Source organism: Oncorhynchus masou, chromosome 17, assembly GCF_036934945.1.
Source record: "Oncorhynchus masou masou isolate Uvic2021 chromosome 17, UVic_Omas_1.1, whole genome shotgun sequence".
Taxonomy (NCBI): Eukaryota; Metazoa; Chordata; class Actinopteri; order Salmoniformes; family Salmonidae; genus Oncorhynchus; species Oncorhynchus masou.
The window spans coordinates 39,900,390-40,044,568 of NC_088228.1; the positions used below are offsets into that span (position 1 = coordinate 39,900,390).

Genomic DNA, 144,179 nt, shown 5'->3' on the forward strand with positions numbered 1-144,179 from the left:
GATAAACTGGTCCACACACAGACAGCATCGTGAAGAAGGCGCAGCAGCGCCTCTTCAACCTCAGGAGGCTGAAGAAATTCGGCTTGTCACCAAAAGCACTCACAAACTTCTACAGATGCACAATCGAGAACATCCTGGCGGGGTGTATCACCGCCTGGTACGGCAACTGCTCCGCCCACAACCGTAAGGCTCTCCAGAGGGTAGTGAGGTCTGCACAATGCATCACCGGGGGCAAACTACCTGCCCTCCAGGACACCTACACCACCCGATGTTACAGGAAGGCCATAAAGATCATCAAGGACAACAACCACCCGAGCCACTGCCTGTTCACCCCGCTATCATCCAGAAGGCGAGGTCAGTACAGGTGCATCAAAGCTGGGACCGAGAGACTGAAAAACAGCTTCTATCTCAAGGCCATCAGACTGTTAAACAGCCACCACTAACATTGAGTGGCTGCTGCCAACACACTTACTCAACTCCAGCCACTTTAATAATGGGAATTGATGGGAAATGATGTAAAATATATCACTAGCCACTTTAAACAATGCTACCTAATATAATGTTTACATACCCTACATTATTCATCTCATATGTATACGTATATACTGTACTCTATATCATCTACTGCATCTTTATGTAATACATGTATCACTAGCCACTTTAACTATGCCACTTTGTTTACATACTCATCTCATATGTATATACTGTACTCGATACCATCTAATGTATCTTGCCTATGCTGCTCTGTACCATCACTCATTCATATATCTTTATGTACTTTATCCCCTTACACTTGTGTGTATAAGACAGTAGTTTTGGAATTGTTAGTTAGATTACTTGTTGGTTATTACTGCATTGTCGGAACTAGAAGCACAAGCATTTCGCTACACTCGCATTAACATGTGCTAACCATGTGTATGTGACAAATAAAATTTGATTTGATTTGAGATTAACAAGAAGTTATGTTTTCTGTCCATATAAGACATGTCTATGTCCCGGACAGTTGGCTGTTGTTTACAATGTCATTCTAGTCATATTAGCGCACGTTAGCAACAACCATCCCGGTTTAGGGACACCCATGAGTACTTTCAAAATATAACATTTCAAAAACGTTATGTAAATGTGCATTTACATCAATATTTCATGAATTTGAACCTCTTTTAGATGGACATACAAAGCTCATATAATCTTAAAGCCCATTCCATAGAGAACGTTATAAAACTGGACCAAATGTTGTAACTTTGAATAGATGGTGATTGGGTCAAAATAGGCATTTGGCGATTGGTAGACTAGGTTCAATGGGTGTCAAGTAAAGTGTTACCCAAATGTCTTCAATTCTTTTATTGAAAATTAAACCAAAATAAACTGATTAACAGTACATCTCACCTAATTTGCATATTTTATACAACATTTCAGAAAAACAGTCAATTGATAAAAGATAATCTGAAATCACATTGAGTTAAATACCTCAAGTTCAATTGACTCGGTCTCAGCGCATGCACCGAACACAGCCAAGCCAACCAACACTGACGATGTTTGTTGTCTTCAGTTGTTGTGCATATTTCATAGACAGTATAACTTTTATTTCCTCTATGAGCAGGGAGAGAGCCCAGTTTGGTTAATCTGGTGCCCACATAAAGTCTGTCCCCCAAACGGCACCCCTTTCCCTATATAGTCTAAAACTTTTGGCCAGGGCCCTAGTCAAAAGTAGTGCACTATATGAGGAATAGTGTACCATTTTGGATGCAATCGTATGATTAATCCTCCTTTCCAGACAAACAGCAGCATCATGGCTCCCAACCAGTTTAATGTCACTGCAGTCAATTGGCCTTGTGACACATGCATATTACTTCAAGGGTGGAATCCTATTTCAAGTCGTATTGTATTTATTTCGACATTTAAAATACTATGTGCCTCTGCTACCCCGCTGTGCAGAACACAGGCAGAGAAGAGAGGGCCTGCTGAGGAAACATTAATTACAGTATATACCATGCTATTCTTTTGAACTTTTATTTATGCAGGGGAGATGAATTGAGACCAGGGTCTCATTTTCAATGGTTCCCTGAGGACATATATAAAACTACAAGATACAAGATACAATAGTAAGTACATTACATTAGAACATCACAAACATCCCAGCCATAATAAACAAGTAATTCAAGTCAATCTTAACTTCTGATGTTCAAGGAATGTATTTATCATTCTATTAATACAAGCAAGCTATGTGTGAGAATACGTCTTGTGTTGCTGACGTGAGAATTGCAACTGTATTGCATAATTCCCCCACTGTAGCCATATGCATGCACATGGAATTGACTTGCATACATGAGTGCTAGGTTATGACAGCATGCAAAACAAGCTGTGTGTGTGTGTGTGTGTGTGTGTGTGTGTGTGTGTGTGTGTGTGTGTGTGTGTGTGTGTGTGTGTGTGTGTGCGTACAGTTCCTATGTATTGATTTAGGTCAGATCTCCATGTCTTCTGTGGGTTCAGTAGGACTGAATGTAAATGTCTGTCTGCTCAACCCCCATCCACATCTCACCCTCATACGACCTCACTTCACCTCAGTGATGAACTCACTCATGTCCTGATTCCCACTGTACGATAAGCTAGAGTGCAGAGCCAGTCTGCCCCAAATGGCATCCTATTCCCTATATAGTCCACTACTACTACTACCTATGGCCCTGGTCAAAAGTAGAGCACTGGGGTGCCATTTTAGAATGCAGCCCCAGAGTTCTCCTGTTGTCTGCACATTGGCTGATTAAGCTCTCTGGAAACATGAGTCATTTTATTTGACATTAATCGAGATGAAAGTCAAAGTCAATGTGCGTTGACTGGGAATTGCTCATGTTTTATTTCCTTTACGGACCCCCACAGTCAGTCAGGAGTGCTCAGTCTAACACAGTATAGCATTACTCCTACTCACGCATTAAAACACGTGTCTAATGCTTAAATCATAACTCATGACTGATGTATACCGAACAAAAATATAATTGCAACATGTAAAGTATTGGTCCCATGTTTCATGAGCTGAAATTAAAGATCCCAGAAATGTTCCAAATGTTCCATATGTACAAAAAGGCGATTTCTCTCAAATTTTGCGCACAAATTTGTTTACATCCCTGTTAGTGAGCATTTTCTCCTTTGCCAAGATAATCCACCCACCTGACAGGTCTGGCATATCAAGAAGCTGACTAATCAGCATGATCATTACACAGGTGCACCTTGTGTGGGGGGACAATAAAAGTCCACTCTAAATTGTGCAGTTTTGTCACAAAACACAAATCCACAGATGTCTCAAGTTTTGAGGGAGCGTGCAATTGGCATGCTGACTACAGGAATGTCCACCAGAGCTGTTGACAGATAATTTAATATTAATTTCTCTACCGTAAGCGCCCTCCAACGTCGTTTTGGATAATTTGGCAGTAATAATTTGGCGTCCTTACCAGGGTCTTGACCTGACTGTAGTTTGGCGTCGTAACTGATTTCAGTGGGCAAATGCTCAACTTCAATGGTCATTGGCATGCTGGAGAAGTGTGCTCTTCATGGATGAATCCTGGTTTCAACTGTACCAGGAAGATGGCAGGCATGGCATTATGTGGGTGAGTGGTTTTCTGATATCTACGTTGTGAACAGATTGCCCCATGTGGTGGAGGTGGGGTTATGGTAGGGGCAGGCATCAGCGACGGACAATGAACACTGCATTTTATTGATGGCAATTTGAATGCACAGACACACTGTGACGAGATCCTGAGGCCCATTTTCGTGCCATTAATCTGCCGAAATCACCTCATTTTCCCACATAATAATACTTGGCTACATGTTGCAAGGATCTGTACACAGTTGTCCCAGTATACAAATGTCCCAGTTGTTCCATGGTGTGCATACTCACATGACATGTCACCCATTTGATCATGTTTGGGATGCACTTGATCAACGTGTTCCAGTTCCCACCAAAATATCCAGCAACTTTGCACAGCCATTGAAAAGGAGTGGGACAACATTCCACAGGCCAACATCAACAGAAATGTTTCCTCAATTTTTGGGGGGCAAGGCACATTTTTGGTCGTGTGAGCAGACACTTGAACATTGTGAGAATTTTGTGCATCTTCTATAGCACGTTTACAGTGAACACTGAGGTTGTACCTTTATAGTTTTACACAGTAGCTAATAGGCTATTATGGCTATTTGAGCATAATATAGGCCTACTGTCACACCCTGATCTGTTTCACCTGTCCTTGTGATTGTCTCCACCCCCTCCAGGTGTCGCCCATTTTCCCTATTATCCCCAGTGTATTTATACCTGTGTTCTCTGTTTGTCTGTTGCCGGTTTGTCTTGTCTTGTCAAGTTTACCAGCATGTTTTCCGAAATTCTGTATTTCCTAGACTCAGTTTTTTCTGGTCCTCTCAGTTTTTCCTGGTCCTCCTTTCTGTGTGTGTTTGTGCTCTACATCAAGAAATTGTATTCACTGTAGTTGTTTCAGCTGTCTTTGTGCTTGTCTCCACCCCATCCAGGTGTCGCCCATTTTCCCCATTATCCCCAGTGTATTTATACATGTGTTCTCTGTTTGTCTGTTGCCAGTTTGTTTTGTTTGTCAAGCCTACCAGCGGTTTTCCCCTTGCGCCTGTCTGTTTCTAGTTCCTGTTTTCACCAATCTGCCTGCCCCGACCCTGAGACTGCCTGTCGTTCTGTACCTTTTGGACTACCGACCTCTGCCTGCCCTTGACCTGTCGTTTTGCCTACCCTCTGTTCTAGTAATAAAAGTGTGTTACTTCGACACAGTCTGCATCTGGGTCTTCGGCAAAATGTGATACCTACCAACAAAACCAATGGAGCAAATCCCATAACATTTTCACATGATATTACCTTTATTTAACTAGGAAAGTCAGTTAAAAACTAATTCTTATTTTCAATGACAGCCTAGGAACAGTGGGTTAACTGCCTGTTCAGGGGCAGAATGACAGATTTGTACCTTGTCAGCTCAGGGGGTTTGAACTTGCAACCTTCTGGTTACTAGTCCAACACTCTAACCAGTAGGCTACCCTGCTGCCCATTATAGCCTACAGTTGCCTATATGTGGTGTTCAATGCAGGCGTACACTGCATGAAACTTACAACACTGCCCCTTTAATTAAGACATAAGCTTTTTACTGGCTGTTTTTCAAAGACAGCTTGAAATGTGGCCTACACGTTTTGTGCTCTTGTAGGAAGCAGTAACTCCCCATTGCTGACCTATACTTATCTAGAAATGGGCTAATAACTCGCTAACTAGCAAAGAATGTCAACAAATGTGTACACACGCGACTCTGCGCTCTGATCTGAAAAGCGCATTCACTTGCAGTGATTAAAAGACTGCTCGTGGGCTACCCCCACCAATATAATTTTACTTCCTTACGCTCTGGCTCTGCCTACAACAAAATCACAGACTCATTGTTGCAAAGTTAGATTTGTTTTGGTTTGTTGCATTGAAAGGGGACTGATTTAATGTTTATTCGATTACAGAAAAATATTTGATCTATATAGTGCAAACCAATGGGGCGAATTTAGTGAAGTTCAATATCTTGCATCTATGCACAGCATGGCATTTGTTTTGCCCGGCAGTCCTGGAGGAGCACACGCCGTTTAGAAGGAACATCGATCAACAGCCTGATCAACTCTATGTGAAGGAGTTGTGTCACGCTGCATGAGTCAAATGGTCTTCACACCAGAAACTGACTGGTTATCTTATACAACCCTGCCTTTTACGGTATCTGTGACCAACAGATGGGGCGCAGAAGTCTAAGGCACTGCATCTCAGTGCTGGAGGCGTCACTACAGAACCTGGTCCGATTCCAGGCTGTATCACAACCGGCCGTAAATGGGAGTCCCATATGGCGGTGCACAATTGGCCCAGCGTTGTCCGGGTTACGGCCATCATTGTAAATAAGAATTTGTTCTTAACTGACTTTCCTAATTAAATAAAGGTTAAATATATATATATATTTTAATCTGTATTCCCAGTCATGTGAAATCCATAGATTGAGGCCTAGATTAGATTTCCTTATATGAACTTTAATGGCATTGTTAAGTATGAATATATATCAGTGACGACTTCACAGCGACACTTGTCATACAAATCCTTCAGTTAAAGATACAACTTTTTGGGCGACGAGACCAAATTCACATAGAAATGTGAGTTATAGATCTTTCATTCTCATTAAAAGCAAGTCTAAGAAGTGGTAGATGTGCAAATTTCTATGCTTCCCGTTCTGAAGTTTAGTTTTTACGTCTTTTACTTTCGGTTTTATACACCAGCTTCAAAAAGCTGAAAAAACAATATTTTGGGTTATAGAAAATATATTTCATAGCGGTTAGATTGTACAATGATAACCTACACAATGACTGCTTGTTTTAATAGGCAAACTATTTAGCAACCAGGAAATGGCAGAGTGATTTTTAAACACAGAAGATGTCATACAGTATATTTAAATGGTCTTTACTTTTATCTCTATTTAAATGTTAAAAAAATATATTTCACCTTTATTTAAACCAGGTAGGCCAGTTAAGAACAAGTTCTCATTTACAACGAGACCTGGCCAAGATAAAGCAAAGCAGTGCGGCAAAAACAACAACACAGAGTTACACATGGAATAAACAAACGTACAGTCAATAACACAATAGAAAAAAAGTCTATATACAGTGTGTGCAAACGGCGTGAAGAGGTAAGGCAATAAATATACTATAGTAGTGAAGTAATTACAATTTAGCAAATTAACAGTGGAGTGATAGATGTGCAGATGATGATGTGCAAGTAGAAATACTGGTGTGCAAAAGAGAAAAAAAGTCAATAAAAACAATATGGGGATGAGGTGGGTAGATTGGATGGGCTATTTACAGATGGGCTGTGTATAGATAGCTGATGTTTAAAGTTAGTGAGAGAGATATAAGTCTCCAACTTCAGCGATTTTTGCAATTCATCCTAGTCATTGGCAGCAGAGAACTGGAAGGAAAGACGACCAAAGGAGGTGCTTTGGGGATGACCAGTGAGATATACCTGCTGGAGCGCGTATTACGGGTGGGTGTTGTTATCGTGATCAGTGAGCTGAGATAAAGGCGGAGCCTTTATTATAGATGACCAAGAGCCAGTGGGTCTGGCGACGAATATGTAGCGAGTGCCAGCAGACGAGAGCATGCAGGTCGCAGTGGTGGGTGGTATATGGGGCATTGGTGACAAAACGGATGGCACTGTGATAGACTACATCCAATTTGCTGAGTAGAGTGTTGGAGGCTATTTTGTAAATTACATCACAGAAGTCGAGGATCGGTAGGATAGTCAGTTTTACGAGGGTATGTTTGGCAGCATGAGTGAAGGAGGCTTTGTTGCAAAATAGGAAGCTGATTCTAGATTTAATTTTGGATTGGAGATGTTTAATATGAGTATGGAAGGAGAGTTTACAGTCTAGCGAGACACCTAGGTATTTGTAGTTGTCCACATATTCTAAGTCAGAACCGTCCGGAGTAGTCATACTAATCGGGCGGGCAGGTGCGGGCAGCGATGTGTTGAAAAGCATGCATTTAGTTTTACTAGCGTTTAAGAGCAGTTGGAGGACACGGAAGGAGTGTTGTATGGCATTGAAGCTTGTTTGTAGGTTTGTTAGCACAGTGTACAAAGAAGGGCCAGATGTATACAGAATGGTGTCGTCTGTGTAGAGGTGGATCAGGAAATCACCAGCAGCAAGAGCGACATCATTGATATATACAGAGAAAAGAGTCGGCCCGAGATATTAACCCTGTGGCACCCCCATAGAGAATGTCAGAGGTCAACAGGTCCTCCGATTTGACACACTGAACTCTATCTGAGATGTAGTTGGTGAACCAGGCGAGGCAGTCATTTGAGAAACCAAGGCTATTGAATCTGCCGATAAGAAAGCGGTGATAGGCAGAGTCGAAGCCTTGGCCAGGTCGATGAAGACGGCTGCACAGTACTGTCTTTTATTGATGGCGGTTATGATATCGTTTAATACCTTGAGCGTGGCTGAAGTGCACCCGTGACCAGCTTGGAAACCGGATTGCACAGCGGAGTAGGTACGGAAATGGTCAGTGATCTGTTTATTAACTTGGCTTTCAAAGACTTTAGAAAGGCAGGGCAGGATGGATATAGGTCTGTAACAGCTTGGGTCTAGGGTGTCACCCCCTTTGAAGAGGGGGATGACCGCGGCAGCTTTCCAATCTTCAGGGATCTCGGACAATACGAAAGAGAGGTTGAACAGACTGGTAATAGGGGTTGCAACAATGGTGGCAGATAATTTTAGAAAGAAAGGGTCCAGATTGTCTAGCCCAGCTGATTTGTACGGGTCCAAGTTTTGCAGCTCTTTCAGAACATCTGGTATCGGATTTAGGTGAAGGAGAAGCTAGGGAGGCTTTGGCAAGTAGCTTGCGGGGGGTGCGGAGCTGTTGGCCGGCATTGGGGTAGCCAGGAAGAAAGCATGGCCAGCCGTAGAGAAATGCTTATTGAAATTCTCGATTATCGTGGATTTATCGGTGGTGACAGTGTCTCCTGGCCTCAGTACAGTGGGCAGATGGGAGGAGGTGCTCTTATTCTCCATGGACTTTACAGTGTCCCAAAACTTTTTGGAGTTAGAGCTACAGGATGCAAATTTCTGTTTGAAAAAGCTAGACTTTGCTTTCCTGACGACTGCGTGTATTTGTTTGACTTCCCTGAAAAGTTGCATATCGCGGGGACTATTCGATGCTAATGTAGAACGGCACAGGATCTCTCTGAAGTATTCTGTAAAGGCCGCACTAGGACATCCTTCCAATTGATCCTTAATGGCTGGTCATTAACCTCTTGAAACTCCCCATCCCGGATCCGGGATTGTGACTAAGCCTCAGGCTCATTAGCATAACGCAACGTTAACGATTTCTGAAAATCGCAAATAAAATTAAAATAATGCGTTTGCTCTCAAGCTTAGCCTTTTCTTAACAACACTGTCATCTCAGATTTTCAAAATATCTTTTGAACCATAGAAATTGACATGGCATAGCATTTTGTGTAGCATGTAGCACGCAACATTTTCACAAAAGCCAGATAACCAAATAAATAAAATCATTTACCTTTGAAGAGCTTCTGATGTTTTCAATGAGGAGACTCCCAGCCACATACCAAATGCGCAGTGTTTCCTGAAAGCGTCTGTGTGTAGGAGAAATCGTTCCGTTTTCTACATTGCGCCTGGCTACCGAAACGAACCGAAAATGCAGTCACCTACAACGTGAAACTTTTTCCGGATTAACTACATAATATCGACCGAAACATGGCAAACGTTGTTTGGAATCAATCCTCAAGGTGTTTTTTCACATATCTCTTCATTGACATGCAGTTCTTGGAAGCTTGCTTCTCTTCTGCTCCATGGAAAAATACTGGCAGGTGACTTTTGCACCAATTTCGGCGCAGGACACCGGGCGGACACGTGGTAAATGTGGTCTCTTATGGTCAATCTTCCAACGATCTGCCTACAAATACGTCACAATGCTGCAGACACCTTGGGGAAACGACAGAAAGGGCAGACTCATTCCTCTTGCGTTCACAGCCATATAAGGAGATCATGAAAGACAGAGCCTCAAAAATCCTTGTCATTTCCTGGATGCCAAGTCATCTTGGTTTTGCCTGAAGCTCACGCACTAGGCACTTCACAGAGAAGATATTTGTATTTCTGGACACGTCAGAGTGTTTTCTTTCGAACAGTAGCAATTATATGCATAGTCGAGCATCTTTTTGTGACAAAATATCTTGTTTAAAACGGGAACGTTTTTCTTCCAAAAATGAAATAGCGCCACCATAAGTGTAAGAGGTTTTAAGGGTGATAAGGGTAGGCAACAACTTATCTGCCATGCTGATCCTCAACACGGGGGCCCCTCAGGGGAGCGTGCTTAGTACCCTTCTGTACTCCCTGTTCACCCACGACTGCATGGCCAAGCACGACTCCAACACCATCATTAAGTTTTCTGATGACACAACAGTGTCCTGATCACCAACAATGATGAGACAGCCTATAGGGAGGAAGTCAGGGACCTGGCAGTGTGGTGCCAAGACAACAACCTCTCCCTCAATGTGAGCAAGACAAAGGAGCTGATTGTGGACTACAGGAAAAGGAGGGCCAACACACCCCCATTTACATTGACAGGCTTTATTGGAGTGGGTCAAGAGTTTCAAGTTCCTTGATGTCCACGTCACCGACAAACTATAATAGTCGAAACACACCAAGACAGTCGTGAAGAGGGAACGACAATGCCTTTTCTCCCTCAGGAGACTGAAAAGATGTGGCATGGGTCCCCAAATCATCAAAAAGTTCTACAGCTGCACCATCGACAGCATCCTGACCGGTTGCATCACCACCTGGTATGGCAACTGCTCGGCATCTGACCGTAAGGCGCTACAGAGGGTAGTGTGTACGGCCCAGTACATCACTGGGGCCAAGCTTCCTGCCATCCAGGACCTACACCACAGTTCAAACATTTGGGGTCACTTAGAAATGTCCTTGTTTTTGAAAGAAAAGCTAATTTTTTGTCCATTAAAATAACTTCAAATTGATCAGAAATACAGTGTAGACATTGTTAATGTTGTAAATGACTATTTTAGCTGGAAAAGGCTGATTTTTAATGGCATATCTACATAGGCGTACAGAGGCCCATTATCAGCAACCATCACTCCTGTGTTCCAATGGCACGTTGTGTTAGCTAATCCTAAGTTTATCATTTTAAAAGGCTAATTGATCATTAGAAAACCCTTTTGCAATTATGTCAGCACAGCTGAAAACTGTTGTTCTGATTAAAGCAGCAATAAAACTGGCCTTCTTTAGACTAGTTGAGTATCTGGAGCATCAGCATTTGTGGGTTCGTTTACAGGGTCAAAATGGCCAGAAACAAATAACTTTCTTCTAAAACTCATCAGTCTATTATTTTTCTGAGAAATGAAGGCTATTCCATGCGAGCAATTGCCAAGAAACTGAAGATCTGGTACAACGCTGTGTACTACTCCCTTCACAGAACAGTTCAAACTGGCCCTAACCAAAATAGAAAGAGCAGTGAGTGGGAGGCCCCTGTGCACAACTGAGCAAGAGGAGAGGTACATTAGAGTGTTTAGTTTGAGAAACAGATGCCTCACAAGTCCTCAACTGGCAGCTTCATTAAATAGTATGTCAACAGTGAAGAGGCGACTCCAGGATGCTGGCCTTCTAGGCAGAGTTGCAAAGAAAAAGCTATATCTCAGACTGGCCAATAAAAAGTAAAGATTAATATGGGCAAAAGAACACTGACACTGCTTATGGACTGGACCATGCACTGTCACTAGGGTTGTTCACAGACCTTTCAGGGGGTAGGCACTCAACATTTTAAAAGGGCACCCCTCCCCCGTAAACAAAATAATATCATTGTACATGCTAGTTAGCTAGCTTGATTTATTTTACTGATTGTTATTTACCTCGTGTCTCTGCCTCTCTCTGCTGCGTGTATCAGCCAACTAGACTGAATATTGATGATGATGATGTAAGCTAAATTATGTGTTATCAAGTGTTAATCAAATGTTATGCTGCTGTGGCAGTACTGTTGATAGTCAAACTAGATAGCCAGCTACACACACTTGACTGATGACCACATCTCTCAAGCCATGAATGTTTGGATCCCGGGCCCCTGCAATCTCCATATGGGACAGACTGGGAATAAGGTACAGAGAGAGACCCAGGGGCGCTGTTGTAGCTCTAGGTGAGTACAGGAGGACCAGGCTTGACAGATGTGCTCTTATTTAGACAACAGCTCCCTGCTCATTCAATGCTATTTTCCTGCCCTCGTAGTTCAGATTACAGCCAAATTGTGTTATAATATTAAATATTTTGGGTGATGTAATCTAGCACCTGCCAGTTAAACCTGGGTTACATTCAATACTTATTTGATTGGTTGAACATAAACAAATGTTTTCATGCAATAAGATACCTCCAGAGATTGTCCCCTGGTGGTGAGTTGTGGTAAAGCCTCATGGGGGAGACTGGTGAGTTGTTTGTTGCTGTCATCAGGGGCTGGGAATTGACTTCATCATGACCTGTGAACTAGAAATGTTGTTACACCCTCTATAAAGACAATATATCTTTTTCCAGAATCTTTAAAGGGGCACTCCGCAGTTGCTACATCAACTGTTTAACATATACATTAATTATATGTACGCATTGATTCTTGAAGAATGTAACTTATAAATGCCTCATGAGCTTAGTTCAATTGGTGTTCCCCATCAGAACCCAAAATATAAGCATGTTTTACTCCAATGTTTGTAAACAAAGTAAATGTAAACATCCATTAGCTGTCTATGAATTGGAGAGTGGTTACATTTCTCCAGCCCAATCTCTCAGCTTTTTACTCAAACAGGGGTGGGGAAAGCTTTGTTATGGTTTTAACTGCTAATTGCTGCTTTAAAACAGATTTGCTAAAAATGAAAAATAAGACAAAACTTGAATTATGTCATCATACTGTGTTCAGTACTGTGAAAAATGAAAACTTAGATCCATGCCAAAAATTGGAAGTGAAGATGGATATAAAATGCATAAGAGCTGAAATAGAATGTAACAATCTGTAAAAATGTCTATTTCATGTACTGTACTGGAACAGTCGAGCTGCCTTTGAAAGGAAAGGCATGGAACATATACAGCACCTGGCAAGTCCAGGTTCAGTCCGAAAACTGACCTCAGGTACAAGAATAGCTTGATGGGTCTGCAGTCTGGAAGCTGCTCTTGTGACCGGTAACAAACTGTCATTGAGCTCATGGGTCCTTGAGGAAAGGAGTGGAGCCTTACCGTGCACACTTGTTTGAAGAGACAAACCTTGATCGCTGCATCGGACTGTGTCTCTTGTTGCCTCTATCTTTCCTCTCTCAGGTGGGTCATCTGAAGAATGTATGTCTCAATCAGAATTTGCTCTTAATTGACTTGTCTGGTTAAATAATGGTTAAATAGATTTTGAAAACTTTATCTATCTGCGTTAGGCTTATGCAAGACGTGATACAGTGATAGCAGTCTGAATCTGGACAGATGAAGAGAGAGAGAGAAAATGTATGTCTATAAAGCCAGGAATCCTGCATATGTCATAACTAAACAAAACATTAGAATATTATTTTATATTTATAATAATCATTGTGTTATTATCTTTATTATAATCAGGATATCATACTTTTCATAATTGTTGTTTTCAATTTCATCATGATCATAATAATGTATAAATAGTGCATTTGTTGCCATCAAACGTGTTGCTAAACTGTGTGTGTGTGTGTGTGTGTGTGTGTGTGTGTGTGTGTGTGTGTGTGTGTGTGTGTGTGTGTGTGTGTGTGTGTGTGTGTGTGTGTGTGTGTGTGTGTGTGTGTGTTAAAATCTCTTATAGAATAGCCCATTTGAAACGTAGTCGTGCGCCAGCAACAGTCTGGCATTTAAGGGGTTAATGCTCTGTCACGTGAACTGTTCCCTGTCGCTTGAAGTATTTTCCTTTCCAAAAGAATAGTTTATAATTGTAGCAGCCTCATGATGGACTGTCTGTTACCTGTCAAAATGTTATCTGTTATCAAAACACATTACCATGTTCTTATTTTGACCATGCATCTTATATTTTCGGCAACAGGAGCAAACGATCAAGAGTTCGGCGAAAGCAAAAGCTCGGGGTGGACTCTATGTGCTGCCAGTAGGGAGTTGGGCCATGTGCTGGAGTGTTAGCAGTGGGGAAACACTCTTTTTACGCCACTTCGATACCGAAGTGACTTCTTCGTAGCAGGTTAGAATTTACGCTGCAGGTTAGGAGAACGAATTTAGCATGTTCGGAAACTGGAGAAGGTGATGTCGTAAAGCAGAAAGTGTCGTAAACCAGGTGCAGAGGAGGGAGGGAGGTGGAGTGGAGAGAGGAGTGGGGTACGGGGGGAGGTGGAGAGAGAGGAGGTGACTCGCCCCGGCAGGCATTATTCAGACAGAGCGAAAGGATCATGGCGGATGGCCCCAGGTGTAAGCGCAGAAAACAGGCGAACCCGAAGAGGAATAACGGTAAGCCAAACTCCGTAAACCGACGGGAAACGATTAAGTGAGATGGACTACGTACTTTTGGGTTCATTCAACTGTGTTCGCCGACTTTGGGACTTTTCCGACCAACGTTTTAGGGAGTTGAAGTGCTGGAAAGTAGTACGTATATTCAAATGTGGTGTGTACCGTTATACCTGGCTCGCTTCTCTCCGCCTCGCGCAGCAGCGCTGCCGGAGCGTACCGTTATACGCACCTATCATCCCGTGGATTTGAGTGAGAGACTGATTTTGTTCCTCGACCCAATTTTCTTTTGCGGTCACTTGTCACCTTGTTTTTATAAGAGACCAGATGCGATGTGTTATATTTGTGAAACAGAAATCCTTTCGTTTGCTACGCTTTTGCTCAACAAAAACTTCTAAGCTAACAGGCTAGCAGCTTGCTAACTTGCTGTCCCAGACATTCAGTTCAGTTAAACTCAGCCACCTGTAATTTTACTGAAAAATTACGAGATAATGGTAATAGCTAGTCTGTCGTGTTTTGCTACAGGTAGCAGAGTTATTTGCATGCATAGTATATTCTTCCATTTGACTTTGTAGACTCACTCGTTGCATGCCATTCTGGACTTGCATTAGGCCTATAGTAATAGATAAATAAAATACATTTAATCGGGCTTGTGTTGTGACTTGGGCAGCAACCCCTTCTATTATCTGCACGCAACACTGTTTGATGCATTGTTGTCGAGGGGTTTGCTAAGGAAGGAGATCTGTCTTATACAACGTATTTTGTCCTATTAGTCCACTTTTGTTCATTTCGATTTGAATACATCACACTCAGGCTTCTCGTGGTCTCCTTTTTAGGTAGCATAACTTTGTTTTGGTCTTAACCGATCCGTTTTACTTTACATTTTAATCCTCAAATGTCGCTTCTTGAATAGCTTGATGTTGATTTTTAATTTGTGGAAGAGCAGCTGATATATTGCCTAGGCTAATACTTACCTGTTATGCTGGGTGGTGTAAGCAATGCATGAAAGAAATGGGCGTCACACAGCCCATAGCCTTCCTATGTGTGTGAGCAACTGCTGCAGCCTATATAAGGAATCGAGTTATGCAGCAGCAACAGCGCAGCCTGGACATTCTGTCTAACGACCCAAACTTCACGTGAATGAAAGGTAACAGAACATAATACACTGCACGATTTGTTTTATTTATTGAATAGTTCAATTGCTACATGAGCATAAACAGGCTAATGATACTCAGTTTGCTAAATTAACAACATTATACCTACAATAGCATACAACGGCAATTGATATTTTCGATGTAGCCTGATCATTCACTTGATTTGATGAAGTTTGTCAGCAAATGATTTTCGCTTGGATTCCACTTTAGATTTGATCAGAAAAGAGTAGCTCCCTCTCATTGGAGGGTATCTTACCTGTGTTCTACCTATCCTCCTCACTTTCACTCTACCTACCGGCCAATCAAATATTATAGGTAGTACCGTTATTCGAGTAGTGAGATGAGGGCTGGAAACAGGAAAGCACCTTTTCCTGTGGCCGCTGACGACACAAGATGTGACACAGAGCTGAGCGCCGTGCCGCCCAGGCAGCGTCCGTGCGCAGGCAGGAGCCATCAACATGTTCACCTGAACAGTGAAAACGGGGCTCGCAAATGTCCTCCTATAAAACCCTACCTGCGGCATTTATCTGTACGGTATTATTGGCACAGATTGGGGGAAATATTTGTTTATTTTAAACCTACCTTCATTCTAGAGCAGACGAGGGAAAAGACTCCAATATACGCTGCAGAAAATGGCAACTTGTGCAGGTAGAAAAGCATTATGGTTGTTTAGTTTATCCGTGCATATCAGCGTCAGTAGATTCTTGGTTTCTCACTGTTGGTTTTGTTCTCGCGGGATTTTTCACTCATAAACATGCATGATGATGTCCAATTTGTTGATGTTTGATTATGATGTTTTTTGTTCGTTCTTTTTATTTTGTCGAAACAAGTGATGTATAATCTACTCTAGTGTAGCCTACCGCCCTGTGTGTGTCACCGTGCAGGCAAGGGAAGAATAGGTTGTGAAGGAAAGGGAAAGCAGTACACAAGGTGGTTGCGAATGCGAATGACTCCGTTATTTCCTGTAATAGATAGCAATATTGTGAAACAGACAGCACACACCTAAATGTTTTCCATCTATTGTTTTCAATTATATCGTTATGCAATTTCCGAGTGGGTCGATGGAATGGCGGTGTGTACCGTTACTGCAGTGAAGGCGGGGCTGCTGCTTTTTATGTTATGAGACGGCCAGGTATGCAAGGTGATGCAACACCTATAAAGGTGCCTCGAACTATGTCGTTTCTATATTACTGTGTCCTTTGTATTGTTTTAATATATATCCAGTCTGTTCGATCACGTATCATTTATGATAGCAAGGCATGCTTAGTGTTATTCTATAACGGGCAACGATCATTCTGACGGTTGACCGCGGGCCATAGGGTTGAGGTGCAAGTCTTCATGGTGTTTTATTTTAGCCTACACCTTATGTTTTAAACCCTTCAGTGTTATTTTTGTCATTCTGTCATTTTTTATTGTTTGAAAAATAAACATTGTCCCGCTTCATATTAATAATTTGCGTTAGGCCTACATTTTAAATTATTAATTACATATTGGACTGATGTGATATTCTTACGTTATTGATGCGTAATAATGGAAAATAACAGTGTTCTTTCATGAAGCTCTCCCTCCTGGTAGCAAATCAAAAGATGTTAGAGCAGGCAGGGTGTCACGTGGTGTCTCTCCCCCGTACATGGGGGTTGTTTTCATTACCTTGATGCTGTTTCTTCTCGGGTAGTTGAATCTTGTAGTTAAGCTGCTATTTCCATCTTGTAGCCAATTATGGTATCATAGCCTACTTCAGAGTTTGGGACTTATTCTACAAGCTGTTGGAGAGACTAGTATGCAAGCACATTGGTGTGTATGTGTGGTGTGTGAGCAAGACCTCCTGCTAAGGTACAGTTTATAAGAACCAAGGCTGCTCAGTGCACTGCCTTGACAGGTGAAGGTTTGGGATGCATCCCAAATGGTGTCCCAAAGGACACCTTATTCCGTATATAGTGCACTATGTAGAAATATGGTGCCATTTGAGACTCAGTCCTGATATGATGCCCCATGCAGCTGTAAAAATCAGGGCGTCAGGTTCAGAAACTGGCAGCAAGGAGGACGGTGTGTGTGTGTCCTGGCTGGGTTAAACAGGTGCTGGCCATCCCTAAGCGTGCTGCTTTTGTCACGCCTCTCTGCCGAGGCTGTAATTTTAACACTACAATTTGGGAATAGAGGAATGTGGGCCCGTGTTAACATACTTCACAGTATAAACACAGCCTTCTCAGCACTGGCCCTGTAGCAGCTTAGGATTTCACTTAGACTCACTGTCTATGTCCCAAATGGCACCATAGTATTCCATATGTAGTGCACTGCTTTTGACCAGGGCCAATAGGGTTCTGGTGAAAAGTACTCTATTGAATAGGGAATAAGAGTGCCATTTAGGACTAATTGCACCTGATTAAAGACGAGCTAAATCCATGTGTAAAGTCACACCCTCAATGACTGCCTAGATGTTACAAATTGTTTCTGATAGTGGTGTCTAGATATACATGATTTAACAGTGTGTTTTGAGTACTTAAATTAAAGCCATTCTGCTTTGACTTTGATGTAGCTGCAACTGGCAGCTGGCTAAATCTAAATTGGCCTAGTTGATTATAAAAGGGGCTAATTCACACTTTCAATGGCAGTGATTTGCCACAGTAGCCCTAACAGTGTTGATTGACCTGTGACCGGAGACATCAAATTTCACTTTCCCCTTATCCTAGACCCTGAGGGTGTGTGTGTGTATATAGTAGGTGTGCTTGTGTATGTGTCCCTTTAATGAAATTGTGCTGAGGAATAACAAACCCCACCTCTCTACTTTTATGGTAAAGGGGAGGTGAATCTAGACTGGGGGAGGGGCTGCTGTGGCTAATGTGTGTGTGTGTGTGTGTCTGTGTGTGTGTATGTGTGTGTTTAGGAAGGTGGGATATGTCTCTTTTCCCCTGGGCTTTGCGTGGCTCCTCTCACTACTTTTATAGCCTCTCTACTGTATATAGCCTCTCTACTGTTATTTTTCACTGTCTTTTTACTGTTGTTTTATTTCTTTACTTACCTACTGTTCACCTAATACCTTTTTTGCACTATTGGTTAGAGCCTGTAAGTAAGCATTTCACTGTAAGGTCTACTACACCTGTTGTATTCGGCGTACGTGACAAATAAACTTTGATTTGATTTACATTTAATTTTTTATATTTTTTATTTCACCTTTATTTAACCAGGTAGGCCAGTTGAGAAGTTCTCATTTACAACTGCAACCTGGCCAAGATAAAGCAAAGCGGTATGTTATGAAGAGTGATCAGATGAATTGCAATTAATTGCAAAGTCCCTCTTTGCCATGCAAATCAACTGAATCCCCCAAAAACATTTCCACTGCATTACAGCCCTGCCACAAAAGGACCAGCTGACATCATGTCAGTGATTCTCTCGTTAACACAGGTGTGAGTGTTGACGAGGACAAGGCTGGAGATCACTCTGTCATGCTGATTGAGTTCGAATAACAGACTGGAAGCTTCAAAATGAGGGTGATGCTTGGAATCATTGTTCTTCCTCTGTCATCCATGGTTACCTGCAGGGAAATACGTGCTGTCATCATTGCTTTGCACAAAAAGTGCTTCACATGCAAGGATATTGCTGCCAGTAAGATTGCACCTAAATCAATAATTTATCGGATCATCAAGTAGAGAGGTTCAATTGTTGTGAAGAAGGCTTCAGGGCGCCCAAGAAAGTCCAGCAAGTGCCAGGACCTTCTCCTAAAGTTGATTCAGCTGCGGGATCGGGCGTCACCACCAGTACAGAGTTTGCTCAGGACTGGCTACAGGCAGGTGTGAGTGCATCTGCACGCACAGTGAGGCAAAGACTTTTGGAGGATATCCTGGTGTCAAGCAGGGCAGCAAATAAGCCACTTCTCTCCAGGAAAAACATCAGGGACAGACTGATATTCTGTTGGAAGCTATTTTGTAAATGACATCGCAGAAGTCGAGGATCGGTAGGATAGTCAGTTTTACGAGGGTATGTTTGGCAGCATGAGTAAAGGAGGCTTTGTTGCGAAATAGGAAGCCAATTCTAGATTTAATTTTGGATTGGAGATGCTTAATGTGAGTCTGGACGGAGAATTTACAGTCTAACCAGACACCTAGGTATTTGTAGTTGTCCACAAGTCAGAACCGTCCAGAGTACTGATGCTAGATGGGCGGGCAGGTGTGGGCAGCGACCGGTTGAAGAGCATGCATTTAGTTTTACTATCATTTAAGAGCAGTTGGAGGCCACGGAAGAAGTGTTGTATGTCATTGAAACTCGTTTGGAGGTTTGTTAACACATTGTCCAAAGAAGGGCCAGATGTACACAGAATGGTGTCGTCTGTGTAGAGGTGGATCAAAGAATCACCAGCAGCAAGAGCGACATCATTCATATTTACAGAGAAACGAGTCGGCCTGAGAATTGAACCCTGTGGCACCGTCATAGAGACTGCTAGAGGTCCGGACAACAGGCCCTCTGATTTGACACAATGAACTCTATCTGAGAAGTAGTTGGTGAACCAGGCGAGGCAGTCATTTGAGAAACCAAGGCTAATGTGTCCGCCAATCAGATTGCGGTGATTGACAGAGTCGAAAGCCTTGGCCAGGTTGTTGAAGACCTTTGCACAGAACTGTCTTTTATTGATGGCGGTTATGATATCGTTTAGGACCTTGAGCGTGGCTGAGGTACACCCGTGACCAGCTCGGAAACCAGATTGCATAGCGGCGAAGGTACGGTGGGATTCGAAATGGTCAGTGAATTTACATGAATTAATGTGTGGCAAGGCTTAAAGGAAAACTCCACGCCAAAATACTATCCTTTGGTGTTTGTTTCATTAGCCCATTATTGATACAGTCCCGAAATGTTTTGCAAGTCAGAAATCAAGTTTTCAAGGTATATAGCTTTCAAAATACCACATATGATGCAAAATGCAATATTTATGTATTTTGAAATGTACCTACTATCTTGAAAACTTGATTGCTGACATGCAAAACATTTTGAGACTATATCAACAATGGACTAATGAAACATATACCAAAACATAGTTTTTGGATGGAGTTTTCCTTTAAGCACTTGTTCCTTATTGTGAGTATTTTGTGTTGAAATGAAATGATGTAGCCACTAGCCAGATAACACTTAAATTATTACTGTCCAGCTTGTTTGTGAGAGATGGCTTAATTATTCAGATCAAATAGGCTAATATAGGCTATTATTGTGTATTAGGTTTACAGGAACATTTATATCCATGTTAACAATCCTAAATTCTCAAGTGATACAAAATACAGAACTGCAGTGTCATATTCATCAGTGCACACTGTAACAATATGTTCTGCAACAGAAAAACGAAAACAATGCTTCCTTATTGGACACGTTCAGATAGTAGTCCTTCCCTGTTTTGGTTTCCATTTAGTTCCTAGTGAATTTTTATTATCATATTTTTTATTGACCTTTATTGAACAAGGCAAGTCAGTTAAAAACAAATTCTTATTTACAATGACAGACTACCAGAAGGCCAAAGGCCTCCTGTGGGGACGGGGGCTATGATTATAAACATAGGCTAATTCTCAACCCTCTGAAAGAGATCCAGTTGTAGGCCTAGTTCTAATGTCCCGTCAGCTAGGCTGTGATCAATGTTTTTCGCTGCTACCAGAACAGTATAGGCCTAGGTCGGCTTTTTTATAATGGCAAACTATAGGCTTATCTTAATTTTGAGTTAGTACAGTTGGAATGATTTGAGAGTGGGTTGGACTGATTTCTTACAGGCTTTCTTCCAGAGGCCACCACATCAGTGTTTGAGAAACTTCATTCCAGAAATAACATGTTTTTCTTCTCTCTCCCTCTCCCACACTAGCGGGGGCTGCATGTAGCCTAGTGGTTAGAGTGTTGGGCCAGTAACTGAAAGGTTGCTATCAAATGCTGTCATTTGTAAATAAGAATTTGTTCTGAACTGAATAAAGGATTTTTAAAAACTAGCTTCATCCAGTCACCTGAATACCAGCAATAGCCTATAGGTGCGTTATTGGGTCTTGTGATTGCTTAGGCTAAGCTATTGTGTGCTGGATTTAGAGTGAAATAAGGCCCCTATGTCCAAAATGGCACTACAAAAGTAGTGCACAATATAGGGAATAGGGCGCTATTTTGGACGCGTCCCTAGTTACCTTTGTAATTGACTTGCCTCCCTTCTACCTTTAACCTCTCTGGGATCGTTCGGGAAGCTAGCGTCCCACCTCGCCAACAGCCAGTGAAATTGCACGGCGCCAAATTCAAAACAACAGAAATCTCATAATTAAAAAAAAACAACAATACAAGTATTTTACACCATTTTAAAGATACACTTCTCGTTAATCCAACCACAGTGTCCGATTTCAAAAAGGCTTTTCGGCGAAAGCAGAACATATCATTATGTTAGGTCAGCAACTAGTCACAGAAAGTATTTAGCCATTTTCCAACCAAAGAGAGGTGTCACAAAAAGCACTCCCAGGACTGCCTCTTCCACTAGAAATGTTTGTTTTGTTTGTTTCTAAAGACTGTTGACATCTGCTGGAAGCCTTGGGAAGTGCAATCGGGCCCCATAGACACAGCATATTGGATAGGCAATCACTTATTAAATGAAACTACAAACCTCAGATTTCCCACTTCCTGGTTGGATTTGTCTCAGGGTTTTTTGCCTGCCATATGAGTTATGTTATACTCACAGACATAATTCAAACAGTTTTAGAAACTTCAGAGTGTTTTCTTTCCAATACTACTAATGATATGCATATATTAGCATCTGGGACAGAGTAGCAGGCAGTTTACTCTTGGAACCTTATTCATCCAAGCTACTCAACACTGCCCCCCTGTCACCAAGAAGTTAAAGTGTGAGGCAGAAAAAAAGAGTCCATTCACAGGCAATTCTGAGAAGGGGGAACTCTCTTTCTTTCACACTCGGCTGGTGGGAAACTCTCCTTGTTTTCATCAGCTCATTTGCAAATCCTCCCATGCTCTTTATTATGGAAGCCTCTGCAAAGAATACCGAGTTAGAGAGGCACTCCATTCCAGGAAGTTATGAAATCATTCGAAATCTCACTAGCTACGCCTAGGCTCTTAGCCCCTCTGGGCATTATGTCTCCCTGGTGGTGGTCATTGAAATACAGTAGTTTCTATTGTGATATCTGTCTTCAGAGTTCACTAACATTATCCAAAACCATAACACCAGTAATAAGGAGAGGCAAGGACTCAGTGTTCGAGTGGGATGGCTGGGGAGTTGACAGTACAGAGGAGCTGTGATGTAGCGTAATGAGGGATCATTAGCTAGTGCTAACAGCAGCTATGGTGGTTTTGGTGCTGCTATCTGCTGAGTTATGAGCGGAGGGAGGGAAACTGCTGGAGGGAGGGAAACTGGTGAAGGGAGGGAAACTGGTGGAGAGAGGGATACTGGTGGAGGGAGGGATACTGGTGGAGGGAGGGAGACTGGTGGAGGGAGGGAGACTGGTGGAGGGAGGGAAACTGAAGGAGGGAGGGAAACTGGTGGAGGGAGGGAAACTGGTGGAGGGAGGGATACTGGTGGAGGGAGGGATACTGGTGGAGGGAGGGATACTGGTGGAGGGAGGGAAACTGGTGAAGGGAGGGAAACTGGTGGAGAGAGGGATACTGGTGGAGGGAGGGATACTGGTGGAGGGAGGGAAACTGGTGAAGAGAGGGATACTGGTGGAGGGAGGGAGACTGGTGGAGGGAGGGAAACTGGTGAAGGGAGGGAAACTGGTGGAGGGAGGGATACTGGTGGAGGGAGGGAAACTGGTGAAGGGAGGGAAACTGGTGGAGGGAGGGATACTGGTGGAGGGAGGGATACTGGTGGAGGGAGGGAGACTGGTGGAGGGAGGGAGACTGGTGGAGGGAGGGAGACTGGTGGAGGGAGGGACTGGTGGAGTGGAGGGATACTGGGAGGGAATACTGGTGGAGGGACTGGTGGAAACTGGTGGAGGGAGGGATACTGGTGGAGGGAGGGATACTGGTGGAGGGAGGGAGACTGGTGGAGGGAGGGAGACTGGTGGAGGGAGGGAGACTGGTGGAGGGAGGGATACTGGTGGAGGGAGGGAGACTGGTGGAGGGAGGGAGACTGGTGGAGGGAGGGAGACTGGTGGAGGGAGGGAGACTGGTGGAGGGAGGGAAACTGGTGGAGGGAGGGAGACTGGTGGAGGGAGGGAAACTGGTGGAGGGAGGGAAACTGATGGAGAGGGGGAGAGAGAGACAAAAGGAGAGAGAGAGAGGTGGGTGGGTGGAGGGAGGGAGAAAGACCTCCCAGCAGCAGGCACCTTTGCCTCAGCCCAGCTGCTTTCTGTTGTGTCCGAAATGGCACCCAATTCCCTACAGTGGCAAGAACAATTATGTGAACCCTTTGGAATTACCTGGATTTCTGCATGAATTGGTTATCAGATTTGATCTGATCTTCGTCTGTCACAACAATAGACAAACACAGTGCTTAATTCATGCGACGAGCAATCCCGGGATCCTATTTATAGCCTCAAGCTCATTAGCATAACGCAACGTTAACTATTCATGAAAATCACAAATGAAATGAAATAAATATATTTGCTCTCATGCTTAGACTTTTGTTAACAACACTGTCATCTCAGATTTTCAAAATATTATTTTCAACCATAGCTAAACAAGCATTTGTGTAAGAGTATTGATAGCTAGCATAGCTATAAGCCTAGAATTCAGCCAGCAACATTTTCACAAAAAGAAGAAAAGCATTCAAATAAAATCATTTACCTTTGAAGAACTTCAGATGTTTTCAATGAGGAGACTCTCAGTTAGATAGCAAATGTTATCAAAAGATAGCAAATGTTATAAAAATATTATTTGTGTAGGACAAATCGCTCCGTTTTGTTCACGTTTGGCTACGAAAAAAACCTGTATCCAGTTATAGCCTCAAGCTCATTAGCATAACGTAACATTAACTATTTATGAAAATCGCAAATGAAATGAAATAAATGTGCTAGCTCTCAAGCTTAGCCTTTTCGTAACAACACTGTCATCTCAGATTTTCAAAATATGCTTTTGAACCATAGCAAATCAAGCATTTGTGTAAGAGTATTGATAGCCAGCGTAGCATTTAGCGTAGCATTTATCGGGCAACATTTTCACAAAAACCAGAAAAGCACTCAAATAAAATAATTTACCTTTGAAGAACTTCAGATGTTTTCAATGAGGAGACTCTCAGTTACATAGCAAATGTTCAGTTTTTCCTGAAAGATTCTTTGTGAAGAAGAAATCGCTCCGTTTTGTACATCACTTTTGGCTACCAAAACAAACCCTGAAAATTCAGTCACCAAAACGCCAAACTTTTTTCCAAATTAACTCCATAATATCGACTGAAACATGGCAAACATTGTTTAGAATCAATCCTCAAGGTGTTTTTCACATATCTCTTCATTGATATATCGTTCGTGGAAGCCTGCTTTCTTCTCTGAATCCCATGGAAAAATACATGCAGCTGAGGTTTGCGCACCAATTTCGACGCAGGACACCGGGCAGACACCCGGTAAATGTGGTCTCTTATGGTCAATCTTCCAATGATATGCCTACAAATACGTCACAATGCTGCAGACACCTTGGGGAAACGGCAGAAATTGTAGGCTCATTCCTGTCACATTCACAGCCATATAAGGAGACATTGGAAAACAGCGCTTCAAAGATTTTGCTAATTTCCTGTTTGAAGTTTCATCTTGGTTTCGCCTGTAGCATCAGTTCTGTGGCACTCACAGATAATATCTTTGCAGTTTTGGAAACGTCAGAGTGTTTTCTTTCCAAAGCTGTCAATTATATGCATAGTCGAGCATCTTTTTGTGACAAAATATTGCGCTTTAAACGGGCACGTTTTTTTGATCCAATAATGAAATAGCGCCCCCATAGGTTCAAGAGGTTTTAAACTAATAACACACAAATTATTGTATTTTTCTTGTCTATATTGAATACATAATTTAAACATTCACAGTGTAGGTTGGAAAATGTATGTGAACACCTAGGCTAATGACTTTTCCAAAAGCTAACTTGAGTCAGGAGTCAGTAAACCTGGAGTCCAATCAATGAGACAAGATTGGAGATGTTTGTTAAGGCTGCCGTGCCCTATAAAGTACACTCACAAAATGTGAGTTTGCTATTCACAAGAAGCATTGCCTGATGTGAACCATGCCTCAAACAAAAGAGATCTCAGAAGACCTAAGATTAAGAATTGTTGACTTGCATGAAGCTGAAAAGGGTTACAAAGGTATCTCTAAAAGCCTTGATGTTCACCAGTCCATGGTAAGACAAGTTGTCTATCAATGGAGAAAGCACTGTTGCTACTCTCCCTAGGAGTGGCCGTCCTGCTAAGATGACAGCAAGAGCACAGTGCAGAAGGCTCAATGAGGTTAAGAAGAATCTTAGAGTGTCAGCTAAAGACTTGTGTCAACTAACGTCTCTGTTGACGAGTCTACGACACGTAAAACATTAAACAAGAATGGTGTTCGTGGGAGGACACCACGGAAGAAGGCACTGCTGTCCAATAAAAACATTGTTGCACGTCTGAAGTTTGCAAAAGTGCACCTGGATGTTCCACAGCGCTACCGACAAAATATTCTGTGGACAGATGAAACTATAGTTGAGTTGTTTGGAAGGAACACACAACACTATGTGTGGAGAAAAAAAGGCACAGCACACCAACATCAAAACTTCATCCCAACTGTAAAGTATGGTGGAGGGAGCATCATGGTTTGGGCCTGATTTACAGGGCCCGGACAGCTTGCTGTCATCGACGGAAAAATAAATTCCCAAATTATTAAGACATTTTGCAGGAGAATGTTAGGCTATTTGTCCACCAATTGAAACTCAACAGAAGTTGGGTGATGCAACAGGACAACGACCCAAAACACAGAAGTAAATCCACAACAGAATGGCTTCAACAGAAGAAAATACGCCTTCTGGAGTGGCCCAGTCAGAGTCCTGACCTCAACCCGATTGAGATGCTGTGGCATGACCTCAAGACAGCTGTTCACACCAGACATCCCAAGAATATTGCTGAACTGAAACAGTTTTGTAAAGAGGAATGGTCCAAGATTCCTCCTGACCGTTGTACAGGTCTGATTCGCAACTACAGAAATCGTTTGGTTGACGTTATTGCTGCTAAAGGAGGGTAAACCAGTTATTAAATCCAAGGGTTCACATACCTTTTCCACCCTGTACTGTGAGTGTTTACACAGTGTGTTCAATAAAGACATGAAAACATATCATTCTTTGTGTGTTATTAGTTTAAGCAGACTGTGTTTGTCTATTGTTGTGACGTAGATGAAGATCCGATCAAATTTTATGACCAATTCATGCAGAAATCCAGGTATTTCCAAAGGGTTCACATACTTTTTCTTGCCACTGTATATAGTGCACTGCTTTTGCATGGGCTCTGGTCAAAAGTAGTGCACTACATAGGGAATAGGGTGCAATTTGGGATGAAGATCTTGTCTTTGAGGACATTAATCAGGGCCAGACAGCTGGGTGAGGGGTACGTTAGTATAAAGAACACTGGAAAGGTTTGTTGTTCTGGAGAAGATTGATGATCGAAAGACATGGCCTAATATGGGTTTATGTTGCAGGGTGTGTGTGCCGAGTATATTATATGTGTGTGTGCACGTGCAATTGTGAGTGTGTGTCTGCTCGGTGCAGTGTGTGCGCTTGTGTGTGTGTGTGTGTACATGTGTGGTTTTGAATGGGAGGTTATGTCAGCTAAATGTCCTTTTCAGAGGTGATGTGAGCAGAGGGTGTGTCAGGGGAGGCTGTGATGATGGTGGATGTGTATGCGTGTGTGTCAGCGGAGGCTGTCTTGATGAGGCTGTTAGGAGAAAGCTGTATGTCTACTGTGTGTGTCGTCTTTGTCTGAAAGAAACCCACTATGGGTTAACAGTGGGCTAATGCATTAAACATCTTGACTCACTTAGGTGATTGGGTCTGGGTACAGAGTTTCCCCCTATATATCTGTCTCTCTCAGTCTCCACACAATATTTACCTCCCCTCAGAGTTGTCCTCTGTCATTGTGGTTTTTGTTGTTTTTTTGGTTTACCTTCTTGCTGAGTGGATAAGATCTGGAACACTTGCTCTCTTTCCTGTATCCTGGAGAATACCATACGCTCCCTAGTTCCTGAAGTATATGTGCACCCCAAAAGCCAATCTATTTCCTATGTAGTGTACTATTCTTTACTAGGGCGCCATTTGCGATGTATCCAATGTTTTCCAGTTTGCCCTGAGCTCACTAATTTCACAGTCAAGGGCCGAAAAATGGCCAAAGACTCCAGCCACCGAAGCCATAGAATGTTCACTCTGCTACCGCCCGGCAAACGGTTCCAGAGCATCGGCTCTCGGACCAACAGGCTCCGAGACAGCTTCTACTCCAAGCCATAAGGCTGCTAAATAGTCAGTAAAGGGTACCCAAACTATCTGCACTGATTCTATCTTGAACTGACCCCACACACACTAGACTATACATACAAACCATAGACACACTCACTCACACACACACTACATTGACACTCCCTCACAAAACCACCAAACATTCATATACACTACATACACACATACATAACACACACACACACAGACCGACACAACATAAACACACATACATACACATTACATGCACACACACTTTTACACTCATCATGTGCTGCTGCTACTCTGTTCTTTATTTTACTCGTATTATTATCTATCCTGATGTCTAGTCACTTTACCCTGCCTTCATGTACAAATCTACCTCACATACTTTATTATTATCTATCCTGATGCCTAGTCACTTCACCCTGCCTTCATGTACATATTTACCTCACATACCTTATTATTATCTATCCTGATGCCTAGTCACTTTACCCTGCCTTCATGTACAAATCTACCTCACATACTTTATTATTATCTATCCTGATGCCTAGTCACTTCACCCTGCCTTCATGTACATATTTACCTCACATACCTTCTTATTATCTATCCTGATGCCTAGTCACTTTACCCTGCCTTCATGTACATATCTACCTCACATACCTTATTATTATCTATCCTGATGCCTAGTCACTTTACCCTGCCTTCATGTACATATCTACCTCAAATACCTTGTTATTATCTATCCTGATGCCTAGTCACTTTACCCTGCCTTCATGTATATATCTACCTCAAATACCTTATTATTATCTATCCTGATGTCTAGTCACTTTACCCTGCCTTCATGTACATATCTACCTCAAATACCTTATTATTATCTATCCTGATGTCTAGTCACTTTACCCTGCCTTCATGTACATATCTACCTCAAATACCTTATTATTATCTATCCTGATGACTAGTCACTTTACCCTGCCTTCATGTACATATCTACCTCAAATACCTCATTATTATCTATCCTGATGCCTAGTCACTTTACCCTGCCTTCATGTACATGTCTACGTCACATACCTTATTATTATCTATCCTGATGCCTAGTCACTTTACCCTGCCTTCATGTACATATCTACCTCACATACCTTATTATTATCTATCCTGATGTCTAGTCACTTTACCCTGCCTTCACGTACATATCTACCTCAAATACCTTATTATTATCTATCCTGATGTCTAGTCACTTTACCCTGCCTTCATGTACATTTCTACCTCACATACTGTACCTCGTACCTCTGCACATTGATCTGGTACTGGTTCTCCCTGAATATAGCTCCATGTTATTTTATTTTATTCCTCTCTTTATTCCTCTTTTATTCCTCTCTTTATTCCTCTCGTGTTACTATTTCTAAACTCTGCATTGTTGGGAAGGGCTCGTAAGCAAGCATTTCACTGTAAAGTCTACACCTGTTGAATTTGGTGCATTTGACAAATACAATTGTATTTTATCAGATCAAAATACAATTTTATTTGTCACATGCATCGTAAACAACAGGTGTGGACTAAAGGTGAGGTGTTTACTTACGAGCCCTTCCCAACAATACAGAGAGAAAGAAAATAGAGAAATAATATGTAAGTAAAACACGTAATAACACAATACATACATATTGAGTAATGATAACTTGGCTATACAAGGGGTACCAGTACAGAGTGGATGTGCAGGAGTACCATGTCATTTAGGTAGATATGTACATATAATGGTGTAGCTGTATAACTTTTTGAGGAGCTGAGGGTCCATGCCAAATTTTTCCAGCCTCCTTTGGGGGAAGAAGCGTTGTCGTGCCCTCTTCACGACCGTGTAGGTGTGTTTGGACCACGATAGATCCTTAGTGATGTGGACCCCGAGGAACTTGAAGCTCTCAACCTGCTCCACTACTGCCCAGCTCCCCTATCACTAGTGAGAGCCCGGTCCTCCTCCACACCTCCCTACCTAGACCTAACTATACACCTGGCAGTTTGTGCCTGTGCGAGCGTGTGTGTGCACACGTGTATGCGTGTGTGTGTGCTGTCAGGGAGAGAGGAGGTGGGTCTGTCATGGCAGGATGTGAATGGCTGGTTGGTTTCCCTGGGTTTCTCTTAACTTTATACATGGTTTCCTCTGTCAAAGCAACAGACAGACAGATAGACATCATCAGCTATCAGGCTCTGTGAAGCTTGCTACTAGTGTGGCTACTAGTATTAGCAGGAGGTCCTGGTATAGTCTACATGTAATGCCTTAACTGTAATGTCTGTTTTCCAAATGGCACCCTATTCCCCATGTAGGCTAGTGCACTACTTTTGACCAGAGCTGTTTAGCTGAGCTTTATATAGCATGCTAGATCCCAATGTTACCTTTTGGTTAGGTATTCAGCTCGGCTAAGTTCTACTATATACAAACCAAGGGAGGAAGGAACTTCGTGTCCAGGTTATTCTGCTAAATGGCATTTGAAAGGTGTATCACTTTTTCCCCTTGAAACATGTTAACATAATTGTCATGAAGGCCTTACTGCGCGCTCACGCCACGGAGGAAACAGTTCTAAAATCCTCCTGACCAAACTCTTAAGTGTTCTTTATGAGAGGTTTAACGGGACTGGAGCCCAGAGGCATCTGTCTGCTCTGCTGGAGTAGATGGGGCGAGGGGAGGCAGAGAGGAGGTGGGGAAGACAGGTGAAGAGGAGAGGGAGGCAGTAGGAGGCATGGAATATTAGTGTCATAGTGTCTTAGTGTCAGCAACTGTTTTCCAGGCATGAAAACGTCTGCGCTCAAATGGCACCCTATTCCTTATGTAGTGCATTACTTGACCATGGCCCATAGGGTCGCAGACAATATTTAGAATTTGCTAATAGGCTGAAAGACACTGACATTCTCTTCTGAAGGCAAAGCACTTCAGTTTCATTTGCGTGTGCAATGACCGTCAGACGTTTTCAAAGGTACCTGAAATATCTGGTTAACATGCTTCTCAGAAACAAACAAAAACTGTCACGTATCTTATTTCTGTCTCAAATTGATTACCACGTTGTTTGTGTTGTGTTTTGTTTTGTTTAGTTTGTTTGTCATTGTGAGTCAGTTTGCCATTGTGAATGTTAGTTCACAGTGTGTGTGGGTACTGTAAATGTAAGACTGGTTCTCATACTTTCAATGCAGCTATCTGCATGGTTTTTGTCATTTAATTTTATTTATGTATGTGTGTGGCATTCTTCGCTGCACCTCCGTATCTCCCCCCTCAGCTTCACTTCTCTCCTGCCTCCTCATCTGGGTGACATTTTAGATGACGGCTCTCTGAATGCGCCTGACATTTGCTAAACTGCATTCAGAGGGTCCTGCCTGTCCTTGCGTTTCCTTCCTTCTCCCCCACTCTGCACTGCATCGTGTAACTAGAGGGTGAATCCCAAATGGTACCCTATTCCCTATATAGTGCACTGGGCTCAGGTCAAAAGTAGTGCACTATGTAGAGTGCCATTTGGGATTAAGTCAGGTTAAATGTGCAGTGAAAACACTGTGACAGACTGCATGCCCCTTGGGGATAACAGTGCAGCAGTACTTGTACATCTAGGCTGAGGATTATTGTTCCTGTATACATATATACAGTAATACCCTGTTTTTATTTTTCTCCCATGTAGTACAGTACAAAGGCTTCAAACACAATCATTTACATTTCATCCTCCCACCAAATGAACATTATATTTAGGTACTCTAGTCAGAGTCAATTTAATTACCAAATTCACACATCATTTAATTATGTTGTAAGGGGAATCACTTTTAACCTGCACCGTGTGCAATGCCCTGTGAGGTCAAACTGACTGAAGAATGATTGCGATCATGTAATGAATATGATGGGAGACAGAGTGCTGGTTTCAAGCACAGGGCACAGCAGGTAAAGTAAAGGGCAACAGGAAGATGCAGGTAGCTGGGTCCAGGGGCAGGCAGAAGGTAATACACATGGACTCCAAAAAGGTAACAGTACAGGCAGGGAAAAGGCTAATAACATTGTCAGGGAGATCAGGCAAGAGGTTGACGACAGGAAATCTGATAGGCAAAAGTACAGGCAGGGAATAGGCAAAAAGGCATCGTTAGTAAGCTGCTTTTCAGCTACATGGCTGCTGATGGCCAAAAACAACGATACACAGGAGTACTAATACGGAAATAAACAGAGCTCCGAATAGAACGTGTAACAAAACAAACAACACCTAACAATGATGCGGTACAAAGAACTGAACTACATAGTGTGTGTAAATGACCTATCAGGTGTGTGAACAGGTGATCACAATGCAGGTGATTGGGATCACAAGAGTGAGCTGCGTTCAGGGGATCTACGTGTTTGAGAGTGTGAGTTGGAAGCAGACGTTGCAGATCACCTCTCCATCGTGCCTAGGCTATCCTGGACACAACTCCTTCCCAGCCCAGTCCTCACCCCAGTGGTTCAGTCAAGCTTCTAATATAACGGCACTAGCAAAGCTTTCTCCACTCTTGGTCTGTGCCTAATGGCACACTATTACCTTTATAAAGCACTACTTTAGAGTGTATTACTTTTGACCAAGGCCCAGGGTCAAAAATAGTGCGCTATATAGGGAATAGAGTGCCATTGGGGTCTGTGCCACTCAAATATCAACTCAACTGACTAGCTGCCAGGTTCTAGTGTCCTAGCAGTCCCATCCCACAGCTTGATGCTGGGCTCATTTACAGCCATTCAAACTGTAGCTAGCCTTGCCCACGCTAACCTAGACCTAATCTCTTTCGCAGACAGTTCCAAGTACGCAAAGAGTCTGGTGGACCAACATGTCAAATTTTGCCTTCATTAGCCAAAAGAGAAAGACCTGGAGAAACTTCTGGCGCATAGGCATTGGCTTAATCGGCTTAACCCTTTGACGTGTCCCATCACATATTTGTGATCATTGTTGAGTGGTCCCTGCAGCGTATCATCGCAAATATGTGATTGGAATAGTAGCAACAGAACGTATGATGCAACAAACATGTCTAAGTAGCATTGTTGTCTGAAAAGCATCTAAACAATGTTTTGTACTGATGGGAAAAAAAGGTCTTCACAACTCTATTTCTCAATTTCACCTTTTATTGTAAAAGATAAATGCGAACTTCATCATCCAAATATCACACGGAACACATCCAAAGACAAACTCAATCCATAAAGAACATTTTTAAAACACAAGTTAGCGAGCTAACAGCTAGACTTGAACAAGGGAGAAATTTTATACTGTTTAAAAAAGAGATTTGTATCAGCTAAACCAACAGCTGCTAAATTCTTTATGATGGTTGTTTATGTTCGACAAGCAAAAACTCCCCAATCCCAGAATGGCATTCACTATATAACGCAAATAAAGACAGTCAAAGATGGCTGTGCCCATTGCCTGAAGAATATGCCTAGAAGGCCAGCATCCCGGAGTTGCCTCTTCACTGTTGACGTTGAGACTGGTGTTTTGCGGGTACTATTTAATGAAACTGCCAGTTGAGGACTTGTGAGGCGTCTGTTTCTCAAACTAGACACTCTAATGTACTTGTCCTCTTGCTCAGTTGTGCACCGGGGCCTCCCACTCCTCTTTCTATTCTGGTTAAAGCCAGTTTGCGCTGTTCCATGAAGGGAGTAGTACACAGCGCTGTACGAGATCTTCAGTTTCTTGGCAATTTCTCACATGGAATAGCCTTAATTTCTCAGAACAAAAATAGACTCATGAGTTTCAGTAGAAAGTTATTTGTTTCTGGCCATTTTGAGCCTGTAATCAAACCCACAAATGCTGATGCTCCAGATACTCAACTAGTCTAAACAACAGTTTTCAGCTGTGCCAACATAATTGCAAAAGGGTTTTCTAATTAGTATTTTAAAATGATAAACTTGGATTAGCTAACACAACATGCCATTGGAACACAGGAGTGATGGTTGCTGAAAATGGGCCTCTGTACGCCTACGTAGATATTCCATAAAACATCTTCCGTTTCCAGCTACAATAGCAATTTACAACATTAACACTGTCTACACTGTATATCCGATCAATTTGATGTTATTTTTAACCTCTCTAGGGTATGTGGGAAGCGTCCCACCTGGCCAACATCCAATGAGATTGCAGAGCGCCAAATTCAAATACAGAAATACTCATTATAAAAATTCAGAAAAGATACAACTATTTTACATAGGTTTAAAGATGAACTTCTTGTGAATCCAACCACGGTGTCAGATTTAAAAAAAATGCTTTACGTTGAAAGCATACCTTACAATTATTTGAGAACATAGCCCAGCAGACACATCATTACAAACAGTAACCAGCCAAGTAGGAGAGTTACACAAGTCAGAAATAGAGATCAAATTAATCACTTACCTTTGATGATCTTCATATGGTTGCACTCAGAAGGCATTAATTATTTCAATAAATGTTCCTTTTGTTCGATAAAGTCTCTCTTTATATCTGAAAACCTCCATTTTGTTTGCGCATTTTCTTCTGTAATCCACAGGCTCAAACGCAGTCAAAACAGGCAGACAAAAAAAAATCAAAATTGTATCCGTAAAGTTCATAGAAATATGTCAAACTATGTTTATATTCATTCCTCAGGTTGTTATTAGCTTAAATAATCGATAATATTTCAAACGGACAATGACGTTGTCAATATAAAAGGTAAACAAGAAAGGCACTCTCTCGGTCGTGCGCATGAAAAAGCTCTGTGACACGGCAGGGTCCACTCATTCAGACTGCTCTTACTCCCTCATTTTTCAGAATACAAGCCTGAAACAATTTCTAAATACTGTTGGCATCTAGTGGAAGGCATAGGAACTGCAATTTGAGTCCTAAGTCAATGGATACTGTAATGGCATTGAAAAGAAAACTCAGGTTTTCGCCTGCCAAATCAGTTCTGTTATACTCGCAGACATTATTTTACCAGCTTTGGAAACTTTAGAGTGTTTTCTGTCCAAATCTACTAATTATATGCATATCCTATCTTCTGTGCCTGAGTAGAAGGCAGTTTAATTTGGGCACGCTTTTCATCCAAAATTCCAAATGCTGCCCCCTACCCTAGAGAAGTTAATGGACAAACAATGTGCTTTTCTTTCCAAAACAAGACATTTCTAAGTGACGCCGAACTTTTGAACGGTAGTGTATATCTTAACCTCCCTGGGATATGTGGGACGCTAGCGTCCCACCTGGCCAAAAGCCAGTGAAAATGCAGGGCGCCAAATACAAATAAATTACTATAAAAATCAAACTTTCATGAAATCACACATGTACGATACCAAATTAAAGCTACACTTGTTGTGAATCCAGCCAACATGTCAGATTTCAAGGCCTTTCAGCGAAAGCAAACGATGCTATTATCTGAGGATAGCACCTCCATAAACAAAGAGAGAAACCACATTTCAACCCTGCAGGCGCGACACAAAACGCATATATACAAATATAATTCATGCCTTACCTTTGACGAGCTTCTTTTGTTGGCACTCCAATATGTCCCATAAACATCACAAATGGTCCTTTTGTTCGATTAATTCTGTCGATATATATCCAAAATGTCCATTTATTTGGCACGTTTGATCCAGAAAAACACCGGTTCCAACTTGCGCAACGTGACTACAAAATATCTCAAAAGTTACCTGTAAACTTTGCCAAAACATTTCAAACTACTTTTGTAATACAACTTTAGGTATTTTAATCGATAAAATTGAAGACGGGATGATCTGTGTTCAATACAGGAGACAAAAAAACTGTAGCTAGCTTTCTGGTCATGGGCCTCTATTTAACAGTACACTTCAAGTGACCCTCGTTCAAGATGCCCGTAATTCTTCATTACACAAAGGAAAAACCTCAACCAATTTCTAAAGACTGTTGACATCCAGTGGAAGCAGTAGGAACTGCAAGAAGGTCCCTTAGAAATCTGGATTCCCAATGAAATCGTAAAGAGAGTGACCTCAATCAAAAAAAATCTGAATGGTTTGTCCTCGGGGTTTCGCCTGCTAAATAAGTTCTGTTATACTCACAGACATGATTACTAATAATATGCATATCTTATCTTCTGGGGATGAGTAGCAGGCAGTTGAATTTGGGCATTTCATCCGGATGTGAAATTCTGCCCCCTGTCACCAAGAAGGCAGTTTTAGTAATACTGAAAAGTAGAAACCAACAAATATTTTAATTGTTTTCTCTTTGGATAAAAACCTGGAACAGCAGTTTTGGATAAAAACCTTACTGAAACAGTTTTAGTTTCATTCAATATAATAGAACAAATAGTAATACTGACAAGTAGAAACCAACAAATATTTTAATTGTTTCTCTTTGGATAAAAACCTTCGTGGAACAGCAGTTTAGTAAGTAATACTGACAAGTAGAAACCAACAAATATTTTAATTGTTTCTCTTTGGATAAAAACCTTAGTGGAACAGCAGGTTTTGTAATACTGAAAATAGAAACCACCAAAAAACTCTTTGGATTAGTGGAACAGCAGAAACCACCAAATATTTTAATTGTTTAAAAAGTGGAACAGCAGTTTTAGTAATACTGACAAGTAGAAACCAACAAATATTTTAATTGTTTCTCTTTGGATAAAAACCTTAGTGGAACAGCAGTTTTAGTAAGTAATACTGACAAGTAGAAACCAACAAATATTGTAATTGTTTCTCTTTGGATAAAAACCTTTGTGGAACAGCAGTTTTAGTAATACTGACAAGTAGAAACCAACAAATATTTTAATTGTTTCTCTTTTAAAAACCTTAGTGGAACAGCAGTTTTAGTAAGTTTGGACAAAAAACTTTGGATAAAAACCTTAGTGGAACAGCAGTTTTAGTAAGAAACCAACAAATATTTTAATTGTTACTTTGGATAAAAACCTTAGTGGAACACAGTTTTAGTAAGAAACCAAGTAGAAACCAACAAATATTTTAATTGTTTCTGGAACAGCAGTTTTAGTAAGTAATTTAGAAACCAACAAATATTTTAATTGTTTCTCTTTGGATAAAAACCTTAGTGGAACAGCAGTTTTAGTAAGTAATACTGACAAGTAGAAACCAACAAATATTTTAATTGTTTCTCTTTGGATAAAAACCTTAGTGGAACAGCAGTTTTAGTAAGTAATACTGACAAGTAGAAACCAACAAATATTTTAATTGTTTCTCTTTGGATAAAAACCTTAGTGGAACAGCAGTTTTAGTAATACTGACAAGTAGAAACCAACAAATATTTTAATTGTTTCTCTTTGGATAAAAACCTTAGTGGAACAGCAGTTTTGGAACAGCAGTGGGTTTTAGTAAGTAATACTGACAAGTAGAAACCAACAAATATTTTAATTGTTTCTCTTTGGATAAAAACCTTAGTGGAACAGCAGTTTTAGTAATACTGACAAGTAGAAACCAACAAATATTTTAATTGTTTCTCTTTGGATAAAAATGGAACAGCAGTTTTAGTAATAAAACCAACAAATATTTTAATTGTTTCTCTTTGGATAAAAACCTTAGTGGAACAGCAGTTTTAGTAATACTGAAAAGTAGAAACCAACAAATATTTTAATTGTTTCTCTTTGGATAAAAACCTTAGTGGAACAGCAGTTTTAGTAATACTGACAAGTAGAAACCAACAAATATTTTAATTGTTTCTCTTTGGATAAAAACCTTAGTGGAACAGCAGTTTTAGTAAGTAATACTGACAAGTAGAAACCAACAAATATTTTTAATTGTGTGCTCTGAACATTATTTAGTGTAAGATAAGTTATAAGTTGGCCTGTTGTAAAATAAATATCATTAGCTTATTGCTGTCATTTGTTGGATACGGTAGGCACTGGCCTTACTTGGTAATTGCTGCAATATAGCCTGTAAAACACTTTTGTGTTCGTAAGTGTTTTATTTAATTCTGTTGAGACATTTTCTTTAGACAAATTAAGTTCTAAATGTAATGTTGTGTTTGCCGCAATATAATACAGTATCTTGCTCGTATTTTTCCAATAAACAATGACTTGACTTAGGCCTACTTTTGATATTATCCTAGTAAAGTTTGAAAACTTTTGTGAAGGTTTAATGTGGTGTGGCTATTAGCCTATTATACTGCAGGCCTTTGATTTGAAGGCATTGCACACCGGCGCGCCAACTGACTCTGACAGTTGAACTTGAGGCCATAGGGTGGAGACAAATTTTTGCAGGTTTTATTAGCTGGCCGGTGGACTAACTAAAACATTTGAACTGACATAGGCTAATTGTGTCACGATCACTTCAAACTCCCTGTCATAAATGAGCCAAGGCGCAGCGTGTATGTAGTTCCACATATTTAATAATAAAGTGAAACCTTCACAAATAACAGGTAAACAGAAACCGACCGTGACGCAACCGTGGCGTACACAAACACACAGAAAATATATAATTACCCACAAAGACAGGTGGGAAAAAAGCTGCCTAAGTATGATTCCCAATCAGAGACAACGATATGGAGCCTCTGATTGGGAACCACACTCGGTCAAAAACAAAGAAATAGAAAACATAGAATGCCCACCCAAAATACACCCTGACCTAACCAAATAGAGAAATAAAAAGGCTCTCTAATGTCAGGGCATGACACATTGAGTGACTGGCATACTGTAACAAGAGAAAAACTGCTGATGCACATCCAAATTTTGAAATTGCACCTTGTGTATTCTACTATTCTAACTGTCAACAGTAAGTTGAGACCTTGGCTGAGTTCCTAGTTGCCCATCCCCGGTCTAAAGAATCCATAGGTTCTTCTGAAATATGAACACAGAAATACTGGACATTTTGAATTCTTATTCGACACAATTACAATTATATTCTTGAATTGGACTCACATTTTATTGGTCTCAGTCTTGGATCCCTCGTCCCCCTTCCGGTATCAGTCTTGACTCTGACTTGATTTTGGTCGGTCTTGGTCTTGAATCGGTCTCGCTTTAGGTGGTCTCGAGCACAACCCTAAAACAAAACCTAACCCTAATTCCTAACGCTAAACCTAACATCTAACTTTAATTTGAACCCTTACCCTAATTGTTACCCTAATCCTAAACCTAACCCCCTAAACCTAAAATAGCCTTTTTCCCTGTGAGGGCCGGCCACTTGTTGTACTACACTTGTTTTAATATCCTAATTTTTACATACCCTACATTACTCATCTCATATGTATATACTGTACTCTATACCATCTACTGCATCTTGCCTATGCCGTTCGGCCATCGCTCATCCATATATTTACATGTACATATTCTTATTCATTTCTTTACACGTGTGTATAAGTTGTTGTGAAATTGTTAGATTACTTGTTAGATATTACTGCACAGTCGGAACTAGAAGCACAAGCATTTCGCTACACTCGCATTAACATCTGCTAACCATGTGTATGTGATCAGTAAAATTTGATTTGATTTGTGAGGACTTCTGGTCCCCACAAGGATAGAAAAATCAAATCACACACACACTACACAGAAAGAGTCATGGCATGGACCATGCACCTTGTGCCTACAGGCTTGTTTATATGACTGTTCCACCATCACCACATCCCACCCCTGGCAGATTTGTCATGATGTGGTTGCTCTTCTCCATCACACCATGGAAAGCTCTTCTCATGCAAAGTGTGTGTCTGTGTGTCTGTGTGTGTGTGTCTGTGTCTGTGTCTGTGTCTGTCTGTGTGTGTGTCTGTGTCTGTCTGTGTGTGTGAAGTGGATGTTGAGAATCAGTAGAGAAAATGAAGAGTTCAGAGCTAAGCAGTAGTACATTAGTATCAAATCAACACCAGCGTACCGTGCTTAGGCCGACCTGCTGCGTGCCTGTATGATGTACTATCAGACCCATAGAAGCTAGTGGAGTGACTTCCTGTCATACAGGGTAGGGTTTATTTGCTAGAAAATAGATATTACATCTTCGGCAATGAATTTCCGTATTAGAGACTTTGTAATAGTTATCTTCATTGATATAGGCCTACGCCTACAAACAGTGCATCGGCGCACACACACACACACACACACACACACACACACACACACACACACACACACACACACACACACACACACACACACACACACACACACACACACACACACACCACACACACCACACACACCAACAGAGAGAATATGTTTTATAATCATATAGGGGCTTTCTATATGATTACATGGTTGTTGCTATTCTTCAGTTCGGCAGACTGAGGTGGATGACAAAGATTGGATTGAGCCAAATGGAAATAATATAATGTGTTGGTACTGCAAACGGAAAGTCCATGTTAGAGACCCAGAGCCTCTGCAAAAGCACATTTCGTGTGTGTCCCAAATGGCACCATATTCCCTATATAGTGTCCTACTTTTACCAGAGCCTTATGTGCCCCGGTTAAGTGTAGTGCACTACAATGTGAATAGGGCGCCTTTTGGGACACAAATTAGTGTGGATTTATTGGTAAGGAAGTTCTAGGTAATGCAGTCATCTTTTGTTAACTACATTGGAAATTCTAAGCAGTAATTTCACTTGAAATCTGTTATTCAGCATTGCTTCTGAAATACTTGCTTTTGTTGATCTATTTTTGTTTAATGCACAAATATTATTCATCTTGACATTATTCATATTGCTAATATGCCTATTCTATAATGTCACAGCTTTTCCTGTAAGATACACTGTATATACAAACGTATGTGGCCGCCCCTTCAAAAGATTGGCCTATTTCAGCCACACCCGTTGCTGACAGGTGTATAACATCAAGCACACAGTAATGCAATCCTTAGACATACATTGGCAGTAGAATGACCTTACTGAAGAGCTCAGTGACTTTCAAAGTGGCACCATCAAAGGATGCCACCTTTCCAACAAGTCAGTTTGTCAAATTTCTGCCCAGCTCGAGCTGCCCCGGTCAAATGTAAGTGCTGTTATTGTGTAGTGGAAATAGCTCAGCCGCAAAGTAGTAAGTCATACAAGCTTACAGAATGGGACCGCTGAGTGCTGAAAACCGTCTGTCCTTGGTTGCAACACTCACTACCGAGTTCCCAAATGCCTCTGGAAGCAATGGCAGCACAATAACTGTTATTTGGGAGCTTCATGAAATGGTTTTCCATGGGCGAGCAGCCGCACACAATCCTAAGATTACCATGCACAATGCCAGTTGTCAGCGGGAGTGGTGTTAAAGCTCGCCGCCATTGGACTCTGGAGCAGTTGAAATACGTTCTATGGAATGATGAATTACAATTCACTATCTGGCAGTTCGACGGACGAATCTGGGTTTGGCGGATGCCAGGAGAACGCTACCTGCCCAAATGCATAGTACCAAATGTAACGTTTGGTGGAGGAGAAATAATGTTTTTTCATGGTTCAGGCTAGGCCCCTTAGTTCCAGTGAAGGGAAATCTTAACGCTACGGCATACAATGACATTCTAGATGATTCTGTGCTTCCAACTTTGTGGCAACAGTTTGGGGAAGGCCCTTTCCTGTTTCAGCCTGACAATGCCCCTGTGCACAAAGCATGGTTCATACCGAAATGGTTTGTCGAGATCGGTGTGGAAGAACTTGACTGGCCTGCACAGAGCACTGACCCCACCGAACACCTCTGGGATGAATTGGAATGCAGACTGCGAGCCTAATCGCCCAACACCAATGTCCGACCTCACTAATGCTCTTGTGGCTGTAGCAGGGTGCGTAACGGGCGGGAGAGAAGTCAGGCGCAGGAGAGCAGAACTTCGTAATAACCAGAGATTTATTAAGCAAAACCAACAGCATCCAGAACAACAAGAGTAAATGGGCACAAAATAACCCAAAGTGCGCTCCAGAAATAACCCAAAGTGCACGAAAAATAAACAATTCCACACAAAGACATGGGGGGAACAGAGGGTTAAATACACAACAAGTAAATGAGGGAATTGAAACCAGGTGTGAGGAAAAACCAGACAAAACAAATGGAAAATGAAAAGTGGATCGACGATGGCTGGAAGACCGGTGACGCCGACCGCCGAGCGCCGCCCAAACAAGGAGAGGACCAGACTTCGGCCGAAGTCGTGACATTGGCTGAATGGAAGCAAGTCCCCACAGCAAAGTTCCAAAAGCTAGTGGAAATCCTTCCTAGAAGAGTAGAGGCTGTTAAAGCAGCAAAAAGGCGACCAACTCCATATTAAAGCCCATGATTTTTGCTTAGAGATGTTCGACAAGCAGGTGTCCACATACTATTGGTCATGTAGTGTGGAGATATCGCTCAAGTTATCACAATATTATTGGCCAGTTCACCTTCTGTCACTTTGTTGGAGCAATCAAGGATTGCCTCAGTACCTCAGCTGTTTTATAAAAGTGTCAGCCCTGCACGTTTGTCTGTTTGTTTGATTGTACTTCATGCACAAGCGTACTGTACAGTACTGTATGTGTGGGATATGGAAAGAGAAGCGTAGGCTCTTTCTGGGGGAGTCTGGGGTGGGATGTTGCTTTACTCTAATGAGCTGCTTCAGGGGCTGGGCTGTGTTCTCCAGATGTGCCCAAAGCTGACACACACAGCAGGGGAGGACAGGGAGAGTCACATGGCTGCTGATGGCAAATTCTAGTGGAGCTTCCAGGCTGTTTTTGTTGCTATCGTAGCACAATTCTCAATTCTCACGTCAGGTGTTTATGGTAGTGTTGCTGCGCGGCATCATTTCCTTCCTCAAGGTTTAGTTGATGGCTTTTGATGAGCGTATCTCTTCTTGAGTGTCATTCAAGCATGTCATTTTGAATCAAGGTAGGATTTTAACACATTTATATTACTTCACAATCTCTTTTGGTGTATTACGATTGTTTTTAGACAATGACCAGTAATGAGCTGCCTCAGTCTGACACAGTGATTGGTTGACTGATGCACTAAAACGGTGTCAGTGTGGCATGTGCACTAAACAAGTTGCACCAATCACCTCAGTCATTGGCTTATGTCTGACAGCGCGTCGATTCTGCCTGCACAGGTCTCTCTCGTATCTCGCAAAAGGTAATGAGATCGCACGAAAGTAGTTTGGCTACAATGTGCTGTCTAACGTTAAAAAAACATGACCTATGTAACTTCCCCTAACGAACCCCATTTAATTACTCAAAACAGGCTGAATTAATACAAGCTAAAACAATACATCTGTAAATAATGGTGATGTGTTTTGGTTAGGAAAGTCATAGTCAAACCATTTCACATCTATTTAATAACTTCTTAAATGTAACTACAAGTAATCTCAAATGTAATCTACGTAACCCCCTAAAGTAATTATTTATCATGAGATGTCACGTTCTGACCTTTATTTCCTTTGTTTTGTCTTTATTTAGTATGGTGCGTGAGTTGCGGTGGGCAGTCTGTTTGTTTTTCTATGTTTGGTTTCTGTTTTGGCCTAGTACGGTTCTCAACCAGAGACAGGTGTCGTTAGTTGTCTCTGATTGAGAATCATACTTAGGTAGCCTGGGTTTCACTTTTGATTGGTGGGTGTTTGTTTCCGTGTCAGTGTTTACTGCCACACGGTGCTGTTTTGGTTTCGTTTTATTCACGTTTCTTTTGTTATTTTTGTATTCAGTGTTCTGTGCTTTCTTTGATTAAAGTTATGGACACTTACCACGCTGCATCTTGGTCCGATCCGTACTCCTCTTCATACGAAGAGGAGATCTGCCGTTACATGAGAGGACCATAAACAATAACTAGTAATGCTGCATACTCCAACAAAAAATCAAAGAATCTCACCTTTCGGATCATTTGTTTTTATAAATTGCTGAGGTGCAGTCACTTTTAAGGACAAGCTCAAGTACACAGTACAAATATGATGAAAATAAGAAATATTTATATGACCTATTTCCTATTCAATAATTATTCAATAAAACTGTATGAATAAGGCTTGGCATGACTTATATGCTTTCTAAATATAGTATAAATTTAGTATAATCAAATTATAAAACCACTAACTATAATATTTAACCTTCCTTATAACTGTAAAATACATATTTGTATATTTAGTGTTAGAGAAAATGTGCATATCTCTCTTGATCAAAACATCTGCCCCCACTGCTGTGAAGGTCACGCAGAGCTCGATCTTGGCTTCCTGAACTCGTGAGGAACTCTCTTTTCATGTCATATTGATATTTTCCATCTATGACAAAAAGGAAGGGTTGTTGTTTAAAATCCATGAATTATTTTAAATTAATGGCTATAAATCTGAATGTGCAATAGTGACGAAACCACTCTCTCCTGCTGCACTACGATGGATAGCAGGCATGTGCTTTGTCAATGACTGTGACGTAGGGTTCAGCCAGAAAAACGCATGTCAAAAATGTTATGAATTGATTTGCATTTTAATGAGGGAAATAAGAATTTGACCCCCCCTCATCTCAGAAAGACTTCTGGCTCCCAGGTGTCTTTTATACAGGGAGGGAGTGCTCCTAATCTCAGCGTGTTACCTGTATAAAAGACACCTGTCCACAGAAGCAATCAATCAGATTCCAAACTCTCCACCATGGCCAAGACCAAAGAGCTCTCCAAGGATGTCAGGGACAAGATTGTAGACCTACACAAGGCTGGAATGGGCTACAAGACCATTGCCAAGCAGCTTGGTGAGAAGGTGACAACAGTTGGTGCGATTATTCGCAAATGGAAGACACACAAAAGAACTGTCAATCTCCCTCGGCCTGAGGCTCCACGACAGATCTCACCTCGTGGAGTTGCAATGATCATGAGAACGGTGAGGAATCAGCCCAGAACTACACGGGAGGATCTTGTCAATGATCTCAAGGCAGCTGGGACCATAGTCACCAAGAAAACAATTGGTAACACACTACATCGTGAAGGACTGAAATCCTGCAGCGCCCGCAAGGTCCCCCTGCTCAAGAAAGCACATATACATGCCCGTCTGAAGTTTGCCAATGAACATCTGAATGATTCAGAGGACAACTAGGTAAAAGTGTTGTGGTCAGATGAGACCAAAATGGAGCTCTTTGGCATCAACTCAACTCGCCGTGTTTGGAGGAGGAGGAATGCTGCCTATGACCCCAAGAACACCATCCCCACCGTCAAACATGGAGGTGGAAATATTATGCTTTGAGGGGGGGGTTCTGCTAAGGGGACAGGACAACTTCACCGCATCAAAGTGATGATGGACGGGCCATGTACCGTCAAATCTTGGGTGAGAACCTCCTTCCCTCAGCCAGGGCATTGAAAATGGGTCGTAGATGGGTATTCCAGCATGACAATGACCCAAAACACACGGCCAAGGCAACAAAGGAGTGGCTGAAGAAGAAGCACATTTAGGTTCTCCAGGGGTGGCCTAGCCAGTCTCCAGACCTTAATCCCATAGAAAATCTGTGGAGGGAGCTTAAGGTTCGAGTTGCCAAACGTCAGCCTCAAAACCTTAATGACTTGGAGAAGATCTGCAAAGAGGAGTGGGACAGAATCCCTCCTGAGATATGTGCAACCTGGTGGCCAACTACAAGAAACGTTTGAAAATTATAGACTGATAATTTCTTTGTCAGTGGGCAAACGTACAAAATCAGCAGGGGATCAAATACTTTTTTGTCTGAACAATGTGGTGACAATTATATCGGTCTAGTTTAGTTCATGCTTAAATCAGCCACAGCATATATAGCCACAGTAAGGCCTATATTCAGGCTCTACAGAGGCCGTACCTGCACAGTTTAGAATGGGCCAAAATGGAATGTAAAGGGTTCTGACTATGGAATCAGGAACAGCCCTGGAGATGAGATTGATGTAAGAACAGTATGTGCCAACATGCCTTCTTCTCCCTCTAGTTGTCCATTTCTAATGAATAGAAATAGAATCACTAGAATGGCATTCCAATTCAAGTCAGTAGGTCTGTAATGATGAATCTATTTCTATGGTCACAAGGCATCAGAGGAGACTGTGACTTTGTCCCTATTCCCAATATAGTTCACTACTTTTTACCAGGGCCCTCCAGCTCAGCCCCCCCCCCCCCTACAGTGGCCTCTCTCTTTCCACGGCTTTGCGGCTGTTCCCAGATGCCTCTCTGGTGACCTTTACGACCTCTGTAAGAGTGTTTAGTGTAGCCTGCTCTTCTGCTTGGCTGCCTCTGTCTGCTAGCTCCTGGTTGTACACTACTAGGCCTACACAATGCCTGGCTGCACTCTACAACTGTTCACTTAAAGCTAGGTTGTGTTCCAAATGGAACCCTACTCCCCATGTAGGACACTACTTTTGACCAGAGTCCTAGGTCCTATTGTACACTTCACTCTGCCTGGCTGCACCCTGTGAATTTAGAAGTGGACCAAGATTATAACTGCACAGAGGTGTAGGCACAATGAGTGTTCCGTTACATTATTTTCTTGCTGTTGAATACAAGTGCATTTCTGACATTCATAATATGTTATAAAAACCCACTTAGCAGACTAGTTTACACTTTAAACCTATGTTTGCCTTCACATAGCATAATGCTGTAATCTCTATCACAGATTGCCATGATTTTGTGTATTGCACTTCCTCCCAAGGTTATAATATAGAATTGATTCTAAAGATGCGTCCTCTTTTAAGACATGCGATTGGAATGGAGAATGTGCTCAATGATGAAATGTAAAGGACCAGTTCCTGAGCCTGTAACTGAATGGAACATGGCTCTGTTATTGAATTAACCCGATACTACCTTTGGCCCTTTGAGTTAAATCGAGTTAGGTTTTTAGTAGCCTGCTTCAGGGAGGCATCCTGAAACATGCACAAGGTCTGCTGCTTGCTGAAGAAGATATTTTAGACTAAACTTATCATAAGGTGTGTCCCAAATGGAGCCTTATTCCTTATTTAGTGCACTACTTTTGACCAGGGCCCATAGGGTTCTTGACAAATGTAGTGCATTATATAGGGATTAGCAATTTCATCTGCTTTGAGGTATATTTCATTCAATTAGCCTGAGAAGGCAATGATGAGTGGGACCTTTCAGTGGTAGTTGGCTGAATGGAGAGAGAGAGAACGGTTCATGTGTACAGGATAGGTTCACATCAGGACAGCAGCAAGCAGAGGCTGTGTGTGTGTGTGTGTGTGTGTGTGTGTGTGTGTGTGTGTGTGTGTGTGTGTGTGTGACTGGGCTTCCAGCATGGATGTGGACCAGCCTTCTCCTCAGGGAGTAGTAGAGCTTGTCACGTGACTAGGGTCTGCTAGTGTTTTACGGTTAGTGCTGCTTCCTTTATGTTTTGGGCAATAGGATTGTTTGTGTGTATGTGCATGAGAGGCAGAGAGAGTGTGTCTGTTTGAAAGGGATAGTACAGCATGTACGACTGTGTATACCGTCTGTGTTTGTACATTTTTTTTGGTGTGGGGGGGGGGGGGGTTGCTGAGTCCCCTGAGGTGAGTCAACTCCTGGGGAATGTAAACAGGGGACAGTGGTAAAACTGAGGAGAGGAGATGAAAGGGGAGCTCAGGGACTGTGGAGAAGAAACTAGAGCCTGGGGACTGACAGCACTCTGGGGAGCAGTCCACTGAGGGGGCGATAGAAAGAGAGATAGAGAAAAAGGTAATGTCAGACAGAGAGTAAAGTTAACACTGGAAGAAACAGTTGTGTGGTGTATATGGCCTAGTCAGTCACAGTGTGGTAGTGCGGTAGGTTTAATAGCTTTTCTGCCCTGCATGTGCCTCATTCTGCTCCCAGACAGCAGGATTTTACAGGAACTATAGACTGCGAGGGTGGCTGCCTACACCTAGAGAGAGAGGAGAGAGGTGTGGAGCTCATTTAGAGGAGAAACCTCCCTCACTCTTTCTATTCCTCTTTCCTTCCCTCCCGCCCTGTCTATCTTGCTTTCATTCCCTCTCTTTTTCATGAGTCAATGTGGATTGGATCAGCTGTGATACTGCTGCACTCTGAGGTTGTAAAAGGCTTGAACGTATTTCTACCTCGACAGGTCCCTCAGCTCAGAGTAGAGAAGGGGCCACAACCGGATTGGACCGGTTTCTATCCCACCTAGGTGGTACTGCTTCTGGGGAGCTCAGCTGCTGCATTGTGGGAACAGGTGACTGGAGCCTGTCTGGGCATTCCAGAGTAAGATTCTAAAGTGTTATTGTTGTTTACGGGAGTAGTTACGTGGGGAGACCTGGTGGTGTGGCAGAGAGGGTTCAGATGAGAGAGCGCACGAGAAAGAGAGAGAATGAAAGCAAGGGAGAAAAAGGGAGGGAGAAAAAGAAAGAGGAATCAACAGAGTCAGGGGGATTCCGTCCCCTACATTGTTAGGAAGGAATTAGGAAGAAAGTGCTACGTAGAAACCCTCTATGATGGGGTTTCCATAGAACCGAATGTAATTGGTTTTACCGGGGACGAGTTACGTTTGATACCGGAGCTCCGAAGCACGCGGTCGAAGTCGCTAAGCGGTTTACTTTGCCTGATGCCTCCGTCACTTTATCAGAAGCACAGCGATGACGTCCGAAGCTTCGTTTCAGCGAACAACGCGATCGGTTTGGTATTGGTTATGGTAGAAGACAAAAAGTGGCTACTCTGCGCACCCTCTACAATGTATGGGATGTCTAGAATAATAATTGGATAATTGGACTTTTGAGGGTTTTACTCAACACAGCAACGCTGGTTATTAACTCTGGTTATTAACAACACTAGGGTTATTTTACACCACTGAGTGTTAATTTAACTCCTGAATCAACACTATAAATATTACACTGAAAAATCAACACTTGGTAAAACAGGACAATTTGCTACAATACACTGCTGGTTCAGTCATACTCCTCAGCCGTTCGGCGCTCGACGGCGCCGGCTTTTAGCCATCGCCGCTCATGTTCTCATTGTTCCATTTGTTTTGTCTTGTTCCCTGCACACCTGGTTTTCATCCCCTAATCACACTGCATGTATTTATTCCTCTGTTCCCCATAATGTCTTTGTGTGAAATTGTTTTGTTACGTGTTTAGTGTGATGCGCCAGACTGGTTTTCCACCCCGGTATCATATTTTGACCCGTTGTATGTATTTCTCATACATTTGTATATTTGTGAGAGTTTTCGCTTATTGACTTTTATCTGTGGCTGGAGGGTTTTTGACGCAGTTGCGTCTGTCTTTTGTGCTTTTGCCAAATAAAAGTGCGCCTGATCACAACTTCTCTCCTGCACCTGACTTCGTACCAGCAGCGCACAACATTGACAGAGAATACCAGAGTACCACAAGTATTTCCATACAGCTACAGTTTTAAAAGATTCTCAGACTTGTCTTTTTTACATTTATGAGATTACTCCTGATGTTGAAGTTTAAACACTGAAGTAAACCCTAATGCTCAGGCACTATAGAAAATAAAAAATATAAGAATAAAAATTCTCTCTCTCTCTCTCTCTCTCTCTCTCTCTCTCTCTCTCTCTCTCTCTCTCTCACACACTCACACTCACACTCACACTCACACTCACACTCATATACACACACACACACACACATAGCCTAACCAACACATGCTCAATATCGGCACTATTTTGGTCATGGTGTGGTTGTTACTTATTGCTTATGAGAGAAGGGGACTGTAGTGCATGTAGACTCACCCGCCCACCCAGTCACACTCACTAATGAGAGACTTCTGGGTGCTTGGGTGATGGCTGACTGCATATTAACACTGCCTTCACCTGATATGGCTCTGATAAAGCTTCTCTCTGAACGCATATAGTCTAATAACGTATTTCCTGTTAGCAAGGGTAACAGAAAGAAAAGAGGCAACATAGACGATGTAGAAGAGCTTTGATTCTAACAATAGAGGGGAGAAATAGGTGTCTAGCCAGAACTGCTGACACTGGCAATTTACAGTGGTTCACAAATGACCAATCAGGCCATCTAGGGAGTTGTTCTGATCAGGACACGTGGTAAAAAGCGAACTCCGGACCCTAGCGACTGTAAGCCTGATTAGAGCAGTGAATGCTAGTGGTAAACTACTCAGTGGTGAGGCCTGTCTCTGCCCCTCTGGGTGCATCTAAAATGACACCCCATTTCCCTACATAGTGTACTACTATGCCCCATGGGGAATAGGGTGTCATTTGGGTCGCAAACTCCATCTCTCTGCCAGGCTGTTCAGCCAGAGGGAGTTCTGTTCTGCCAGTAGCTGTTCCCCTCAGCCCCCTCTTCCCTCCGCCCCCCAGCTGCCAGGGTCAATGCTGCTGGGCACCAGGTGTGAAGTCAGTAGTCTCAGCCAGGCGGAACGCTTCACCTTCAATCCCTCCTGCTCTACCCTGCTTTATCTCCAAGCCCCTGGGAGAAACTCCTCCTACCTCCACTCCTCTCCTGAGCCCTCCTTTCCTGAGCCCTCCTTTCCCGAGTCCTCCCTTCCTGAGCCCTCCTCTCCTGAGTCCTCCCTTCCTGAGCCCTCCTCTCCTGAGCCCTCCTCTCCTGAGTCCTCCCTTCCTGAGCCCTCCTCTCCTGAGCCCTCCTCTCCTGAGTCCTCCCTTCCTGAGTCCTCCTCTCCTGAGTCCTGCCTTCCTGAGCCCTCCTCTCCTGAGCCCTCCTCTCCTGAGCCCTCCCTTCCTGAGTCCTCCCTTCCTGAGTCCTCCCTTCCTGAGCCCTCCTCTCCTGAGCCCTCCTCTCCTGAGTCCTCCTCTCCTGAGCCCTCCTCTCCTGAGTCCTCCCTTCCTGAGTCCTCCCTTCCTGAGCCCTCCTCTCCTGAGCCCTCCTCTCCTGAGTCCTCCCTTCCTGAGCCCTCCTCTCCTGAGCCCTCCTCTCCTGAGTCCTCCCTTCCTGAGTCCTCCCTTCCTGAGCCTTCCTCTCCTGAGCCCTCCTCTCCTGAGCCCTCCTCTCCTGAGTCCTCCCTTCCTGAGCCCTCCTCTCCTGAGTCCTCCCTTTCTGAGCCCTCCTCTCCTGAGCCCTCCTCTCCTGAGTCCTCCCTTTCTGAGCCCTCCTCTCCTGAGCTCTCCTCTCCTGAGCCCTCCTTTTCTGCTGCCCCTGGCTTAATCACACACATCTTACTGCCAAAACAGGAACTCAACAACTGCCTGTAATAGCCTACTTGAAAACAGGAGTAATCTGAATCAGGCTTTCTACAGTGAGGTGAAGTGAGGACCCCATTTGTAGCCATGTTCTGTCTGGTGAGTGATAGAAGAGAAGCAGAGAGAGTGAGAGAGAGAGAAGACTGAGGGAAGAGAAACTGCTAATGACTCAAAAACACAAAACCTGGCTTGTCAGTCCTCTGTGCTCACTTGTGCATGACGCCGGCCTGGGGGGGTGAGTGTGTCACAGCGGACAGCCCGATATTGTTAGACCAGGAGGATGGAGAAGAGAGAGAGAGGGTGAAGAGACAGGACAGAGAGGTAGAGAGAGTGAAGAGCGGGGCTGTAGAGGGAGAAGAAGAGAGAGAGGGTCAAAGGGGAGGGGGCAGAGGTGAACTAAGGTGGGAGGCTCTGCAGCATTGCGCTCCTTTTCTCTGTCAGTGTTAAAGGTAAGACATTGACGATGCGGCACGTGAGCTGCTCTGACAGACAGTTTAGTGGCGAGGCCCAGAGAGAGAGAGAGAGAGAGAGAGTAGATAGAACCGCAGAGGGATAGAGACAGATGAAGAGAGAGCGAAAGAGGGGTGGAGGGGGTGGAGAGCGAGATAGAGAGAGAACCACACAGGGAAGAGAACTGTGAGAAGAGAGGCCCTGCTACTAAACTGACTATAAGGCTAGAGAAAGAGAGAGAGGCCCAATGCTGCATTTCTATAACAGAATAGTTGAATTCAGGTGTCGTTGCAATTTGTCACGCCTCTGATGATGGTGAATCGCTTGTAAATTGATGGCATTCCCACCATTGTTTTTGCCAGGTGGTGATGAATGACGGTGCAGATTGACACAGACAAACAATGTGGTGCGTGGCTCACTTTACGAGCTCGTTCACTGAAGCACGGACAATCACATGAATACCGCAACAAATTACCCACATACAGTGTGAATATAACCATGATAAATGGCAACACAGGGAGAGGCAGATGAGAGATGAATATGAACGTTTATGTGGCTTAGGGCATCATTGGAATGAATCCAGTATCGTAGTTACGATGCAGGTTAAAAACCGAGCTCTTTCCTTGTGTCATATAGCTTCACGGCGTCTGGCAGACTTCTGAATCATGAAGTCAGACTCAGGAATCGTAATTTCCATGGAGATGAGAGGCAGCCAGTAATTCCCAGGCACACTACGAGTGTTTCCATGCCCACTCTCAGCAAAGAACACACACTCACACACACCCCAACACACAGAGGAAAGCCCCTCTAGATGTAGCCAGTGCTGTAAGCCAGGGACTTCCCCCAAAACTTTTGAGTACATATGGTTGTGTGTTTGTAGGTGTGCTCTGTGTGTGTGTTCGTGTCACATGTGCGTGTGTGTGACATAGTGGAACGTAGTGAGAGAGACCCCAGCAGGGAGGGAAGTGTGTTGGAGTCATCAGGGTTAGCAGTAATCAGGCCTCTCCAGCTGCTTCCTGTGTGGGGAGACCCAGGTGCTCAGGCCCTTTCTCCCCCCAGAGACACAGCTTGTGCCAGAGTCCCAAATGGCACCCTATTACCTATAGAGTGCACTACTTTTGGCCAAAGCCCAATGGTCTCTGGTCAAAAGTAGTGCACTATACAGGGAATTGGGTGCCATTTGGGACACAGACAGAGCCAGTGCTGGCCCCCAGCACAGAATGGCAGGAACTTGGAACGGGAGAGGAGTTAACCTCTGTGCCTCCACACACACAAATACAGGCACACAAGACAGAAATACAGAAGCAAACACACATGTGACACACACTAACTCTCACATTTGCTTTAGTATCCTTGTGGGAACCAAACAATGAATTATCATTCAAAATCTTATTTTCCCTAACCCCTAACCCTAAACCTTTAATCTAACCTCAATCCGAACCTTACCCCTAACTCCTGACCCTCAACCGAACCACATAACCCTAACAATAACCTTAATTAACCCAAAATAGCATTTTTCCTTGTGGGGACCGGCAAAATGTTCCCAATTGTCCAAATTTGTCTTGTTTTACTATCCTTGTGAGGACCTCTGGGTCCCACAAGGACAGCAACCCCCAAAAAAACACACACATGCACACACACACATATCAGAGGAGGCTGCTGAGGGGAGGACGGCTCATAATAATGGCTGGAATGGAGCGAATGGAACTGCATCAAACACCTGGAAACCATGGAAACCATGAATCTGATGTTGTTGATACCATTCCACTGATTCTCCTCTAGCCTTTACCACAAGCCCGTCCTCCCCAATTAAGGTGTGGCAGTCTCTATGGGGGTGCCACAAGGTTCAATTCTCGGCCCGACTCTTTTCTCTGTATATATCAATGATGTCGCCCTTGATGCTGGTGATTCTCTGATCCATCTCTACGCAGACAACACCATTCTGTATACTTCTGGCCCTTCTTTGGCCACTGTTAACTAACCTCCAGACGAGTTTCAGTGCCTTACAACTCTCCTTCCGTGGCCTCCAACTGCTCTTAAATGCTAGTAAAACTGAATGCACGCTCTTCAACCGTTCGATGCATCTGCCCCCCGTCTCGCATCACTACTCTGGACGGTTCTGACTTAGAATATGTGGACAACTACAAACACCTAGGTGTCTGGTTAGACTGTAAACTCTCCTTCCAGACTCACATCAAGCATCTACAATCCAAAATTAAATCTAGAATCGGCTTCCTATTTCACAACAATGCCTCCTTCACTCATGCTGCCAAACATACCCTCTTAAAATGGACTATCCTACCGATCCTCGACTTCGGCGATGTCATTTACAAAATAGCCTCTAATCCTCTACTCAGCAAATTGGATGTAGTCTATCACAGTGCCATCCGTTTTGTCACGAAAGCCCCATATACTACCCACCACTGCGACCTGTACGCTCTCGTTGTCTGGCACTCGCTACATATTCGTCGCCAAACCCACTGGCTCCAGGTCATCTATAAGTCTTTGCTAGGTAAATCCCCGCCTTATCTCACCTCACTTGTCACCATAACAACACCCACCCATAGCACGCACTCCAGCAGTTATATTTCACTGGTCATCCCCAAAGCCAACACCTACTTTGGCCGCCTTTCCTTCCAGTTCTCTGCTGCCAATGACTGGAACGAATTGTAAAAATCACTGAAGCTGGAGACTTATATCTCCCTCACTAACTGTAAGCATCATCTGTTAGAGCAACTTACCAATCACTGCACCTGTACACAGCCCATCTGTAAATAGCCCACCCAACTACCTCATCCCCATATTGCTGTTTATCTTCTTGCTCTTTTGCACCCCAGTATCTCTACTTGCACATCATCATCCCCACATCTATCACTCCACTGTTAATGCTCAATTGTAATTATTTTGCCTCTATGGCCTATTTATTGCCTTACTTCCCTAATCTTACTACATTTGCACACACTGTACATAGATCTTCCTATTGTGTTATTGATTGTACGTTTCTTTATGTGTAACTCTGTGTTGTTGTTTGTGTCGCACTGCTTTGCTTTATCTTGGCCATGTCGCAGTTGTAAATGAGAACTTGTTCTCAACTGGTCTACCTGGTTAAAAGGTGCCACCCGTGACACATGCGCATACAAACACACTGCGCACACAAAAGCAGTCTCCTTAATAGCTCCCCATTCCCTCTTCAGTGTTTGAACACAAACTAAGGGCCATGACCTCAGCTATTCTCTGGCCACAATCATTCAGCTGATGGATGAAAGGGGGAACTGACCCCAGATCTGTAACCATTGGTTATCTAAGGTAAAGTCAGTCTCTTAACAGTAATACACTGAGTAACGATTACACTGAGAAAAACCCCAGGGGAAAATATTGGTCCAATTTGACACAGTCACTCTTCATGAGATTAGCTTTCCTCTGTTTGCAGAGACTTTCATAGTGCATGTCTGAGTCTAATCAATATTGGAGGAGCTCCAGTGTAAAGCTCTAGGATTTTAGACTAGAGCCCAGGGCAGAACAGGGCAGGTTGCCTGTAATCGGAGTGGATCAGATGAGACTCTGCCTGGCAAACCTAGTGATGTCGTGAAATCAGTCTGCTGTGTGTGTGTGTGTGTGTGCTACCTAGCAAATCCAATGACATCATCGTGATTTAGTGATGCAGTCGGAGGGGAAATTTGGTGACTGTTCTCACTCAGCGCAGATGCCTAGAGGGAAGTGTGGGGGAGATTTTGAGGTGTGTGTGTGTGTGTGTGTGTGTGTGTGTGTGTGTGTGTGTGTGTGTGTGTGTGTGTGTGAGGTAATATCTTAATTAGGCTACCTATTCTCCACATGGTAAAACACCGAACTGCTGATTGGCTATAGTTCAGAAATACACTTTTGTGACCAACTCCTTAAATGTCCTTTCAGCCTTTCACCTGTACTGTGATGGAAAACTGCATATGGTCATTTAGGGTTTATCAACAGTTTTACTGCATCATACTGTAAATGATGGTGCATTATGGGAAAATTGCTGTATTTCTGATGGTACTGTAATTCCACCCAACAGAATACAGTAGTATTCAACCATATCTTTGGAGCGCCAAAAAGCCTTCGCCAGCTAGTCTTAATTCTTAAATGGTAGAGCATTTAGCATATCTGTCCCGTTGGCATAAAGGGTCGGGAGACAAGCGCAGCAATGCGTAATCGGGGTTTTTATTACACCCAAATGACGGCGTGCCATGTAAAGGCACGGGGACAAAGACCAAACAAACACTATACATAACACAGGGTTGAAACCCAAACAAATGACGGTGTGCCATGTAAAGGCAAGGGGACAAAGACCAAACAAACACTATACATAACACAGGGTTGAAACCCAAACAAATGACGGCGTGCCATGTAAAGGCACGGGGACAAAGACCAAACAAACACTATACATAACACAGGGTTGAAACCCAAACAAATGACGGCGTGCCATGTAAAGGCACGGGGACAAAGACCAAACAAACACTATACATAACACAGGGTTGAAACCCAAACAAATGACGGCGTGCCATGCAAAGGCACAAAGACCAAACAAACACTATACATAACACAGGGTTGAAACCCAAACAAAAGTGCGAGGAATAAATAACACAAGCGCACAATGATTATCACACGGGACAAGACCCATAATCATATGTGCAATCCGCAATGGCACGAAAGCCAAAACACACAGCACAGGTACTCACACGACCAACGGACATAGATACAATAATCGACAGGACAGTAAACCAAGGACACACTTAAACAATTACTAATCACTGGGAATAGGGGCCAGCTGTGCGTAATGAAAGTTCCGGAGGGATCCGTGACAATGTCCTTTTTTGTCTGTTTTGCCTTATAGTCACTGCCAGTTTGGTAGGCCTCTAGAAGTCAAGTGATGTAAAACACCAAACATTCATTAATATGCTGTAATGTTTGTAAACACTTTACCTAGCAGCCAACCAGCTTGCACCAATCCCTTGTAATTACAGTAAAATACTGTGAAAATCAAACCCCTCCTCTCAAAGAATTTAATTAATCCATTCATTCATACCGATTACAGTAGCCTTTACTTTTTTTTACAGTAAAAGTCATTTGATAGCGTATTTATATTACAGTAGGTGTACTGTAATATGAAATACGTTATTATACTTGCGACTGAGCTTCCTGTAAGCTACTGTCAAATTCATGGTAACCCCTTTACAGTGTGGAGTGTTAGCTTAGTAATGTGGTTTTCAACCCAGACAACACTTTAGGATGTGACATTTACCTGCCAGAGAGAGTTACTGTACTGCTGTACTGGAGACTAGGTAACACATCATCACAATCACACAGAGTCCATCAGAGAGACAGAGAGAGTTACTGTACTGGAGACAGGGTAACACATCATCACAATCACACAGAGTCCATCAGAGAGACAGAGAGAGTTACTGTACTGGAGACAGGGTAACACATCATCACAATCACACAGAGTCCATCAGAGAGACAGAGAGATACTGTACTGGAGACAGGGTAACACATCATCACAATCACACAGAGTCCATCAGAGAGACAGAGAGAGTTACTGTACTGGAGACAGGGTAACACATCATCACAATCACACAGAGTCCATCAGAGAGACAGAGAGAGTTACTGTACTGGAGACAGGGTAACACATCATCACAATCACACAGAGTCCATCAGAGAGACAGAGAGATACTGTACTGGAGACAGGGTAACACATCATCACAATCACACAGAGTCCATCAGAGAGACAGAGAGATACTGTACTGGAGACAGGGTAACACATCATCACAATCACACAGAGTCCATCAGAGAGACAGAGAGAGTTACTGTACTGGAGACAGGGTAACACATCATCACAATCACACAGAGTCCATCAGAGAGACAGAGAGAGTTACTGTACTGGAGACAGGGTAACACATCATCACAATCACACAGAGTCCATCAGAGAGACAGAGAGATACTGTACTGGAGACAGGGTAACACATCATCACAATCACACAGAGTCCATCAGAGAGACAGAGAGAGTTACTGTACTGGAGACAGGGTAACACATCATCACAATGGAGACAGGGTAACACATCATCACAACACAGAGTCCATCAGAGAGACAGAGAGAGTTACTGTACTGGAGACAGGGTAACACATCATCACAATCACACAGAGTCCATCAGAGAGACAGAGAGATACTGTACTGGAGACAGGGTAACACATCATCACAATCACACAGAGTCCATCAGAAAGACAGAGAGAGTTACTGTACTGGAGACAGGGTAACACATCATCACAATCACACAGAGTCCATCAGAGAGACAGAGAGAGATACTGTACTGGAGACAGGGTAACACATCATCACAATCACACAGAGTCCATCAGAGAGACAGAGAGAGTTACTGTACTGGAGACAGGGTAACACATCATCACAATCACACAGAGTCCATCAGAGAGACAGAGAGAGTTACTGTACTGGAGACAGGGTAACACATCATCACAATCACACAGAGTCCATCAGAGAGACAGAGAGATACTGTACTGGAGACAGGGTAACACATCATCACAATCACACAGAGTCCATCAGAGAGACAGAGAGAGTTACTGTACTGGAGACAGGGTAACACATCATCACAATCACACAGAGTCCATCAGAGAGACAGAGAGAGTTACTGTACTGGAGACAGGGTAACACATCATCACAATCACACAGAGTCCATCAGAGAGACAGAGAGAGTTACTGTACTGGAGACAGGGTAACACATCATCACAATCACACAGAGTCCATCAGAGAGACAGAGAGAGTTACTGTACTGGAGACAGGGTAACACATCATCACAATCACACAGAGTCCATCAGAGAGACAGAGAGTTACTGTACTGGAGACAGGGTAACACATCATCACAATCACACAGAGTCCATCAGAGAGACAGAGAGATACTGTACTGGAGACAGGGTAACACATCATCACAATCACACAGAGTCCATCAGAGAGACAGAGAGAGTTACTGTACTGGAGACAGGGTAACACATCATCACAATCACACAGAGTCCATCAGAGAGACAGAGAGATACTGTACTGGAGACAGGGTAACACATCATCACAATCACACAGAGTCCATCAGAGAGACAGAGAGATACTGTACTGGAGACAGGGTAACACATCATCACAATCACACAGAGTCCATCAGAGAGACAGAGAGAGTTACTGTACTGGAGACTAGGTAACACATCATCACAATCACACAGAGTCCATCAGAGAGACAGAGAGAGTTACTGTACTGGAGACAGGGTAACACATCATCACAATCACACAGAGTCCATCAGAGAGACAGAGAGAGTTACTGTACTGGAGACAGGGTAACACATCATCACAATCACACAGAGTCCATCAGAGAGACAGAGAGAGATACTGTACTGGAGACAGGGTAACACATCATCACAATCACACAGAGTCCATCAGAGAGACAGAGAGAGTTACTGTACTGGAGACAGGGTAACACATCATCACAATCACACAGAGTCCATCAGAGAGACAGAGAGAGATACTGTACTGGAGACAGGGTAACACGGCATCACAATCACACAGAGTCCATCAGAAAGACAGAGAGAGTTACTGTACTGGAGACAGGGTAACACATCATCACAATCACACAGAGTCCATCAGAGAGACAGAGAGATACTGTACTGGAGACAGGGTAACACATCATCACAATCACACAGAGTCCATCAGAGAGACAGAGAGAGTTACTGTACTGGAGACAGGGTAACACATCATCACAATCACACAGAGTCCATCAGAGAGACAGAGAGAGTTACTGTACTGGAGACAGGGTAACACATCATCACAATCACACAGAGTCCATCAGAGAGACAGAGAGAGTTACTGTACTGGAGACAGGGTAACACATCATCACAATCACACAGAGTCCATCAGAGAGACAGAGAGAGTTACTGTACTGGAGACAGGGTAACACATCATCACAATCACACAGAGTCCATCAGAGAGACAGAGAGATACTGTACTGGAGACAGGGTAACACATCATCACAATCACACAGAGTCCATCAGAGAGACAGAGAGATACTGTACTGGAGACAGGGTAACACATCATCACAATCACACAGAGTCCATCAGAGAGACAGAGAGAGATACTGTACTGGAGACAGGGTAACACATCATCACAATCACACAGAGTCCATCAGAAAGACAGAGAGAGTTACTGTACTGGAGACAGGGTAACACATCATCACAATCACACAGAGTCCATCAGAGAGACAGAGAGAGTTACTGTACTGGAGACAGGGTAACACATCATCACAATCACACAGAGTCCATCAGAGAGACAGAGAGATACTGTACTGGAGACAGGGTAACACATCATCACAATCACACAGAGTCCATCAGAGAGACAGAGAGAGTTACTGTACTGGAGACAGGGTAACACATCATCACAATCACACAGAGTCCATCAGAGAGACAGAGAGATACTGTACTGGAGACAGGGTAACACATCATCACAATCACACAGAGTCCATCAGAGAGACAGAGAGTCCATCAGAGAGAGTTACTGTACTGGAGACAGGGTAACACATCATCACAATCACACAGAGTCCATCAGAGAGACAGAGAGAGTTACTGTACTGGAGACAGGGTAACACATCATCACAATCACACAGAGTCCATCAGAGAGACAGAGAGATACTGTACTGGAGACAGGGTAACACATCATCACAATCACACAGAGTCCATCAGAGAGACAGAGAGAGTTACTGTACTGGAGACAGGGTAACACATCATCACAATCACACAGAGTCCATCAGAGAGACAGAGAGAGTTACTGTACTGGAGACAGGGTAACACATCATCACAATCACACAGAGTCCATCAGAGAGACAGAGAGTTACTGTACTGGAGACAGGGTAACACATCATCACAATCACACAGAGTCCATCAGAGAGACAGAGAGATACTGTACTGGAGACAGGGTAACACATCATCACAATCACACAGAGTCCATCAGAGAGACAGAGAGAGATACTGTACTGGAGACAGGGTAACACATCATCACAATCACACAGAGTCCATCAGAGAGACAGAGAGAGTTACTGTACTGGAGACAGGGTAACACATCATCACAATCACACAGAGTCCATCAGAGAGACAGAGAGAGATACTGTACTGGAGACAGGGTAACACATCATCACAATCACACAGAGTCCATCAGAGAGACAGAGAGATACTGTACTGGAGACAGGGTAACACATCATCACAATCACACAGAGTCCATCAGAGAGACAGAGAGAGTTACTGTACTGGAGACAGGGTAACACATCATCACAATCACACAGAGTCCATCAGAGAGACAGAGAGAGGTACTGGAGACAGGGTAACACATCATCACAATCACACAGAGTCCATCAGAGAGACAGAGAGAGTTACTGTACTGGAGACAGGGTAACACATCATCACAATCACACAGAGTCCATCAGAGAGACAGAGAGAGTTACTGTACTGGAGACAGGGTAACACATCATCACAATCACACAGAGTCCATCAGAGAGACAGAGAGAGATGGAGAATGTGTGTGTGTGTTTGTGTGCATGCTTGTACTGTGTACCTTCAGCAGTACCTAACACATTCTTACACCTTTTGGACCAATCACTAAGGAAGGGCTGCTAACAAGACACATCAGCAGCATCCTCAGTGATTACACTACAGTACCATCACCACCACCACCATCATGATCCCCATCACTTCCACCACCATTATCACACATGTACAGTATCTGTGTGTTATGTCTTTATCCACAGAGTGTTTTCCATGGTTCTAAACCAGTATGACAGTGCTAGCAGAACAGACCCACAACCTTGTACTGTAGAGCAGTCAGTTCCTGTCAGTCAGTCAGCTTCATTCAGAGAGGCTATTTATTTAGGAGAGAGGGCAGGGCAGTGTAACCTGGCAGACTGGAGACAGACACATACACACACCATGCTATCTGCTCTTCCTGCTATCTGTCCAGTGAGGTGTGATTGGAAGCAGCCAAGCGTGACAACAGCCATTTAAAATACCCACCGGCTCCCTGACCAGATAACTGTAGCAGTACAGCCAAAGTCACACAGGCACAACCTAGCACACACACACACACACGCAAAAACCCTTGATTAAATATGTGGAAAAATCTAGCAAAATGTCTGAATTGTCTTCTCTGAGCCCATAGAGAGGAAGACAGATGATCTAATAAGTAGAATGCACTAAGAGGATGTGATGTATAGCTGCAGAGGAAAGGGTAGTGTCCTCACCTCAAAACCCATTGGAGGAGAATGTCAGAGGGCTTTCTCATCCAATGGGTTTTGAGAAGGAGGAGAGGAGAGAGGACGGCAGGAGTATGTAATTGAGATTACTCCCTCTGTCTCCACCCCTTTACTCTCATTTCTCCATTTAGCTTCTTCGAATTGCTTCCGGATCACTCAAGGGATCATCTGTTCGATAGCAGACAGACACTGTGTGTGTGTGTGTGTGTGTGTGTGTGTGTGTGTGTGTGTGTGTGTGTGTGTGTGTGTGTGTGTGTGTGTGTGTGTGTGTGTGTGTGTGTGTGTGTGTGTGTGTGTGTGTGTGTGTGTGTGAGTTACATTATGCATGGTGGCACATGGTCTTTAAATACTTCAGTGATCAAATGAAGAAGTCGCCACGCCTGCCCGCTTACAGCGATCACGTTAAAGAGGAGGGGTATCTGGTTACCTAGTGCTACTGTCTGCTGTGTTTGTGTGTGTATTAGGGCTGAGAATGGGACCTCACGATATGAAATGATCACAATACTTTGTTCTGCGATTCTCACGATTATGTATTGCGATTCGACACTGTGATTTTACCGCGATAGAGCTGTTCAAACATATTGCTCACCACATGTCTGCTGCAGAGGGACAAGAGAGAGCCATGAGTAAACACATTTTGATCAGTCATGGAAATAAAAGTGCTGAAAACAAGTTGGCTCCCTATTTAAAAAGATGGGGAACCAGCTATGAAGGAGAGTTTTGGTGCAGGTACAGCCAACTAGTGCCAAATTAATATTGAGATAATGTCAAAAACGACCTCGTCAGAAATAGCATCCTGATATGTAACTATTGATTTTTTTTCCATCACTAGTGTGTGTGTGTGTGTGTGTGTGTGTGTGTGTGTGTGTGGGTGTGGGGGTGTGTGGGTGTGTGTGTGTGGGGGTGGGTGTCTGTGTCTGGGTGTGTGTGTGGGGTGTGTGTCTGTGTCTGTGTCTGTGTGTGTGTGTGTGTGTGTGGGTGTGTGGGTGTGTGTGTGTGGGGGTGTGTGGGGGTGTGTGTGGGGGTGTGGGGGTGTGTGTCGGTGTGTGTGTGTGTGTGTTGCACTCTGAGGTACCTGGTGCATGTAACATGATCTGTGTCTGTGTCTGTGTCTGTGTCCGCCTGTGTCTGTGTCAAAGTCCCACACACGCACACACACACACACACACACACACACACACACACACACACACACGCATGCACGCACGCACGCACGCACACGCACACACAGGGTGTGGCCCCTCTTCCTCTCCAAACAACCTGCAGATAGACGACCAGAGCTGATATACTGAAGATAACAAGTACAGTACTAATCTACTGTGACAACAACAGGCCAAACACAACCAGCCTCATAATCTCATGTGACACTGTGTTGTTGATATTCGCTCTCTCCTGGATTATAGGGATTTATAATCTATGACTAATGAATGAATCTGCATCATGCTCTTTGCTCTGTTGTTTATACAGTGTGTGTAACACTGATGTAGCCTTCCTGTGTTTATACACCAGGCTCAGAGAAATACTGGTGTAGCCTAAATAAAATCTGTGGTATTATGTAAACATGTTTGTGATTAGAGAGGGACTGATCAGGCCCCAACTGTATGTGTCTACCTCCGGGTCATATTCGTTAGTACATAGTACTAAACTATTTGCAACGGGAAACGAAAACAAGTTCATGTAGTCCCATTTGGTGCCTAGTGAATACAGCCAAGGTTTTCCATGAGTTTCCTTCTGGAGCCTTGTTTGACTGGAATATTAGAGGATGGTTTAGTCTGCGTCCCAAATGGCACCCTGTTCCCTATGGGCCTATGGTCAGAAGTAGTGCGCTATATAAGGAGTAGGGTGCCATTTGGGTCACAAAAATGGCCTTCCTCCTCCCTGTGGCCGTGGCATGTCTGTGTTTGGTAAGAGCCTCCCCCTGGGCTGGTGCAGGGCTGAGGGGAGGGACTGGAGAAGGCAGAAATAGCACAGGTGTGTGTGTGTGTGTGTGTGTGTGTGTGTGTGTGTGTGTGTGTGTCTCACAGCTAAGGCTGCTCTGCCAAGAATAAGAGATTAGGAGAAACTGTGCTGACCCTTTTCCTTCCTTCTTTGAAACTGACCCAGAGGATAATGACGTGAAGTACATTACACAACTTGTCACAGGAATTACACATATTCCACACACATACACACATACAGCCTTACACATATGACACGTACAGCCTATATACACTACTATAAGACGTAGCCTATATACACTACTATACACATAGCCTATACTGTAGAAAATACAGAGGTATATAATGTAAGCAAATAGTGTAAAGCACCCATAAACACACACACACACACACACACACACACACACCGCACACACACTAAGGTGGGAGGAGCAGGAAAGTGGTCTGTGCTGTGCGTAGTTGATGTCACCTATGATGCTTCTTCACAGAGCAGAGCAGAGAGGGCTTACGGTTCTTCTGCATCTATTCAGTCACCCTGTCTCTCTCTGTCTCTCTCAGAAACCACTCCGCTAGCACACAAATGCCAGAAAAGAGAGTGGAGAATAATGAGAATCTACGTGACAGAGTTTCAAGCCAGGGGCAACACAGGTCCAACTCCAACCTGTGAGAGGAACTGATTCAATGTACCTAAGGACCCCAGCTGTCACGGTGTGAGTGTGTGTGTGTGTGTGTGTGTGTGTGTGTGTGTGTGTGTCTGTGTGTGTGAGTGTGTGTGTGTGTGTCTGTGTGTGTGTGTGTGTGTGTCTGTGTGTGTCTGTGCAAGTCTTTATACTGAGTGCTTTGAAACATAGCAACCTGCATGTTCTTCATATTTCCTATATGATTCCACTGTTGACCTTTTCCTGGCTGATTTCTTCGGCAGTTCATGTCAGAGCGGCCGGAGAAGGTGGAAAGTTTGTCTAACTGCGGATTCTGCTGTGGCTACAGAGGACTCCTGCGTTGTTGATGGGCCTCCCTGTTCTATGTTAACAGACAGGCTGTGTCCGTGTGAATGCAGGAATGTACTTGTCTCTTGCTGCTCTTTCCTATGTGGTGTACTACTTCCAGAACACACAGCACACACACATACAAACGCACACACACACAATACCAACGCACACACACACATACAAACGCACACACACACATACAAACGCACACACACACAATACCAGGAGAAGCTGCTGCTCAATGAATAACTAGCAGTGTGTGTATGTAGCAGCTTTTGTATTGTTTTGTCTGTTGCTAAACCTGCTCTGTGCTGCCCCCTATCTGTTCTGATTTATATGACCACTCATTAAAGGCGGTGTTAGCACCATCTGGATACGTCTCAAATGGCACCCTATTCCCTACATAGTGCACTAATTCTGACCAGAGCCCTATGGGGCCCTATGGGCCCTGGTCAAAAGTAGGGCACTATATTAGGGAATGGGGCACCATGTGGGACACAGCCTCCCTCTCCCCTTTAGTCCAGTCATATTTCCTTCTGGGCTGATTCAGTGTTTTCTGTCGGGCAGGCAGATGATCATGCCATCATGACCAGACAAGAGCAGGTCGGGGTCGATGACAATCTGGATGGATGTGGAGGGTGGGTGTGTTGGTGACCGTGTGTGTGTGTCTGTGTGGAGAAACGGGTACATGCACCCAACCACAGAGTAATGAAGAAGACTGCAACACCTGTCACCTGTGAACAAACAGCCACTTCTTAGCCCTCATTAAACAACCTCCTCATCGCTCCCAACACACACACATACACACACACACACGCGCGCACACACACACACACATACACACACACACGCGCGCACACACACACACGCGCACATACACTCCCTCCTGCATTTTCAAATGGGTCTCGTTCCTCACTCCAGCACCATGCAAACATCTTTCCTCCCTCCCTCCTCCCTCCTCCTCGTAGTCTTCTTCACCCACCTCCCTGTGCCCCTGTACGGGAGCAGTTCATTCAAGCAGTTTTTCCCACAGTCCCCCATTAAAACAAAGTGCCTGCAGATAAAATCAGTGACTGCAGCCATGTGAAATACATTTTCTCTCTCCAGGGTGATAAGCAAGTGATTATGTTTTCCTCCTGGTCTAGTTTGTCATTTTCAGATGAGGGAGAAATAGCTCTGGGATGAAATGATGTGTCGGGAACAATAATGTCTGGTTTCAACCTGGAATGAGTGATGAGAAGTGCCGTACTGATACATCATCTGCCATAGATTGAAAAGTACATTTGAAAAGCCAGATTCAACATATAGCCGAGGCTAGAATCGTTGGGAAATTAACCGAAAATGACGGCCGATGTTCTGTGGTCAGAGGCGATAGTAAGGCGATGTGTTGTTTTGAACCATTCATCTGCGCAGTCTGCTTTGTTCTTAAGAGGCAGTAGTAAGACAGACAGATGGAAGCCCCGGGGCATCTGAGTCTTATCTGCAGGTTATCACCATGCTACACTCACAGTGTTTAGATAACAGCCAGTCGTCACAGCTTGCCGCTAAATCAATTTCCCATCTCCTCCTATGGCTGTGTGTAATTAGACCTGCATATAAACACCTGGCTGAAACAAGGCATGCACTGGGTGAGTGTGTGCAGCTGGTGGGATGGTGTTGGGTAGGGAGGGGTGGGCTGGGGTGGACATAGACAATCACGGGTGCAGCCGCAGCTGGGGGGCTAGTGGGGGGGATGTAGCAACACAGAGAGACTCTAATTGTATTTGCTCATACTAGAGGCTCCTATGACAGAGGCACAGCCTGCTACTGATGATGTGAGGCAGGGTGTGGCATCATTCCCTTGTCTTTGTGTGGAAGCTGGCAGAGCAGGGCCATGGTATTATAGCAGAGGAGAGAAGCTTGAGTCGTGGGCCAATGGTCAAGATGGAGAGCAATGCCTCAGTCAGTGATGTATTTCAGTATGGTACTGCTGGTGAAATTGAGATTATTAAAACAAATATGTTTACCTTTATTTAACTAGGCAAGTCAGTTAAAAACAAATTCTTATTTACAATGGCAGACCGCGGCCAAAACCTAACCCGGACCACGCTGGGCCAATTGTGCGCCGCCCTATGGGACTCCCAATCACGGCCAGTTGTGGTGCAGCCTGGAATCAAACCAGTGTCTGTAGTGATGCCTCTAGCACTGAGATGCAGTGCCTTAGACCGCTGCACCACTCGGGAGACTTCATTATTAATACAATAGCAAGTGTGAAAAACTATACACCCTTTTCAATCAACCATATTGTCTCAACCCATAGACGGGTAGGTACAATACCAACGTGTGCACTACTATGGGGTTAGTGTCACGATCGTGACCAAGGCGCAGCGTGAGTATAGTTCCACATATTTTTTAATCTCCTTGAAACAAACAAAACAATAAAGAAGCGTTAAGTCATGACGTGCACACAGGCAACTAAACACAAACAATATCCCACAAAACACAGATGGGAAAATGGCTACCTAAATATGATCCCCAATCAGAGGCAACGATAAACAGCTGCCTCTAATTGGGAAACATATTACCACCAACATAGACATACTAGAACACCCCCTAGTCACGCCCTGACCTACTACACCATAGAGAACCAAGGGCTCTCTATGGTCAGGGCGTGACAGTTGGTTTAGATTATGTGTCAAACTCATTCCACGGAGGGCAGAGTGTCTGCGGGTTTTCGCTCCTCCCTTGTACTTGATTGATGAATTAAGGTCACTAATTAGTAAGTCACTTCCCTCACCTAGTTGTCTAGGTCTTAATTGAATGGGAAAAACAAAAACCTGCAGACACGAGGCCCTTCATGGAATGAGTCTGACACCCCTGTTTTAGATTGCTGACAACATGTAAACCATTGAGGTCACCAGACCCGGGCTTTCAGGGTTTTAGCCCCAAATTATATTCTCTCCGTCCCGAGGCTTTTTCACTGCTGGGATGGTTTAAAACAAGCTAGGCTACACTGCAATTAATACTCCCAAACATGAGCACTTGCCTGCCCTGCCTTTTTAGTGCTGCCAAATAACAGCATTTTTGTGTACGGTGGCATTTTAGAAGACAGAGTCAAAGTGGTTTTCCAAAGTCTTCTTATTTGTCCAAAGAAATTATAATCTGGCGTCTGTTCAATCTCTGAGGAAGCGAGAGCAAAAATGAGAAGGAGAACCGGAGGATAACTTTGTTAGGTTGCTGTTACTATAGCACATTTTGTTAGCCCATGATGATGTTATTCAGAGTTATTGACCTCGTAAATCAGATTCGAGTAATTTACATTTAAACATGTTGACTCAAAAGCTTCACTGAGGGACTACCCAGTCTAGCTAGCAGTGCTGCTTCATTAGCAACCTAGCACATTGTATGGGCAGGGTTTTGACAGGAAAGTGAAAGGGGGATACCTTGTCGGTTGTACAACTGAATGCCCTCAACTGAAATGTGTCTTCCGCATTTAACCCAACCCCTCTGAATCAGAGAGTTGCGGTGCAGAACGACATATTTTTACTTTGTCAGTACAGTTATTGATTAGCTATCTGGACACTGAATACAACTGCTGGAGCTCTGCATCACCAACCGAAAAAGTATCACTAACTAACCAATTACTGTCTAACAAAAAACATTGCAACAAAATTATAAATAATTTTCCCAACTATTTTTCTTCATGGAAAATTAAGATATAGTTATGCACTTGTAATTTGTACTTGCTAATAGATATAAAAAATAAATATTGACACCATATTCCATGGGTTTACTGACCCCAACCCATTGAATTAATATTAAGAGGTGTGAATTATTAGGCGTCAGGAGAGCACAGCGTCATTTTGGTCACGCAGAGATAAAATCCCCCCTTCCGGAGGGGATTTTGGAGCCCCAGGTCTTCAGACCCGGATGTTCTGAATGTCTAGTGACGTCCCTGATGTAAACTATATTTTGTCTCCAAATGTTTATTGATAACATAAATACATTTGCACAATGAGCACTTGTTGTCTCTCAAATAGAATGTCACAGTTGTTGGTTTGCTAGCTAGTGAATTTGAGCCACATTAGCATTGACATGAAATCAGTCAAAACAAGACATGGCATCAAGACAAGATAAAACTAGCTAAAATCCCCAAATTGTTGGTAGCAATCTAACCATTCAGAATCATAACAAAGCACGGCTTCTGGCCCCATCGATGCTCATCAATTTTGTGACGTTGTCAGCCAACCCCTCTATAGGACTCGAGCCAAAGTAGATCACTATAAGAATAGGTGCCAATTGGCACACACATCACCAACTCAGCATAGCAGCTCTTTACAGAAAAGATGAGACGCCACTTTGTGTGTGACAACCTAAAAGACCATGAATCATGAATTCAAAGTTAGAAAGCTATTTATACTTACCTGGGTCACCTTTCATCTTTTTTAAGAAATAGCCTACCTATTAAATGTAGCTTGTTTTCTGTCTACTTCTGTGAACCTGGGCAGAATACTATATCATCTACCAATGACTGCCTAGTAACAATATGAGCCTATTTTTTTACTATGTCCCAAATGGCCCTAAGGGCTCTTGTCAAAAGTAGTGCACTACATAGGGAATAGGGGGTCATCTTATTCGTACTGTACAATGCAGCATCCACTTCAATATATTGCACATCTTCCTGGTTTAAAGTGACATTCCTAGTCTTCTGAAGACCATACTGTACTTCCCTCTACAAGCTCATGAAATAGTCTAGCAGCACATAAACTGAATCACACAGTCACTGCCCTACTAGTCCCCATCACACATTTTATTTTTTTTATTTTACCAGGTAGGTTGACTGAGAACACATTCTCATTTACAGCAACAACCTGTGGAATAGTTACAGGGGAGAGGAGGGGGATGAATGAGCCAATTGTAAGCTGGGGATGATTAGGTGGCCAGATTGGGAATTTAGCCAGGACGCCGGGGTTAACACCCCTACTCTTACAATAAGTGCCATGGTAATGACCTCAGAGAGTCAGGACGCCTGTTTAACGTCCCATCCGAAAGACAGCACCCTACACAGAGCAGTGTCCCCAATCACTGCCCTGGGGCATTGGAATGTTTTTTAGACCAGAGGAAAGAGTGCATCCTACTGGCCCTCCAACACCACTTCCAGCAGCACCTGGTCTCCCATCCAGAGACTGACCAGGACCAACCCTGCTTAGCTTCAGAAGCAAGCCAGCAGTGGGCTGCAGGGTGGTATGCTGCTGGCACGTGTCAACCTATTCCCTATATGGTGCACTACTGTCGACCAGAGCCCTATGGGGCCAGGTCAAAAGTAGTGCACTATATAGGGTGCCATTTGGGATGCAGACAGTATGCCTATCAACCAATTTAAGTCTATTACTCTATATTTGGCAAATGAGCATGCATCAGGAGGAGGTAAAATTAGACAAACTAATTTGAAACACACCTGAAACAAATGTGGTCCAATTTGAAAACAGCGTGTCCATTTCTGGGAAGAAACAATAGGTCTAATGCTGAGGTGGTGGAGACCAAGGAGGTGTAGGCTACTTGACAGACTGTCAGAGCAGTCTACTCACAGAGGATGCATCTCAGATGGTACTCAATTCCCTACATGGTGCCCTACTTTTGACCAGGGCCCATAGGGCTAGTAGTACACTATGTAGGGAATAGTGTGCCATTTGGGATGCATGATTAGCACACACATATTCTTAGCATATACAGCCTAGCTGCTGCTCTGCATCAAACCAACACGTTCTTCTCCTCACTTATCTGTCAATGGGTCTCTCTCTCTCTCTCCCTCTCTATTTCTCTCTCTCCCTCTCTATTTCTCTCTCTCTTATCCGTCAATGGGTCTCCCTCTCTCTCTCTCTCTCCACCTCTCTATTTCTCTCTCTCCCTCTCTATTTCTCTCTCTCTTATCCATCAATGAGTCTCTCTCTCTCTCCTCTCTCTCTCTCTCTCTCTATTTCTCTCTCTCTTATCCATCAATGGGTCTCTCTCTCTCTCTCCCTCTCTATTTCTCTCTCTCCCTCTCTATTTCTCTCTCTCTTATCCGTCAATGGGTCTCTCTCTCTCTCCCTCTCTATTTCTCTCTCTCCCTCTCTATTTCTCTCTCTCTTATCCGTCAATGGGTCTCTCTCTCTCTCTCCCTCTCCCTCTCTATTTCTCTCTCTCTTATCCGTCAATGGGTCTCTCTCTCTCTCTCTCCCTCTCTCTCTCTCTCTCTCCCTCTCTATTTCTCTCTCTCTTGTCCGTCAATGGGTCTCTCTCTCTCTCCCTCTCTAATTCTCTCTCTCTTATCCGTCAATGGGTCTCTCTCTCTCCCTCTCCCTCTCTATTTCTCTCTCTCTTATCCGTCAATGGGTCTCTCTCTCTCTCTCCCTCTCTCTCTCTCCCTCTCCCTCTCTATTTCTCTCTCTCTTATCCGTCAATTGGTCTCTCTCTCCCTCTCTCTCTCTCTCCCTCTCTATATCTCTCTCTTATCCGTCAATTCTCTCTCTCTCCCTCTCTATTTCTCTCTCTCTTATCCGTCAATGGGTCTCTCTCTCCCTCTCTATTTCTCTCTCTCTTATCCGTCAATGGGTCTCTCTCTCTCTCTCCCTCTCCCTCTCTATTTCTCTCTCTCTCTCTCTCTCTCTCTCTCTCCCTCTCTATTTCTCTCTCTCTTATCCGTCAATGGGTCTCTCTCTCTCTCTCTCTCTCCTCTCTATTTCTCTCTCTCCCTCTCTATTTCTCTCTCTCTTATCCGTCAATGGGTCTCTCTCTCTCTCTCTCTCTCTCTCTATTTCTCCCTCTCCCTCTCTATTTTTCTCTCTCTTATCCGTCAATGGGTCTCTCTCTCTCTCCCTCTCTATTTCTCTCTCTCCCTCTCTATTTTTCCTCTCTATTTCTCTCTCTCTTATCCTCTCAATGGGTCTCTCTCTCCCTCTCTATTTCTCTCTCCCTCTCTATTTCTCTCTCTCTTATCCGTCAATGGGTCTCTCTCTCTCTCCCTCTCTATTTCTCTCTCTCCCTCTCTCTTTCTCTCTCTCCCTCTCTATTTCTCTCTCTCCCTCTCTATTTCTCTCTCTCTTATCCGTCAATGGGTCTCTCTCTCTCTCTCTCTCCCTCTCTATTTCTCTCTCTTTTATCTGTCAATGGGGCTGTGTAAACACTGGAACAGAGGTCTCAGGGTTCATCACTTGAGAAAATTACATTCAAGATAGCTAGCAGTGTTATTATGGATCATTTCAACTTTCAACATGTCGTAGAGAGCAAAGGTTAGAGGACAAAGGTTACTCTTTATTTGTTGTATTTGGAATGATTTTAGCATTTTCCATTACGTTTTCCAAACTTTTTATATCTGTTTTTCCCACTTAACAATTCCAACGCATCTCCATGTAGGCCTAGTAATTCTCTTATCTTTCTACTGAGCAGTTATAATAGTATGTTAGATTTCTGCAACAACAATGCAACAGTGACCCACTAAACCGTAAGCCCAGGCACTTCGACTACCAGATTATTTTCATCTGTCTCTCATTGACTTAGCGTCCTGTCCAGGGGGTGTACTTGTACAACAAGCTACCTTACTACAGAAACAGGCTCCTGCTCTATGGGCTGTTCTGGCTGAGACTTACTTCTTTACTTACTTCTTCATTGACCATCCTCTTTCTCTTCTCTCTGTGTCTCCGCAGTAACAAATTACAACAATGTTGTGGAGGGCCAGTCAGACTCTGATGATGAGGACAAGCTACACATAGTGGAGGAAGACCCTGATGGAGACAGCACGGTGCCAGAAGACGCCTCAGTAGTATTAACCCAGAACGGTACAGAGACTCACCAAGACACCTGGGATGGAGGTGAGACTCTAGGCTAGAACATAGAATACGATAACTTTGTGTGTGTGCGTTTGTGTGTGCTTAGACTATACAGTACATACAGAACAATTACTTTTCAATTGTATTAATTTGTCTGATGCTCTAATCTAGAGTGATGTACAGTCAATGCATCAATTATGTTTAGTAGGGAGAAAATATTGCATATGACAGTCATTGCCCTTGTTCGAAATAGCTGCTATCAGCAGAATCCGTGCCAGGAAGAGAGAAACAATTGCAGGTGTGGGTGCAAAAAACAGAACATACAACCACATTGCTGTTTTGTTTTTTTGTTAACATCTTTTCATTGACTTTAGAAACACACCAGCTTCAACTGGTAAAATGACACATCAGGCATATTCAAGAGGTAGGACATCTACATTTACATTATCCTGCTCGACAAAGACTATGGGCATTTGGCCTAAGCTTCAACTAAGACATAACTTTTCCCTGGACCTGGAATGGTCTTACATGGTTTCCGTGATGTCTGTCTCAAGGCATTTCAGTCTTCCTTCACACTTACGTCTGATTGCCAAACGGCACCCTATTCCTCTACTTTCCGGTGGTGCACTACTTTCCACCAGAGCCTTATGGGTCCTAGTCACAAGGTGGTGCACTACTTTCCACCAGAGCCTTATGGGTCCTAGTCACAAGGTGGTGCACTACTTTCCACCAGAGCCTTATGGGCCCTAGTCAAAAGGTGGTGCACTACTTTCCACCAGAGCCTTATGGGCCCTAGTCACAAGGTGGTGCACTACTTTCCACCAGAGCCTTATGGGTCCTAGTCACAAGGTGGTGCACTACTTTCCACCAGAGCCTTATGGGCCCTAGTCAAAAGGTGGTGCACTACTTTCCACCAGAGCCTTATGGGCCCTAGTCACAAGGTGGTGCACTACTTTCCACCAGAGCCTTATGGGTCCTAGTCACAAGGTGGTGCACTACTTTCCACCAGAGCCTTATGGGCCCTAGTCAAAAGGTGGTGCACTACTTTCCACCAGAGCCTTATGGGCCCTAGTCAAAAGGTGGTGCACTACTTTCCACCAGAGCCTTATGGGCCCTAGTCACAAGGTGGTGCACTACTTTCCACCAGAGCCTTATGGGCCCTAGTCACAAGGTGGTGCACTACTTTCCACCAGAGCCTTATGGGCCCTAGTCAAAAGTTGGTGCACTACTTTCCACCAGAGCCTTATGGGCCCTAGTCAAGAGTTGGTGCACTACTTTCCACCAGAGCCTTATGGGCCCTAGTCAAAAGTTGGTGCACTGTAAAGAGACTAGTTGTGGTTAAGATGTCTTTTTAGGTGTGGTCTGTTTGAGGATGTGCTGTAGTATTGAAGATTGCACACATGGACTGACACCTACATGACTGCTGGCAGTTTATGCACCATTTATGCTGTTGTCTGCACACACAAAACAATGCTGGGTTAAAACAACACAATTTGGGTAAATATTGAACACAACACACATTGGTTTATTTTGACTCAGCCAGTTGGGTCACAAACAACCCACTGTTTTCTTTAAGTTGGGTTGTTGATGTTGGCTTTTTGAGCTATGATCCATTTGGGTCAGATCAGAAGACTGGAGGCGTGGGGGTGAGTTTCAGATAGTTCTTTCTTGCCACCTGTGAGCATATGTAATTCCATTTAATCTGTTCTGTTGTGTTGTCAACACATGTTAAGGTTGAGCACTGATACTTTTGTAGCTTTAAAGCTAACACAAGTGTCGGAGTTCCTTAAATACCTGTGTATTTCCCTATGCTGGGATAGTTTCCACTGTGTTTTAATATTTAAATAATTATAAATTGTATATGAAATATCTCATGTGCAAAAATATTGAAGGAACATTGAAATTTGCAGTGTACAAACTTAACACGATGAACATGAATGACATTAACTCTCACGGGTGGCCTACAATAACTATCTGAAAGCCACGCCGCAATAGGCCACACTTTTGGATTACCCAAACACGGGCTAATTTACCCATCAGTTGGGTTTTTATTCACTTTCATGCTGGGTTGATCCAGCAGAGGGGTCTTTTTTAATGTAATCCATGGGCTATTTGATCCATGGGCTAATATAATGGGCTATTTTCAGGAGAGAGTAAATGGCGTTCCTGTTCATCATGTTATGTTCACCCTGAGGAAGGCACAGGGATGCCGAAACATTGGTGTTTTACCCAATAAATACCCATAGTTTATACATATGGAGTGTACGACTCTCTTTGTTTTTCTAGCTTACTGTTTATTCGCCATTAGTCAGCACCTCTACACTAAATCATTGTCTCTGGGGGTGGGCCAGCTCATGCTTTTTATGTTTGTGCACTGCAAAATTACATTTCCCTTCAATATTTTTGCACATTACATATTTGTATATAAAATGAATGACATTATATACCATAAAAAGGGGTAACTATCCCAACATTGGGATACACATAGGCACTTGAGGAACTCAAACTGTGTGTGGCTCATTAAGCTACAAAAGTGTCCGTGCCTTAACATGTGTTGACAACAGAACAGATTAACCGGAAATATATTTACTCTCATATGTGGTCAAAAATAACTATCTGAAAGCCACAATCCTATCAAGCTTCGCCTCCAGGCTTCTGATCCGACCCGGAAGATCAATAACCCAACTAAGTGACCCAACAGGCTGGGTCAAAAATAACTCAACACGTGTTCTGTGCACTATTTACCCAGCATTTTTTTAAACTCTCTCTCTCTCTCTCTCTCTCTCTCTCTCTCTCTCTCTCTCTCTCTCTCTCTCTCTCTCTCTCTCTCTCTCTCTCTCTCTCTCCTTCTTTCTTTCTTTCTTTCTCTCTCTCTCTCTCTCTCTCTCTCTCTCTCTCTCTCCTTCTTTCTTTCTCTCTCTCTCTCTCTCTCTCTCTGTCTCTCTGTCTCTGTCTCTGTCTGTCTCTCTCCCTCTCATCAGGTAGACTAGATATGATGGTATTCCGCGGACACTTGCTGCCATCTTATTTACACACTTTCATACTGAAAAATGCTTGTCTAGTCCCACATCTTGCTCAAATCAGTACTGCATTACTCAACTTTCCCCTGATACTGCAAATCTTCCTCACATAGACCCACAGAGGACCATGTTATATTTGATAGGCTGCATCCTGTTGGAAAGTAGTGCACTATATAGGGTTTCCCAAACTCGGTCCTGGGGCCTCCCAGGGGTGCACGTTTAGTTTTTTGCCCTAGCTCTACACGGCTGACTCAAATGATCAACCCTTTTAGGTTTCAATGTAGAACCCTCTGTGAAAATACTTCAAGATGTAACCCAAAAGGGTTCTACCTGGAACCATAAAGTGTTCTTCAAAGGGTTATCCTATGGGGAAAGCCAAAGAACCCCTTTAGGTTCTAGATAGCACCTTTTTTTCTAAAAGCGTACTGTAATCCAGTGCCTGTGCCAACACTAGCCTTACTAACTCTGTCCATTTGGAAACAGTTGTGCACCCTGATCCCTCCACCTGCTCCAATACGTCTCACACAGTACGAGTGCCAAAAACATGCCTCACTCACCAAATCCCTCTTGCGCCAGGGTTGGTTCATCGTGAGAATGTCTTGAGTGAGTAGGGATTTAGTAGCAGAGAATGCAACTAAAGCAGTGACACTTTTTTCTCCTTCAATCTATTGGAATATGAGTCTTTCTGAAAATTGTTTCATAAAATGTATGTTAAGGGCATATAAAGGCATTTCTTCTGTAAAAAAACACCTTTCTAGGAAATAATTAAGGTGAACATGATATCCTCTGTGAGTGTCCTTTCTGTGCGCTGTGGGAAAGAAGAGAGATGGGAAGTTACTCCAGTACGCTCTTGATTTCATATAGCCCCTGTTGGCTGGCGTCACCCAGCTTCCTGTGTGGTACTGTGAGCTGCCTGGGAGTACTGTACTCAGAGCCTGGGAGTACTCTCTCTCACTCTCTCTATTTTCCTGAACAGATTATCTCTGCTCTCCTCAGACAGGGAGGCTACCTTTGGGAGATCTAAGACACGCACACAGGCACGTGCACACACACATACACATACTCATTCACTGGGAACACCATGTCATTTCAACATGGACATGTGGGTGATATTTGGTTGAGTCTTTGATCAATGAGAGTTCACCCTTTATCCACCCACTTTCAACCATTTAAAAGCAAAACAAAGTTCAAATGGGAATACAATGTCAGATATTTTGTATTTATACAACAACTTAACTTATCACTGTGCTTCATCTAATAGCACAACCGAAAGGTTGCTGGTTTGACTACCCGAACCGACAAGGTAAAACCTTTGCCCTTGAACAAGGCACTTAACACTAATTTTTGGTTTGAGATTTTGTGCAGATTATTAAAGCAGTTGTGAAGATCTCCTTGAACATGCAGACTTTCTATGATTACATAAGAGGACATTTAGTAACAGTGACCTCAGATTGTGACCTCAGACGTGTTAGTCATTTTAAGTGTAAACAAATACGGTTACATTCGTTTGTAAGATTAACTTTAGGCTATTACAAAATTAACATGAAATACGGTTACATTCGTTTGTAAGATTAACTTTAGGCTACTACAAAATTAACATGAAATACAGTTACATTCGTTTGTAAGATTAACTTACAAAATTAACATGAAATTGTGTTTGGTTGACAATGCAGACAAATGTCAACATTCAAAGGAGATTATTATATATTGTTTTGGTTTTTATTTCACCTGTATTTAAGCAGGGAGGCCAGTTGAAAACAATAATCATTTACAACTGCGACCTGGCCAAGATAAAACAAAGCAGTGCGACAAAAACTAAAACACAGAGTTACACATAAACAAATGCACAGTCAATAACACAATAGAAACATTCATTTGCAGTGTGTGCAAATGTAGAAGATTAGGGAGGTAAGGCAATAAATAGGCCATAGAGGCAAAATAATTACAATTTAGCATTAACAGTGGAGTGATAGATGTGCAGATGATGATGTACAAGTAGAGATACTGGGGTGCAAAAGAGCAGGCAGATAAATAACAATATGGGGATGAGGTAGTTGGGTGGGCTATTTACAGATGGGCTGTGTACAGGTACAGTGATCGGTAAGCTGCTCTGACAGCTGATGCTTAAAGTTAGAGAGGGAGATATTAAGTCTGCAACTTCAGTGATTTTTGCAATTTGTTCCAGTCATTGGTAGCAGAGAACTGGAAAGAAAGGCGGCCAAAGGAAGTGTTGGCTTTGGGGATGACCAGTGAAATATACCTGCTGGAGCGCTTGCTATGGGTGGGTGTTGCTATGGTGACCAGTGAGCTGAGATAAGGCGGGGCTTTGCCTAACAAAGACTTATAGATGACCTAGAGCCAGTGGGTTTGGTGACGAATATGTAGCGAGGGCCAGCCAACGAGAGCATACAGGTCGCAGTGGTGGGTAGTTTATGGGGCTTTGGTGACAAAACGGATGGCACTGAGATAGAGTACATCCAGTTTGCTGAGTAGAGTGTTGGAGGCTAGTCAAGGATCGGTAGGATAGTCCGTTTTACGAGGGTATGTTTGTTGGCATGAGTGAAGGAGGCTTTGTTGCAAAATAGGAATCCGATTCTTGATTTAATTTTGGATTGGAGATGCTTAATGTGAGTCTGGAAGGAGAGTTTACAGCCTAACCAGACACCTAGGTAAGTGTAGTTGTCCACATATTCTAAGTCAGAACCGTCCAGAGTAGTGATGCTAGTCGGGCGGGCGGGTGCGGGCCACGGAAGGAGTGTTGTATGGCATTGAAGCTCGTTTGGAGGTTTGTTAACACAGTTTCCAAATGTAACAGTATAACTTTAGACCGTCCCCTCACCCATAGCCGGGCGCGAACCAGGGACCCTCTGCACACATCAACAACAGTCACCCACTAAGCATCGTTACCCATCGCTCCACAAAAGCCGCGGCCCTTGCAGAGCAAGGGGAACTACTACTTCAAGGTCTCAGAGCAAGTGACGTCACCACTTGAAGCGCTACTTAGCGCGCACCACCGCTAACTAAGCTAGCTGTTTCACATCCGTTACACAAAGAAGGGCCAGATGTATACAGAATGGTGTCATCTGCGTAGAGGTGGATCAGAGAATCACCAGCAGCAAGAGCGACATCATTGATATATACAGAGAAGAGAGTAGGCCCGAGAATTGAACCCTGTGGCACCCCGATAGAGACTGCCAGAGGTCCGGACAACAGGCCATCCGATTTGACACACTGAACTTTATCTGAGAAGTAGTTGGTGAACCAGGCGAGAAAGTCATTTGAGAAACCAAGGCTATTGAGTCTGCCGATAAGAATGTGGTAATTGACAGAGTCAAAGGCCTTGGCCAGGTCGATGAAGAAGTCTGCACAGTACTTTCTTTTATCGATGGCGGTTATGATATCGTTTAGGACCTTGAGCGTGGCTGAGGTGCACCCATGACCAGCTCGGAAACCAGATTGCATAGTGGAGAAGGTACGGTGGGATTCGAAATGGTCGGTGATCTGTTTGTTAACTTGGCTTTCGAAGATTTTTAGAAAGACAGGGCAGGATGGATATAGGTCTACAACAATTTGGGTCTAGAGTGTCTCTCCCTTTGAAGAGGGGGATGAACGCAGCAGCTTTCCAATCTTTGGGGATCTCAGACGATACGCAAGAGAGGTTGAACAGGCTAGTAATAGGGGTTGCAACAATTTCGGCGGGCCATTTCAGAAAGAGAGGGTCCATATTGTCTGGCCCAGCTGATTTGTAGGGATCCAGATTTTGCATCCCCTTTAGAACACCAGCTGACTGGACTTGGGTGAAGGAGAAGCGGCGGGGGCGGGGGGCTTGGGCAATTTGCTGCAGGGGGTACAGAGTTGTTGGCCGGGGTAGGGGTAATGCTTATTGAAGTTAGATTTATCGGTGGTGACAGTGTTTCCTAGCCTCACTGCAGTGGGCAGCTGGGAGGGGGTGCTCTTATTCTTCATGGACTACAGTGTCCCAAAACTTTTTGGAATTAGTGCAACAAGATGCAAATTCTTGTTTGAAAAAGCTAGCCTTAGCTTTCCTATCTGACTGTGTATATTGATTCCTGACTTCCCTGAAAAGTTGCATATCACGAGGACTATTCGATGCTAGAACAGAATGCCACAGGATGTTTTTGTGCTGGTCAAGGGCAGTCAAGTCTGGGGTGAACCAAGGGCTATATATGTTCTTAGTTCTACATTTTTTGAAAAAGGCATGCTTATTTAAGATGGTGAGGAAAGTACTTTTAAAGCGCAATCAGGCATCCTCTACTGACGGGATGAGGTCTATATCCTTCCGGGATACCCGGGTCAGGTCGATGAGAAGGCCTGCTTGCTGAAATGTTTTAGGTAGCGTTTGACAGTGATGAGGGGTTGTTGTTTGACCGCAGACCCATTACGGATGCAGCCAATGAGGCAGTGATCGCTGAGATCCTGGTTGAAGATGGCAGAGGTGTATTTAGAGGGAAAATTGGTCAGGATGATATCTAAGAGGGTGCCCATGGTTACGGATTTAGGGTTGTACCTGGTAGGTTCCTTGATCATTTGTGTGAGATTAATGTCATCTATCTTAGAGTTAAGAGTGGCCCACACTAATTGAATATGGCACTTTTAAATATTAGAGCAATCACTAGTGAAACCTTTCTCGTAAATGAACTCATTACTGAGCACAACGTTGATTGCATGTTTCTCACTGAAACCTGGCTCTCTTCAAACTGTAGTTAAGACTCTTATTGAAGCCCCCCCCAGCTTTTCATACTTTTCATTCATTTCATTTGGCGACTTTGGGTCTTTAGAGCATCATGCTATACTGTTTAAATGTCACAACAGTGCTGTCCATGACCCTGTATAGGCCACCAAAGCACTGCCCCACTTTCTTTACTGATTTATCTGAACTATTGTCTGTTGTCCTTGAGAACTATGATAAAAATCATTGTGTTGGGTGATTTTAATATTAATGTTGACAAAGAGACTGACTCCAAGGCCATTGAATTTATGAATCTTTTGAGCTCTATGGACTTTATCCAACATGTTTTACTGGGCCCACACATAACCGTGGCCATACTCTGGACCTGGTTATTACCAAGGGGCTTTCTACTGTTGATGCTGCTTTATCTGATCACCACTGTGTATTTGTATCTACCTTGTTGCCAGAGCACAGGGTAATACTGAATGCATTATTGAGAAACACTATCTTATCTCTGAAGTTGCTACAGATTTTATTGAGTAGAAGAACAATAATCCATCACCTATTCTGCCTTCCTCTTGTGGTGATTTCATTAATAACTTTAATAGCAAATTAAGGGCAACCATTGATGCCATAGCTACAGTAAAGTTGAAAAGGCCACATCCAAACGGATACCCATTTGGATGAGTGAAGAAACTAATAAATTATAGAGAAATGGAAGAAAGGCAGAGTGGGAGTGGGGAGTCAACGTTGCAGGTCCATTATGATACTCTGAGAGAGCAACTTGGCATATATAACAAGGCAATTGAAAATGCCGCACTGGCTTATTTTTCTAACTTGATCAGAATAATGTGAGAGTGCTCTTCTCAACCATTGATGGCCTGATAAATCCTAACCCCGCAAATCTATGTGAACCTTCCTCCACATCTAAATGTGATGAGTTTGCGACATAAGATAATATAACAAACATTAGACCGGGTATAAGTCAAGACCTGATGAGAAGTTTGATGCTATGTGCCCTAGTTTACCACGCAGAAGCACTATGGATTTATTTTCCCTGGTTGACATAGACATGCTCAGGAAAGTGATATCACTACTTAAGCCTTCTACCTGCGTTCTCGATCCTATCCCCACCACCTTCTTCAAGAAGTGCAAGCTATTGTTAATCCCTCCCTGTTCGCAGGCACTGCATTAAAAGCTGCTATGGTGAAACTCCTTCTGAAGAAAAATCATCTAGATTCTCCAGCTCTTAACAGTTGCCAGCCAATCTCCAACCATACAATCTTAAGCACAATTCTGGAGAAATTGGTTTTCAAACAACTAAATGTTTTTTTAAGTGCCAACTGTTTTTATTTTTCTGGTTTTCGGGCCCACCACTGCCTTAGTTAAAGTGGTAAATTATCTTAGAGCCAACACAGATGCCAAACAGCTCTCTGTCCTTGTACTTTTGGATTTAAGTGCTGCATTTAACACTGTTGACCATGATGTTCTTCTGGACAGACTGGAGAAGTGGGTTGGCCTCTCCGGTCCAGTTTTTAAATGGATTAAGACCTAGTTTACTGGTCAATAGTTTTTTGTCACCCTTGGTGAACATAACTCAAAGAAAATGGTTCCACAAGGTTCGATTTTGGGTCCGGTACTGTTCAGTTTATCAGAAAGCACAGCATTGATTTTCAATACTATGCAGGCGATACACAACTTTACATTTTTGTGTCACCAGAGGATTTTAGCTCCACGGATAAATTATTAGAATGTGTTAGTTTTTTAAATACTTGGATGGCTCACAACTTCCTAAGCTAAATCAAGACAAGAATGAGGTAATTATTGTTGGAGCCAAAGCACAGAGAGAGAATCTGGCCGCATATTTTAATTCACGGAGAAAAAAGATAAAACACCAGAGCTGTGTTTGAATACTAACATACTAACTTACTGTATACCACATACTTAATGAATATATACTACATACTATTAGTTCATTTTAGTATACCGTAAACAAACAATATCCTTTCAGTTGAGTGTACTAATGCTTCGCCTGTCTACTGGAAGTTGATGCTGTTGATATGCAACTTCTTGCTAGCTTGTTAGTATGGCTAACAAATTACTAGCTAGACTTCTTACGACTTCATTAACAAAAATCCATTGAGAACGCACAACAACAGTACCGCTTAGGTAATCATGACGTGAATAATCAACATAACATACCGGTACATACAAGCAACTGCTGTAATGCTATGCTAGAATATTGTGAAGCCACTCCCATTTTCTGAAGAAATAGTGTCCATTGCTTGTATGCTTCGTATTTTGGCGAATGTAGTACGACTTCTGGGAACTTTTGAAAGCCATTGGTCAACTGCAAAACATACAGAATGCTGCAGCATGGGTACTGACCAAGACCAGATCTCTGCACCGCCTGCCTGTGAGTTTTAACATTCATTTTAAGATTATTATTTTGGTTTTTAAATCCTTCCACCATTATGCACCCCAATACATGTCAGACATGCTTTAAGTTCTGTATCCAGTAGGTCCCTCAGGTCCTCTGGCACTGGCCTTTTAACTATCACAAAGCCTAGGACCAAAAACCATAGAGAGGCAGTTCCTATGCCCCCAGTCTCTTTAGTTACTATGCCCCCAGCCTCTGGAACAGCCTGCCAGAGAACCTGAGGGGGGCCAAGAGACATGTAGAGACAGCCTTTAGTTACTATGCCCCCAGCCTCTGGAACAGCCTGCCAGAGAACCTGAGGGGGCCAAGAGACATGTAGAGACAGCCTTTAGTTACTATGCCCCCAGCCTCTGGAACAGCCTGCCAGAGAACCTGAGGGGGGCCAAGAGACATGTAGAGACAGCCTTTAGTTACTATGCCCCCAGCCTCTGGAACAGCCTGCCAGAGAACCTGAGGGGGGCCAAGAGACATGTAGAGACAGCCTTTAGTTACTATGCCCCCAGCCTCTGGAACAGCCTGCCAGAGAACCTGAGGGGGCCAAGAGACATGTAGAGACAGCCTTTAGTTACTATGCCCCCAGCCTCTGGAACAGCCTGCCAGAGAACCTGAGGGGGCCAAGAGACATGTAGAGACAGCCTTTAGTTACTATGCCCCCAGCCTCTGGAACAGCCTGCCAGAGAACCTGAGGGGGCCAAGAGACATGTAGAGACAGCCTTTAGTTACTATGCCCCCAGCCTCTGGAACAGCCTGCCAGAGAACCTGAGGGGGGCCAAGAGACATGTAGAGACAGCATTTAGTTACTATGCCCCCAGCCTCTGGAACAGCCTGCCAGAGAACCTGAGGGGGCCAAGAGACATGTAGAGACAGCCTTTAGTTACTATGCCCCCAGCCTCTGGAACAGCCTCCCAGGGAACCTGAGGGGGGCCAAGAGACATGTAGAGACAGCCTTTAGTTACTATGCCCCCAGCCTCTGGAACAGCCTGCCAGAGAACCTGAGGGGGCCAAGAGACATGTAGAGACAGCCTTTAGTTACTATGCCCCCAGCCTCTGGAACAGCCTGCCAGAGAACCTGAGGGGGCCAAGAGACATGTAAAGACAGCCTTTAGTTACTATGCCCCCAGCCTCTGGAACAGCCTGCCAGAGAACCTGAGGGGGCCAAGAGACATGTAGAGACAGCCTTTAGTTACTATGCCCCCAGCCTCTGGAACAGCCTGCCAGAGAACCTGAGGGGGCCAAGAGACATGTAGAGACAGCCTTTAGTTACTATGCCCCCAGCCTCTGGAACAGCCTGCCAGAGAACCTGAGGGGGCCAAGAGACATGTAGAGACAGCCTTTAGTTACTATGCCCCCAGCCTCTGGAACAGCCTGCCAGAGAACCTGAGGGGGGCCAAGAGACATGTAGAGACAGCCTTTAGTTACTATGCCCCCAGCCTCTGGAACAGCCTGCTAGAGAACCTGAGGGGGGCCAAGAGACATGTAAAGACAGCCTTTAGTAACTATGCCCCCAGCCTTTGGAACAGCCTGCCAGAGAACCTGAGGGGGGCCAAGAGACATGTAGAGACAGCCTTTAGTTACTATGCCCCCAGCCTCTGGAACAGCCTGCCAGAGAACCTGAGGGGGCCAAGAGACATGTAGAGACAGCCTTTAGTTACTATGCCCCCAGCCTCTGGAACAGCCTGCCAGAGAACCTGAGGGGGCCAAGAGACATGTAGAGACAGCCTTTAGTTACTATGCCCCCAGCCTCTGGAACAGCCTGCCAGAGAACCTGAGGGGGGCCAAGAGACATGTAGAGACAGCCTTTAGTTACTATGCCCCCAGCCTCTGGAACAGCCTGCCAGAGAACCTGAGGGGGGCCAAGAGACATGTAGAGACAGCCTTTAGTTACTATGCCCCCAGCCTCTGGAACAGCCTGCCAGAGAACCTGAGGGGGACCAAGAGACATGTAGAGACAGCCTTTAGTTACTATGCCCCCAGCCTCTGGAACAGCCTGCCAGAGAACCTGAGTGGGGCCAAGAGACATGTAGAGACAGCCTTTAGTTACTATGCCCCCAGCCTCTGGAACAGCCTGCCAGAGAACCTGAGGGGGGCCAAGAGACATGTAGAGACAGCCTTTAGTTACTATGCCCCCAGCCTCTGGAACAGCCTGCCAGAGAACCTGAGGGGGCCAAGAGACATGTAGAGACAGCCTTTAGTTACTATGCCCCCAGCCTCTGGAACAGCCTGCCAGAGAACCTGAGGGGGCCAAGAGACATGTAGAGACAGCCTTTAGTTACTATGCCCCCAGCCTCTGGAACAGCCTGCCAGAGAACCTGAGGGGGCCAAGAGACATGTAGAGACAGCCTTTAGTTACTATGCCCCCAGCCTCTGGAACAGCCTGCCAGAGAACCTGAGGGGGGCCAAGAGACATGTAGAGACAGCCTTTAGTTACTATGCCCCCAGCCTCTGGAACAGCCTGCCAGAGAACCTGAGGGGGCCAAGAGACATGTAGAGACAGCCTTTAGTTACTATGCCCCCAGCCTCTGGAACAGCCTGCCAGAGAACCTGAGGGGGCCAAGAGACATGTAGAGACAGCCTTTAGTTACTATGCCCCCAGCCTCTGGAACAGCCTGCCAGAGAACCTGAGGGGGACCAAGAGACATGTAGAGACAGCCTTTAGTTACTATGCCCCCAGCCTCTGGAACAGCCTGCCAGAGAACCTGAGGGGGGCCAAGAGACATGTAGAGACAGCCTTTAGTTACTATGCCCCCAGCCTCTGGAACAGCCTGCCAGAGAACCTGAGGGGGGGCCAAGAGACATGTAGAGACAGCCTTTAGTTACTATGCCCCCAGCCTCTGGAACAGCCTGCCAGAGAACCTGAGGGGGCCAAGAGACATGTAGAGACAGCCTTTAGTTACTATGCCCCCAGCCTCTGGAACAGCCTGCCAGAGAACCTGAGGGGGGCCAAGAGACATGTAGAGACAGCCTTTAGTTACTATGCCCCCAGCCTCTGGAACAGCCTGCCAGAGAACCTGAGGGGGGCCAAGAGACATGTAGAGACAGCCTTTAGTTACTATGCCCCCAGCCTCTGGAACAGCCTGCCAGAGAACCTGAGGGGGCCAAGAGACATGTAGAGACAGCCTTTAGTTACTATGCCCCCAGCCTCTGGAACAGCCTCCCAGAGAACCTGAGGGGGGCCAAGAGACATGTAGAGACAGCCTTTAGTTACTATGCCCCCAGCCTCTGGAACAGCCTCCCAGAGAACCTGAGGGGGCCAAGAGACATGTAGAGACAGCCTTTAGTTACTATGCCCCCAGCCTCTGGAACAGCCTGCCAGAGAACCTGAGGGGGCCAAGAGACATGTAGAGACAGCCTTTAGTTACTATGCCCCCAGCCTCTGGAACAGCCTGCCAGAGAACCTGAGGGGGGCCAAGAGACATGTAGAGACAGCCTTTAGTTACTATGCCCCCAGCCTCTGGAACAGCCTCCCAGAGAACCTGAGGGGGGCCAAGAGACATGTAGAGACAGCCTTTAGTTACTATGCCCCCAGCCTCTGGAACAGCCTGCCAGAGAACCTGAGGGGGGCCAAGAGACATGTAGAGACAGCCTTTAGTTACTATGCCCCCAGCCTCTGGAACAGCCTGCCAGAGAACCTGAGGGGGCCAAGAGACATGTAGAGACAGCCTTTAGTTACTATGCCCCCAGCCTCTGGAACAGCCTCCCAGAGAACCTGAGGGGGCCAAGAGACATGTAGAGACAGCCTTTAGTTACTATGCCCCCAGCCTCTGGAACAGCCTCCCAGAGAACCTGAGGGGGGCCAAGAGACATGTAGAGACAGCCTTTAGTTACTATGCCCCCAGCCTCTGGAACAGCCTGCCAGAGAACCTGAGGGGGGGGCCAAGAGACATGTAGAGACAGCCTTTAGTTACAATGCCCCCAGCCTCTGGAACAGCCTGCCAGAGAACCTGAGGGGGGCCAAGAGACATGTAGAGACAGCCTTTAGTTACTATGCCCCCAGCCTCTGGAACAGCCTGCCAGAGAACCTGAGGGGGGCCAAGAGACATGTAGAGACAGCCTTTAGTTACTATGCCCCCAGCCTCTGGAACAGCCTGCCAGAGAACCTGAGGGGGCCAAGAGACATGTAGAGTCAGCCTTTAGTTACTATGCCCCCAGCCTCTGGAACAGCCTGCCAGAGAACCTGAGGGGGGGCCAAGAGACATGTAGAGACAGCCTTTAGTTACTATGCCCCCAGCCTCTGGAACAGCCTGCCAGAGAACCTGAGGGGGCCAAGAGACATGTAGAGACAGCCTTTAGTTACTATGCCCCCAGCCTCTGGAACAGCCTGCCAGAGAACCTGAGGGGGGCCAAGAGACATGTAGAGACAGCCTTTAGTTACTATGCCCCCAGCCTCTGGAACAGCCTGCCAGAGAACCTGAGAGGGGCCATTTTTAAAGAGATCTTAAAACCTTTTTGGCTTTGCTGTTCCTCAGGGTGCTTTTTAGTCATTCAGTTTTTATTGTTATTCTTTAGTTTTTGATCCTCTTATGTTTGTTGTGTAGTAAACATTGTTTTTATTTGTTTTTTCCTGTGAAGGACATTGTGTTGCATCCCATGTCTGAAATGTGTTATTTAAATAAAGCCTGATTTGATGATGACATAATCCTGTGGTTGAAATTTCACCATCAAAACAAACAACAGTTCGCATTGATGACAGACAGTAAGACGACAGACAGACAGACAGACAGACAGACAGACAGACAGACAGACAGACAGACAGACAGACAGACAGACAGACAGACAGACAGACAGACAGACAGACAGGTAGGTAGGCAGGTAGGCAGGCAGGCAGGCACAGTTGAAATCAGAAGTTTACATATACCTTAGCCAAATACATTTAAACTCAGTTTTTCACAATTCCTGACATTTAATCCTAGTATAAATTCCCTGTTTTAGGTCAGTTAGGATCACCACTTTATTTTAAGAATGAGAAATGTCAGATTAATAGTAGAGAGAATGATTTATTTCAGCTTTTATTTCTTTCATCACATTCCCAGTGGGTCAGAAGTTTACATACACTCAAATAGTATTTGGTAGCATTGCCTTTAAATTGTTTAACTTGGGTCAAACATTTCGGGTATCCTTCCACAGGCTTCCCACAATAAGTTGGGTGAATTTTGGCCCATTCCTCCTGACAGAGGTGGTGTAACGGAGTCAGGTTTGTAGGCCTCCTTGCTCGCACACGCTTTTTCAGTTCTGCCCACAAATTTTCTATAGGATTGAGGTCAGGGCTTGTGATGGCCACTCCAATACCTTCCCTTTGTTGTCTTTAAGCCATTTTGCCACAACTTTGAAGTAGGCTTGGGGTCATTGTCTGTTTGGAAGACCCATTTGCGACCAAGGTTTAACTTACTGACTAATGTCTTGAGATGTTGCTTCAATATATCCACATAATTTTCCTCCCTCATGATGCAATCTATTTTGTGAAGTGCACCAGTCCCTCTTGCGGCAAAGCCCCCCCACAACATGATGCTGCCAACTCCGTGCTTCACGGTTGGGATGGTGTTCTTCGGCTTGCAAGTCTTTTTCCTCCAAACAAAACAATGGTCATTATGGCCAAACAGTTCTATTTTTGTTTCATCAGACCAGAGGACCAAAAAGTGCGATCTTTGTCCCCATGTGTAGTTGCAAACCGTAGTCTGGCTTTTTTTATGGTGGTTTTGGAGCAGTGGCTTCTTCCTTGCTGAGCGGTCTTTCAGGTTATGTCGATATAGGACTCGTTTAACTGTGGATATAGATACTTTTGTACCTGTTTCCTCCAGAATCTTCACAAGGTCCTTTGCTGTTGTTCTGGGATTGATTTGCACTTCTCGCACCAAAGTGCATGAATGTCTAGGAGACAGAACGGTATGACAGAACGGTTCCTGAGCAGTATGACGGCTGCGTGGTCTCATGGTGTTTATACTTGCGTACTATTGTTTGTACAGATGAACGTGGTACCTTCAGACATTTTCTCCCATATGTGAACCTGACTTGTTGAGGTCTACAATTTGTTTTCTGAGGTCTTGGCTGATTTCTTTTGATTTTCCCATGATGTCAAGCAAAGAGGCACTGAGTTTGAAGGTCGGTCTTGAAATACAACCACCGGTACGCCTCCAATTGACTCAAATTATGTCAATTACCCTATCAGAAGCCATGACAATTTTCTGGAATTTTCCAAGCTGTTTAAAGGGACAGTCTACTTAGTGTATGTCAACTTCTGACCCACTGGAATTGTGAACTATAAGTGAAATAATTTGTCTCTAAACAATTGTTGGAAAAATGACTTGTGTCAAAGTAGATGTCCTAACCAACTTGCCAAAACTATAGATGGTTAACAATAAATTTGTGGTGGTTGAAAAACGAGTTTTAATGACTCCAACCTAAGTGTATGTAAACTTCCGACTTCAGCTGTAGGTAGGCAGGTTGGTAGGCAGATAGGTAGGTAGGCTGGCAGACAAACTCTCTCTCTCTCTCTCTCAATAACCCTGACCTCTTACACTCTTTCTAACCTCCATCACTTTAAGTCACTGCCCAAACAAACAGTCTCTGTTGACCCTGTTGGTGTTTAATGCTGGTAATTTCCTCTACTGCAGGGATAATTAGTAAAATAAAAACTCCATTTGGTTTTGGCTGGACTCCTAAATACACCGAGAGAGAAATAGAGGGGGGAAAGAGGAGAGAGAGCGAGAGAGAGAGAGCATCTTATTTGAAATGGCTATATAGAGAGCATGCAGAAAGTATTCAGACCCCTTGACGTTTTCCACATTTTGTTACTTCACAGCCTTACTCTAAAATTCCTATTCAATCTACACACAACACCCCATAATGACAAAGCAAAAACAGGTTTTTAGAAATGTTTGCAAACCTATTAAAAATAAAAAACTGAAATCTCAAATTTAAATAAGTATTCAGACCCTTTACTCAGTACTTTGTTGAAGCTCCTTTAGCAGCGATTACAGCCTTGAATCTTCTTGGGTATGACACTACAAGCTTGGAACACCTGTATTTAGGGAGTTTATCCCATTCTTCTCTGCAGATCCTCTCAAGCTCTGTCAGGCTGGACGGGGAATGTCGCTGCACAGCTATTCTCAGGTCTCTCCAGAGATGTTCGATCAGGTTCAAGTCCGGCCTCTGGCTGGGCCACTCAAGAACATATAGAGACTTGTCCATACACCACTCCTGTGTTGTCTTGGTTGTGTGCTTAGATTCGTTGTCCTGTTGGAAGGTGAATGTTTACCCCACTCCAAGGTCCTGAGTTCTCTGGAGCAGGTTTTCATCAAGGATCTCCCTGTACTTTTCTCAGTTCATCTTTCCCTCGATCCTGTCTAGTCTCCCAGTCCCTGCTGCTGAAAAACATCCCCACGGCATGATGCTGCCATCACCATGCTGGCACCATCACCATGCTGCCCCCCCCCCCCCCAAACTCAGGCCACTGTGTTCTTGGGGATATTCAATGCTGTAGAAACTTTTTGGTACCCTTCCCCAGATCTGTGCCTCGACACAATCCAGTCTCAGAGTTCTACGGACAATTCCTTCGACTTCATGGCTTGGTTTTTGCTCTGACATGCACTGTCAACTGTGGAACCTCATATAGACAGGTGTGTGCCTTTCCAAATCATTACCAATTATTTGAATGTACCACAGGTGGACTCCAATCAACCTTCAATTACGAGTCTCATAGAAAAAGTCTGAATACTTATGTAAATAAGGTATTTCTGTTATTTGTTTTTTTAATACATTTGCAAAAATTTTAAACAAAAACTGTTTTTGCTTTGTCATTATGGAGTATTGTGTATTGTTTTAGAATAAGGTTTTAACGTAACAAAATGTGTAAAAAGTCAAGGGGTCTGAATACTTTCCGAATGCATAGTAGCGAACCATCTGCACCACCTACCTCAGTAAACCTAGCACTCTCAGTGTTAAACTCTCTGTCTCCACCCCCTCCCTTTCTCACTCTGTGTTGACTAAAGCCTAGGTTGAGTTATGTGAAAGGCTCTCCTCTGTATATTTAAGCCTGGTCCCTGCTGTAGTTCCCCTCCTCTCCTGCCTAGCAGAAGAGATATATACTGCAGCAGGTAATGGCTGCTGTCACCTTATTCGATTGGCCTGATAATAGAAAAACATCTGACTTTCCACTACTAAATCAGACGCTGAGCCACTCCACTCCACACCATTTGTACAGTCTGCAGTGCACTATGGGCCCGATTCCGATTTAGGAACGTCCGTTTTTCCTATGCACGCCGTTTCCTACGTACTTGTCAGTAGTTGGTATTCAGCCTTGCCACAAGCAGGTGCGTAACACACTTTGCAGGTGTGGTTCCCTTTGCGCACGCTGAATACATTTAATTAAACTGCTGAAAACCCTCCCACTTGCTGGCCAACAGATTTTCTCGCGGAGTTTTCATTCAATAGGGTTTTCAGGACAATTGTCTTAAGCCAGTCCTTTAAATATGGTTTACCTTTAATTACAATTTTGTCGATAGACTAGAATACATCAAGAGAACGGGTTCAGAATACAGGGATCAGTGAAAGGAATCTAAATATATGCATATTCGTCTCTGCTTCAGCACCAATTGGTAGATTTAAAAACACTCACATTTTGTAGATTATTTAGGGTTAGTAAAGTAGGTCTGAATCATAAAAAATCTGGTTTGGAGAGCCTTTACACACAAAATATATTGATGAATCAAAAATACAGTTTGATTCATCCTGAAAATGTTCATATTCAAGTTCTTTCAGTAAAATATTGGAAGGTTGAAAAAAGTGTTCATTCACGGTTGAACGTTAATCCTATAAATCTACCCTAATCCTCACTAATCATGGAACTGTATGACAGTGGCCGAGTCGTCGTAAATTGTGTGGTCTGAGTTCCATAATGATTCAAACAGGCTACATGTCCCAAATTATTGCCAATTATTAGCCTAATATGATCCCCTAATGCTCGCCACCACCAGGAACAACTACACAGACATGACAGAGGAAAGAAAGGTAAACGGAATGAAATGGAATGATGCAAAATATACACTGCAAATGAAGGACACTAACACTAAGGTGACAGTTATAAATGGGTATTACTGACGGTGGCTCCTGATAGTGGCTAATATTTAACATGATACAAATTGTAAAATAAAAAGGTGAAAAGCCTGGTTATATAATTAAAACGTTCCAAAGCGCATACATCAACTCGGCAGGTTCAAACCTACAGAAGCATCTCCAAATGTCATCCACGCAAATTATGATGGCACGCAATAAAAATCCTAAATAAAGGCACAGTTATTTATAGCCTACTTTACTGTGGAAAAGGGGCCACTGTGTTCATATGATTCTCAGTTTGCTTCTATTTGACTGGTTTCACATTCGTCTCCATTCGTCATCAGGAAAAACCAAATGAGTTACTCATTTACGCAGCTGTTATCAGTAGCGTTTGTTTTTTCTATTGGAAAAAAAAGAAAGTAGCCTAGATTCTTTTTCCACTTGGAACCGGTAGGTTCGCTAGACCTTGTTCATGGTTTCCTCGTGCATATTATGAGAAAATTAAGTCAAGCTCAGAATATGATGTATCTGTAGACACACTCCGCCACACCTTCATCTCGAGTAGTGGGTGAATAGCATGCTATTCTCATGTTTAAATTCAAGATCAGAATAAGCACTGAGAGAAAAGTGCATAAAAAGGGAATTACTTTCCATTTACGTCCGCTTACCTCGGGTCAGAACCAGCCCATAGAGCACTGTGCTGGGAGAGGAGAGGCAGGGAGGGTTGTATAACATATTAGTCTCTTACTCTCTACACTCGACTCTCAGCTGGTTATGTTTTGGTCTCCTCTCTCGTTTCTGTCTCCATCATTCTACACTGTTGCTACTTCAGAAGCTTGAGGAATGAAACAGTTGCCGTGTTGTTTACAATTTTAAATAAAAAGACCCAGGCCAACATAGATAATAGAACAGTTCCATCACTGTGGTGGCCACTGTGGGGGTGGATTAATTTGATTTTCAACTCAGTTAATGAAAGAGCTTGTCAAACAAAAGACAGAGATTGAATGGAGTTCCCACAACTGGAGTTCCCACATATGCTGAGCAATTGTTGGCTGCTTTTCCTTCACTCTGCGGTCCAACTCATCCCGAGTGGTGCAGTGATCTAAGTCATCCGGGTTAGGGTTTGGCCGGGGTAGGCCATCACTGTAAATAAGAATGCGTTCTTAACTGACTTGCCTGGTTAAATAAAGGTTAAAGGTTAAATAAATAAAAATAGGTTGGGTGAGGTCAGGTGATTGTGGAGGCCAGGTCATCTGATGCTGCACTCCATCACTTTCTTTCTTGGTCAAATAGCCCTTACACAGCCTGGAGCTGTGTTGGGTCATTGTCCTGTTGAAAAACAAATTATAGTCCCACTAAGTGCACACCAGATGGGATGGCGTATCGCTGCAGAATGCTGTGGTAGCCATGCTGGTTAAGTGTGCCTTGAATTCTAAATAAATCACTGACAGTGTCACCAGCAAAGCACCATCACACCTCCTCCTTGCTTCACGGTGGGAACCACACATGCTGAGATCATCAGTTCAGTACTCTGCATCTCACAAAGACACGTCGGTTGGAACCAAAAATCTCAAGTGAAGAAAAACCCTGGAGGGTGTTTGTTTTGCATGTTATTTTGGCATTAATACTGTACATGTCACATATCAGTATGCAAAAAAGTGAGTGCTTCCTTGAGTAAGGCAGCTCCAAAATGCAGGTGTTTCAGCCTAACCCAGTGCTTTCTGTGGTGGTGGGGCAGCCAGAAGAAAATACAGAGCGTAGGGGTTGGTCATGTTCTCTAGTTGTGCCGTGATTGGCTCAGTGTTCAGTCACTCATGGGGACATTATGTTACCGCTAAATTTATGGGTATAGCTAGAATATTCAAGCCCCTTGGGTGCTGCCATAGATTTACATTAGAAGCGCCCATCCAAGAAGGCTCGAGGTCAATTGGCCACAGATAAAATTATGTCAAATCATGTTATATCTACAGCAGCTTTGATTGGACTTTCAAAATCTTAGCGAGCAAGCTAGCAGTCATCATTATGAATCAAGTCGACAGTCTATTTGCAAATCCTTTTTAATCCTTGTCATAATGAAGAGAATTAATGTAGAGAAATTATAGATAAAATGTATCAGTTCTCATCGGCCATTGGACATAATCATTACACAACAAGTTGGAAATCGCTAATTCAACAATGAGTGGTTTGGATGGGATCAGTGACTAACAACAAGCATTGCAAAGCAATCACTAGCCTGCTATTCAGTGGAGTGGGTGTGTGGTCCCAAGTCTGGGTTTAAGGGTGTCTTTTCCAAGCTTAAAATTATAAACATTCAATATTGGCCATGGTGTCAATCCAGCATGACTTCTGCCACGCTCAGAACAACTGGAAACTCAGGACTGGGAAATCAGATTTCAGTAAGTTCAAAACAACAGGGAACTCTGAAAAAAACTAGCTCCGACTGGGAAAATATGTTTTGAACGGTCATCCAACTCGGAATTGCAAGTCGGAAACTCTGGCCTCTCCTAAAAGGTCCGACCTGAAGATCACTGACGTCATCATGATTCAACCTTGTTTTTGTCCGAGTTCCCAGTTGTCTTGAAGCACCATAAATCCAGAGAAAGCCAGACTTTGATGAAAACGTTTGATGACAAAGTTAACCCACGAAGGACCCCTGCACCACCTTCCTGTTCAAGTAACAAAGCACAACAAGGTGTGTCCAAAAATGTCTTGTATGCTGCTGCATAAATGATGTAATATGCCAAGGAGATATGTATTCTGTAGCTAAGAAAGTAATACTAAGTGTATATTGTGTAGTAAGCTATTAGTGGCTATTAGTATTAGTAATTTGGTCCCATTTCCCCCCTTAACTTCTCCATTTGTTCTGACTTGAACATGTAGCCTATAGCCTGTTTTAGAGAAATGTAATGATCTAATATTGTAAGAGCTTTCATTATCTGCTTATATGCCCCCTTTATTTATCCTACGGTTCTGACTTGGTGTACAGGGAGAATACTGTAGGAACAGCCCATGTTCGGAATTCTGTCACTGTACATTTCAAAAGTTCTGAACAAATAGTTATATTAACTATGTCCATCCCAGCTCGCTCGTTAAAATCTTAATTGAAATTACAGATTGCCTCTTATCAGCTCGTCGCCCCCTTATGCCATAGTTTGTACATCTCAATTGTCAGTAGAAACCACATTTGTTTAATCAAGTCAGCCATGTCAGCTATGTTTTTTAAAAAGGCAGTAAATGAGGCTGAATGGTTTCCAAGATGGCGTAGCAGTCTGTTTTTGATTGTCTTGTCCCGTGCCTTGTATACATCATTTTTCTTCGTATATATTTCGTATATATTTGTATTATTTTTTTATAAAATTTTCCATCTATGGACTGAACATACTCTCCTGCAACCCGCCTCACCCAATGTGGTATGGATCTGCTATTTTTACACTTTTTAAACGGAACCCCCTTCAGAAGCTAACTAGCTACTAGCTAGTAGTCAGTTAGCCACTGCTAGCGGTCATCACCGTTAACGAGGACTGCCAGCCTGCACAGCGTGATATCTACCCAGAGCATATCGAACTGCTTTTCTCTACCACATCTCCGGATTCCTACCGCAAACTCTGAACCTTTGCTCCAGATCATCCGAGTGGCTACTCCTGGCTAACGTCTCTAACGTCCCCCGAAGCACCAGGTAGCTTCAATTACCTCTTTTGCCAATTGGCCTGGACCCTTTGCTGCTGACACGGAGCCCCGCCGATCCATCACAATTGGTCTGCAGACATAACCGACCGAGGGGGTTTCAACAAACTCTCCTGTTGCGATGTCCCCCTGAGGCCCATCTGCTAGCCTGCTGCTAGCCCTGGCCAGCTAATAATCTGAATCGTCGTGCCTCCAGCTAGCCTAACTGCTCACTGGACCCTTTGATCACGCAGCTACACATGCCAATATGCCTTGTCTATTGCTGTTTTGGCTAGTCATTTTTGTCTTATTTCACTGTAGAGCCTCCAGCCCTGATCAATATGCCTTAGCTAGCCTACTCCTCCTCTGTTCCTTTGGTGATTTAGAGGTTAACCCAGGCCCTGCAGCCCCCAGCACCACTCCCATTCCCCAGGCACTCTCATTTGTTGACTTCTGTAACCGTAAAAGCATTGGTTTCATGCATCTCTGGCCTTTGAACGCTGGATAGGGAGAGCGGGTGCAGGCGTGACAACTGTACTGTATACAAAACTGTGAATATGTACAGCTGAAGTCGGAAGTTTACATACATTTAGGTTGGAGTCATTAAAACTCGTTTTTCAACCACTCCACAAATGTATTGTTAACAAACTATAGTTTTGGCAAGTCGGTTAGGACATCTACTTTGTGCATGACACGTAATTTTTTCAACAATTGTTTACAGACAGATTATTTCACTTATAATTCACTGTATCACAATTCCAGTTGGTCAGAAGTTTACATACACTAAGTCGACTGTGCCTTTAACTTAAACAGCTTGAAAAATTCCAGAAGATGATGTTATGGCTTTAAGAGATTCTGATAGGCTAATTGATATCATTTGAGTCAATTGGAGGTGTACCTGTGGATGTATTTCAAGACTTACCTTCAAACTCAGTGCCTCTTTGCTTGACATCATGGGAAAATCAAAATAAATTAGCCAAGACCTCTGAAAAGACATTGTAGACCTCCACAAGTCTGGTTCATCCTTGGGAGCAATTTCCAAACGCCTTTCACCAGCTGTCCGGGTGGCTGGTCTCAGACGATTCCACAGGTGAAGAAGCCGGATGTAGAGGTCCTGGACTGGCGTGGTTACACATGGTCTGCGGTTGTGAGGCTGATTGGCTGTACTGCTAAATTTTCTAAAATGACATTGGAGGTGGCTTATGGTAGAGAATTAAACATTACATTCTATGCCAGCAGCTCTGGTGGACATTATTGAAGTCAGTATGCCAATTGCATGTTCCCTAAAAGCTTCAGACATCTGTGGCATTGTGTTGTGTGACAAAACTGCACATTCTATTGTCCCCAGAACAAGTTGCACCTGTGTAATGATCATGCTGTTTAGTCAGCTTTTTGATGTGCCACACCTGTCAGGTGGATGGATTATCTTGGCAAAGTAGGATGCTCACTAACAGGGATGTAAACAAATTTGTGCACATAATTTGAGAGAAATACGTTTTTGTGCGTATGGAACATTTCTGGGATCTTTTATTTCAACTCGTGAAATAAAATATCATGTTGCGTACATTTTTTGGTTCAGTAGACAATCCACAAAAGACTACATGTATTACTATAGAATACACTACAGTTTTATTTCACTACAGTATTTATAATATAAATACTACAGTAAAGTCTGCAGAAACACTACAGTGAATTTATGCCACAGTATATTATAGCTTTTTTTATGTGGGGTTCTATATACAGTATATCATTTCCATTGCAGTTGGACCCATGTTGGGTTGTACATTCAGTTGGGTCTGTGTGAAATGTTGTAGCGCAGTGTGGGAAAGCCTAAACAGTGGTGCACCATACGCTATTCAGACCTGGGTGGGTTCAAATAATGTTTGAAATCTATCAAATGTTTTTGTTTGTTTGTTCTAGCCTCCCTCGAGTGCCAGATGGGTGAGGTTTTCACCTTTTCAACTATTATATTAGTGCCATTGTACCAGGCAAGCTCAATCAAGCGCAGATAAAGTATTTAAAAATATTTCAAATAGTATTTGAACCGAGGTCTGATGATTTACTGTGTTCCTCCTCACTGATATTGAACATTTTCCATTGAGGCTTTGACTGCTGCCATTCATTTTTGTATTTTAATGGGAATTACTCAAGTCTGATAATTCAAAGAGAGATCAAGCATAATTACAGAATGTGGAAGAAAATACTCAGAGGTCTCTGAAGAATGAGCTCAGAGAGAAAGAGAAGGAGAGTAAAATAGAGAAAGGAAGATAGCGAGAGAGTAAGAGAAAGGGGGAGAGGCAGAGAGAGAGAGGTGGAGAGAGCAGGATTGTTTTGGAGAGCTGGTAAAAAATGAGGTCATGGGAAGTGAAAGGATTGAGGGTTAGCAGGAGTCCTGTAGCCTGGGCCCCTCCCCTCCTTTTATGAGACTTCCTTTAGCAGCAGAGCCCATAGAATTAGAATGAGTAGAACGGGGGCAGAAGCTCTGACCATGGCAATTGTGGATGGTGAATGGGGATGTCCGTTCTACTTTATTCTAATTCTATGGCAGAATCTTCTCTCTCCAGCTGCACCTGTCCCTCTCTGGGTTGCTCTCAGCAGGAAGGGCCAGGGCCTCCTGGCACAGGTCCTGGCACCGTTTAAAATGCTTAATCCCCATGGCAACGCTATAGCTACCTGCTGAAGTTTCGGTTGTATTAAGCGATGGCTCGGATCCACTGAGTGGTGGAACCACTAAGAGGTCTTTTCAGAGGAGGAGACTGAGACTTTAAACTGAGGCTCTGACTGTCAGTCATACTAGAATCAAGTGTCTTCTTATCTTATCCATGCTACCTAACATAAAACCATCCATGGGAATTCAGTTTCTCTCTCAGGTTGGATTCTATCAAAGCAACTTTATATAAAATGTCAGAGAATTCCCACAGAGCGGTATACAGGAAAAGCTCCCTTTTGTTACGGCAGGGTAGCCTAGTGGTTAGAGCGTTGGACTAGTAACCGGAAGGTTGCAAGTTCAAACCCCCGAGCTGACAAGGTACAAATCTGTCTTTCTGCTCTTGAACAGGCAGTTAACCCACTGTTCCTGGGCTGTCATTGAAAATAAGAATTTGTTTTTAACTGACTTGCCTAGTTAAATAAAGGTAAAATAAAATCATCATAACCAAGTTATGTTAACCAGGTCGTGTGTGTGCCCTGAGGCCAGTTTGAGCAGAGTATGTTGTGTTAATTAGAGGAAGTGGAGGAAGGGTGGTGAAGGGGAAGAGCAGAGCTGTGTATCATTGCATCCTCAGGTCAAACACACACACAGGTCACATTCCTCTCTAGTGTCACATTTTAATCAACCTTAATGACCTCGTTATTGTCTCTAAGGCCTAGATTCAATCAGATCAAGCGTTAACCGGCGATAGCCGACACCCGCATAGCCGATGTTTTGGCGTCGGAATTGTAACTGCGTTGGAGCTGTCAAATCGGTGAGCAACTGCTCTTGATCATTGTCATGAAGCCACACCTGCACACCTGCACCACTCGTGTTCTCTCTCTCACTCTCTCTCTCTCTCTCTCTCTGTCTCTCTGTCTCCCTCTCTGTCTCTCTGTCTCCCTCTCTGTCTCTCTGTCTCCCTCTCTGTCTCTCTGTCTCCCTCTCTCTCTCTCTCTCTCTCTCTCTCTCTCTCTCTCTCTCTCTCTCTCTCTCTCTCTCTCTCTCTCTCTCTCTCTCTCTCTCTCTCTCTCTCTCTCTCTCTCTCTCTCTCTCTCTCTCTCTCTCTCTCTCTCTCTCTCTCTCTCTCTCTCTCTCTCTCTCAAGGCTTGTAAGGACGTGAGTGTGTCATAAGTGTGGTGTGAGTCCAATATCGAGACAGGAGGTGTAGAACAGAATAATAAATACGTTGTGGACACTACAATACCTGCTTAAGTTTCTCTTTTATCCTTATTGGTTGTTGTAACATATGTGATCTGCATCTGTTACTATGGTGTTACTAAGAAGAAAGGCTATACGGTACCGGTCAAAAGTTTGAACACACCTACTCATTTCAGGGTTTTTCTTTATTTTTACTATTTTCTACATTGTAGAATAATAGTGAAGACATCAAGACGATGAAATAACACATATAACGCCAAAAAAGTGTTAAACAAGTGAAAATATATTTTATATTTGAGATTCTTCAAAGTAGCCACCCTTTGCCTTGATGATGGCTTTGCACACTCTTTGCATTCTCTCAACCAGATTCATGAGGTTGTACATGGAGTGCATTTCAATTAACAGGTCTTGTGGGAGTACAGGTCTGCAAGGAAAATGTTACAGTTGTGTAATGTTCTCGACAACACAAATGCAACAGTTGTGTCCGCAGTAGACGGTGAGTTGGTGTTGAGTGGGGTTTTAGTGGGGCTGGGAAGGAAGGTTTAGTGGGGTGTTAGTGGGGCTGGGAAGGAAGGTTTAGTGGGGTGTTAGCGGGGCTGGGGAGGAAGGTTTAGTGGGGTGTTAGTGGGGCTGGGAAGGAAGGTTTAGTGGGGTGTTAGTGGGGCTGGGAAGGAAGGTTTAGTGGGGTGTTAGTGGGGCTGGGAAGGAAGGTTTAGTGGGGTGTTAGTGGGGCTGGGAAGGAATGTTTAGTGGGGTGTGGGGTGTTAGTGGGGCTGGGGAGGAAGGTTTAGTGGGGTGTTAGCGGGGCTGGGGAGGAAGGTTTAGTGGGGTGTTAGTGGGGCTGGGAAGGAAGGTTTAGTGGGGTGTTAGTGGGGCTGGGAAGGAAGGTTTAGTGGGGTGTTAGTGGGGCTGGGGAGGAAGGTTTAGTGGGGTGTTTAGTGGGGCTGGGAAGGAAGGTTTAGTGGGGTGTTAGTGGGGCTGGGAAGGAAGGTTTAGTGGGGTGTTAGTGGGGCTGGGGAGGAAGGTTTAGTGGGGTGTTTAGTGGGGCTGGGAAGGAAGGTTTAGTGGGGTGTTAGCGGGGCTGGGAAGGAAGGTTTAGTGGGGTGTTAGCGGGGCTGGGAAGGAAGGTTTAGTGGGGTGTTAGCGGGGCTGGGAAGGAAGGTTTAGTGGGGTGTTAGTGGGGCTGGGAAGGAAGGTTTAGTGGGGTGTTAGTGGGGCTGGGGAGGAAGGTTTAGTGGGGTGTTAGTGGGGCTGGGAAGGAAGGTTTAGTGGGGTGTTTAGTGGGGCTGGGAAGGAAGGTTTAGTGGGGTGTGGGGTGTTAGTGGGGCTGGGGAGGAAGGTTTAGTGGGGTGTTAGTGGGGCTGGGAAGGAAGGTTTAGTGGGGTGTTAGTGGGGCTGGGGAGGAAGGTTTAGTGGGGTGTTTAGTGGGGCTGGGAAGGAAGGTTTAGTGGGGTTTTATTGGGGCTGGGAAGGAAGGTTTAGTGGGGTGTTAGCGGGGCTGGGAAGGAAGGTTTAGTGGGGTGTTAGCGGGGCTGTGAAGGAAGGTTTAGTGGGGTGTGGGGTGTTAGTGGGGCTGGGAAGGAAGGTTTAGTGGGGTGTTAGTGGGGCTGGGAATGAAGGTTTAGTGGGGTGTTAGCGGGGCTGGGAAGGAAGGTTTAGTGGGGTGTTAGTGGGGCTGGGAAGGAATGTTTAGTGGGGTGTTAGCGGGGCTGGGAAGGAAGGTTTAGTGGGGTGTTAGCGGGGCTGGGAAGGAAGGTTTAGTGGGGTGTTAGCGGGGCTGTGAAGGAAGGTTTAGTGGGGTGTTAGCGGGGCTGTGAAGGAAGGTTTAGTGGGGTGTTAGTGGGGCTGGGAAGGAAGGTTTAGTGGGGTGTTAGTGGGGCTGGGAAGGAAGGTTTAGTGGGGTTTTAGTGGGGCTGGGAAAGAAGGTTTAGTGGGGCTGGGAAGGAAGGTTTAGTGGGGTGTTAGTGGGGCTGGGAAGGAAGGTTTAGTGGGGTTTTAGTGGGGCTGGGAAAGAAGGTTTAGTGGGGCTGGGAAGGAAGGTTTAGTGGGGTGTTAGTGGGGCTGGGAAGGAAGGTTTAGTGGGGCTGGGAAGGAAGGTTTAGTGGGGTGTTAGTGGGGCTGGGAAGGAAGGTTTAGTGGGGTGTTAGTGGGGCTGGGAAGGAAGGTTTAGTGGGGTTTTAGTGGGGCTGGGAAAGAAGGTTTAGTGGGGCTGGGAAGGAAGGTTTAGTGGGGTGTTAGTGGGGCTGGGAAGGAAGGTTTAGTGGGGTGTTAGTGGGGCTGGGAAGGAAGGTTTAGTGGGGTTTTAGTGGGGCTGGGAAAGAAGGTTTAGTGGGGCTGGGAAGGAAGGTTTAGTGGGGTGTTAGTGGGGCTGGGAAGGAAGGTTTAGTGGGGCTGGGAAGGAAGGTTTAGTGGGGTGTTAGTGGGGCTGGGAAGGAAGGTTTAGTGGGGTGTTAGGGGGGCTGGGAAGGAAGGTTTAGTGGGGCTGGGAAGGAAGGTTTAGTGGGGTGTTTAGTGGGGCTGGGAAGGAAGGTTTAGTGGGGTGTTAGTGGGGCTGGGAAGGAAGGTTTAGTGGGGTGTTAGTGGGGCTGGGAAGGAAGGTTTAGTGGGGTGTTAGTGGGGCTGGGAAGGAATGTTTAGTGGGGTGTGGGGTGTTAGTGGGGCTGGGGAGGAAGGTTTAGTGGGGTGTTAGCGGGGCTGGGGAGGAAGGTTTAGTGGGGTGTTAGTGGGGCTGGGAAGGAAGGTTTAGTGGGGTGTTAGTGGGGCTGGGAAGGAAGGTTTAGTGGGGTGTTAGTGGGGCTGGGGAGGAAGGTTTAGTGGGGTGTTTAGTGGGGCTGGGAAGGAAGGTTTAGTGGGGTGTTAGTGGGGCTGGGAAGGAAGGTTTAGTGGGGTGTTAGTGGGGCTGGGGAGGAAGGTTTAGTGGGGTGTTTAGTGGGGCTGGGAAGGAAGGTTTAGTGGGGTGTTAGTGGGGCTGGGAAGGAAGGTTTAGTGGGGTGTTAGTGGGGCTGGGGAGGAAGGTTTAGTGGGGTGTTAGTGGGGCTGGGAAGGAAGGTTTAGTGGGGTGTTTAGTGGGGCTGGGAAGGAAGGTTTAGTGGGGTGTGGGGTGTTAGTGGGGCTGGGGAGGAAGGTTTAGTGGGGTGTTAGTGGGGCTGGGAAGGAAGGTTTAGTGGGGTGTTAGTGGGGCTGGGGAGGAAGGTTTAGTGGGGTGTTTAGTGGGGCTGGGAAGGAAGGTTTAGTGGGGTTTTATTGGGGCTGGGAAGGAAGGTTTAGTGGGGTGTTAGCGGGGCTGGGAAGGAAGGTTTAGCGGGGCTGTGAAGGAAGGTTTAGTGGGGTGTTAGTGGGGCTGGGAAGGAAGGTTTAGTGGGGTGTTAGTGGGGCTGGGAAGGAATGTTTAGTGGGGTGTTAGCGGGGCTGGGAAGGAAGGTTTAGTGGGGTGTTAGCGGGGCTGTGAAGGAAGGTTTAGTGGGGTGTTAGTGGGGCTGGGGAGGAAGGTTTAGTGGGGTGTTAGCGGGGCTGTGAAGGAAGGTTTAGTGGGGTGTTAGCGGGGCTGTGAAGGAAGGTTTAGTGGGGTGTTAGCGGGGCTGTGAAGGAAGGTTTAGTGGGGTGTTAGTGGGGCTGGGAAGGAAGGTTTAGTGGGGTGTTAGTGGGGCTGGGAAGGAAGGTTTAGTGGGGTGTTAGCGGGGCTGTGAAGGAAGGTTTAGTGGGGTGTTAGCGGGGCTGGGAAGGAAGGTTTAGTGGGGTGTTAGTGGGGCTGGGAAGGAAGGTTTAGTGGGGTTTTAGTGGGGCTGGGAAAGAAGGTTTAGTGGGGCTGGGAAGGAAGGTTTAGTGGGGTGTTAGTGGGGCTGGGAAGGAAGGTTTAGTGGGGTTTTAGTGGGGCTGGGAAGGAAGGTTTAGTGGGGTGTTAGTGGGGCTGGGAAGGAAGGTTTAGTGGGGTTTTAGTGGGGCTGGGAAAGAAGGTTTAGTGGGGCTGGGAAGGAAGGTTTAGTGGGGTGTTAGTGGGGCTGGGAAGGAAGGTTTAGTGGGGCTGGGAAGGAAGGTTTAGTGGGGTGTTAGTGGGGCTGGGAAGGAAGGTTTAGTGGGGTGTTAGTGGGGCTGGGAAGGAAGGTTTAGTGGGGTGTTAGTGGGGCTGGGAAGGAAGGTTTAGTGGGGTTTTAGTGGGGCTGGGAAAGAAGGTTTAGTGGGGCTGGGAAGGAAGGTTTAGTGGGGTGTTAGTGGGGCTGGGAAGGAAGGTTTAGTGGGGTGTTAGCGGGGCTGGGAAGGAAGGTTTAGTGGGGTGTTAGCGGGGCTGTGAAGGAAGGTTTAGTGGGGTGTTAGTGGGGCTGTGAAGGAAGGTTTAGTGGGGTGTTAGCGGGGCGGTGAAGGAAGGTTTAGTGGGGTGTTAGTGGGGCTGGGAAGGAAGGTTTAGTGGGGTGTTAGCGGGGCTGGGAAGGAAGGTTTAGTGGGGTGTTAGCGGGGCTGTGAAGGAAGGTTTAGTGGGGTGTTAGTGGGGCTGGGAAGGAAGGTTTAGTGGGGTGTTAGTGGGGCTGGGAAGGAAGGTTTAGTGGGGTTTTAGTGGGGCTGGGAAAGAAGGTTTAGTGGGGCTGGGAAGGAAGGTTTAGTGGGGTGTTAGTGGGGCTGGGAAGGAAGGTTTAGTGGGGCTGGGAAGGAAGGTTTAGTGGGGTGTTAGTGGGGCTGGGAAGGAAGGTTTAGTGGGGCTGGGAAGGAAGGTTTAGTGGGGTGTTAGTGGGGCTGGGAAGGAAGGTTTAATGGAGAGGAGGAGGGGATAAAGGAGAGGAGGAGGAGAGGAGGAGGGGTTAAAGGAGAGGAGGAGGAGAGGAGGAGGGGATAAAGGAGAGGAGGAGGGGATAAAGGAGAGAAGGAGGAGATAAAGGAGAGGAGGAGGGGATAAAGGAGAGAAGGAGGATAGGAGGTGGGATAAAGGAGAGGAGGAGGGGATAAAGGAGATGAGGAGGGGATAAAGGAGAGGAGGAGGAGAGGAGGAGGGGAGGAGGAGGAGATAAAGGAGAGGAGGAGGAGAGGAGAAGGGGATAAAGGAGAGGAGGAGGAGAGGAGGAGGAGATAAATGAGAGGAGGAGGGGATAAAGGAGAGGAGGAGGAGAGGAGGAGGGGATAAAGGAGAGGAGGATGGGATAAAGGAGAGGAGGAGGAGAGGAGGAGGGGATAAAGGAGAGTAGGAGGAGAGGAGGAGGGTAGGAGGAGGAGATAAAGGAGAGGAGGAGGGGATAAAGGAGGAGAGGAGAAGGGGATAAAGGAGAGGAGGAGGAGAGGAGGAGGAGATAAATGAGAGGAGGAGGGGATAAAGGAGAGGAGGAGGAGAGGAGGAGGGGATAAAGGAGAGGAGGATGGGATAAAGGAGAGAAGGAGGAGAGGAGGGGAGGAGGAGGAGATAAAGGAGAGGAGAGGAGAAGGGGGGAGGAGGACAGGAGAAGGGGGGGAGGAGGAGATAAAGGAGAGGAGAGGAGAAGGGGGGAGGAGGAGAGGAGAAGGGGGGGAGGAGGAGATAAAGGAGAGGAAGAGGAGAGAAGGTGTCACTGGAGAAGAAAAAGGAGACAAAGAAGTGATCGACAGTGAGGGGAGGGTGCTGCCGGTGGAGATCTCAGTTTGGATGTCCAGCAGGCAGTCCTACTGACTCTCATGGCAGGCAGACCTTCCTGACCTGGGCCAGAGAAAAGGAAAACCTGCACCCACTGAAATAGTATTTTATGTTATTTAGCAGCAGCAGAGGTCAAATGGACGTGTTTCGATGACAGCCTTCGTCAGCTTGTAGGGTTCTCATGCCACCGTATTAGATGGAAAGAGTCAGTCATTGTGAAGGCTTGGAGGGGTGAGTTTCACACTAATATGTGGTTATGGTTTAACCTTTCACACTTTCACACCTTTCACTTTGTTTAGTTTTACTAAGGCATAGGCCTACATCAACTTGGTATATGCATGTTTTCATTTTATCCTTGCATTTTCAGGCCATGGTTGGAATTGTTATTCTTTTAGACACTGTTTTCAGGTGTAATTGAAATCCAATGTGTTGTGTGTATGTTTGTTTGTGAGTGATATGTGAGAGAGAGAGAGAGAGAGAGAGAGAGAGAGATGGCCCAGGGTCTTGTGCTGTAGTCATGGCTATACCGTGTGAAGGGAGAGCTGGTTGAAGGCTGATTGAGGTTACAGAGACCCTGAGGCGCCCTCCAGCTGTCTGCTGTCACACTGCACGCGGTCTGGAAGACTGGTCACACAACCCTGTGGTTATCTGAGAGACTAGTCACACAGAGGGAGAACTGTTCTCTCATGGAATAAATGTCTCCACATGCCTAAACAGAATCACAATCTACAGACTAGATCTGAAAGGATTTTAAAGTTTACATGGCTTTAGGGGATGAGTTAAGAAGGAACCCTACTATTTTGCAGTGACATTTTAGTCCACATTAACCTGTGACAGATTATGGTTATATGCAAAGAGTTCCTTGTAGATACAAATGTTTGAGAGAGCCACTAGACATACAAAACAACCTGAACCTGCAACAGCTTCATGATATATTAAACCACGTATCCCTGTGTTTCTGTTTTGCAGTGAAGGAGGACTGTGGCTCTGAAGAGGAGGATGAGGAGGAAGGGGAAGAGGGGGGGGAGGAGGAGGAGGGGGGTAAGGATGCCCTGGTAGAGGAGATGCTACAGTTGGGGGATACAGCGGTCATCTACCCCGAAGCTCCAGAGGACGAGCAGAAGAGCATGCCTAAGAGACGGGTCCCAGACGAGAATGGTACATCACCGTAAAACTCGTACCTTCTTTTTCTACTCATAATGATGCTATCTTCAGAGAGACAGCAGAGCTTCTCAGTGATTTGGCCTGTGGTCTTCCACATTTAATGTATTTTCCTTCTCTCTATCTATATATACAGGCACGCCAGACGCTCTTTCCCAGCTCCTGACCTGCCCGTACTGCTCGCGGGGCTACAAACGCTGCACTGCCCTGAAGGAGCACATCAAGCTGCGCCACGAGAAGAGTGAGGACAACTTCAGCTGCTCCCAGTGCAGCTACACCTTCGCCTACCGCACACAGCTGGACCGTCATATGACCCAACACAAGACTCAACACAAGGAACCTGTACAGGTACCACAACCAACATTTGTTTGTGTGTGTGTGTGTGTGTGTGTGTGTGTGTGTGTGTGTGTGTGTGTGTGTGTGTGTGTGTGTGTGTGTGTGTGTGTGTGTGTGTGTGTGTGTGTGTGTGTGTGTGTGTGTGTGTGTGTGTGTGTGTGTGTGTGTGTGTGTGTGTGTGTGTGTGTGTGTGTGTGTGGGCAGTCCTCCCACTTCATGTACAGTGCCAGTCAAACGTTTGGACACACCTCCTCATTCCAGGGTTTTTCTTTATTTTTACTATTTTCTACATTGTAGAATAATAGTGAAGACATCAAAACTATTAAATTACACATATGGAATGTAACCAAAAAATGGTTATACAAAGAATATTTTATATTCTTCAAAGTAGCCACTCTTGGCATTCTCTCAACCAGCTTCATCATCTGGACTGCATTTCAATTAACAGGTGTGTTAAAAGTTAATTTGTGGAATTCCTTTCCTTTTTAATGCGTTTGAGCTTTAAGGTAAGGGGGTATACAGAAGATAGCCCTATTTGGTAAAATACCAAGTCAATTTTATGGCAAGAACACCTCAAATATGCAAAGAGAAACGACAGTTCATCATTACTTTAGGACATAAAGGTCAGTTATCAAACTTTTAAAGTTTCTTCAAGTGCAGTCACAAAAACCATCAAGTTCAATGATTAAATGAGGACCGCCACAGGAAAGGAAGACCCAGAGTTATCTCTGCTGCAGAGGATATGTTCATTAGAGTTACCAGCCTCAGAAATTGCAGAACAAATAAATGCTTCACAGAGTTCAAGTAACTGACACATCTCAACATCAACTGTTCAGAGGAGACTGCGTGAATCAGGCCCGAATTGCTGCAAAGAAACCACTACTAAAGGACACCAATAATAATAAGAAACTTGCTTGGGCCAAGAAACACAAGCTTAAATGTAATGTAATGTAAATGAAATCTGTCCTTTGGTCAGATGAGTCCAAATGTGAGATTTTGGTTTCCAACCGCCGTGTCTTTTGTGACACGCAGAGTAGGTGAACGGATGATCTCCGCATGTGTGGTTCCCACCGTGAAGCATGAAGGAGGAGGTGTTATGGTGTCGGGGTTCTTTGTTGGTGACATTGCCTATGATTTATTTCGAATTTAAGGCACACTTGACCAGCATGGCTACTACAGCATTCTGCAGCGATACGCCATTCCATCTGGTTTCGGCTTAGTGGGAATATCATTTGTTTTTCAACAGGACAACGACACACCACACCTCCAGGCTGTGTAAGGCCTATTTGACCAAGAAGGAGAGTGATGGAGTGCTGCATCAAATGACCTGGCCTCCACAATCACCCGACCTCAACCCAATTGAGGTGGTTAGGGATGAGTTGCACCGCAGTGTGAAGGAAAAGCAGCCAACAAGTGCTCAGCATATGTGGGAATTCCTTCAAGACTGTTGGAAAAGCATTCCAGGTGAAGCTGGTTGAGAAAATTCCAAGAGTGTGTAAAGCTGTCGTCAAGGCAAAGGGTGGCTACTTTAAAGAAGTAGCCATCCTTCCCAGCACCACTAACACCCCACTAAACATAAAGAATTTTGATTTGTATGACACTTTTTTGGTTACTACATGGTTCCATATGTGTTATTTCATAGTTGTGATGTCTTCACTATTATTCTACATTGTAGAAAATAGTAAAAATAAAGAAAACCGTTGAATGAGGAGGCATGTCCAAACCTTTGACTGATACTGTATATTATAAAAATTCCTGGATGTTTATCTGCTCCTGTTGAATAAATTAACTTTATGGATTTCTGTTTTGCATTACGATTCATAATTCTGTCTTATCTCAGCACTGTTTTTATCACTGTCTGCTGACACAGATGCAAACTAAATTAGCGTCTCAAATAGAACCCTATTCCCTTTATAATGCATGCTTTTTCTGGTCAGAAATGTGCACTGCATCAGGAATAGGGTGCCATTTGGGATGAACACAACATTTTAGCTGACCTATTAAATGTTTAAACCCGTATTTGAATTGTACTGTACAGAACTCTCCCTTTATTCTTTGACAGAGCAATTTGAACCAAGATGTCTTTATCCAGAGTGACTGCATACATTGTCATACTATTTAGTGCAGGTCCCCCATGGGAATGTAGCCCACAACCCTGGCATCCAAGCACCAGGTCCTACCAACTGAGCCACGCAGGATTACTATTACTGTTGACTGGGAATGCATTACACTCCCTTCAGACAGCAACATGAGTATGACTTTAGACAGAGTACTGTTGTGACATTCTAGGACAATGTACTATATTCAACCAAAACATCCCCATGAACAACGCACACATTAACTACACTGTACACGTTGACTGAAGAGGCTTCTCACCATGCACAACAAACACATTGTCTGTGTCCCAAATGGCATGCTATTCCCTATATACCACACTACTTCACACTACTTTTGACCAGAGCCCAGAACCCTGGTCAAAAGTAGTGTACTGCATTGGGAATAGTGTTCCATTTGGGACGAAAAAATGAACTATGCTGTACCCGTTGACTGGAGAGTGTCCTCACTCACCCGTGTGTCCTTCTGTCTGTCTGCTAGCGCCACATGCCCCAAACCACGACAACAACAGGGGGGAATAGGAAGTTCATGTGTACAGAGTGTTCCAAAGCTTTTAAATACAAGCACCACCTGAAGGAGCACCTGCGTATTCACAGCGGTGAGTAATACTGGCAACACCTTGGTCACCATGGCAACACACGCATGGGATGACTCACATGGTTAAGTCCAAATGCTATCCTATTCTCTAATATAGCGCACTAATTTTGACCAGAGCCCTATTGGCCAATTGGGACACAGTCCTGGTCAAAAGTCGTGCACTATAGGCTATAGGGAAGAGGGTGTCATTTGGGACAGAATCCTAGTGACTCACCAATATATTCACAGCACTGCTGGTCCAGATGTATCTAACTAACCATTTCCTTTGATATGTTTATAATATGCCGCTCTATAATTTCTGATTCTTGATTATGATAATTATTGAATCTGTGCTTCTGGCCAATGTGTCATAATTCTGTTGCTGTTGGCTTCAGGGACATGACTCCATTACCTGTGTGTTAATAATCGGTGCATCTGCATCCCACATGGCACCCTCTTCCCCAGGTAGTGCACTACTTCTGACCAGGACCCATAGGCGTCAAACATAGTGCACTATATAGGGAATTGGGTGCCATTTGGGACACAAACCTTATGTTTTCAGATGTTTCCTGGAAGTAGCTTTATTTGATTACTCTATTCTTCTTATTTAACCAATTTCTCTCAGGAGAGAAGCCATACGAGTGCCCCAACTGTAAGAAGCGATTTTCCCACTCCGGGTCCTACAGCTCCCACATCAGCAGTAAGAAGTGTGTTGGCATGGTGCCTGTCAACGGTACCCCCCGACCAGTCATGAAGGCCTCCCAGACCCCCTCCACCCAGAACCAGCTTTCCGGCACTGCCCCCGTAGCCCCTACCCGACTGCTCCTCCGGGGGGAGAAGACAGATGGCAAGCCCCTTCAGGAGCAGCTCCCCGTCAACCAGATCAAATCAGAGCAGGTGGAATATGAGTACAAGCCGGTGGTGGTGGGGCCTAACGGGACAGGGTTTACCGGTGGCATGGCGGTACCCCAGGGCATGGCGGTACCACAGGGCACGGGGCTGCCACAGGGCCTGGCGGTACCACAGGGCATGGCGGTACCACAGGGCAGGGTCCAGGCGGTGGTGCTGCCCACCGTTGGTTTGATGTCTCCTATCAGTATTAATCTCAGCGACCTGCAGAACGTACTCAAGGTTTGATTTGTATTTATTTGCCGATTTAAAAACAGAATTCAATTATGCATTTAAAATTATTATTTTTTTTAAATACAAAAAGGTTTAAAAGGCCCCTTGCGGTCAGAAATGACCAAATCTAGCTATTGTATGGAGCCCCTTGATGTTGTGGTCATTTGTTAGCAGTTGGTGTGTCTATCATCCCAGTGACTTTTACACACTTTAACATTGAGCTTTAGTACCACTACTCATCAAGGAGAGCACCAGGAAAGGTTACTCATTTCCATTGTGGTGCTCTTATTTCCAAGGTGGCCATGGATGGGAATGTGTTTCGCCAGGTGCTGGGGACGGCCAACGGGCTGGTGACGTCCAAGCAGGGGGTGGTGGGGCAGGCTGGGCAGCAGGTCATCTCAGCCATCAGCCTCCCTGGCTTCGTGGACCAAGACGGAACCACCAAGATCATTATTAACTACACCCTGGAGCCCAGCTTGGCCCAACAGCCCAGCGCACCTCAGCTCCTCAAGAAGGAACCTCTCCCTGCCCCCACCAACACACAGCCAGCCTCCAAAGTAACAGAGAAACTCACCCAGGACCTCAGCATCATCAAGACCGAGCAGCCCGACTCTGAGTCTGAGAAGGAGATGGAGAAAGAGGAGGCTCAGACCAAGGCAGAGGCAGAGCAGAGCAAGGAGGGTGAAACACCAAAGGCCCAGACAGGCAAGACAACATGTCTGCTGTGTGATGACTGTCCTGGTGGTTTGGATGCACTACACATGCTCCAGCACTGTAAACCTACCAATGGGGAGGGGGGTGACGGCAGCCCCCTGGACCCCTCTATCGCCTCCCTGCTGGCAGAAGCAGGGATAACACCAGGCCAGCCCCCTCTGAAGAACCTGCTCTCCCTCCTCAAGGCCTACTTTGCCTTAAACTCAGAGCCCACCGAGGAAGAGCTGGCCAGGATCTCTGACAACATCAGCTTGCCCGTGGACATAGTCAAGAAATGGTTTGAGAAGATGCAGTCCGGTCAGATTACTGTCGAGCCCCCTGGTTCCTCTTCCCCTCTACCTTCAACAGGTCCTAGAACAGAGACCCAGGCGGCCCAAGAGAAGAGCGGAGAGCAGACAGAGAATCAACTCGCCTCGGCCCAAACCCAGGAGACATCATCTTCCCAACCTCCCAACAGTTCCCCTGCCTCGACCTCCGCCTCCCCCTTGGTCTCAGCCTCGGCTCCTTCACCACTAAACCTCTCCTCCAGCGGCCGGGTCATCGTGAAAACGGAGGAGGACTCAGAGGGCGAGTCTCAAGATCTTCCCCTGGACCTGTCCCTTCCCAAGCAGCCCCAATCAGAGCCCCAGGTCCCCCATGTCCCCCAGGAGCAACCCCTCAACCTCACCTGTTTGAAGAAGGAAACGTCCCATCCCCAGCTCCAACCCCAGCTGCAGGCCCAGATCCAGGCCCAGCTCCAACCCCAGCTCCCAGGGTTCCAAACCCAGCTCCAGTCCCAGCTCCAACCCCAGCTCCAAGCCCAGATCCAGGCCCAGCTCCAACCCCAGCTCCAACCCCAGCTCCAGGCCCAGCTCCCAGGGTTCCAAACCCAGCTCCAGGCTCAGGGAACCACCAACACCATCTACGTCACTTCCCCCCCGCAGATGGCCACCTCCAGCCCGGTTAACATCATGACCACCCAGCTAGTAGCCATCACCAACCAGGGCAGCGGTGTGCCCTGTCTCAGGGCCATCTCCACTGGCACCACCAAACGGACTATCCTCATCCCCCAGCTTACCTACACATACACCACTAAAGCAGGCAGCAACGCCACTGGGGCCGACGGAGACCAGAAGACCGTTATACTCAACGGCTGCCAGGTTGGTTTGTGAGCAAGCTATTCAGAATGTTTGAAATATGTGAGATGAGACAATAGGAATATATACAGTAGATGGGACACAGAGATGGTTATTTGTCAATATTAGGGAAATATCAATCAGTGAAGGAGAGGGATACCACACACACACACACACACACACACACACACACACACACACACACACACACACACACACACACACACACACACACACACACACACACACACACACACACACACACACACACACACACACACACACACACACACACCAACAGAGGAGCGTGCTATGTCTAACAGAACACATTGATTCAGTTGAAGAGCAGAGCAGAAGAACACAGTGGAGGGAATGCACTGTGAGTTTCCTGCAGTTTTACTGAGTAGCCTGAATAACCCAGCACCAAGAAGTAAGTCTGCATCTCAATTGGTACCCTATTCCCTATATAGTGTATAACTTTTGGCCAGGGCCCATAGTGCTCTGGTCAAACGTAGTGCACTGTATAGGGAATCGGATGCAATTTGGAACGCTTTCCCCCTGCCTGTGGAAAAATGAAAGCAGTCCTGGCTGAATGGTTTGGGCTCCTTCCAGGCTTCCCTGAGCTGGATGATGTATGTACCAGGTGAAGTTACCTAATACTCGGTGCGTGCATGACAGCAGACAGAATTATCTGCCGCAGCCTGGAGTTGAGTTGGATTCTTCCAGTAGGAGTCAGGGGATTGTGTGTGTGTGTGTGTGTGTGTGTGTGTGTGTGTGTGTGTGTGTGTGTGTGTGTGTGTGTGTGTGTGTGTGTGTGTGTGTGTGTGTGTGTGTGTGTGTGTAAAGAAAGACTAGCAGAATGAATCCTTGCATGTTTATACATGTGAGCAGCTCACAGCGCGGTGTCTGTCTGAAAACCCACGTCTGTCAGTGTCTGGCAGACAGATCTCTCTAAGGTCTCCTGCTGGCTCACTAGAACTGACACAAAGGCCTGTGACAGTGGAAACACTGTGTTTTACATACCGCTGCTTTTATGGTATAGTCTTGCATGTTTATACATGAGAGCAGCTCACAGCGCGGTGTCTGTCTGAAAACCCACGTCTGTCAGTGTCTGGCAGACAGATCTCTCTAAGTTCTCCTGCTGGCTCACTAGAACTGACACAAAGGCCTGTGACAGTGGAAACACTGTGTTTTACATACCGCTGCTTTTATGGTCTAGTCTTGCATGATTATCCAGTAATAGCAATGTCACATTAGAACAGATTTCTGATTTTGCATTATAATTATTTTGCTTTGTAAGCACTGGGAAAATGTTTATGAAAAGCATAATAAGTGAAATACTTAATCTTAATGATACATTATTAAAGCATCTCTCTTTTACTTTGAGGAGGAGGAGAAGGCTGACACCAGTTCAGAGAGCGTGTCGGCCGTAGAGGAGCAGAACGACTCGGACTCAGCCCCTCCACAGAAGAAGATGTGTCGGCTGGAGAGTGGCATGTATGCCTGTGACCTGTGTGACAAGATCTTCCAGAAGAGCAGCTCCCTGCTCAGGCATAAATACGAACACACAGGTAAATCATATGCCCGGCGGTTGCTGGTCCATTGGGTCAGGGGCCGTATATAGCATCTCAGAGTAGGAGTGTGGATTTAGGATCAGCTTCGCCTTTCAGATCACGATGAATAAGATTATACAGACAGGTGGGAACCTGATCTTAGATCAGCACTCCTACTCTGATAATTCTTGACTTTTTAATGAGTGCTGCCCACCTAATGTCCTCCTAAAACACACATGAATTATTTCCTATGAGATGCATGCGTAACTACTGGCTCCAGCACTTTGATTCGATTTGGATTTGCCAAAAAAGGCTCTGCGTGCATCCCAAATGGCACCCATGTAGTGCAAATGTAGTGCACTACTTTTGACCAGGACCCATAGGAGAATAGGGTGCCATTTGGGACACAAAGTCTGTTTACAATTAGCCGTGCTCCATTCTATTCTGAGAGGGCAGGTGGGTATTGGTCTGGTCCAGCCATGACTGCACTACTCTCAGACCACACATAGCCAATGGCATTGTGAAGCCTGGGTTCATTTTCCAAATGGCCCCATATCCCCTATGCAGTGAACAACTTTTGCCCTGGGTCCATATAGGAAATAGGGTGCCATTTTGGAAGCAATCCTGGCCTGGCGTAGGACAGGCAGAAAAGGGGGTGTTTCACGGCCCCGTTGGATGGGCCCAGTTGAACCCTTTATAGTGCACTACTTTTAACCAGGGCCCCTAGGAGACCGGTCAAGCAGAATCTTTGAACATTTCAGCATTTGGCAGCTTGATCTCCATTCACCCTAAGATGTTTGTTTATTTTACTGAAAAATATTCCTGTGCAACAGACCTGCTGGAATCCGTTTGGGGGAATATTCTGAAGTGTTTTATGCTGAACAAAAATATAAACGCAACATGTTAAGTGTTGGTCCCATGTTTCATGAGCTGAAATAAAATATCCCAGAAATCTGCACAAAACGTGTATTTCTCTCCAATTTTGTGCACAAATGTGTTTACATCCCTCTTAGTGAGCCATCCACCTGACAGGTGTGGCATATCAAGAAGCTGATTAAGCACCTTGTGCTTCGGACAATGAAAGGCCACTCTAAAATGTGCAGTTTTGTCACACAACACAATGCTACAGATGTCTCAAGTTTTGAGGGAGCGTGGAATTGGCATGCTGACTGCAGGAATGTCTACCAGAGCTGTTGACAGAGAATTTTATGTTAATTCCTCTACCATAAGCCGCCTCCAAATTTGGTAGTACGTCCAACCGGCCTCACAACCGCAGACAAGGTGTAACCACTCCAGACCAGGACTTCCACATCCGGCTCCTTCACCGACGGAGACCAGCTGGACAGCTGTTGGAACTGACGAGTATTTCTGTCTCTAGTAGAGCCCTTTTGTGTTGAAAAACTCACACACACACACACACACACACACACACACACACACACACACACACACACACACACACACACACACACACACACACACACACACACACACACAGAGCAAATCAAGAGTAATGGGTTGCGGATTGAAAAAAAATGTTTTTACAGGGTTAAGCAGACACCTGTGGTGTGTTTAATGGAGAAGTTGGTTGAGTTTGAAACTCTGTTTCTCTCTACAACTTTTCCAACACAAACTCAGTATGTGGCTGTGTGTCTTTCAGAGGGTTTTAAATCAAGTTTCTGTTAAACATCCATGTACATTGGACACTAAAGTAATCTACTCTTCTCTCTTCTTCTCTTGTGTTTTCAGGAAAACGTCCACACGAGTGTGGCATCTGCAACAAAGCCTTCAAACACAAGCACCACTTGATAGAGCACACGCGTCTGCACTCCGGAGAGAAGCCCTACCGCTGTGACAAGTGTGGCAAGTGTTTCTCCCACTCGGGCTCCTACTCCCAGCACATGAACCACCGATACTCATACTGCAAGAAGGAGCCCCAGGGAGATCATCAGGTGGGGCGTCGGCTCAGGATGACCCCCGAAATGAGCCCCCAAGCAGAGGAGCAGCAGTCAGATAGCCGGCCCACCTCCCCTCCCTCCCAACTGGACTCAGACGAGAGGGAGAGTGAGGAGGAGCTGGAGGAAGAGGAAGGAGAGGAGGAAGGCATGGAAGCCATGAGCATGGACGACATACGGGTGGTGCAGGTGGGCGAGGATGATGAAGAGAGTGAGATCTACGAAGTGGAGGAGTTTGAAGGAGAGAGGCAAGAGGAGGAGGAAGAAGGGAGCAGAGAGGAGGAGGCACAACAGGAAGAGGAGGAGGGACAGCAGGAAGAGGAGGAGGGACAGCAGGAAGAGGAGGAGGGACAGCAGGAAGAGGAGGAGGAAGAAGGGAGCAGAGAGGAGGAGGCAAAACAGGAAGAGGAGGAGGGACAGCAGGAAGAGGAGGAGGCACAGCAGGAAGAGGAGGAGGGACAGCAGGAAGAAGAGGAGGAAGAAGGGAGCAGAGAGGAGGAGGCACAGCAGGAAGAGGAGGAGGGACAGCAGGAAAAGAAGGAGGAAGGGAGGAGAGAGGAAGAGAAGTCTGTACAACAGGAGCAGGTGTGTGAGGAAGCGGAGGAAGGGAGAAGAGAGGAGGAGGAAGAAGGGAGGAGAGAGGAGGAGGCACACCAGAAGGAGGGGGAGGAAGAGGAATGGAGGAGAGAGGAAGAGAGCAGAGAGGAGTCTGTACAGCAGGAGAAAGATGTGTATGAGGAGGAGGAGGAGATGGAGGTACAGGTGATGGGAGATGGGGAGGGGGAGGAAGGAGAGGCAGAGAAGGAAACTGTGGTAACAGAGAAGGCTAAGGAAACAGAGGACAAAGAACCGCATGTGGACAGGGAGAACATTACAGAAACATTAGAAAATGGACAGAAAGAAACAGAGGAAAACGAGATGAACAGTGAATGAAAAATACATTTTGTGTTGAAAATGTCAAATAGCAGGACAGGAAAATATTGTCTTGTTGTCAGAAGAAGAAACAAAACAAACATGGCTGCCATGTTGATGCTGTGTTGTCGGTCCACTACTGTGTTCAAACCCAGGTGTGCCTGAACTAGACAAAAAAAGAAGTGACTTTTGTGGAAAAAAATCAGTGTTACTTAGACCTTGTTTATAGAAGTATTATTCATTTGAAAAGAAGGAAAAAAAGAAACACCCATGTGGACATTTGTTACTGAGAGTGAGACATCCGATCCCAGGTCTGTTTGTCAGTGTTATTACTCATTTTGCAGCTCGTGTTTTAACCTTTTAACCTGTACAGTTGAAGAAAGATTTCTATACCTTTTTATTGCCAAATGATGGTGTTTGCTAAAATCAGTATTTTATTGAGTTGTAAAAAAACAAAACATCTGCACTACAGTATTCCTGGTTTACCTATGGATAAAACATGCCTCATGATGTGCTGTTCACCCTTTAGTATGATTATGTACACACTAGCTATAGATCTTCTTTATGTTAGCTAATCTTAGCATAGCATTTTGTTTTAAGTTGGATTGTTAGCCTTATGAAGAAAAGAGGATTCTGGGGTATGGGTGGGAAGGGGTTAGCCTGAGTGCCAGTCTGTTTGTTCTATCATGTTCACTCCTTGTCACTCATTGTCTTGCCATGTTTGGCTTGTCAAGGACAGCAATGGAATTGGCAAGAGCACAAACAGATCTGGGACCAGGCTAGGGAGAGGTGAGAGGGTGGGGATGATGATGTGGCATCTGATGCCATAACCAAACTGTCCTATCAGGGAAGGTGTCACAACCTCAAATCCAGCATTCTTACCATGCTCCTCCTTGGTCGCACCCCAATAATCTCTCCTTCCTGCAGTGTGCACTTGTTCACTACTCCCCACAAATTGAAAAGCATTGGATTGGTGTAGGCATGGGCTAAACTACAAGAAGTGTCCACAATATTTTGTATACCAGTCATTTCCTTTCAAATCCATGAAGGGAAGAGAGCAAGTGCGCACGTTTGGTTTGATTATTGGGACACCCCTTGTTTTCGGTTCGGTTAGTTGTTAATCAATGATCATCAGTGTTATAGGGTCATATGAAGCAGGAGGGGGGCAGTTCTGCATTGTACCCCACCCCAATGCCTCCAGCCTTATGCAAGACCAGTCCTGTGTGCTGTAAGTGCCATTGAACAGTGTTATTTTCACTTCACGGATGTAGCCAGTACATCTTTCAATCTGCGCAAGGCCCATATTGAATAATGTTTGCTTACTTGCTTGGACACATTTTTTGTTACACAGTGCTTCATCCCAAATGGCACCATATTCCCTATTGGTGCACTATAGGGCTCTGGTCCAAAGTACTATACTATGGAGGGAAAAAGTGGCCATTTGGGACGCGGACAACAGCACGAATAAGGAATCTTTCATGTGACAAAGTGACAAAGAGAATAAGATGGATGGGAAAGGTTTTACTGTGTTTAAGGGGATTTTCCTGTGTTGGAGCGTCAGCCATTATTAGTTGAGTGCACTTGTTTTAAAGAATGGTGGCGAACTAACCCTCACTTCAGGTAACAAATGTCAGTGAATATGGTCCCTGTGTTTTATGACGTGTTTCAGTTGATTTTACCTAACAGTGTTACTTCATTATTTTAGTATTTTTCATGTGTGCATTTGGCAGTATTAGAACCCTTGTCACCGATGAAAGTGTACCTATTTAGTTTTTAGAGGACTTTTTATATTTATGTGTCTTATTTTTATATTTCTTTATGGTTATTTATTACACACATTGTAGTGTACAATACTGTAGTTTGAATTGATACAATAATAATATATTTTAGTATGAAAAGTGATTTGAAGGTCCATGAATCCAGAGCGGTCTGAAGTGCAGCTCCGGGAGTCATGACGTTTGTTTTCAAAAAAGCAACCTGAAGTATTACGTCAACATGATGTCTGTTTAAGCTGTAAAAAAAGAAGAAGAAAAGACAGGAAGAGAGAAATGCAGTGTTCCCTGTGTATCCATCATCAGATGAGTTGGTTAGACTGACCTGTCCTTAATTTGATATGAGCTACTGAAAACTAACTGTGTGACTAAATGCATGAGTCCTCGCTGTTGTTATGAAGATATACGTAACTCCCTTTTTTTGTCAACATACTCTTTTTCTTTCAGTTTTGTGCCAATTTGTTACATTGTTGTTGTATGTCAGAGGCTACACTTTGTTTTATACATTTCCTGTTTAATCTGTCTGTTTTTATAGTTGTTTTTTTATGACCCCTCCATCACAATAAAATAGAAGAAAGCGTTTCTGAGATTGATCTTTATTCTTATGTAACAATGTTTAATTCATCTGTAATATATCATATACTTGCTCTTTAGTCCTTAGTGGGAGTCAGGAGACAATGGTTGATGTAGTGATTGATGTGTGTCGTTAGTAGAGGTAGGGGTTAGTATGGTTATATTTAACATTAGGTATGGGGTTATTCTCTGCTTATGCATCCTGATTAAATACATTTATATCATCCAACAAATGTAAACATTCTTTATGGAGGAATGGCCTAAGATCCCTCCCAATGGTTTTTTCCAATCTCATAAAACATTTTAGGAAAAGGCTCAGTGCCTTGCAATGTGAAGTATTGAAAGATATTGAAAACAATACTTTTGATCATCTTTGAGAAAAAATGATTACTTGTAAAACAAAATCTCTCTAAGCAATTAGTATAACATTATTTTTTTTTTTAATGATTACAATATACAATTGAAGTCGGAAGTTTACATACACCTTAGCCAAAAATATTTAAACTCAGTTTTTCACAATTCCTGACATTTAGTCCTAGTAAAAATCCCCTGTTTTAGGACAGTTAGGATCACCACTTTATTTTAAGAATGTGAAATGTCAGAATAATAGTAGAGAGAATGATTTATTTCAGCTTTTATTTCTTTCATCACATTCCCAGTAGGTCAGAAGTTTACATACACTCAATTAGTATTTGGTAGCATTTCCTTTAAATAGTTTAACTTGGGTCAAACTTTTCGGGTAGCCTTCCACAAGCTTCCCACAATAAGTTGGGTGAATATTGGCCCATTTCTCCTGCCAGAGCTGGTGTAACTGAGTCAGGTTTGTAGGCCTCCTTGCTTGCACACGCTTTTTCAGTTCTGCCCACACATATGTCAATTAGCCTATTGGGAGCTTCTAAAGACATGATATCATTTTCTGGAAATTTCCAAGCTGTTTAAAGGCACAGTCAACTTAGTGCATGTCAACTTCTGACCCACTGGATTTGTAATACAGTGAATTATAAGTGCACTAATCTGTCTAAACAATTGTTGGAAATATTACTTGTGTCATGCACAAAGTAGATGTCCTAACCGACTTGCCAAAACTATAGTTTGTTAACAATACATTTATGGAGTGGTTGAAAAACAAGTTTAATGACGCCAAGTTAAGTGTATGTAAACGTCGGACTTCAACTGTAGCTCAGTATTTGTAATAGATTGTTTGCCAATAATTTGGGACTGTATGTTTGTATCAGATGACCATATCTAGAGAGGGTCTGGGTCCATTCAACGGCACTATCTACAATGTGCCTTTTAAAGGTCATTTACACCTGAGCCGTCTTCCGCAGCGTTTACCATGAAAGCGGACGTCAGGGAAATGGCCTTCAAAATGAAATACCTATTTCCTGAACATTATCTGTTATGCCAGTAATATTCTGGGACCAAAGGTATTCTACCATTCTGACACGGAGCCAGCTTGTGGAGAGCAATGCATCTAGAGAAAGCACATTTTCATTCAGGGGAAACACATCAGCAGAATAGAATCAAACTGAATGTAACAGAGATGCTGGGATTTGAAGCAGGTGGTGAGTTTAATAACACAATGAACGATACAAAACAAGAGTAGCATCTGGACATGAAACACCATCACTACTGCCTGGGGGATGAACCTAAGGGAGTGACAGATATAGGGGAGGTAATCCGTGAAGTGATGGAGTCCAGGTGAGTCTCATAACGATGGTGCCAGGTGTGCGTAATGATGGTTGTCAGAGCCAGTGATTAGTAAACCGGCGATGTCGAGCACTGAAGAGGGAGTAGACATGACACAGTATTTTGTAGCATTGCTATTAAATTGTTTAACTTGGTTCAAACATTTTGGTACCCTTCCACAAGCTTCCCATAATAAGTTGGGGGAATTTTGGCCCATTCATCCTGCCAGAGCTGGTGTAATTGAGTCAGGATTGTAGGCCTCCTTGCTCGCACACACTTTTTCAGTTCTGCCCACAAATGTTCTTTAGGGTTGAGGTCAGGGCTTTGTAATGGCCACTCCAATACCTTGACTTTGTTGTCCTTAGGCCATTTTGCCACAACTTTGGAAGTATGCTTGGGGTCATTGTCCATTTGGAAGACGCATTTGCGACGAAGCTTAAACTTCCTGACTGATGTCTTGAGATGTTGCTTCAATATATCCATGTAATTTTCCGTTCTTCCTCATCTTGCCATCTATTTTTCTGAAGTGTACCAGTCCCTCCTGCAGCAAAGCACCCCCACAACATGATGCTGCCATCCCCATGCTTCATGGTTGGGATGTTGTTCTTCGGGTTGCAAGCCTCCCCCTTTTTCCTCCAAACATAACAATGGTCATAATGGCCAAACAGTTCTATTTTTGTTTCATCAGACCAGAGGACATTTTTCCAAAAAGTATGATCTCTGTCCCCATGTGCAGTTGCAAAGTTGCAGTGGCTTCTTCACTGCTGAGCGGCCTTTCAGATTATGTCGATATAGGACTTGTTTTCTGTGGATATAAATACTTTTGTACCGGTTTCCTCCAGCATCTTCACAAGGTCCTTTTCTGTTGTTCTGGGATTAATTTGCACTTTTCGCACCAAATGTACATTAATCTCCAGGAGACAGAACGCGTATCCTTCCTAAGTGGTATGACGGCTGCGTGGTCCCATGGTGTTTATACTTGCATACTATTGTTGGTACAGATGAACGTGGTACCTTCAGGCGTCTGGAAATTGCTCCCAAGGATGAACCAGACTTGTGGAGGTCTACAATATTTTTCTGAAGTCTGCAGATTTATTTTGATTTTCCCATGATGTCAAGCAAAGAGGCACTGAGTTTGAAGGTAGGTCTTGAAATACATCCACCGCTACACCTCCAATTGACTCAAATTATGTCAATTAGCCTATCAGAAGCTTCCAAAGCCATGACATCATTTTCTGGAATTTTCCAAGCTGTTCAAAGGCACAGTCAACTTAGTGTATGCAAAGTTCTGACCCACTGGTATTGTGATACAGTGAATTATAAGTGAAATAATCTGTCTGTAAACAATTGTTGTTAAAATTACTTGTGTCATGCACAAAGTAGATGTCCTAACCGACTTGCCAAATCTATAGTTTGTTAACAAGAAATTTGTGGAGTGGTTGAAAAACGAGTTTTAATGACTCCAACCTAAGTGTATGTGACTGTTCAGGTTTTTTTTATATGGAGTTTTAGTTCACAACCTGCATGTGCATTCTTGTTTAAGAATGAACAACAAATGGCTTGCTTGTACTTATGATCACCAAGGTAGTGGCAATGTTGTTAATTCCTCCAATGGAGTGTCACTGCTACTGGAAGTGGAACATGTGGTCTACATGCATCTCAGGGCTGGGAATCAGATAAATGATCATGGAAATCGCCACAGCACTTTTAGTGGTCACCTACTCGTCACCAGAGGATAATTGAAGGACTATTTGACACAGTTTGAAACAGTTAATATGTATTTCATCTTAAAACCAATTGATTGATTTCTGACAACATGTATGAAAAGACCATCATAATCTGTCTGGCCTATAAGCAATGTTGTTTAAGGAATGAACTCAAACATTATTATTCATTGATTTTGAGTGTGTGTATGTATGTGTGCTTAGTGCTTTATAACTAATACTGTCATACCTGTACATGCCCCTATTTCTCTCTCTCTCTCTCTACTAACATGCCAGATGGCCCTGGTTTGTTACAGTAGATGGACTCCTAATGCCTGGGGGAGTTCTGCTAGACCAAACCCCTCTCCCAGCCTCTGTGAACACCTCACTTCCTCTTGTTTCTGGGCCTGTATTCATAAAGAATCTCAGAGTGGTAGCGCTGATCTGGAATCAGTTTAGCTTTTAAGATCATAATGAATAATATTTTATGTCAACGGATGGGTTCCGGATCCTAGATCAGCACTCCTACTCTGGGATGCTTCAGGACTACGTGCCACAGTCATTATCAATACAAGATGGCTTAAGAATAGCCTGGTCCCAGATCGATTTGTGCTATCATTCCAACTCCTTGTCATGCCAATCATGGCACGACAAGGAGAGGAAAGGAGCCGAATGATCGCACCAACAGACTGGTATCCCAGGCTATCTTCGGAATGGTAATACACAGGAGAGCCTGAGGGAAGCACAGGCAGGAGGGTAAGCAGAACAACTTCTGCTGCTGAGAAGGACTCTTAGTCAAAAGGGTTCCAAAAGGGTTCGGCTGTCCCCATAACTCCTTTTGGTTCCAGGTAGAACTCTGTGTAGAAAGGGTTCTTCGGCTGTCCCCATAGTGATAACTCCTTTTGGTTCCAGGTAGAACTCTGTGTAGAAAGGGTTCTTCGGCTGTCCCCATAGTGATAACTCCTTTTGGTTCCAGGTAGAACTCTGTGTAGAAAGGGTTCTTCAGCTGTCCCCATAACTCCTTTTGGTTCCAGGTAGAACTCTGTGTAGAAAGGGTTCTTCGGCTGTCCCCATAATGATAACTCCTTTTGGTTCCAGGTAGAACTCTGTGTAGAAAGGGTTCTTCGGCTGTCCCCATAACTCCTTTTGGTTCCAGGTAGAACTCTGTGTAGAAAGGGTTCTTCGGCTGTCCCCATAATGATAACTCCTTTTGGTTCCAGGTAGAACTCTGTGTAGAATGGGTTCTTCGGCTGTCCCCATAATGATAACTCCTTTTGGTTCCAGGTAGAACTCTGTGTAGAAAGGGTTCTTCGGCTGTCCCCATAATGATAACTCCTTTTGGTTCCAGGTAGAACTCTGTGTAGAATGGGTTCTTCGGCTGTCCCCATAATGATAACTCCTTTTGGTTCCAGGTAGAACTCTGTGTAGAATGGGTTCTTCGGCTGTCCCCATAATGATAACTCCTTTTGGTTCCAGGTAGAACTCTGTGTAGAAAGGGTTCTTCGGCTGTCCCCATAGTGATAACTCCTTTTGGTTCCAGGTAGAACTCTGTGTAGAATGGGTTCTTCGGCTGTCCCCATAATGATAACTCCTTTTGGTTCCAGGTAGAACTCTGTGTAGAATGGGTTCTTCGGCTGTCCCCATAATGATAACTCCTTTTGGTTCCAGGTAGAACTCTGTGTAGAAAGGGTTCTTCGGCTGTCCCCATAGTGATAACTCCTTTTGGTTCCAGGTAGAACTCTGTGTAGAATGGGTTCTTCGGCTGTCCCCATAATGATAACTCCTTTTGGTTCCAGGTAGAACTCTGTGTAGAAAGGGTTCTTCGGCTGTCCCCATAACTCCTTTTGGTTCCAGGTAGAACTCTGTGTAGAAAGGGTTCTTCGGCTGTCCCCATAATGATAACTCCTTTTGGTTCCAGGTAGAACTCTGTGTAGAAAGGGTTCTTCGGCTGTCCCCATAATGATAACTCCTTTTGGTTCCAGGTAGAACTCTGTGTAGAAAGGGTTCTTCGGCTGTCCCCATAACTCTTTTTGGTTCCAGGTAGAACTCTGTGTAGAAAGGGTTCTTCGGCTGTCCCCATAATGATAACTCCTTTTGGTTCCAGGTAGAACTCTGTGTAGAATGGGTTCTTCGGCTGTCCCCATAATGATAACTCCTTTTGGTTCCAGGTAGAACTCTGTGTAGAAAGGGTTCTTCGGCTGTCCCCATAGTGATAACTCCTTTTGGTTCCAGGTAGAACTCTGTGTAGAATGGGTTCTTCGGCTGTCCCCATAGTGATAACTCCTTTTGGTTCCAGGTAGAACTCTGTGTAGAAAGGGTTCTTCGGCTGTCCCCATAGTGATAACTCCTTTTGGTTCCAGGTAGAACTCTGTGTAGAAAGGGTTCTTCGGCTGTCCCCATAGTGATAACTCCTTTTGGTTCCAGGTAGAACTCTGTGTAGAAAGGGTTCTTCAGCTGTCCCCATAACTCCTTTTGGTTCCAGGTAGAACTCTGTGTAGAAAGGGTTCTTCGGCTGTCCACATAATGATAACTCCTTTTGGTTCCAGGTAGAACTCTGTGTAGAAAGGTTTCTTCGGCTGTCCCCATAACTCCTTTTGGTTCCAGGTAGAACTCTGTGTAGAAAGGGTTCTTCGGCTGTCCCCATAATGATAACTCCTTTTGGTTCCAGGTAGAACACTGTGTAGAAAGGGTTCTTCGGCTGTCCCCATAGTGATAACTCCTTTTGGTTCCAGGTAGAACTCTGTGTAGAAAGGGTTCTTCGGCTGTCCCCATAATGATAACTCCTTTTGGTTCCAGGTAGAACTCTGTGTAGAAAGGGTTCTTCGGCTGTCCCCATAACTCCTTTTGGTTCCAGGTAGAACTCTGTGTAGAAAGGGTTCTTCGGCTGTCCCCATAATGATAACTCCTTTTGGTTCCAGGTAGAACTCTGTGTAGAAAGGGTTCTTCGGCTGTCCCCATAATGAGAACTCCTTTTGGTTCCAGGTAGAACTCTGTGTAGAAAGGGTTCTTCGGCTGTCCCCATAGGTGATAAATCCATAATGATAATTCCTTTTGGTTCCAGGTAGAACTCTGTGTAGAATGGGTTCTTGGCTGTCCCCATAATGATAACTCCTTTTGGTTCCAGGTAGAACTCTGTGTAGAAAGGGTTCTTCGGCTGTCCACATAATGATAACTCCTTTTGGTTCCAGGTAGAACTCTGTGTAGATAACTCCTTTTGGGGTTCTTCGGCTGTCCCCATAATGATAACTCCTTTTGGTTCCAGGTAGAACTCTGTGTAGAAAGGGTTCTTCGGCTGTCCCCATAATGATAACTCCTTTTGGTTCCAGGTAGAACTCTGTGTAGAAAGGGTTCCGGCTGTCCCCATAATGATAACTCCTTTTGGTTCCAGGTAGAACTCTGTGTAGAAAGGGTTCTTCGGCTGTCCCCATAATGATAACTCCTTTTGGTTCCAGGTAGAACTCTGTGTAGAAAGGGTTCTTCGGCTGTCCCCATAATGATAACTCCTTTTGGTTCCAGGTAGAACTCTGTGTAGAAAGGGTTCTTCGGCTGTCCCCATAATGATAACTCCTTTTGGTTCCAGGTAGAACTCTGTGTAGAAAGGGTTCTTCGGCTGTCCCCATAATGATAACTCCTTTTGGTTCCAGGTAGAACTCTGTGTAGAAAGGGTTCTTCGGCTGTCCCCATAATGATAACTCCTTTTGGTTCCAGGTAGAACTCTGTGTAGAAAGGGTTCTTCGGCTGTCCACATAATGATAACTCCTTTTGGTTAGAACTCTGTGTAGAAAGGGTTAGGCTGTCCCCATAATGATAACTCCTTTTGGTTCCAGGTAGAACTCTGTGTAGAAAGGGTTCTTCGGCTGTCCCCATAATGATAACTCCTTTTGGTTCCAGGTAGAACTCTGTGTAGAAAGGGTTCTTCGGCTGTCCCCATAATGATAACTCCTTTTGGTTCCAGGTAGAACTCTGTGTAGAAAGGGTTCTTCGGCTGTCCCCATAATGATAACTCCTTTTGGTTCCAGGTAGAACTCTGTGTAGAAAGGGTTCTTCGGCTGTCCCCATAATGATAACTCCTTTTGGTTCCAGGTAGAACTCTGTGTAGAAAGGGTTCTTCGGCTGTCCCCATAATGATAACTCCTTTTGGTTCCAGGTAGAACTCTGTGTAGAAAGGGTTCTTCGGCTGTCCCCATAATGATAACTCCTTTTGGTTCCAGGTAGAACTCTGTGTAGAAAGGGTTCTTCGGCTGTCCCCATAATGATAACTCCTTTTGGTTCCAGGTAGAACTCTGTGTAGAAAGGGTTCTTCGGCTGTCCCCATAATGATAACTCCTTTTGGTTCCAGGTAGAACTCTGTGTAGAAAGGGTTCTTCGGCTGTCCCCATAATGATAACTCCTTTTGGTTCCAGGTAGAACTCTGTGTAGAAAGGGTTCTTCGGCTGTCCCCATAATGATAACTCCTTTTGGTTCCAGGTAGAACTCTGTGTAGAAAGGGTTCTTCGGCTGTCCCATAATGATAACTCCTTTTGGTTCCAGGTAGAACTCTGTGTAGAAAGGGTTCTTCGGCTGTCCCCATAATGATAACTCCTTTTGGTTCCAGGTAGAACTCTGTGTAGAAAGGGTTCTTCGGCTGTCCCCATAATGATAACTCCTTTTGGTTCCAGGTAGAACTCTGTGTAGAAAGGGTTCTTCGGCTGTCCCCATAATGATAACTCCTTTTGGTTCCAGGTAGAACTCTGTGTAGAAAGGGTTCTTCGGCTGTCCCCATAATGATAACTCCTTTTGGTTCCAGGTAGAACTCTGTGTAGAAAGGGTTCTTCGGCTGTCCCCATAATGATAACTCCTTTTGGTTCCAGGTAGAACTCTGTGTAGAAAGGGTTCTTCGGCTGTCCCCATAATGATAACTCCTTTTGGTTCCAGGTAGAACTCTGTGTAGATAAAGGGTTCTTCGGCTGTCCCCATAATGATAACTCCTTTTGGTTCCAGGTAGAACTCTGTGTAGAAAGGGTTCTTCGGCTGTCCACATAATGATAACTCCTTTTGGTTCCATAGAACTCCTTTAACTCCTTTTGGTTCCAGGTAGAACTCTGTGTAGAAAGGGTTCTTCGGCTGTCCCCATAATGATAACTCCTTTTGGTTCCAGGTAGAACTCTGTGTAGAAAGGGTTCTTCGGCTGTCCCCATAGTGATAACTCCTTTTGGTTCCAGGTAGAACTCTGTGTAGAAAGGGTTCTTCGGCTGTCCCCATAATGATAACTCCTTTTGGTTCCAGGTAGAACTCTGTGTAGAAAGGGTTCTTCGGCTGTCCACATAATGATAACTCCTTTTGGTTCCAGGTAGAACTCTGTGTAGAAAGGGTTCTTCGGCTGTCCACATAATGATAACTCCTTTTGGTTCCAGGTAGAACTCTGTGTAGAAAGGGTTCTTCGGCTGTCCACATAATGATAACTCCTTTTGGTTCCAGGTAGAACTCTGTGTAGAAAGGGCTCTTCGGCTGTCCACATAATGATAACTCCTTTTGGTTCCAGGTAGAACTCTGTGTAGAAAGGGTTCTTCGGCTGTCCACATAATGATAACTCCTTTTGGTTCCAGGTAGAACTCTGTGTAGAAAGGGTTCTTCGGCTGTCCCCATAATGATAACTCCTTTTGGTTCCAGGTAGAACTCTGTGTAGAAAGGGTTCTTCGGCTGTCCCCATAATGATAACTCCTTTTGGTTCCAGGTAGAACTCTGTGTAGAAAGGGTTCTTCGGCTGTCCCCCCTTTTGGTTCCATAATGATAACATAATGATAACTCCTTTTGGTTCCAGGTAGAACTCTGTGTAGAAAGGGTTCTTCGGCTGTCCCCATAATGATAACTCCTTTTGGTTCCAGGTAGAACTCTGTGTAGAAAGGGTTCTTCGGCTGTCCACATAATGATAACTCCTTTTGGTTCCAGGTAGAACTCTGTGTAGAAAGGGTTCTTCGGCTGTCCACATAATGATAACTCCTTTTGGTTCCAGGTAGAACTCTGTGTAGAAAGGGTTCTTCGGCTGTCCACATAATGATAACTCCTTTTGGTTCCAGGTAGAACTCTGTGTAGAAAGGGTTCTTCGGCTGTCCACATAATGATAACTCCTTTTGGTTCCAGGTAGAACTCTGTGTAGAAAGGGTTCTTCGGCTGTCCACATAATGATAACTCCTTTTGGTTCCAGGTAGAACTCTGTGTAGAAAGGGTTCTTCGGCTGTCCCCATAATGATAACTCCTTTTGGTTCCAGGTAGAACTCTGTGTAGAAAGGGTTCTTCGGCTGTCCACATAATGATAACTCCTTTTGGTTCCAGGTAGAACTCTGTGTAGAAAGGGCTCTTCGGCTGTCCCCATAGTGATAACTCCTTTTGGTTCCAGGTAGAACTCTGTGTAGAAAGGGTTCTTCGGCTGTCCACATAATGATAACTCCTTTTGGTTCCAGGTAGAACTCTGTGTAGAAAGGGTTCTTCGGCTGTCCCCATAATGATAACTCCTTTTGGTTCCAGGTAGAACTCTGTGTAGAAAGGGTTCTTCGGCTGTCCCCATAATGATAACTCCTTTTGGTTCCAGGTAGAACTCTGTGTAGAAAGGGTTCTTCGGCTGTCCACATAATGATAACTCCTTTTGGTTCCAGGTAGAACTCTGTGTAGAAAGGGTTCTTCGGCTGTCCCCATAATGATAACTCCTTTTGGTTCCAGGTAGAACTCTGTGTAGAAAGGGTTCTTCGGCTGTCCCCATAATGATAACTCCTTTTGGTTCCAGGTAGAACTCTGTGTAGAATGGGTTCTCCAGTGGGAAAAGAACCCTTTAAGGTTCTAGATAGCACCTTTTTTATTTTAGTGACAGAAGGGTAACCCTGACAGTGAAGTGAAGGAACACTTCTTATCGCCAGAGATGCTCATGAAGAGATTCCACTCTGCCCTCTGCTGCACAGATGAAGATATGTCAGCTGACGTGTTATTTGCTGTCTGATGTCATTAATTGAACCAATAACCTTGTCAATGTTTTCCTAATAAAAAAAATGCTGCATAGCCATTCGACCATCTTTGATAATGCATGGAGTGAAATGCTGACATATGGCACCTTATTCACCATAGAGTTCTGGTCAAAAGTTGTGTAATATAGGAAATATTATAAGGTACCATTTGGGCCATGGAAGTGGAGAGTGACACTCTGAAAAGGGTTCCTCAAGTGTAGACCCACAACAGTTACAAAGGTAAGGAGAACAATACTCCTAAATTCACATTAAACAACTTTTCAAGACTAGAAAAATTAAGTGTTAAGATTGGTTTAATCACCTTTATGATTGAGTGAGCTCTTGCCAGGTGGGAGCTATGATGTGTCCGAAATGGCACCCTATTTCCTACATAGTGCACTAATCTTGACCAGAGCCCTATGGGCCATGGTCAAAAGTAGTGCACTACATAGGGAAAAGGTTTGGACACACATACTCATTCAATGGTTTTTCTTTATTTTTTCTCTATTTTCTACACTGTATAATATTAGTGAAGACATCACAACTATGAAATAACACATATGGAATCATGTAGTAACCAAAAAAGTATGAAACAAATCAAAATATATTTGAGGTTCTTCAAAGTAGCCACCCTTTGCCTTGATGACAGCTGTGCACACTTCTTTTTTTTCTCCACAATTTCATGGTATCCAATTGTTAGTAGTTACTGTCTTGTCTCATCGCTACAACTCCTGTACGGGCTCGGGAGAGACAAAGGTCGAGAGCCATGCGTCCTCCGAAACACAATCTAACCGCCATCGATAAAAGACAATACTGTGCACTGTTTCTTAACACCGTACACCTAGTTACCTGGTCAGTGTGCACTGCGCCTGGCCAGCCACAGGGGTCGCTAGTGCGCGATGAGACAAGGATATCCCTGCTGGCCAGGCCCTCCCTAACCCGGGCGACGCTAGGGCGATTGTGCGTCGCCCCATGGACCTCACGGTCGCGGCTGGCTGCAACAGAGCCTGGGCTTGAACCCAGGGTCTCTGGTGGCACAACTGGCCTACACTTGGACCACTGTGCCACCCGGGAGGCGCCCAGCTTTGCACACTCGTGGCATTCTCTCAACTATCTTCACCTGGAATGCTTTTCCAACTTGTTGGCAGCTTTTCCTTCACTCTGCAGTCCAACTCATCCCAAACCATCTCAATTGGGTTAAGGTCAGGTGATTGTGTAGGCCAGGTCATCTGATGCAGCACTCCATCACTGTCCTTCTTGGTCAAATAGCCCTTACACAGTGTGTTGGGTCATTGTCCTGTTGGAAAACAAATGATAGTCCCACTAAGCGCAAACCAGATGAGATGGCGTATCGCCGCAGAATGCTGAGGTAGCCATGCTGTTTAAGTGTGCCTTGAATTCTAAAGAAATCACTGACAGTGTCACCAGCAAAGCACCCCCACACCATCACTCCTCCTCCATGCTTCCTGGTGGGAACCACGCATGCGGATATCATCTGTTCACCTACTCTGCATCTCACAAAGACACTGTGGTTGGAACTGAAAATCTCAAATTTGAACTCATCGGACAAAGGACAGATTTCCACCGGTCTAATCTCCATTGCTCATGTTTCTTGGCCCAAGCAAGTCTCATATTATTATCGGTGTCCTTTAGTAGTGGTTTCTTTCCAGCAATTCGACCATGAAGGCCTGATTCACACAGTCTCCTCTGAACAGGTTGAGGTCACTGGTGCACCTCAGTCACGCTCAAGGTCCTAAACCACATCATAACCGCCATCGATAAAGGACAGTACTGTGAAGCCGTCTTCATCGACCTGGACAAGGCTTTCCACTCTGTCAATCGCCTTATTCTTATCGGCAGACTCAACAGCCTTGGTTTCTCTAGTGAGTGCCTCGCCTGGTCCACTAACTACTTCTCAGAGTTAAGTGTGTCAAATCGGAGGGCCTGTTGTCAGGACCTCTGGCAGTCTCTATGGGTGTCGACTCTTTTCTCTATATATATCAGTGATGTCACTCTTTCTGTGGGTGATTCTTTGATCCACCTCTACGCAGACGACACCATTCTGTATACATCTGGCCCATCTTTTGACACTGTGTTAACAACCCTCCAAACAGGCTTCAACGCCATACAACACTCCTTCCATGGCCTCCAACTGCTCTCAAACACTAGTAAAACTAAATGCATGGTCTTCAACCGATCACTACCCACACCCGCCCGCTCCACTAGCATCACTACTCTGGACGGTTCTGACTTAGGATATGTGGACAACTACAAATACCTAGGTGTCTGGCTAGACTGTAAACTCTCCTTCCAGACTCATATTAAGCATCTCCAATCCAAAATTAAATCTAGAATCAGCTTCCTATTTCGGAGCAAAGCCTCCTACACTTATGCTGCCAAACATACACTCATAAAACTGATTATCCTACCAATCCTTGACTTCGGCGATGTCGTTTACAAAATAGCCTCCAACACTCTACTCAACAAATTGGATGCAGTCTATCACAGTACCATCCGTTTTGTCACCAAAGCCCCATATACTACCCACCACTGCGACCTGTACGCTCTCGTTGGCTGGTCCTCGCTACATATTCGTCGCCAAACCCACTGGCTTATCTCAGCTCACTGGTCACCATAGCAGCACCCACCCGTAACACACGCTCCAGCAGGTATATTTCACTAGTCAGCCCCAAAGCCAACACCAACTTTGTCCGCCTTTGCTTCCAGTTCCCTGCTGCCAATGACTGGAACAAATTGCAAAAATCACTGAAGTTGGAGATTTATATCTCCCTCATTAACTTTAAGCACCAGCTGTCAGAGCAGCTTACCGATCGCTGCAGCTGTACACAGTCCATCTGTAAATAGCCCATCCAACTACCTCCTCCCCATATTAGTTTTTGTTTTTCCACTCTTTTGCAAACCAGTATTTCTACTTGCACATCACCATCTGCACATCTATCACTCCAGTGTTAATGCTATATTGTAATTACTTCAATACGATTGGCCTATTTATTGCCTTACTGTATACACACTGTATACAGATTTTCTATTGAGTTATTGACTGTACGTTTGTTTATGTGTAACTCTGTTGTTGTTTTTGTCGCACTGCTTTGCTTTATCTTGGCCAGGTCGCAGTTGTAAATGAGAACTTGTTCTCAACTGGCCTACCTGGTTAAATAAAGGTGAAATATATACATATTTTTTAAACAGTTGATGTTGAGATGTGTCTGTTAATTTAACTCTGTGAAGCTTTTATTTGGGCTGAAATCTGAGGTGCAGTTAACTGTAATGAACTTATCCTCTGCAGCAGAGGTAACTCTGGGTCTTCCGTTCCTGTGGCGGTCCTCATAAGAGCCAGTTTCATCACAGCACTTGATGGTTTTTGCGACTGAACTTGAAGAAACTTTTAAAGTTCTTGAAATTTTCTGTATTGACTGACCTTCATGTCTTAAAGTAATGATGGACTGTCGTTTCTCTTTTCTTATGAGCTGTTCTTGCCATAATATGGATTTAGTCTTTTACCAATTAGGGCTTTCTTTTGTATACCCCCCTACCTTGTCACAACACAACTGATTGGCTCAAACTCATTAAGAAGGAAAGAAATTCCACAAATGAACTTTTAACGAGGCAGACTTGTTAATTGAAATGCATTCCACGTTATCCAGCCTCATGAAGCTGGTTAAGAGAATGCCAAGTGTGCAAAGCCGTCACCAAGGCAAAGGGTGGCTACTTTGAAGAATTTTAAATCTAACATATTTTGTTTATTTGTTTAACACTTTTTTTGGTTACTACATGATTCGATATGGATTCCATATGTGTTATTTCATTGTTTTGATGTCTTCACTATTATTCTACAATATTGAAAATAGTAAAATATTAGGAAAAAGCTGTGAATAATGGGTGTGTCCAAACATTTGACTGGTACTGTATGTACATACCAAAATATGTTTTTATTTGAACAGTTTTCTGGAAGAAATTGTGCATTATTTGAAAAAAGTGCAAGGGTGCCAATATCTTTGGCCACAACCTGTAGGTTGCATATCTACTGTACGATGCTCCAGTTTCATAAACCCCATAGGCCGATTTACAGCTTTACTGGCTTTTTGAGCTTGTAAAACTACAGTTTGTGTGCGTGTTTGGGTGTGTGCTTGTGTGTGTGTGTGTGTTTGTGTGCGTGTTTGGGTGTGTCAGGGATGGCTACTGAAGTTTGAACCAGAATAAGTTGATGAGATGACAGTATGGACGCCTGTCTCCTGGGCTGCACCACTTTCTGTGCCTTTTTGTGTTTGTTTGGTTTGATTTAGACCTTTAGGGCTCTATTTTCGGCTGGCGTTTAAGGTGTCCACATACATAGGTTCGTTTTGCTCCATAACTCGGCGAACGTATGTACTCCTATACTCCCTAAATACCTTTGCTTGAAAAACAAGAAAAAAGCGCCAATGTTACTGTCGTTTGTCCCACTTGACCCACCCTAGCAACAACATAGACAAGCACTTTCTCATGCTAGTCTGAATTAATCTAAGATGAATAAAGAAATATGTCATTCATTTGGATGTTTTTGCCAAAGCGGTCTTCGTCGTGCAGTTTTACATCTAACTAAGATGTTTGGTGCAGTATTTCTCAAGTCAAAACATTTGCATAATAACGAGTCGATTCTTGTTGAATGACAACTAACACTTCACTGAAGAATCCCCTCCATAGTTCCCACTTCTACGAAGAGTAGTACTGTTGACCAATCAATCACTGATGAAGCACATAGACTTTGGTTACCGAACTTCGATTTGCCTCAAGAAACAATATTGAGTGCATAAACAGCTGGGAAAATAACCCTGCCGAACACCATAACAAACAAAAATGTCACAAAAGCTTGTCATAATATTTGCACTAACTGTTTCGACTGGGAAGCATGCGACAGGCTTAAGGCGGCTCTGGTGTCAAAAGCACAATCTTTGACAGCGCTCTACTCCCCTGGCGCCACAGGGTTGGTACTTTACCTGTTTGATATCAGCTCGCTTGTGCTGAGGTGGGAGGGGTGGAAATATTTCAGGTGTGTCCTTAAAAATGTGTGCCAATTTCAAGCAGCTCTACTGGTGATGGTTACGAGTCACCAAAAGCTGGTCTTAGCGGTAATGCAACTGGTTAAGGCATCGGTTTTGCCAGGGGGCGGTGCACGGTAGCCTAATCAGTAGCCTAATCAGTAGCCTATAACCAATGCTTTATTGCAATATCATAAGCAGCAAAACAGTCAACACTCATTCCTGTTTTTTGTCCATGCAGCTTCTGTCAATCGTTTGGACTCATTATAGGACAATGTGTGACTGAAAGGTGTCAGTGACTATATAACGTCTGTTTAGGAAGTTAATACAATGGACTGCTTATTTTTGGACTTTTATCACTTTGTAAAAATTGCATCTTCCACTTTCATCTGTTGGACCAAACTGTCACATCACGGGAATCACAATCGTTGTCCTTGGTGCTGAATCCACTTGGAGCCGAGGCTATTTCACTTGTTATGTTTTTGTGAGCAGTACAACAGTGACTGGACATTCCCCCTCTCTCTTTGTATTGGATCTTTGTGGAGCTCCTGTGAAAAGTTTGGATGTGTGTAAAACCTTCCATAGTCCAAGTTGTCTTATCTGTATTACACACACACAGGGAGCAATAATGGGGCCTGTCACTGTATTTAAAACAACTTGTTGTTTCGCTTTCATTAGAATTGGATTTGAATTATACACTGTCTTTTTAAGCATCATCAACATCCTAGTGAATGTAATCTTGTTTATTGACTAAGTCTGGTATGTCCATGAGTATGCCTATATCAATGTGAATGCTATAGTCTATGATTAACAATCTCTTTCCATATTAAAGCAATGCAATTAGAATCATGTGGACTTCAAACATGTTCAAAATCGGGCAAATATGGGGCAAGCTATTTAAAGAGCGAGGCTGTAACAGACTAACATTCGAATTTGAGTTGAGGACAACACAATACATAAACGTAAATACACAACTGGAAGCAACCACATATTTAGCCAGTGAGGGGTCAAGCCTTGATACACCTACAACTTGTTAATTCATCAAAACCCAGACCTTTTGCGACCACCACCAGCTACTGCTGAATCAGAGAGGTACGGGGGGCTGCCTTAAACGACATCATCTGCGCCCAGGGATTTGAACCAGCAACCTTTCGGTTTGTAACAACGTTCTTCTGTTGAAGGAGGAGCGGACCAAAATGCAGCGTGGTGGTTACTCATGTTATTTGATGAAAAATGACTAGACATGAAATAACTGAAATGTACAAAAAAACAACAGACGGAAACGTGGAAAAACTATACAGCCTGTCTAGTGACTATAAACACAGAGACAGGAACAATCACCCACGAAACACTCAAAGAATATGGCTGCCTAAATATGGTTCCCAATCAGAGACAACGATAATCACCTGACTCTGATTGAGAACCGCCTCAGGCAGCCATAGACTACGCTAGACACCCCACAAAACCCCAAGACAAAAACACACCACAATAACCCATGTCACACCCTGGCTTGATCAAATAAATGAAAATAAACATAATATATTGCGACCAGGGCGTGACACGGTTACTGGCACAACACTCTTAACCACTAGCCTACCTGCATTTGCAATATTTGAGTTGAAATTTCTGTAGACCAGGGAGGTCCACGAAAAGCAGGTCTTCCAAGTGAGGCTAAGAAAGCTACCTTCCTGTCTGTGAGATAGAGATGAGTCAACTCTATCTGAATAATGGTGACGCCTCTGGGTCAAATCAGACACGTCATCAACAGTAAGGTCGGTTATTCAGAGTATCATAATAAAAACATCCTGTCAGGGTTTACAGAGCTGGGCTGTGTATTAGCTACACATTGTAACTGTGATATTTGAATGCTTCCTTAGCTAGTGGAAAGCCCCGGCAGCAATTTTTCAACTAACCTTTTCTTGGCGACACTTCCTTCCATTTCTATTGGGAAGAAACTTGTCCCATAACCTTCTGTGTCCTGTTGCAGATGGATCTCCAAAAACCAGAGAATATTCAGAAAAATATCAAATGTACTTTTTGTATCGAGTGAGAAATGCTTCTTGCCTCCGTACGTAGATCTGTTTTGGTCGCACTGTGTGATGCACTGTCATCTACTTCTACACGTGGCAGGGTGGCATAGAAACGACTAGTTCCTGCAAAGATGTTGGGAAATGCAAGATGTCTTGCAGCTATGATGGCGAGGGAACTCCTCACTCTGTGCAAAAAGGGGATTTAATATCTTTCTGTATATTCTCTGTTTTTTGGAGTACCACCTGCAACTGGACACGGATGTTTATAAGAGACTAGTTTCTTACAAATCTAGAACAATAAAAGTATCGCCAAAAAAGGTTAGGTAAAATATTGCTATCAGGTGTACCAGCTGTATGGAAGCATTCACATATCACATTACTATGTGTAGCTAGGCTGTGTATCTATCTAAACTTCTTTTATTTACTTTATTTTCTATTCTATTTAACCTGTATTTAATTAGGCAAGTCAGTTAAGAACAAATTATTATTTAAATTGATGACCTACCAAAAGACAATAAGCTTTGCTGGTGACACTGTCTGTGATTTATTTAGAATTCAAGGCACACTTGGCTACCACAGCATTCTGCAGCGATATGCCATCCCATCTGGTTTACACTTAGTGGGAATATCATTTGTTTTTCAACAGGACAATGACCCCAAACACATCTCCAGGCTGTGTAAGGGTTATTTGACCAAGAAGGAGAGTGATGGAGTGCTGCATCAGATGACCTGGCCTCCACAAACACCCGACTTCAACCCAATTGAGATTTGGGATGAGTTGGACCGCAGAGTGAAGGAAAAGCAGCCAACAAGTTTTTAGCATATGTGGGAACTCCTTCAATACTTTGGAAAAGCATGAGAATGCCAAGAGTGTGCAAAGTTGTCATCAAGTCAAAGGGTGGCTACTTTGAAGAATCTCAAATCTAAAATATTTGTTTAACATTTTTTTGGTTACTACATGATTCCATAAGTGTTATTTCGTAGTTTTGATGTCTTCACAATTATTCTACATAGTAGAAAATAGTAAAATAATATATATTAAAAAACTTGAATGAGTAGGTGAGTCCAAACTTTTGACCGGTACAGTATCTTTTGTGATATTTTTATGACTTGTTAAACATTTTCTTTGAACAATTGTAGTGTTATAAAAAAAAGAGAAGTTCATTTTCTGTGCACACAATATAGCTCAAGATTTGTACTCTTTATTTATACATAATTTTTTGCCCATAATAATTTGGGATACGACTGTTTAGTTTTTGCACATGGTCACCTAAATAGCTGTTAATGCCACAAACACTGCTGCTGGAGGTCTACACACATCTCTAATCTGGAAGAAAGCTATATGATGATGAATATTGCCACAGCACCTTCAATGGTCACCTGCTCTTCACTATGTAAGATTGTGTTTGTCATGTAAACACCACGCTGTAGCTACAAAATGTGTTGAATAAAAGCAGATTATTTTTCAATCCTGTGATGAAATTACATACAGTGGGGCAAAAAAGTACTTAAGTCAGCCACCAATTGTGCAAGTTCTCCCACTTAAAAAGATGAGAGGCCTGTAATTTTCATCATAGGTACACTTCAACTATGACAGACAAAATGAGAAGAAAAAAAATCCAGAAAATCACATTGTAGAATTTTTAATTAATTTATTTGCAAATTATGGTGGAAAATAAGTGAGGGGGAATAGGTTCTGAGGGGGAATAGGTTCTGAGGGGGAATATGTTTTGTTGTGCCCTCTTTACTGTCTTGGTGTGCTTGGACCATGTTAGTTTGTTGGTGATGTGGACACCAAGGAACTTGTAGCTCTCAGCCTGCTAAACTACAGCCCCGTCGATGAGAATGGGGTAGTTCTCGGCCCTCCTAACATGTCATACACGTGTTCTCTCCCTCTCTCTCTGAAACACACACACACTTGTGCACACACATGAGCGCTGATACTTTTAATGTGGACCAGAGCTAGACCAATGCTACTAGCTATGGCCTGGTCAAGAGCTAGTGCAGACCAGAGCTAGCTACACCCTGGACCAGAGCTGGACAAGAGCCAACTAGCTACGCCCTGGACCAGAGCTGGACAAAAGCAAACTAGCTACACCCTGGACCAGAACTTGCCCAGAGCTAGTGAAGAATTCATAGGGAAGTAGTGGTAGTGATGGCATTAGTAATGGTAGTATTGGCAATGGTAGTAATAGGGTTGTCATACGCTATGGGCTAAGTCTTGTGGTAGTAATAGGGTTGTCATACGCTATGGGCTGAGTCTTGTGGTAGTAATAGGGTTGTCATACGCTACGGGCTAAGTCTTGTGGTAGTAATAGGGTTGTCATACGCTATGGGCTAAGTCTTGTGGTAGTAATAGGGTTGTCATACGCTATGGGCTAAGTCTTGTGGTAGTAATAGGGTTGTCATACGCTATGGGCTAAGTCTTGGGGCGCTATGGGCTAAGTCTTGGGGTAGTAATAGGGTTGTCATACGCTATGGGCTAAGTCTTGTGGTAGTAATAGGGTTGTCATACGCTATGGGCTAAGTCTTGTGGTAGTAATAGGGTTGTCATACGCTATGGGCTAAGTCTTGTGGTAGTAATAGGGTTGTCATACGCTATGGGCTAAGTCTTGGGGTAGTAATAGGGTTGTCATACGCTATGGGCTAAGTCTTGTGGTAGTAATAAGTGGGCTTGTGGTAGTAATAGGGTTGTCATACGCTATGGGCTAAGTCTTGTGGTAGTAATAGGGTTGTCATACGCTATGGGCTAAGTCTTGTGGTAGTAATAGGGTTGTCATACGCTATGGGCTAAGTCTTGTGGTAGTAATAGGGTTGTCATACGCTATGGGCTAAGTCTTGTGGTAGTAATAGGGTTGTCATACGCTATGGGCTAAGTCTTGTGGTAGTAATAGGGTTGTCATACGCTATGGGCTAAGTCTTGTGGTAGTAATAGGGTTGTCATACGCTATGGGCTAAGTCTTGTGGTAGTAATAGGGTTGTCATACGCTATGGGCTAAGTCTTGGGGTGGTAATAGGGTTGTCATACGCTATGGGCTAAGTCTTGTGGTAGTAATAGGGTTGTCATACGCTATGGGCTAAGTCTTGTGGTAGTAATAGGGTTGTCATACGCTATGGGCTAAGTCTTGTGGTAGTAATAGGGTTGTCATACGCTATGGGCTAAGTCTTGTGGTAGTAATAGGGTTGTCATACGCTATGGGCTAAGTCTTGGGGTGGTAATAGGGTTGTCATACGCTATGGGCTAAGTCTTGTGGGTAAGTAATAGGGTTGTCATACGCTATGGGCTAAGTCTTGTGGTAGTAATAGGGTTGTCATACGCTATGGGCTAAGTCTTGTGGTAGTAATAGGGTTGTCATACGCTATGGGCTAAGTCTTGTGGTAGTAATAGGGTTGTCATACGCTATGGGCTAAGTCTTGTGGTAGTAATAGGGTTGTCATACGCTATGGGCTAAGTCTTGTGGTAGTAATAGGGTTGTCATACGCTATGGGCTAAGTCTTGGGGTGGTAATAGGGTTGTCATACGCTATGGGCTAAGTCTTGTGGTAGTAATAGGGTTGTCATACGCTATGGGCTAAGTCTTGTGGTAGTAATAGGGTTGTCATACGCTATGGGCTAAGTCTTGGGGTGGTAATAGGGTTGTCCTACGCTATGGGCTAAGTCTTGTGGTAGTAATAGGGTTGTCATACGCTATGGGCTAAGTCTTGTGGTAGTAATAGGGTTGTCATACGCTATGGGCTAAGTCTTGTGGTAGTAATAGGGTTGTCATACGCTATGGGCTAAGTCTTGTGGTAGTAATAGTGTTGTCATACGCTATGGGCTAAGTCTTGTGGTAGTAATAGGGTTGTCATACGCTATGGGCTAAGTCTTGTGGTAGTAATAGGGTTGTCATACGCTATGGGCTAAGTCTTGTGGTAGTAATAGGGTTGTCATACGCTATGGGCTAAGTCTTGTGGTGGTAATAGGGTTGTCATACGCTATGGGCTAAGTCTTGTGGTAGTAATAGTGTTGTCATACGCTATGGGCTAAGTCTTGTGGTAGTAATAGGGTTGTCATATAGGGTTGTCATACGCTATGGGCTAAGTCTTGTGGTAGTAATAGGGTTGTCATACGCTATGGGCTAAGTCTTGTGGTAGTAATAGGGTTGTCATACGCTATGGGCTAAGTCTTGTGGTGGTAATAGGGTTGTCATACGCTATGGGCTAAGTCTTGTGGTGGTAATAGGGTTGTCATACGCTATGGGCTAAGTCTTGTGGTAGTAATAGGGTTGTCATACGCTATGGGCTAAGTCTTGTGGTAGTAATAGGGTTGTCATACGCTATGGGCTAAGTCTTGTGGTAGTAATAGGGTTGTCATACGCTATGGGCTAAGTCTTGTGGTAGTAATAGGGTTGTCATACGCTATGGGCTAAGTCTTGTGGTAGTAATAGGGTTGTCATACGCTATGGGCTAAGTCTTGGGGTGGTAATAGGGTTGTCATACGCTATGGGCTAAGTCTTGTGGTGGTATAGGGTTGTCATACGCTATGGGCTAAGGTGGTAATAGGGTTGTCATACGCTATGGGCTAAGTCTTGTGGTGGTAATAGGGTTGTCATACGCTATGGGCTAAGTCTTGGGGTGGTAATAGGGTTGTACGCTATGGGCTAAGTCTTGTGGTGGTAATAGGGTTGTCATACGCTATGGGCTAAGTCTTGTGGTAGTAATAGGGTTGTCATACGCTATGGGCTAAGTCTTGTGGTAGTAATAGGGTTGTCATACGCTATGGGCTAAGTCTTGTGGTAGTAATAGGGTTGTCATACGCTATGGGCTAAGTCTTGTGGTAGTAATAGGGTTGTCATACGCTATGGGCTAAGTCTTGTGGTAGTAATAGGGTTGTAATAGGGTTGTAATAGGGTTGTCATACGCTATGGGCTAAGTCTTGTGGTAGTAATAGGGTTGTCATACGCTATGGGCTAAGTCTTGTGGTAGTAATAGGGTTGTCATACGCTATGGGCTAAGTCTTGTGGTAGTAATAGTGTTGTCATACGCTATGGGCTAAGTCTTGTGGTAGTAATAGGGTTGTCATACGCTATGGGCTAAGTCTTGTGGTAGTAATAGTGTTGTCATACGCTATGGGCTAAGTCTTGGGGTGGTAATAGGGTTGTCATACGCTATGGGCTAAGTCTTGTGGTAGTAATAGGGTTGTCATACGCTATGGGCTAAGTCTTGTGGTAGTAATAGTGTTGTCATACGCTATGGGCTAAGTCTTGTGGTAGTAATAGTGTTGTCATACGCTATGGGCTAAGTCTTGTGGTAGTAATAGGGTTGTCATACGCTATGGGCTAAGTCTTGTGGTAGTAATAGGGTTGTCATACGCTATGGGCTAAGTCTTGTGGTAGTAATAATGGGGTCTTTGTCATACGCTATGGGCTAAGTCTTGTGGTAGTAATAGGGTTGTCATACGCTATGGGCTAAGTCTTGTGGTAGTAATAGGGTTGTCATACGCTATGGGCTAAGTCTTGTGGTAGTAATAGGGTTGTCATACGCTATGGGCTAAGTCTTGGGGTGGTAATAGGGTTGTCATACGCTATGGGCTAAGTCTTGTGGTAGTAATAGGGTTGTCATACGCTATGGGCTAAGTCTTGTGGTGGTAATAGGGTTGTCATACGCTATGGGCTAAGTCTTGGGGTGGTAATAGGGTTGTCATACGCTATGGGCTAAGTCTTGGGGTGGTAATAGGGTTGTCATACGCTATGGGCTAAGTCTTGTGGTAGTAATAGGGTTGTCATACGCTATGGGCTAAGTCTTGGGGTGGTAATAGGGTTGTCATACGCTATGGGCTGTGTCTTGGGGTGGTTTGTAGGTGTGGAGTTACTGTAATGTACTGTATTTAAAGCTCTCAAAATGTTTTCAGTTTGAACATTCTGAAGGTTTTGTGGCAGTTTAGAATGTTGAAGCCTGCGTTCCGCCATTGAAATGAATGGGGATACAACAAGCTTTGTAGTTTATGGAGTATGAATGGTGGCCAATAGCTCTGTTGAAGCCATCTAAGTTCAGTCAGTCTGCACATGTCAATGTTGTAGTGGTGTTTGCAGCTGAAATGGACCAAGAGCAGTGGTGAATCCAACATTTTACCTTAGAAGTCTATCGAGTTTTTATGCTAATTGCCCTTACAGAATCAAAAGTGATACGTGCAGATATGAAGCCAAACAAAGTTCAAACTGGTTCAGAACGATTACTTTTATCTGATTTGGTCCAATGACAACCATGTGACACAAAAAGCAGAACAAAGAATGCCAATAAGCGTATTCTCAAGACACAATTAAATATAATCTGCCTTTTGGCTGAAGAGATTGTTTTCTAATCATTAGGTATGGAAGTATATGAATGATTTAATCATATTTTTCACCACAAAGGTCAAGTAGAAATGTTTCCGATCAACAAAGTTAAAGAGACATGTGCCCTCTGAGCAAAAACTCATATCATGATACACAGTATGAACAAGCCCCATCTGAATGAACTTTGCCTCGTGTGCATGGATGGCGGAAACGTGCACGTTTCTGGTTGAAGGTATCAGTGCTCACGTGTGCAGAATGTGTGTGTGTATATCAGACTAGAACGTATGATAAAACAAGACTGCCACAGGTTGTTACAGGGTCTCAATGGAGGCCTTTATTCCAATTAAACAAAAAGTCATGAACAGCAGTTAGTTTGGAAAATAATTACATTCAAAATGTGCCACTTACCAAAAATACAGCTAAACCTTTAAAACCGCAGTTCATATAATAGTTCTAGGTTTGTAAAATTCCAATAACTTTCCCCAAACTCCCAGGCTTTCCAACAATCCTGGTTTGAATGTTCCCGGAATCAGGAGGAAATTGCTGAATATCCGGAGAATCCCCCCAATAGGGATTTCTGAAAAACCTGGGAATTTTAGGAAAGTTACTGGAATTTCTCAACCCCAAACAGTTCACATGATTTTGGTGGAATGGGTCTTAAATAAACATGTTTGTTTCCTCAAGTTTCTAATGGTCACCATAAAGTCGTACTTTAACTACTATCAGACATCTGTACAACATCCTTCCTGTCCATCAGTCCCCAGTCCATACACACACATTCACACGTTGCTTACATTTATTTATTAAATGTTGCTTGCCTTATTATAATACATTTACAACCAGTCCAAAGATATACACATCCCAGTACCATGTCTGTGTTTTTAAGTTATCTGACTGATAAGAGAGGACTTGTTCTAAAAACCAGAGAAGTAGTTTTGGTATGAATGGCTGAAGTAAAACCATGAGTCAGTTGGAGCACCCCAAATGGCACCCTAGTCCCTATATAGTGCACTACCTTTGAGTAGTGTAAAACGGACTGCTTCCAGTATCTCCAGAGAGAGAGAGAGAGAGAGAAAAGAAGTGTGTATTTTAGAGGATATGGGTCATTTCTGATGCGTGCTGTGGCCTTTACACAGGCACGCAAGCGCACACACAAATGCACGCACACACAGGGCTGTATTAAGAGGTAAGAGTCTACCATATAGCTCATTACATGACATACAGGTACATACGAGGCTGCGTATCTACTGGCACCCTATATAGTGCACTACTTTTGATGATGCACTACATAGAGAGTAGAGTACCATTTGGGACGCAGGCACACTCTCCCAGCTCTGTACTTTAGAAACAGCAGAGGGAGACAAAGCCACTTCATTTACAGACATTCATTGATTCTCTAGTTGAGCCTATAGAGAGAAGAGGTGCCTGAACGAACAGCATATAGAAAATAAAGGGAAAGTATTTTCCCCTATATAGCTCAGCATTTTCATTTTTGATCAAGGCCCATAGGGCTCTGTTCAGAAGTCGTTTCGGGACGCCGACATTGTGTTGGTAGAGGAGCTGAAGGTGTCCCAGCAGACAGAGAGGCCAAGCAAGAGACAGACAGACCTCTCTATACAGTCTGGTCTGTATGTCCTTAACAGGTAAATATACTGTACAGTGTAGACTAAATACTGTTTAGTGGAGCCAGAATAGTGGATAGATAGACCCTCCCCCTGCAATACTGACGCCACTGTTGGGAGACTGAGGTTACTGAGGCCTGCCTGACAGACCCACCTTTCCTGAACATATCAAGGTTGTCAAGGGTGGAGCCCTAACCATAATATATTGTCTGTCCTCTCTTCAATGCTCCATCCGGACAGTATCCTCCATTCGGACAGTCTATCCAGGCGAGAGGCTAACTCAGGTACTGGCCATGGAAATCCAGTGTATGGACAGAAGTGGATTTTTGTCTTTGGCAGTAAGTCCCACAAATCCAGCGAGTGAGAAGAGGGGGGGGGGGAGCACACATGTTTGCAGCCAAGTGCAGAGAGTCTCAACTTGGTTGGTTTATTGGTGGTGGATAATAAGTCCACCTGTGTTTTTACCATGCATCCATACAGGTCTGGTCTGTGGGGGATCTGAGGTGTGCTGTGAATGACCGCGGCTTAGAGGAAGAAGAGGCTTGGGATTGGGCTGGTTGGGCTGGGTTGAGAGCCCTGTATGGTCATGGAGGTGGTGTTGTTCAGAGAGTAGGCCGGGGTTGGATTCATTACCATAGACCGTAACAAACACTGATCCTGGGTCAGTTTGACATTCTCCCCACCAATGGTTAAGGTTAG

At 44.2% G+C, this 144,179-nt stretch overlaps 2 protein-coding genes across 9 annotated transcripts in view; one reads left to right on the forward strand and one right to left on the reverse strand.

Moving 5' to 3' along the window:
• The first annotated feature begins 13,888 nt into the window (after positions 1–13,888).
• On the forward strand, positions 13,889–118,122 carry LOC135559035 (zinc finger E-box-binding homeobox 1-like). Of its 4 annotated transcripts, none has more exons than XM_064993348.1 (9): positions 13,889–14,039; positions 71,786–71,950; positions 105,179–105,367; positions 105,507–105,718; positions 108,302–108,419; positions 109,023–109,528; positions 109,816–111,372; positions 112,736–112,919; positions 114,651–118,122. In XM_064993348.1, the coding sequence occupies exons 1-9, from the start codon at positions 13,982–13,984 to the stop codon at positions 115,787–115,789; spliced, it is 4,128 nt and encodes a 1,375-aa protein (XP_064849420.1). In that variant the 5' UTR covers positions 13,889–13,981; the 3' UTR covers positions 115,790–118,122. The 4 variants fall into 4 exon arrangements, with proteins under 4 accessions (XP_064849420.1, XP_064849421.1, XP_064849423.1 ...); XM_064993349.1 differs by having other exon boundaries at positions 112,739–112,919; XM_064993351.1 differs by lacking the exon at positions 13,889–14,039 and adding an exon at positions 15,124–15,183.
• Positions 118,123–142,162: 24,040 nt separating this feature from the next.
• Positions 142,163–144,179, reverse strand: part of LOC135559036 (rho GTPase-activating protein 12-like) — a 156,642-nt gene continuing 154,625 nt past the window's right edge. For all 5 annotated transcript variants that reach the window (XM_064993356.1, XM_064993355.1, XM_064993353.1 and 2 more), the window contains one exon: positions 142,163–144,179. This exon is cut by the window's right edge and continues 233 nt beyond it. The gene's annotated coding sequence lies outside the window, so the exon portion shown is untranslated.

Coding starts and splice junctions, on each gene's coding strand:
- LOC135559035 (XM_064993348.1), top strand. CDS start 13,982: ATGGCGGATGGCCCCAGGTGTAAGCGCAGAAAACAGGCGAACCCGAAG. Junction 105,719..108,301: donor AACACAAGGAACCTGTACAG/GTACCACAACCA, acceptor TCTGTCTGCTAG/CGCCACATGCCCCAAACCAC. Junction 109,529..109,815: donor ACCTGCAGAACGTACTCAAG/GTTTGATTTGTA, acceptor CTTATTTCCAAG/GTGGCCATGGATGGGAATGT.